This window comes from Pseudopipra pipra, chromosome 6, assembly GCF_036250125.1.
Source record: "Pseudopipra pipra isolate bDixPip1 chromosome 6, bDixPip1.hap1, whole genome shotgun sequence".
Classification (NCBI taxonomy): domain Eukaryota; kingdom Metazoa; phylum Chordata; class Aves; order Passeriformes; family Pipridae; genus Pseudopipra; species Pseudopipra pipra.
Window position 1 is genome coordinate 20,596,582 of NC_087554.1, and position 144,179 is coordinate 20,740,760.

The window sequence follows — 144,179 nt, forward strand, 5'->3', positions numbered from 1 at the left end:
AATTAAGGTTGCAACTATTTTGACATATCTGTTCATTATATAAATGTAGCAACATCGCTGGTGTTGTCAGTTGCCTGCTTTTCAGTCTGAGATGACACTGTAGAACAAGGCCACAGAAGAGCCCATTCCTCTCACACAAAGCACACAGTAGTGCATTTGCACCATGTATCGTCTTTGAGGCAGAGAGCACACATCTATAAATTATCACTTGCCTGTGTAAGGCAAGGAGCTTTCTTTGAAAACCATATTCTTCTCTTTTTTTCTCAGATCAAAGCTAAAAGGGAAAAAGGAGGAATTAAAGATAAGTTTTCTCATCTGTCAACCTAAACATAACTCTTTTCTCTTCAGATCCCTTTCACTGCAACCTTATTCCACTTGGGCAAGCTTTAGGGCAGGACTTACATTATTTAACTTTGAAAGCTTGGGGTGTTTTACATAAACTCAGAGAGCTAAAGTTAGGTAAAATGAATCCCACCTAAGTATTTTATCTTTTTTTCTACTGGGCTACTGTTTCTAGTTTTATTTCTTGTCTGCTCTTGCCATATATTAAAGTCTTCCCAGTACCTATCCTCCTGCATAACTGGGAGCCCTCACTCCCAGTGACAAAGACTATTTCCTTTTCACAGAAGCCTCACTCCTTCCTAATGAGGAAATCAAAGACGACCTCCCCCTTCCTCCTGGTGTGGTGGTGGGGATCTTTTCAGTTTTGTCCTTCCTCTTCTCCCACAGGTGGGAGTTCAGCCACACATCAGGATGGTCACAATAAGTCCATGTTGTGACAATGATGTCCCTCAGTGGTAGTCCTGAAGCTAGAACCAAATGGCAAACAGCTTCCCCCTCATAAACTCAAAGTTCCACAAGTCTCCATGTGTAGGAATTTGTCCCACACCTGAAACGTATTGTCAAATTTTGATTCATAATCCTGTGAGTTAAAATTTGCAGAAAGATTCCAGTTTGTGTGCTGATGTTTTTTGGGTTTTTTTAGAAAACCTAGGAATTTCTCCCAGATGGAGCATGCCATCTGAACAGTTATGTCAGATCACTGTTCTCTTCACCTGCAAGTTCCTTAGGGTCTTTGCTGGCCCATTTATCAAGTATGATAAATCACATCATTGCTTTGCAGTCAATCTAGCCACAGTGACAATCACTTCCCAGCTGCATGATGAGCCACAGATTGAGATCACCATTCAAACTTCACTTCAGCAATGCTGTCTCTGAGAAATAAGTAACTGTTGGCTTGAAAAGCAGGTGCAGAATGAATGACAATGTGCACTTTTAATTGTTAGTAAATTAATAGATATTATAGGATGCACAAGTATTGACTGTCATCATATGCCACATGAGTCTGGGACAGGAACTGTGTTTTAGTATGTGTTCCTACAGTTTGCAGTGTTTTGTCTGCAAGCCCCAGACACTGATTTTGTGTTCATAACAGTAAATCCTATTTGTATAACTAGTAGTAGAAATGGGCAGCAGGTAAGGTTGACAGCACCTGAGTATTTGTTTTACACATCTAGAGATAGAAAAGGAGAATACATCTCCTACAAACACATCCAGCAACTGTTCTCATTTAAGCTTGATGTGGATATCTACAGAACGGCTTAAAAGTGTTAAAGGATGCTAGCATGAGCTAACGGATTAACACAGTGGTTCCAGAGTAGCATTAACTTTTCTCATTCTAAGACCAAATGCAACTCAGTTGTAAAGTTATGATTTGAATTCTCTTAACAAGCAGTGCATTGGGTCATCAAGCATCACCAGTATTGTGGATAAACTAATTCACAGAAGGCTCTTAAACAGTTAGAGAAAATTACACTATTTTACAAATTTGGTTTGTCTCCTTTAAGCATGTAAAAATTTTACTGTTTTAATTAATGAGTAGCTCTCCAAAAGTCGGCATAACTGTTTGCCTTACATGTTCCATGTGACTGCTCCCTGACTGCCGCTAATTGTGGCTTTTAATCTCTTTAGGGACCCCGAATAACAAGTGATTTTTTTCCAGCAGTTTCCTGTCCGATACCTGCTTGTAGATTGTGACAGCAGAACAGAGCAAACTGCACAGGGCTGCGACTACCAGAGGAACCTTGAACCATGAGACCAAAATAGAAGAAGCCCTATCTTTAAACGGCACATCTCCTTCCCCGCGTTGCACGACCCATTTCTTTATCTGTAGCTGGGTGCGAAGGCAAATTCCACACCCTGAGCCGGGCCTGCGAGGAGCTGGCTGGAGGTCCAGCATCTCTCGGCCGAGTCAGCGAGACGCGGGGCCGGGGAGGCGCGGCGGGGGAGACGGAACACCCCGTGAGACCCGGGCTGGCCGCCCTTCCCCGGGAAGGGCCTCCGGAGCTCCTCCATCCTTACCCTTCCCTTTCTTTGGCTAAAGGTCAGAAGAATTTACACTTCCTGGCTCTGACGGGACAGGACGGGTCTGTGCGGGCTACCCCCACCGGGGTGGGAGCCGGGGGAAGCAGCGCGGCTGCCCCCACTCCGCCCGGCCCGGCCGGCTCTTGCCTCGGCGGGGAGGAGCCAGCCCGGGGCAGGCTGTAGAAGCCAGGGCTGGCCAGCCGCCAGGAAGTGTAAAATCCTGGCCGGTGGGTGGCAAATTTCGCCAGATCGCGGCGAGGAGGCAGCGCGTCCGTCCGTCCGTCCCTCGGCTGGCGGCGGCGCGGGGAGCGGGGATCGGGGATCGGGGATCGGGGCGCTGCCGCCTCCCGCTCCGCAGCCCGGCCCCGGGTGAGTGCGAGCCGCGACCTCGGGCTCCGGCCCCTCTCGGACTGGGGGCTCGGGGCGGCCCGGCCCGGGGGGCAGCGGGGCTGGCGGCGATGCCGCCGGCGGCCCGAAGGGGATGTTTGCCGGGGGGCGGCTTGCGGAAGGCAGCGGGCTGGGCCGGCTCCCCTCGCTCGGCGGTGCCTTTGGAGCACAGCGCTGGCATAAGACCTGGGTAAGTTCTCCATTTAAAAATATTAAAAATAGACCCTCCGGCTCCATAGCGCTGCCGAGTGAGTCATTTCCAAACCAAATGTCTCCGTCTAACCCTTCCCCCCAGGAGACGCAATAATTCTGAAACCGGGGTGAAGGGCAAGAGCTTTTTCTCCCGTCTTTTTCCTGAATAAATTGAATTAGCACGTAGCTGCTGCAAGAGGAGACAAAAGCCATAAGAGTAGATAGCCACCTGTTTGAAGAAGTGAAGTGTATCTCCACTCTTCTCTCTCTTCTCTTGGGCTTCTCTCCCACGGTGATGCCACCCGTCTTTCCCCAACAGTGGGAGCTTCTCTGCCCTAGGAATATTTACAGTGCTTTCCATTTTCGTGGACATAATCTCCTTTTCAGTTCTTGCAACTGCCAAACACATGTCCTGCCATCGTCTTCTCTGTGGGACATCAGCCACAGCCACACATCATTCCAGCAGTGACTCCAGTCAACACAGCTCCTGACTATCTATGCTGAATAGTCCAAAGTACAGCTATTTTTTTTTCACCTTTTCCGATCATATGATGGTTTGTTCATGTAAGTGCGTTGTCTTGACTAGAGGGACTTTTTGTTTGTCAGAAACAAGTGCTGACCGTATTTATAGGTGATGCTGCAATTCTGTGGTGTGAAAGGTTTTGGTTATGCGGAACTCATCGGTACCTCGATCAGCATGCAAGACCTGTTTACATCTGGCATATAGTGCTGTATGTGCATACATATTTAGTGTATATACCCATAGATCATATTTCATGGTAAGGCAGTGTGCACAAGACACAGAGGCTGATATGCAGACTATGTGTTTTTTTTCTAAAACAGGTGCCACAGTCGAACTGTGCAGTAGCCCCTAACAGAATAGATCTAAATCAGAGGAGACAAGACATTGTGGTTTACTAATGAACTAACTTCCTTGAAAACCTGGGGGTAAAATTCTGTCCTCTGACTTCTGTGAAGAACTTTGTTAGCATTTTAACAAAAAAAGTGATCTATAGCTGAAAATCTGTGCAGCAAATTATGCCATGACAAGGATGTTAGGTTTGAGAACCTGTTCTGTGGTAGCAACCGAGCACTTAATGACATGTCTATGTAGGTAAGTGGAGAATGGTGATGTAAAAGCATTTGCATTCCATTTTTTTGTTCTGCTTAGATTCAATTTCTCCTATTAAAGCTACTTACATTTTTTACAGTCAAGAGAGACCATTGTGATTGATTGACCTGTCACATAAGATGCAGAGTGCTGAGAGATTCCAGCAGAAGGCATGCAGCTTTTCTTTTAGCTGTAACATGGGAGACATTCATGAACTCAGGGCTTCTACCAAAGTTCTGAACCAAAAAAAAAGAAAATATTCTCTTGTGTTCCAAGACACAAGAAAAAGCAGACTTCAGATCCCAAGGAAATGCAAATTTCACAGTAATATAAGACGATGTATGCTCTTGATACACAGTTCATAAACAATGAATGGCATTCTCGCTAAGGAAGGAAAGTTCTTGGGTTTGGGTCAAAAAACATCTGCTTTTTGGTGAAGCTAGGAAGAAACTTTTCCAGAGGTGGATTATTCTGTGGTTCTCTATGATGGGGGTGTCCGGAATCTCTTACTGAAATAGCTGTCAGGTCAGGTAAGGTGTGTTGCACTGAGCTCTACATGGATGTTACCTGTAAGTTGGAAGTGCTAAGGGTGAACAGGGAAGTACAAGTGCACTCAAGCATTTATGGGAGTCTTTTTTGCTCTGTCAGGTTAATAGCAATATTTCCTTCTGGCAATTTTGCAGCAGAGTTAAGGTGACAGTTTCACATTTGTCTTCCGCCTTAAAGATAAAATTCTTTGTAATTACTTTTATTCAGTGTGTTTATGGGCTGTCTGATATCACCTGAAACTCTGATAAGACTTTCAACGTTCACTTTCAAAGTTCAGCTGGAACACAGGTAGTGTTTACTGACTACTAAGTCTCTTTTGGAAGAATTTCAATTCCTTAAATTTCCAACAACCAAAGACACAGAATAGGTCAGATATTTAACCTTTTATTTGGTACAGCTTCCATTCTTATGGAAAGAGTGGAGGAATGGGACTTGAATGCATCATCAAGGATTTAAAAGTAGAAGACATATAAGCACTAGAATTTTATCCTTTTTGTAACTCATATTCAATGAGTTCAGTTTTCATGTGACTTTTTTAGGTGCCAGAGGTATTTGTGGCTATTTTTCTCCATAATGTATGGCCTTTTGTACTCATTGTTTCTGCTGATGTGAGTTCAAGCATAAATATACATTGACTGACTATGTGCTGGGTTCCAGGGCTTATTCAGTAGGGCATAACAACCCGTTCTTACTACACAAGATGGGCTTAAGTGCAGCTCAGAGGATGGAAGATTGTACTGAGGATTTTAGCAAAACCCCAGTTACACTAGAGGTGGCTGAGGATGGGCTGTGATGTATAAGCAGCTTATTAACTGCCATGTTTTGTAGCCCCAGGGTTAAAAATGTGGGCCATACTTGTGTGTTTAATAACAACGACAGGAATGTGACAACAAAAAACAAACAAAAAGGAATAAGAATGAAGTGCAAGAAAGCACAAAGATAATAGGTTGTCATTCTAGTTGCAGCAGAGATAGTTCCGAAAGTAATTGCAGTTGCTGACTTATTGTTTGAGTTTGATAAAGTGTATCCTGAATGCTTTCCAATTAACATTCCTATAAAATTAAACATGTAGTTCCATTTAGACTGATATGACCTTTTTACTTCTGAAACTATGTTTTTCTCTCACTTCATGCTTCTGCCTCACATACAATCATAGAAATATAGAATGTTTTAGGTGAGAAGGTACCCTAAAGATAACCTACTTCCAACCTTCCACTAGACCAGGTTGCTCAAAGCACCATCCAGCCTAACCCTAAACAATTCCAGGGATGGGGTATCCACAAGTTCTCTGGGCACCTGTTCCAGTATTTCATCACTCACAGTACAGAGTTTCTTCCTAATGTCTAGTCTAAACCTACCCGCTTTCAGCTTAAAGCCACTCCCCCTTTACCTATCACTACATGCCCTTGTAAACAGTTCCTCTCCAGTTCTCTTGTAGCCCCCTTTAGGTACTGGAAGGCTGCTCTAAGGTCTCCCCAGAGCCTTCTCTTATCCAGGCTGAACAACCCCAGCTCTCTCAGCTTGTTGGTTAGGAGGGGTGGTCCAGTCCTCTGATCATCTTTGTGATTCTCCTCTGGACTCACTCCAGCAGGTCCTTGCCCTTATTGTGTTGGGGGACCCAGAACTGGATGCAGGACTCCAAGTGGGGTCCCATAAAAGCAGAGTAGAGGGGGAGAATCACCTCCTTTAACCTCCTAGCTGTGCTGCTTTTGATGCAGCCCAGGATATGGTTGTCTTTCTGGGCTGCAATTGCACATTGCTGGGTCATGTCAAGCTTCTCATTCACCAACACCCCCAAGTCCTTCTTCCCAGGGCTGCTCTCAATCCATTCTCTGCCTGATCTGTATTTGTGCTTAGGATTGTCCTGACTCAGGTGCAGCACCTTGCACTTAGCCTTGTTGAACTTCAAGAGGTTTGCACAGGCCCACCTCTCAAGCCTGTCAAGGTCCCTGTGGATGGCTTCCCTTCTCTACGGGGTATCAGCTGCACCACACAGCTTGTTGCCATCAGCAAAGTTGTTGAGGGTGCACTTGGTCCCACTGTCCATGTGACTGACAAAGATATTAATCAGTGCCGATCCCAATACTGACCCCTGAGGAACAACACTCATCACTGCTTTCCACTTGGACAACGAGCCATTGATTGCAACTTTGAGTGTGACCACCTTCAAGAAAGCATTCCTGTGGCTTATCTGTTCCCCTCTTTTAGTTTTATGAATTTGTTTGTGAATTTCACTGCATTTGACCAGGGAAGAAGTGGTCTAAAAGGATAAAGTTTCTCTGAACTTTGTGGAAATATATTTAGAGCCCATGCTGAAAGAATGGCTGTTTTGTAGGGGCTATCACTTCCTGCATGGGTGAAATTTAGAAGGGATTGTAATGTTAAGTTACTTTCAGGGTTTAAAAACATATTTGTTAATTCAGTCCAAAGGCCTTTTCTACAGAAAGAATTTGATAGCTTACTCATACTTGTGTCACTCAGGTAATACATTCCTGGCCTGTTTTCCTCCGGTAGGGGTGCACTTAGTAGTGCTATTAAACACTATTCCTGCCAGTGGAAGGAAATAATGATTTATGTGTGTATCACTTTTTTTTCCATGTTTTCATGCTTGTTCCCATTTAGCTGTACTGATTAAAAATCATCTGGTAATCAAGCAAGTTTAAGACTAGTAGATCTGGAAATAACATAGGCCACTGCACTGGGGGCCTGAGATCTTGGGAGTACTGTTTTGCTGTCAAATCAATTGAGGGTTGTGGAGTGTAAGAGCTTGAGTAAAGCCTTGATATAGAATTGGAGACAAAGCAATGGTGATTTTAAATCTGCTGTGTCTTAGTGGGTGAGACTCAAAAGAGGGGTGCATATAAGTTTGCTGTTTAAAAGAATCTGTTCTAGCTGTCGTGGATTAGGACAGCACTGCAGTGTTCCATTCTGAAAGGATTGTTACTGCAGCTGTCATGGATACAACTTTATGGAATGCCTAAAATACCTGAATACTTTCAGTAATCAAAAAATGGTGATAGATCTCCTTTCCCCCCCTTCTTTTCCATCCCTCCTCTCTATTGGATTGGGTTCTTATTTTACCGAAGAGATTAAATGTATTTTTTTTCTCAAATCAGTACATCAGTTTTATGATTCTGAACCTTTGCTACATTTTTGCTTCTTGCTTTTCATGGCTACATTTTTGGTGTGGTAGTTGCTTATTCAGGCAATATAATTTATTTTGACCAGATTAAATCAGCTGTTAGTGCATGTCATTCAAATTTATCTCTACCTTCATACTGGTCAGCTAAGTGATTCTAATGAGGTGTTCTCTTATTCTCCACCCAAACATATCAGAGTGTTTTGCAAACATGTGGTGCCTGTTAATAGCCATAACGATATTCTTTGTTTTTGAATGATGAGTCCTAAGAATAAGAAAATATTTTTGAAATAACACAGAAAATCCATGGTAGAAAACAAAATAACTTTTTTGTCTTAGATGCTACTCCTATATTACAATTTATTCATTTTTCTTGCGTTGTTTCCTATGACTGGAACCCTTCAGTTCACATTGAATTGACTTGCTCTGTGCTATTACTGATTTCTTACATCTTTTGATGAGCAATTGTACTATCATGTATATAGATGTGAAGTAGCAGTCTTACTTTGATCTGGCCGTAAACTCCAAAGGGATTGGAGGGGTCTTTCAATTACAGAGACAGTTCTCAGATCATGGTGGGATATACACAAAGGTTTTTCCCCCTCGTCATATATTTCCTCTTGCTTAAAGCAGAGTTTCACTTTGAGTTTCAGGTTTGCTTTGACATCAGAAACTCAGAGCATTACTGAGTGGATAACATTGACTTTCTTTACAGAAGTTACATGGCTTTGTTATCTGTTTGTAAATTTGTTTGAGATGTTTTGTAAATAAAAGTGTGGTGTGGGTCAAATCTGAAGAGGAAATATGCAAAAGGTGGGGGAGGAAGACAGGAATACTGGGGTCTCTATTGTGGAGACAAGGGTGTACTAGGAAGATAAGGAAGGTGAGATCTTGTTTTGGGTAGTCTTGTTTTTGGTAGTCAAAGTGTAGCAGTAAAATTGTTGGATATATGGTTGCATACCAGAGTGCGAACACTTTGTCTCAAGACAACTGTTCTCCAGTATCTATTGATAGCACTTTTACATACTATAGTTAAAATCTATGAAGTTTAATTAAAGATAGGAGGGGCCAGTAGAACATCCCTGGACTATTTATGGGGCATCGAGTTGCTGCCTTTGTGGTGGTGTAGCCCAGCAAAAGAATAATAATAATAAAAAAATAGACACCTTTTGGTATTGAACCAACTTAGGAAAGGAGAGGTAGATCAGATTAATCCTTTTTTCTCTCCAACTCCATGGAGTAATTTGAAAGCTTCATTAAAGCACCTTAGAGGGATATTTTTGTTTGATGAATAGGATCCTGGCTTGCGATGTGGAAGACCAGGCTAAGTCACTTCACTGGCTTAGCATCTTCATTTCCTCAGCCAGAAAATTGAGGTAATTATTTTTACTCTTATTAGTATACCTTCAAGAGCTCTTGATGAAAGGAGTGTTTTGCAGAACTAAGTGGCCCATCTGCCTGTGGCTCAGCCTGCCTCGGATCCCTCAGGGCCTTCCCATGGTGCAGGGTGGGGAGGGCAGGCTGGAGATGTGGGGCAGGCAATCAGGCAACCCTGGCAGCACTTGGCACTGCACAAACTGGGGCCACCCAGGGGCTGGCAGGAGGTGTGTGATGGGGTTGCAGGTAATGTGCTTTGGCTGGCTGAAGTCCTGCATTTTCCATCTGGTGTGTAACCTGCACAGAGAACTTGAGGAATCACCTTGCGTTCCCCCCGGGGACAGCATCTGAGGCACAGATAAATGTTGCCACTTTTCATGGTGTTTCAGGGCTTTGTTCAAACCATATTAAGACCAATATTTAGATTCTTATTGTTTTTGACAGGCTGTGGACTAAGCACTAAAATTTTCATGAGTCAGATAGCCAAAGGTGTGAAGGCATGAATGGATGAGGTCATGCCTTGAGACTGGGCCCTAGACTGCCTCCAAACTTTTTTACACTCTTGCATTCAAAAACTTCTGAGATATATCTAAGACACAGCTTCTGATCAATGTTAACCAGAAAGAACCTTTGTTGGTTATCAAAAAAAAATCTCAATTTGATCATCTTGTCTCCTGAAAAGTAGACCTTATTTAATTTTAAGAAGCCGAGCAATTGGGAGCTATAATAGGAACTGAATTTGTTGTTAATTTAACAATTGCAAATGCTGTCTGTGTTAGAATATAAACTAAGTTCATGCATGTGCATGCGTAATTGTGATGACCTAGAAGACTTCAAGGTATAGGTTGTGGGCTGTTTTTCCACTTTTAGTATGGGTGCATAGCAAATAAATGAGGGATTTTTGTAAAAAATAGTGTTTTCAGATCTTGTAAGTTGAACTCAAATCAAGAATTTTGCCAATCACGCACTTTGTTAAGGACTTACTGGGCTGGAAGAAGAATCAGCTAACAAGAATCTAGTTAGTTCTCTGCATACTTTTTGTGTCTGAGGCAGGATGAAACCACTCGTTATGGATCTGTAGGTCTAGTACAGTGGAACATTTTTCTGAAGATTATGATTTTCCACACTCAAAATCATTACAAAAAGTTTAGATGCATGTTTCAGTATCCAATTTGTGTATTTTGTAGTCATAAGTCATTGATATAACAGTTGCACATAGCATATAAAAGAGATAAATATAAGCAAGTGGATATTTTTCTTCATGAAGGGGCTAGTTTTAAGACAGAAAAAAATTAAATGGCAAAACATCAGTTATATCTGGATAACCTGTCATTCTCTATTGCTTTATTTCACTCTCCACTATTCCTTTCCCTCCCTTGCCAACTGTTTTAGAGTTACTTTTTGACTTGCAGCTTTTTGGTGTGAATTTTTTGTGAAGTAGTGTTGGTGAAAGTTTTCCTCTAAGAAGCAAAACCAGCCGTAGTTGTTGCTGCCCTGTCACTTCCATTTGCAGCTTTTGCTCTGAGTCTTGCAGAGAAGATATCAGAGAATTTTAAAAGGTCTGTTCTTTCATTAAATCTCAGTTACCATGAGCCTTTTGCTTGTTTGGCCCTAGCTTATCATGAAGATTCATAATCTGGAGGAATTGCTGCCAAATTTTTCTTTGCATTATTTTTTCTTTAGCAGAGAGAGATCAAAGTAGGTGTAGCACCTGATCTTGCTTTTCCTGCAAACAGTCAGATATATTATGGTCTGTTGGGAGGGAAAAGTCTATTCATGAAATTATTTTATAATGTTTTTCATGGCTAACAGAAAACAAACAATAAAAATTTCCTAGCTTCATGACTGTAATGTTTTTGTAAATGTCTGTATCCATGTTTGTCTTCATGCTTGATTCTTCTCTTTAAAGATTCAGATTAATCCTAGAAGTGTTTACTCAGATGTGTTGAATTACTAGTGGATGAAATTACATTGTTGTGAGATTGACTCATCGTCCTACTGTGCTCCCTCAGTTGGGAACACTGACTTCCATCTTTGAAGAGTTTGCTCTCTTGAAGACCTGAGTTTTACACAGATGACATATCTGCCTTGTTAGAGACCTAGAGGGTTTTTGTGGCTGGATTGAGATGATGATCACGGATAAGAGAAAAAAAAAGACTGGGGGTAAGACAACCGGAAGGGAAGGGAAAGTAATACCTACCTCTTTGACTCACTCATGACGAAGTGTCTTGCCAAAAAAGATGTGCAGGGTCATTTAGTGAGATGAGGAGAGTGGAGTATGGTTTAGGATATATAAATTGGCAAATAGTTTGAAATCCTCTGATGCCATTTAAAGAATTATCCCAGCAGCTGGAGCATATGGCAGCGAAAGATTTTCTTGGTGTGGCTATATGTTTTATGAAGTCGCTGTACTTCAGTCTCCAAGTCTTTATATCTTTTATAATCGATGTGAGAGTGTTGCTTGGTGGCTAGAACATGCTGCATCCTGGTGTCTCCCATCATTCTGTGTAAAAGGGGAAAAGTAATTGCTTCTCTGGAAAGCTTTTTCTAGTTCTGCGGTTGATAATATGACTGTGATTATTAGAATTAGGTTTTATTTTGTGTTCTTCTAAACCACTTTAATCTTAGGAAGAGTAGATTGCAGATGTGAAGGAATTTGGACTGAAAGCCTCTAGGAGAACAGTGTTGTTGAGCATTTCTGCATAATTCTATGAGAGTTTTCACAGCAAAATGAAAAGGAAAATTGTTCCTTGCTGTACTCAGCATTTTGCTAAATACTGTTCATTCTCAATAGCTAAAATAGCCTGAATACCATGAGGGCTTCTTACTAACCTATAACTATGTTAATGCCTTTCTCGCCACAGGGGTAGTTTCTCCCCAGTAAAAAGCCAAAAAATTGCACACTGCAGAATGCACACCACAGATATTGCCAACAAACTGCTACTGCAACCTCCCTGTGAAAACGAAGCATTATTAAAAAGGCTGCCTTGCTTCGGGGAAAACTTTCAGTGGAAACTAGTTGCTGTGAAAGGAAAATCTGGTATGATGGAAGCGTTTGATTGGGTGCTTTGTTGACCTTTGGATGCTTAGTATCTGCAAAGTACATGTGCCAAAAGTCTGTTTTTTTAGTAAATCTCTGTTACTTTTAGCTTTATGGAACTCTGAAAAAAATTTAAGTAGGCTGTGGGCATGGGGAGAGGATGGTCTTTCTCACAGACTTTGGCATTTCCAGTTCTGATGACACGAGGGCCAGTTATGTTTGGATACCATTTGGTGGTTAGCCTGTCTTCAAAGTAACAGTTCAGTGTGCCTGTCATTTAGTAGTTAGATAAGATTTAGATTTCAGTTTAGATACGATAGGAGAGATTTGTATATTTGAGTCCTGAAAAGTGAAAATAAAACTCTGAACCAGGCCCTAAAGCCGAAGATCTTGTCTGAAATTCCTAATGAGGTCCTCAAGCAAGGTTGACTTGACTGCAGTATGGCATTGCAGGCTGGTTGGGGGAGGAAGGGGGAAGAGAGGTCTCTCATCTGCACTTCTCAGACAAAAGTTAGTTGTTATCTGTCCTGGTGACTTTAACAGATATTAGGGAAAATGACATGTATGTTTCCGTGAACTTAAGCACATTCCCTAGGTAAGAAGTGTACAGAAAATTCATTGTGGGGCCTGGTGTAATACCGTGGTTCTGCTGTGTGGAATTCATCTTTTAGACCTATAGCTCAGGAGAAACCTTCCTGGTTGTGGTGTTTTACTGCTTGCACAGAATGGGCCAAAGAATTTCCTACACAAATTTTACTTTATTTATATTAAGGCACAGAGGTTGTTCTACTTATTTACATTTCTGAATTTAAGCTTTCCCTTTGCAGCTTAATATAACTCAAAGATAAATGTATCTTTATAAAATCGTTTTGCTACTGGGGAGGAAGATGCTTGTATGCGCTTATGGCACCTGGAATAGTGATAGGACAAGGCTTGTGGGCTAGCACATCTTAACCATTGCTTTCTAGACCTGTTAAATGCCTACAAATGATCTAAAATAACATTTATACTGCATTTTATAGCTCTGAAAGTGGAAGGTGTCCCTGCCCATGGCAGGGGGATTGGAACCAGAGGATATTTAAGGCCACTTTCAACCCAAACCATTCAATGTTTCTATGTGTAAAGATTCTTAAGTGACAAATTTGACAGTGTTGCTGGGAGAAATGAGCTGTCACTCATTCAGCTCCTCATGCTGTCAGCTTTGGAATTGTAGATAACAAACAGTGGCACAAGCTCTTGTTTTGCAACGAAAACAGCCATTATACTTGCACTTTGCCTCATGGACACCTTTTGGTCTGTTGTCAGAAGAGCCTGCACTCAGCTCTCCAAGGTGCTGTAGCTTCTTTTCCTCTAGTGATTTCTGATGTGGTTACTGTTGTCAATAGAGAAATTGCTGGCAGATTGAAAATGTGCAGGCAATGTCAAATGAATTGTTGCTTAAAAATGCACACAGAAGATCCTGATGATTTGGTTGTACTAGTTTACATTTATTCTTAATTTCTAAAAGTTATGACTTTTTTTTTTTTGTAATTGGGACAGAGCAGCCATAGAATCAACAGATTGCTGTCCTTTCAAGCAAAAATAGTTAGGGCTAAGCTTATTTCGTGAAAGACTATCTGGGCTTTGTCATCTCTGAAGACAGCCAGGACTTGTCTAAAGAAAGAAAAAAGTTGCATTTGTAGTCATGTTCCAGTTCCACAGAGGTCTCTGAAAGCTGTATTTAGCTAGTGAGGGAATAACAACCATATTTATTTCTTGAATAGCACTAAGAATGATAGTATCACATGTCCCGGTGCCTAAAAATGAAACGGTTTCTCAGTGTTTTCTCCTTCCCTATTGGCAGGGCATGTGGTGCCTGTGGCACAGCAAGAGCCTTGAGGTGGCTTTGTGGTGGTTGACCAGAATCTGACAAGGCCATGGAGAAGTGGGCTCAGTGTGAAATGGGGCTGGCTGGGTGGGAAGAAAGCTGTTGTCATCCATGTAAGAGTTAATTATAGTTTGGGCGGTGGAAAGAGTTTCCTGGAGCTGAATGCTAGTCAAATTAGAAACACTGTGCAGATACACAACATTTATTTGCCTGATCATTTCTCTTTTTGCCTCATGCTGAAGGTGTAGTAGAAATGGGAAGATTTTCCCTTACATCTTTCATGTGCAGTTCAGTTACTCAACTTTTTTGTTTAGTTTTTTTCCTCTCTCTCCTGCCTCCCACAACTCATTCTCCAAACTGCCAACTACAACTACGGCTTGTGATAATCTGAAGTGGGAAGATTTCAAAGTACAGAAGCTTTGCCAAAGTTTTTTTGTGGTTTTTATCCAAGATCACTTCTTCTATTTCTGTGGTTTACTTGGGGCTGCATATTCATCTACATGAAGATGATGATCAGAGTGGAAAATACAGGCATTTCGTAATTGGCTTAGCAATTACTTCTCATGCTGTAGAAAAAACACAGACATAAAAGTCATATTTACTCTCAAAATATCTGCTTGTCAGAACCCATTTGCAAAAGCTCTCCATCGTATCCTTTTTGTAGTGAACTGATAACAAGTGGGTTTATTCCTTTGCACAACACTTCTCAAAAAAAAGCATTGTGTTTGTTCACCTTTTCTTCCATTGCTTATCTTTTGTTCTTTTCTAGTGGAATAGTTTTCTCTTTCTCCAACTGCTACTATTTTATATATAGGCTAAATGGCTAACTCTTTTTAAATGTATTTGTAAAGTGCCTCTGTCAGAAGACTTTAGGCATCTCTGTTCTTGTATCTCTGCAAATTGAAATCAAAAGAGAGATCATATCTGTATTTCTGACTGGTTGTGTTGGGTCATTATTTAAGGAGCAAGATGGGAAATGGGACTGCTAGAGAACTCTGGAAGATTTGCCCAAACTTGCTGTTAATGGCACAGGATATTTTCATCCCTCTCTTCTCTGCCTTACTCTTTTCCTTTCTTTTTGCATTGCAGGACTCCTTCAGCTTCTTCATCATAATGCAATGCGTACCCATGTCAAAACCTGACACTGTGTGGAACTGCTGGTCCAAGGCTGATTCTTTGGTTTTGCTGTTGACTGAGTCCTTGGGTTTGAAGTTTCATTGACATTGCTGAGATTGATGCTTGGACCTTCAAGAGAAGAGACTTTCTGATGGTCCTGCTCCACTCCACCTGACCCTATGAAAGGAGGGTTCACTGTAGCTCCGTCCTTTGCTCTCCAGTTCCACAGGATGGGTTCCTTCAGAAGGCCCCGACCTCGCTTCATGAGCTCCCCTGTCCTCAGTGATTTGCCTCGGTTCCAGGCAGCCCGGCAGGCTATGCAGCTCAGCTCCAACTCTGCCTGGAATAGGTGAGCAGGATCTACCTGGGCTGAGCTCTTCCCCTGCAGCAGCTCCACAACAAGGGCCATGTGTGTCTTATCTTTGTGCTTCACATCATTTATAGCTAATCTCGTCTGTTTATAAGCATGCCTGAATTTTTGGCATGCCTAAATTTTGCTGGTATTGAAAGCATCCATGGAGATGAAAAATTTAGAGCTAGTAGTGTTCAGTTGGCTTTGGCCAATGCTGTTCAGTGGTACTGTCTTGAAGTAAAGAACTATTTTTTGTTAACAGTTGCATTTTTTAAGAATCCTTTAGGAAAACATATTCCTCGTACCGTAATAAATGTCGGTTTCTTAATTCACAGAGACATTTATTTGCATATTATGAAGGTTTTACCACAGTCAGGTTCCTCTGAAAACTACTAAGCTTGTGGCTTCTACCAGCATTTCCTACTGACAACCAAATCCTGTCTGCAGTGCATGTCATACAGCAATGGTAACTGAGAAAACAATGTGAAGAGTGAAGGCTGAGATGTCCGGTGTCCTGATCTGATTTAATGATCTGCTGATAGCAAAAGTGGGTGTTCCCACCTTCTGCCACCTGGACCTGCTCTGTGCTCTGCAGATCCCTCTCTCGTGCTGACCAGCTCAGTTTACCAATGTTGCACAAAAGTGGCCTGGCAAAACCACTGCAGTTTTGTGGCATGACAGTGAGCTGAGGTCTGTGAAGCATGCAGATGCCATAACTGGCCCACAGAAGGGAATGTCCATTAAGGGAATGACACCTGCTCTTATTAGCCAAGGCAAGCCTTTAGACCTGCTAAACCACCTTATATGCTGTCACTTCATGACTTCCTCTATGCTGGTGAGAGAGGTGTGGATTAGAAGATACTCAAACAGCTTCTTACAGGCATTAACAGGGCTTAAGCTTGGGTGTGACTTAGGTAATACTCACTTGCAGAACGTCTTCCAGCACAGCCAGGGTCTTGACAGATGCTGCAGATTGGGTGGTTCCTGCTAGCATCACTGCATAATGTAGTGTGATGTGTTTGGCAGATATTACCAAAAATTTGTGTCTCCTCATAGCAATTAACCTGCAGCACACAGCAAAGATCCCCCAAACAGTTGCATTCAAGATATATCTGGCATGAACAGTGTCCCTCTAACAACTTTCCCTTGCTTACTCTAGACAGAACTGGAGGTTGATTCTGCTCTGTCTCCCAGGACAGATGTAGGTAAATAAGTGATGATTTCAAGGCAAGAAAGAGTGGAAGTATTTAAGGGCAATTAACTTCTCCACCTGGTTATAACCACTTCGATTTTGGTGTCTAGCTCACATTGTGCTCTGTGTTAAATGATACTGCTGGCTGTTATTTATGGATGTTGTACTGTCTCATTTCTTTTTTGACAGTGTTCAAACAGCAGTGATAAATGTGTTCAAAGGAGGAGGCTTGCAAAACAATGAACTTTACACCCTCAATGAAAATATCAGGTAGGTTGCTGAAATGCATGAAAAGGGATTTTGTTGCTGCTTGTTTGGTGTTTGCTTGGATTTGTTCCCTTACAGAACCATAGTTAGAGGATATTGGTGGGAGGAGCAGGGGTCAAAGCAAACTTAAGTACAGCTTTGGGTTTTCAGGCTAACTTGCTTCTTTTTTGCTATTGGGTGAAGTGAATGGCATGGGGTACTGGGATAACGTTTCTCTGACTTGCATGGATATGTAGCTTTAACAAGGACACCTTTTTTATTGACTCGAATTGTAAGGATTTTGTCTCTTCCTGGGGACTACACCTCTTCTGGCTATTTTTACATATTTTTATCATGGAAATTGTGAAGATAGTAACATCTCTTTTCCAAAACCAAGCTTCTCAGAACTGTGGAGTGTTTAAAGCAAACCACAGCATTTCATTTAACAGGTTAATCTTCACATGATAATTGCACAGCAAGACCTGAAAACATGAACCCTAAAGATAAAAAACCTAAAACCCTAGCAAACATTTTCTGTCACTGATGCTAGTGATGGTTAAGAGTATCATTTTCTTTTAAAGGTAGGTTTCATGATTATCTGTGGTTTCATTCTGATTAGTTGGAAAGTTTGATTAGCAATAGATAGGGCTGTAGAGTAGATAAAGAACAATTTATTCTTGCCTTGGTTCCAAGTGCTGCTAAGAGGAGTATTGTCAGGGCTCATGGATGTAGGTTTCTTCTCCTCTCTTTACCACTACATCTGTATTCATTCATCAAGAGTGCTGTCTCTGCTTCTCCTTTTGTATACCCTTCCCCCACCCTTATTGCATTTTTTCTGAACTCCAAGATTCAAATGGCAATTTGAGCTAAGCATATACTGAACAGCACTCTAAATTACCCCTTTCCCTACTTTCAAAATAAATGAGGCTATCCGTGCAGGAGACTCTGTCCGACTTGGTCTGCTCCCAAACCAGAAAATTTAATATAATTCCTTTTGAGAGTTGAGCAAGGGCAGCATTTCATACTTTAATGGTACTTTGGTGTGTTTGGGTCAGAAGTCCTCAAGTTAGGTTTAAGTACTTGGAGCAGTCTTAATTCTCCATGGGATGTCTATTTCTGGGTGTGAAAATAAAAACAAATGTAATAAGGCTTGGGAAATACCTTAACCCACAGCCTTTTAGCAGACTTGGGGACTGGGTTTGGGCTTCTTGACTTGTCTGCCCATCTGTTGCCCATGGCCGTGGCTGCATCCTGCTGTATCCCCAACCTTGCAGGGAGGCAGTACAAAGGGCAGAATTGCTGCGTGGTCTGGGCTTGGCCCCAGTGGCTGAACCATGCTTCATGTTGGTTACTGAAGTGAATCTAGACTGTCAAGAGCCAGGCAAAGAACAGGAAATTCTTTGTGAGCTCTGCATCCTTTGAAAGCAGTGCTGATGGTGGAAGGGGAAATGCCCTCCTCCACAGACGTGCACTCCTAAGCAATACTTGGAAGCACTCACCTTGACATACATGAGTAATGTTCCTGCAGGTGCCCTGAGCATTGGTTACATCTCCAAATGTCATTCTTTAAATAGGCCATTTAACATTCAAGAAGCTCATTAGTGTCCATCTAAGGAGTGAAGAACATGCATCTGCATTTATATTTGTATGAACACCTGCAGCCTTGCACCTGTGGTTCTTGGTGTAGCTCTCAACACAGTGTTAGCTTTGTGTGTGTGAGGTGAATCTCCAGCTTGACATTGGGCAAAAAGCCAGACCTGTCAGACAGCCAGCCTTTGTGTGACATTAGGTCGAGCTGGTGCATTTTCCTTTTTTTGTAGTTCTCTGTTCAGCTCCTTGGTTATAGTTAACAAATGCAGTAAGAGACTCTCAGATTCTGTGCAGTGCTTAGTCATTTGACAGTGAGAGACACAGGAGAGTTTTAAAAGAGGACAGTAATGACAGGACCAGGAGATGAGCAGGTGGTAACATTTTGCTCTGGATTACTGACACCATGTTTTTATCTTCTTGTGATTTGATACCGTGTCACTGGCATTTTTTTTTTTTTTTTACTGCTCTGAAAGTCAGTTGTGACAGCAAGAGGAAATGTAAAAAATGCCACTGCAAGATGTAATTTCAGGAAGCAGGAGGCCATGATTAAGAGAAGATCCTTCCCCTGGGTTTTCCCTAAGGTGCAAGCCTCTGGTTGCTGGTCTACCTGCATGAGACAAAGTCCTGCTGGGCTTGTCAATCAGCTGATGGAGACCCTGCCGGGTTTGGCTGAAGCCAATGGAAAAGCTTCTGGCAAATGGACCCCCAAAGATTTATTTGGTTTGTTGATCTCATAGAAATAGAAATAGAAATGTGCTTTGATTTGGATGGGTGAATATAACCACTGTGGGAGAGAAAGAGTAGAGGCATGTTGGCCTGCGAATAAATGTAGAAGCATTTAGAAAATGGTTATGGAGGGAGGTTGCAGTCAAATTTTACTTTGAGAAAAGATTAGGAAACAGTGATGTAGTTTGTTGGTAAGAACCCAGCCTGAGAACTGGATGGTCACTGATTCAAATGCTATTTTTGAGCACTCTTGATTATACTTCATGTTGGTAAAAAGCAAAACTCTAAGAACAGAAAAAAAATTCACAATGTTTGGCAGTGGAAAGTGTTGGGTGACTTTTAAGTTTTAGGAAGAATTTATGCTCAGTCACTGAAAGATGAAAGTGCAAATGTACTGAACTTTGTAAGTTGTATTTTTAATGCTTCTTCTGATGTAAGACAATCCTGATTTTTATATCGGTGTTTTGAAATAGAAATATGTATTCGAATTTAAAACTTTTATCACAGCCTAATTTAAATTAAAATTTGACAATAGCCTTTGTGGGCACTTGCAAAATATATGTCTAACTGTGGCCAAAATGACACATTCACATATACTCACATATCTTTGGTATTACTGGTAGTAAAGTGCAGATATACCTGTAAAAAATGACCAGCAATGGCTGCTACTTCATGGCTGCATTTGTTTTGTCTACAGACGGCTGCTGAAGAGTGAACTTGGATCCTTCATCACAGATTACTTTCAGGTACTGCATGATTTCCTTGCTTTATTTTGAGGTTTGCTCTCTTCAGATTTTTAGCCTATAAAAAAATTAGGACACCTCTTTATATGCATGTAGCCTACGTTTTTCATTTTTGTTTTGCTACGCAAGGTGATGGAGGTACTGGACTTTTTAAATGCAGGCCATATAGCCTTGGGAGTAACCATATTTATGGATGTGTGTGCAAAATTAAGGATAATCTTCCTTTGCACGTAAGAAAGGCTGCTAGTAGCCTGCCAAGATCAAGAAGGAATTCACTTGAATTTTTTTAAGAAGATGGGATCCCTTTTCTCTAGAATAGAAAATTCAGAATTAGGTCTTCTGCAACAGGGTCCAGCAAAGGGACACAGAAATGACAACAGCTGCCTGGAGGCAGGAGGGGGCACAGAGAAGGAAGTTTCTATCAGCAAGAAATCAACCTGGGTACTTTTTGCTTTTTAGTCCCACAAATATAAATGCAACTTCTGAAAAAAACAAAATATGAAGGATGAGGGAAGACTTGAACAATCACAAATGTAAGTGTTGCTTTTTACTGATACTGTCCAGATAGACATGTAACCACATGAAAGCCTGTTGGATGATTTTGAGAAAGCACTGACGGCTTTCAGTGTTTTAATTTGTTCAGTGTAGCATTGATTAAAATAAAAGACACTGCTGGAAACAAGAGGGTTTTTTCCCTTTGAGTAAGAGAGAGACAGAAAATTTCAGTACTTTCTGAAGCGGCTGACGCTGCTTTGTACTGTGCTAACAGCTTAAAGGAGGAAAAAGAAGACTAGTGTTGTTTCCTATCAGATTACATGATTTATTAGATTACAAGACTTAAAAAAATCCCCTGCTGTGCCAGCAAGTGAGAGGTAAACTCCTACCCCAGAGGTAGTTATGTTCCACTTCCTCAGACCCTCTCTGCACAAGTTGTTTACTGCAAAGAGGCGGCTGCTGCTCTTGTGTGGCAGGACGTTTCCTAGAGCCTGAGAGGGGTCTGGCAGCAGCCACTGGCACTCAAATTTAATTTCTGGGTTATTTTTGCTCAGTGTTGCAAGGAGTAACTTGGCATCCATCAGACTCAGCCTGAAGTAAAACTCTTAGTGCAGGCAAGTAGTGAGACAAACTGTGAGATAAAGGCTATTGTTAGAAATGAGATTTTTTTCCTCTGTGAGGTAAGATGCAGACTTATTTCTGATTCTAGACTAACAGCACATGATAGTGACAAAAGCTATCACTCCCTCCTGAATGTCTTTCCTCAGAAACCCTAGGGCCATGGAGTGGATGAAGAACCCTCACGTGCCAAAGAAGGGCTGACAACATTATTTCATTTGTCTATGGGCTCTCTTTCACTGCTGATGCCAGTGGATTTACGGCAATACTGTGCCATCAAAATGAGCAGAGTTCAGTCAAGCTGCTGATTTGGCTGAAAAGTAACCTTGAAAGAAAAAAATAAAGTTTTCAACTACTTCCTCTGAGGTGTTGTGGTCATCACGTCTGACATGGGGGAGGTGCTGGGAGTAGGTCACCAGTATGGGGAGTGGAGTCTTTCGTCACTGACTTCCTCCTCCATCTGTTAAAGCCCACTGAAAGCTATCCCAAGAACCAAGTTTTCTGTCCTCTTAGGTTGAAATGGACCCTGAAGGTTATGCTATCTGTTTAGCCAGACAGTTTTAAACATCCTAGCAGCAATTAGAGCAACTAACTGAATCATGTAATATTTAGATGTGATAAACTGTCCTAAAGGTTTTCCGTTTCTTATGCCACAGCACTTAAAACAGGAGTCACTAAGATAATGTTTAAAATCACATTTGCTTTAAGAGTTCATGATTTTACATTATGTATATTTTATAAACTCACAGATGCACATTTTTTTCTAACCACTGAACATACAAGGCTAAAATGGAACATAGCTTTTATAGTGAGACAAAGCTACCTTTGTGATCAACTTGACTTGATTACTCACAAGTCCTTTTCATCAACACTCATGCAAATTAACCGTTTTTAGCTCCTGAGATTGCTAAAAGAACGTTTAGGAAATGGCTGGAGTTTGTTCAGTCTTTTTCTGCTACCAAACCATCACCACACCAGAGTTAGTGAGCCTGTTGTCTTTGAAAGAGAAATATAATTCCTCTAAGGGTTTCAGTGCCAACTCAGATGTTTCATTCTGAAGGAGAGTTGTGTTTATAGATCTGCTGCTTTAGTAATCCTCCTGCGTATACAATCCATCTCCTTGGATAGGAGTCTGAGTGTAAATGCTAGATAGTTGGGATTTGCAGTAGTTGCTGCAGATCTGCCTTAAAGCAGGGCTTTGTTCTCCAGATTTTTCAGTACTGACTTTGCCCATTAACTGATTCAAGTTTCCTGCTGCTGAAAAGGGACACTTTGCACCCACCTCTCTGTTCAATAACCCAGTAGGTCCCCATTTGCTCTTGCTGCTGGGTTATGTTGCTGGTGGTCAGCTGAACAACAACATGGAGAAATCCTATGACCATGGAAGATAAGAGGCTGGGATTTGAAGGAACAGGGTGTATTGGTGATTGGGACTTTTCTGGTGCAGCTGTACAATTTTTCAGATAAGCTCCCTTCGTTTTCCCGTTCTCTGACTCTTGTGTTTATGGAGAAAATTTTTTAAATATAAAACTAATGAGTGTTGATAAATTGATGCATTATCAGCCTGATTCTGCAAACAGCCTGAAACAAAGCTTTTGGAAAAGATGAACTGTTTCTTTTCACTCTCTGGGCGTTTGGTAATCTTGAAACTCACAAGGAGGGGAAAAAGCAAATGCATTTATGCATATTAACTGTCTCCTCTAAGGTGGAGAGACCTGATCCCTTCTCAGGCACTGTAACCTCTCCCAGAACACACAGGCTGCAAATGCAGAAAGTCAAATGCCCAGAGCTGATGCCTCTTCAGCCTACGTCCACTTCCTGCACTGGCAGAGGTGGTAGGTGAGGAATGGCAAGTGGACTGTATTCTGTTATTTAACCCAATGAGAGCTTTGATGTCTTAAAATCAGAAGCAAGCTGTTATATAATTTCCAGCCTGCTGCAATGGAGAGCCACCGGAGGTGGCAAGTCCTGACTCAGAATTAGACTTGGCTTTCTCTTTGTATGTGAAGCCACAGAAACTGCAACATGCAAGCACACACATTGTGGGGTATCATGCAAAGTCAAAATAGCAAGATGATAATGGATAGCTGAAAAGTAAGCAGTGTTAGTGGTGAGGTAAGCCTGGATCCAAGCCAAAACTGATTTTGTCTTCTCCCTTTGGGGCAGTTAGAAGTGGAACTGGTGAACCATTATGTGGGTCAGAGTCCCTCTCACTGTAGGTTTGCCAGCTGTGCAAGGTGGCCACAGTGGGAGGTGGAAATATGCACTCCTCCCTCTACTGTGGCACCATAAAGCTTTTGCTTAGGTCCCTGCTGCAGGTTTTTCTGGGATTCCAGCCTGGAGAGATGACTCCAGCATCTCTCGTGATGCTTGCTGTCTCCTTTGAAAGGCTGTTTTGTAAAGCCTAGTTAACATCTGGAGATACCATGTGTCTGCTTAGTCGAAGGGAAAAACCTGGTGTGTGTGATGTATCTTTTCCTGATGCCAGGTTTCTATGTCTACCTGTCTCACAGCAAGGCAAGGAAATAGTTGTATAAGTTATTTCTAAATACAGGCAACACTAGCTCTTCTCTGGCCAAGTGCTGTCTCATGCCTGCTGCCAGAGGCTGCAGCAGCTCAGCTGCTGCACAAGAAAGAGAATTCACACTTTTGTGATTTGCAGAGCTCAGCCATATGTCTGCAATACTCTTTTGGGTCAAGCTGGTCTTTATTATTGTATTTCTCTTCTGACTGTCTGGGAACCTCTGCTCGTGCAAGTCTGCTAGTTATTTCTGCTTCATCTGGCGCTTTCTAGGACTGAGTTTTCATGGAGCAGCCCTGGGCACTCCATAGCAACTGCCCAGCTTTGTTATCATGGATGGGGTCACCCGGGAGCTCCTCACTGTTATCGAGCAGAGGACCTAGTCCTGGGTAGCAGCAGCAGCAGGGACAGATGCTTTCAGGTCCCGCTCACATTAACTCTGTAGACATGTGTGAATCTCTCAGAGCGTGGCATGGGACAGTGAGCCATGCCCTGGCTAAGCAGGACTCCCACCTGGAGCAGTGACTCACAGTGCAGAGTCAGGGGGCCTGGTTGTGGGATATTCCTGTAGCTGCCGCCTGGCTGGTGCGTTGTGCTCTAGGTTGTAGCAGTGTTCCCTACTTGGTCTGCCTGGTCTGCTCTCCTTCTTACTCTCCTTGCTTCGCTTTCTCTCTTTAACTAGGCTTTTTTTTGAACAAAGCCAGCTCTAAGAAGAGTAATTTTGGGATGTTATTTTGTATTTACCTTGCAATCTCTTCTCCGCGTAGGATTGAAGTGATCTCTCTGCTTTTGGCACTATTTTCTCTTTTTGGAGAAAAGAGAAAGGATGGGGAGTTGGTAGTGCTGTAGGTATGAGATACTGCAGCTCACACAAATTTGCATTTTGTAAAACAGTGCCAAGAAACAGGTGTGCAACTGACAATAACTTCGTAGAAAATACTTTCCAAGTAAGTTTGGGTGATGCCTTCTTTCTCAACTTAATGTCAGATTATCCACAAAACAGTGTCCATGTGTTTGTAGAAGCTGTAAAAGTGTGTTTGAGCATTAGAACACAAAGCCTCAGCTTTCATCTAGAAAAGGGGGCTGCATTTAAGAAATACTGTAACGTGCAGAAGAAAAACTGATTTTTTCAACCATCAAAATGAGGTCAATTATTTTGAATATGTTCTGGAGTTTTCTTCTGTTCCAAACTTATGTTGCTTGATGAACTAGTATTAATGTGTTAATTTAAAAGTGGCTTTTAAAAGGCATATGGCCATGTTTTCTTGGAGACATGACCAGAAAGCAAAATTTGTCCATAATTAAATGGGTGTTTGTGCAAAATTTTTCCCCCAAAGATAATGGCTTATTTTCTATTAGCAGAAGAATTCATTTGTACCTTGCTATGTTGCAGACATGGCTTTCAGACAAGATGTGAAGTTGCCTTTGATGGCTTGAACCTCCTTGATGGTTTCTGTGGAATTGCTGCCAAAACTACTTAGCTGTTTTTTGACACCCTTCTGTTTAAATATACCATCCACAGCAGAGAAAGCTGTGCTAGTGGCAGGGCTGTCACCCCTTAATCCTTCCTGTTGGATCTGTCCAGAGGCTGTCACCACAATCAGGCTGCTAACAGAGCACTTTTGACAGTCAACATCTTATTTGCCTCAGGCCAAGTCAGATGGGTACCATTTTGCCCAGAGTGTAGTGGGAGTGCACAGAGGAAGGGCCTCCATGGTCCCCATTGGGGATGACCAGCTCCTGACAAGGTAGAGGGAGGGAGAAGGTATTTGGCACTGCCAACTTGAGACAGTAGCCCCAGTTGTGCCTGGGGCAGCTTCCACCTTCTGAGTAGGTGGAGCAACTGGAATTGCTCCACTGGGTATGAATGAAGAAACTTGCCTCAATTTCTCTAACAGGGCAGGGAAAGAGGAAAATACCTGTGCCAGGAAAAAGGAAGGAATTACCAAGTGTATGTGTTTTACAATGCGGTGTGTGACTGCCTTCAAAATTTTTTTTGATTCCCAATGATTTGAGCACAGCTTACTTTAAAGAGTAGCAAGCACACTTATGTTGTGGGAGGGTCTTTGCCGAGGAACAAATGAAAAGTGACTATTTTAGCTTTGAAGCCCGTCTTTCAAAACTTAGGGCATTTGAAAACTTACTTAAAGGCTTTCCCTTAGCTGCTCTGGTTAGTGGTATACCTGAAACAGCTATTGTGGTTTTCTGCACTGAGAAAAGTACGAGAGTTTCAACCTGTGAGATTTCACAAGCTCACTTCTATGTGCTGCAAAACAACTCTCTCCAAATTTCTCAACTGCATGTCCGTGTGGGGTGTTAACTTGAGACTTTGTTTCTCTGCACATCATTCTTTACCTTAGCAGGAGTAAGGGCAGTTTTGCACCCCCCACAATGAGCCTACAACATCCTGTGGTGTCCCAACAGCAGGGTGAGGACTGCACCCTGGGGAGCCAGGAAAAGCTGATTTGAGGAGGGAAGGGAATAGCTGCCTCCCCAAGCTCACAGTTCAGCTATAACTGGAAAGAGATGAAAGGTGGCAGACAAACTTTTTCAAATAAATGCATCCTTCAAGCTTACTTGGTGTGAGTCTTTATCTGGCCTTGCTTGCAAATAGATTTATTTATTCTTAGCTCTGTGCCTCTGGGTTGCCTCTGGCAAGACGGGATGCAGCAGCAAAATAAGACTTGTAATCTAGACAAGGTCTGATACAGACCTCTGCTGTGGCTGCACTTATTAGGTTGTATTGATTTGTCAGCAGACCCTATAGGGTTTTTTAATGACAATTTGCCTGTCTGGCTCAATCTGAAGGATTAATATTTGGATTGAATCAATTTCTAAGCCTGTAACTTTAGCAGAAAAGATGGATAAGTAAAAATTTTGAGATAATTTTAAGACAGAGAAAGGGGAAATTAAGGGGTTTTTTTTGTTTTTGTTTTTGTTTTTTTTTTTTTTTGTTTGTTTGTTTGTTTTTGGTTTTTTGTTGGTTTTTTTTTTGTTTTTTTTTTGTTTGTTTTTGTTTGTTTGGTTGGTTGGTTTTTTTGGTTTTGTTTTTTTTTTTTTTTTAAAGTGTTTTCCACAGGAAAAGGGAAAATCTGAGAAGATAAGTGAAACACCTGTAGTAACTATAGGGACCTAAACTTTTTTTTTTGAAGAAACCTCAAAAATGAGATAATGCAATCTACTTAGCACATGGAAGTACTGATAATACATTCATAGGTACATTATAAATTCTTAACTACTAACATATGTATTTAACAGATATAACTGTTCATTATTGTGTACAACTGTGTATTTTGGTTGCTGACATAGCTGTAAAATAAAAAAAACCCTCATCTCTGGAAGTAGAAAATATCAGTAATACTAACTTTTAGGTAAAGTAGCTGAAAAATTGTAGCCACAGTGCTCAGAAAACATATGTAAATTTAAACCTGATGTTCTAGTGCAGGTAGAAAATGAATTCATATTTCTTGGGAAAAACACAAAAAATAAGGTGACACCCTCACATATATATATATATACGTGTGTGTGTGTGTGTGTATACTTTTTATTATAAAGTAGTTTAAAATGACACAGTATCAAAGACCAGCTGTAAATTTTCCCTGCAGAATATGAGAGGTAATTACCTTGATCTACAGATTGAAAAATAAAGAAATTAAATACTTTATTAATAAACTGAAAGCATTTGGAAAGATTAAACTGCAATATCACTCCAACACTATCTTGTTGTTCAGACAAAAAAATATCTACAGTGTAAGTGGGTTTCACTTCTTTTTCTCATTATGATTTTTCATTCCAGATTTCTTCCTCCCTCCTTTTTCACATTGTTTTTTTTCCCCTGGAAAGTATTTTTTGTTGTTGTTGTCCAGAGCATGACATGTGTAGTCCATTATTTCTGTTGAACAAATCTAAAATCTGAAGGGAGATCCCTATAACTTAATGTTTCCCTCCAAAGCCCATATTTCAGCTAGAGAATCTTTGCAGAACAGTCACCTTCCATTTGTTGCTAGCAATGTTTTGGAATGTTGCAATTTTTTTCAGTGTGTGAACGTATTTGTCCAGCTTACTGATTCTTGTTGTCATCGCCCAGTTGAAAAGGCTCTCCCAGGCTGAGAATGTCACAGAACAATGTTTCCTTCTATTTATACTCTACAACAGTTACTCTAGTTTTGTATTCCTGCTTGTCGAAGGGAGGATGCAGAAGTGTGCTGCTCTCTTTGCTTGTGGTGTCTTACCTGGTTGCCTGGTTCTGTGTGTCATGGATGAGCCAGCCTGGTATATGGTTACAGGAGGCAGGTTTATCACCCAGAGCAGTAGTGCCAGGGCAGGTATGCAATATGGCAGCTCATCAGGAGGCCACAGTGGTGTCCAGGCAGTGGTGTGACAGCAGGGTCCACCGGGACTGAAGAAAGATGTGTCTTGCTCCTCAGCTGATAGAAGGTTCAAAAGTGCAACTTTGACCTGATTACCCATTAAAAGCAAAAGCTGTATGATGAACTAGGGGGGAGGTGTCTCTGAGTATTGTGTGTTACCCTGATATTGAATTCTTTCAGAGGGACAGAAGGCTTTATTCTCTACCAGTATGATCTCTGTAGTAGGACTGTACCTTTTAGGATGCAGTAATAGGGTGTTATGTTGTGATTGCAGCACCTTTCTCTGTGATTCTCAAACCTTGATAACTGATTGTTATCAGTGCTGTTGGGAGAACAAAAAGATAGGTGTTGTTTTTGCACCATTCTTATGTTTGGGGAAGTGGGAACAAAAATCTAATCAGATATTTAAATGTTGTGAGCTGCGAACAGGCATATTGATATCTTGACCTGTCTGGTCCATGATAGTTGAGTTTATCAAGAAGGACTAGCTCCTGCCAGTTCTTCTGCGGCTTGGAACTGCATACTGAGATAAGCCAACTGCTCCATATAGCAAAAGAAATAGCTTCATGGAAATAGAATAGGTAGGAATAGAGAAGTAGATATTAGAGAACTGAACTGGCTTACTGTGCAGTTAAGCAAACAATGAGCTAGCACAAAGGAAGAAGAGAGTGGGACATTTTCATAGCATTTGGCCCTTTGATCACCTCTATCATATGACTGAGGGATAGCTTATGTGGCTGCACTACTATGGTAAGAACCATTTTATTTTGTTGATTCCCTCCCTGTGACCTTTCCTACTTCTGGCAAGTGTTTCAAGTGCTGTGTCTGTTGTGTTCTCATGTGTAGCTGAACAAAAGAGGATTAATGAATGTATAGCACTCACAATGAGACGAGTGCTGGAGGAACACACTACAATACGCCTAACCTTCAGATAACTGCATGCAAAGTGGATAACATCTGAAAAAAATCATTCTTATATGTTTATTATAGATCTCAGAAAAGGCAAATGCATGTCTCTCTTCTCTCTTGGCAGAACCAGCTCCTTGCGAAAGGCTTGCTATTTATGGAGGAGAAGGTCAAGCTGTGTGAAGGCAAGTATAGTAGTAAACCTGTTTTGGAAAGGAGTTGTGCTTTGATGTTTGGTCAGAGAAGATGTTTTGCATGTCTAGGAACTGTACAGCCCCTTCTGGTGCTGTAGTAGGGTGTCACACAACCCCTCAGGAGCCAGGTTGCACTGCAGCCCTTGTGAAGCTGAAGGGATGGAGGACTGTTTTAATAGCCACAGAGCCACAACTCTCCCACCAGCCATGACTTTATCATGAGAACAGGAATGTGAGTTTTGTGTGGCAGTTGAATCTGGGCTCAAAGCCGTTCTGGTCTAGACTTGGATCCTGTTGCAAAACTGCTTGGAACTGCCTTCTGCCTTTTATTTCTCAATGTGACTTGCAGCTTGATGTAAGCACAGTTTTAGTTACTCTGTCATGCTTTTGAGAGCTGAACTGTCAAGCTTTGTGTACATTTAAAGAAAAATAAGGTCCCTTTGGTGAGAATGAAATCCTTCAGGAGAGAAGTTGGTCAGGCACGAAGTTCTGTTCAAACCACTGGGGTACAGACACTTGCTACTGCACAGCGACTGTAGACCAAGGCTAGCGTGGTGCAGCAGCTCTGTTGGAGTGGGGAGTTGGTCACACTTAGTAACTGTTTGCTCAAGCAAAGCAAGCAAGTCTTTATTCAAAACTAAGCTGCTGTTTGGTTTGACCCAGTTTTGTGGCCTGTAGGAAGATCTCTTACTAATCACCAGTCTGTTGTATGTGGGTCATTAAATGCCAACAGGCACTTATAATCTCACATCATTGCTGGTCCTGGATTCCTCTGCACTGTTCTTCACTAAATGACTTCACCCAGCTAGCAGACTGTAGGATTTGGCCCCTGGAGGAGTTAAGCAGTTGCCAGCCTCCTGCTTGGTGCATGCTCCTTTGGCCCTGTAAGGGAAGAAAAAAGGCAGACTCCTGTTTTTTCTCCGATGTGGGTACCTGACCTACCACAGCCAGCTCTTCAGAATGAGTGCTGCACAGCTTATCATAGACTTGGTTTCTGTGTTTGTGTAAAACTATTCCATCATCTGCTTTAGCATTAGGAAAATTGAGTCTGTAATAGGCTGAGAGCTACCCAAGAGTATTTTGCAGATGCTCAAGTAGTTTGGGTAAGATGAGATTTCCTAGGCAGATAGCAAAACCCTCTTCAAATGCTTCATTTTTCTGCCCCTAGTTTAAAGTGATACTGGAGACACTTCGCCTGTGTGCAGGCTGGCATCTCTGTGGATGACTCATGGGCACCTTTCTTTCATAACGTGTAGGCTTGTTGCAGGTCCTGTGGTCACAGCAACAAGAATTTCTTGTACACGCTTCTCAGTTAGCTCTGTCTTCCTGGAAAATTTCTACTACCCCGGCACTCAGACACAGGATAATGCTCCTGTTGCAGGGCTCGGCAATGTTTTACTGTGTCTGTTTTTCAATTACAGCCTCTTATTTTAACATGATTTTTTTTATACAATCTGTCAGAATCTCTTTCAACACCTGTAGGATTTATGATTTCTTGAAGAAACAAACCGTTCCTGCTTCCCCTTCAGAAGGAGAAGTGATCTATGACATTACATTCTGTCTCCACACAGCAAAGCATTGCAGTCCTGGGGAGGTGGCAGAGGAGGAAAAAATTTAAACATTCAGTTAGTCATTTTCCTGTTGTCTTTTTCACTTACACTTGGCTGTTGCTGCTAATGGGTAGCTGTTATGGGGGTGTTGGGTGGGTTCTTGTCTGCCTGCAGTTCCAGTGTTGAAGCCAGAGTCATACCTGACACAGTGAAGCCTCCCTTTGAAGTTTTCTGTGGTTTTTGATGGGCTCTCTGCTCAAAGTGAAATGTCTGGAGGATCTAGTCCTGTTGGCTCTCTGCTCTCTGGCTGTGTCTGAAGCAGCACAACCCATGGGCAAGCATGTTGAAAGTCCATGTTGAAGTCCCCAGATGGGGAAAGCACTTCAGTACAGAGTGATAAGGCTCCTCTGAGTTACAATTTTATGTGTATTCCAGTTCCTCATGAGGGGCCTTTAGTCATTTGAAGGCTGAGCCTTCAAATCTGTCTTGAGTGTCCATCTTCCATTAGTGTTCCGTGAGTCTTGACTGCATGTGAGCTCCAGCTAAGGCTCTATGAAAGGTATCCTGGAAAGTCCTTTTGTCAGAAACTTGTACTTTTAAATCTGTGTTTGTATTTGCACCTGAATTTTCTGGGGATGTATCTAAAATAACACTGCAAACCTTTGGCCTTCAGGATGGGAAAAATCTCCTAAAAACTCAGAGCCTTTGAGCCCAAATGCTGAGGAGCACACAGCTTTTTAAGACAAACCTATGAGCATAAGTTTATCACAGTTGTATTCTTGTCATGGGAATCACTTAGTCTGCCTTCATTTTAAGTACCCACTTACATTTGGGGATGTTTGTTTGAATTGGAGTCATATGAAGGGTGGCCACAAGTGAATTCCATTCAGGAACCTTCACAAGTGCCACATTTGAGAGAAGCACAGTGGCTTTGTGTCTTGTCAGGTTCCTGATTACTGCTTGACAGTTAGTGGATGCCAGAGGGGGCTCAGCTCTTGTAAATTGTCTCCCTGACCCAGTTGCTGACTCAGTTGGATGATGTTGGATTATCAGTTGATGTTGGCTGTGACCTGCTGGTTTTCCGATTCAGTTGCTAATGTGTGGCTGTTCCCCACTAGTGGGGTGTGCTGTGAGACTGCACAATCCTTTACTGTGGATTTAAAGCCTCCAGTTGAAGAGGGACTTCACTCTTTTTTTGGAGTTGGTCTCATGTTTTGCACAGAGCTGTTTTCTTTGCAGTAAGTGACAGAACAACTTATGGTTGCAGCCTTGTGTCTCTGCTAGCTAAGGTGAAGCTCAGCTGGGCAATGTCCAGTTTTGGGCAGAAACTGTGAAAGTGAAGGGTGAGTTTGTAGGTCTTATCTGGGGAATTACAGAGTATTTGGAAAATCAAACTTGATTTTTTTTGTAGGTGAGGATCGCATTGATGTCCTGTCTGAAATCTGGGATCACTATTTCACAGAGACTCTGCCTACACTTCAGGCAATATTCTACCCAGTCCAGGTAATCTTAATTATAACTCCGTCAGGTAAAGCAATGTAACTGCAATGCTTGCTAATGGCAAATGGAAACTTCTCTGCCAGCAGCACTGTTTGACCAGTGGCTAAATAGGTGTCAAAACCTTTAAACTAAATCTGAGAGGAAGCAGACTTTGTCCAAGTCAGCATTAACTGTGTAAGAAGGAATTCTACAATCTCCTGGACAAGCACAGTGCTTTGGGTGCAATTTATTCCCATTTGTCTACCCTCTGGCTGTGCTTAGCTAAGCTTGGACACCAAAACTGTTGGACTATACCTGTCCAGACTGAAGCTCTGGGCATTTATAGTTCTTCCATTTTTAAGTAGCTGACACTCTTGGTGCAGATGACAGCACTGACAACTTGTCTTCAGAGGGAAAAATCTGAAGACTAGATCAGGAGAAAATGTGTTTAACTCACCCCTAATTGCTTTGGAGGGCTTATAACCCATTTGTGCTTTTGGTTAATCCTCAGTTGAGTTTTTTGAGTCTTTAATAAGGGGTCACATAAATCTATGGGTTAAAGATGAATGAACAATTTTATGTAAGACCTTCTTACACTGGGTATTTTGAAAGCTGAGTATCCCATCAGAAGTATTGAGCTGTATCATTTTTTAATGTAGGTTTAGTCAGGGTTTCCATATGAGCAGCCTAACTATGTTCCATGAGAGGAAAAGAAAAATGTACCTCATGCAGAGAATGACGTTCTTGGAAATGCTAGTCTCCTCCTCTTGACTTTTGCCTCTTCCACAAGACGTTATTTCCAGAGGCTTTTAAAATTATTTTTCCCTTGTATTGCTTGAAAGGCAGCAGGTAAAGCTCAAAGCTTGCCCTTTTCCTCTAATCCTAAAACAGAAAGGACTTTTGCAAAGACAGACTCTAACCTTTCTACTGTGTTTATTTTTGTTCTTTCCTTGCTGCAGATGCTTAAAGGTACGTGTTTGACAGGTAAAACTGTGCAATTATAATACTATCCCTTTCTCTCCTGTTGCAACTAATTCACAGTGAGGGAGTGACCTAATCTATTTAGGCAGGGGTTTGTCTGCACTGCAGCTACCTGTGTGCTGTGGAAACAGTTGAGATGTGTGTCATACCCACTGATGCTAAGAGTTCTGCCACTTACCAGAAAAATCTACTCCCCTGCTATTGAAACGTCTCTGATCAGAAATTGAACAAAAATTACAGCACTGTGGGTACAGCTTTTGGAAGTAACTTGGTTATAGTGGTAAAAGTGTGACTATGGGACACTGACATTCTTTGAAAGCACAATTTTTTGCTGTATTTCCCTTGTAACAATATCTAAGTCACTCAAAATATATCACAGAAGCTGTAACACTAGGCAACTATTGCCATTTTATGGATGAAGAACTAAAAGGTAACAGACAGCATATTTAAAGTTTTGTAGGCACCTTAAATTCTACACAAACACATGGATTAAGCTTCCTAAATACATCCAAGAATTTGACTTGGAGTAAGCTGCCCTAGACTACCACAGAGACAGTTGCAAGTGCAACAAGATATAAGAAATTGCTCTTATCCCAGACCAGTGTCCTAATAACGAGATTGGACTTTTCCTAGAAATGGGGAACTGTATGTAACCATTTATGTGGTTTGTCACAACATGTGAAGAGAGCTCATCTAACAAGTCTTTCATCAAGCTGCAGTTCTTCGCACGCTACTCTGGTAGATGGGAAAGTCAATTTGTTGTTGGTTCCCTGTCCTTTCCTGCAAATGTCAGCATGATTATTTAGTTGTGTTCTTCTGTGATCTCAGCAACTGCCCATTCAGAATGAAACTAAGTCAGCCAAATATGTGAGCATATGTTACCAAAGGTAGTAACTAGAAGTAACTTCCTATCTCAGCTAAGTTTAAACCCGAGGCTCATAGCTCTTGCAGAAATATGACCTTTAAGCAGCCAGGTTGGTTAAATTGCTGTACACAGGGAAACTATGTAAACAGGTCACTGGCTTTTATATAGTTGCAGCTGTTGATGTGACTATTGATGTGGAAAAAAGAATAACAAATCTTGTTTTGTTTGGCACAGAAACATGTTTGCATTTTGAAATGGGGTATGAAGTTAATGGGTCTAAACTGCATGATATAAATAAAAAGTTTGCAGCTGCTGAAATACAGTTCTGAGATACATACTGGTCTTAACTACACCTCCGTGTTTCTAAACGCACCGTGGTGGTTTAAAACCACAAAGTGCTTTTATTATGTCCAAGCTACCCTCCAGACTATTTGCTTTAATTCATATTTACATATTGATGATGCTGTTAATTATGACATTAAACCTATTATGAATTAATGTTTAACTGCTGGTAATTCCTTCCAGCTAAATATTTGCCATGTTGAGTGTGTTATGGAGATCATAAAATGATTCCCAAACAGATCATGGGGCAGAGATTAACATGCTGAGAAGAACAAGGCAAACTTTTCAGGCTGGAGAGTGCTGGGCAGGGCTGGGAGGAAAATTTCTGCTGTTAAGCCGCAGTGGGACAAGAGAAAGTCATTCAGATGTTAAGCATAGCATCGGGAAAGATGGTAACACCAGAGTGCCAAATGGAGTTTGACTGTGTTTAAATATGCTGAGAAACATTACATCATCCATTAGACCTGCTCACTTGTGTTGTTGATTTTAAAAAAGTAACTGTGAGGACATGGAATGCCTTGCAGTGGATATTGAAGCTGATGCTTTTTAAAATGATGTTTAGTTCAAGCAGTCTGGCTAGCTTTGTTCCACCCTAAATCCTAAAATCTGTAATGGACTAAATTGTGGATTTTTGTCATATCAGCAAGGTCTAAAGTGCAGATACTGAGCAGAAAGAGAATCCAATATAGACTACAGGTAGGCTTACTTAAGGAATAATCTGTACCAACTTCTTTCCCTACCAAACCTTCTCTGGTTTCTCAGCTCTGAATGGCAAAAGCACAAGCTACATCCAGTCTGGACTTTGAATGTTTGTGACTAAATCGGATGGCAAGTGGATTTCATGAATACGTAGTCTTTTAGTGAAATAAAAAATTTTTGGCTTCACTTCAAACCTAGTGGTGTCTCAGAGGACGTGATGCTTATTTCAGAATTTGTGTGAGACAGAGCCTGAGAGAAAAGCAAGCAATGAATACTGTGAATCCTCAACCTGAGTGACTGAGGGGTGTTTTGCCACAGCAGCAATGAGCAGGACAGACCCTTCCTGTCTGTGTGCATACATGTGTTGGTGCAATGCTCGCACATCCCTTTATCAACTCTTAGATTTTGTGTTCTGTGTTTTTTAGGGTCAGGAGTTGACTATCCGTCAGATTGCTCTTCTTGGCTTCAGAGACTTGGTCTTACTAAAAGTAAAGTTGGAAGAAATTCTTCCTCTGGTCCAGACAAAGCTTCCAGCTTCCATTGTCCAGATGCTGTTAATTCTGCAGGTGGGGAGCCTCTGCTCTTTGTCTGACTCCACTTGGCTATCTTGACCTCATTGGAGTAGCATGAACACTGGAAAGGAGAGTGGGGAGGGGGGAGGGTGTGATGAAATGAAAATGATGTGTGCTTATTTGGGAGTGGTAACTGTAGAAATGAGAGCTGAATTTGGACGTCCTGAGCTTTCCTAGAAACAGGTAAGGATGTTGCCTTGAAAGAGACGGGTGTTTGTATTTTCTTGGTACCTCTCCTCCCTATCTAAGAAATCCCTCAGGACTCTTTCTTCACATAGATTTTCATTTCCCAGCTTCTCTGAATGCCTCTTTGTGCCCTAGTTCTCCTGATTTCTCAGCTTTGCAATGACAGTGTGAGTCTCCATCACAGCAGATAGTGGAATTTGAATGAGCTGTGGCTTCTGGCTGTCCAATGCCAGCTCCTTGGCTGGCTGGCATGCTAGGCAGTGCCCTTGAGAGGAGAAATACCTTTTGTCAGTACATGCTATACATCTTTCAAAGGCCTCTCCTAAGAGACCCAGATCTTCTGTGAGAACTGTTCTCTTTATCCTGACCTCAACAGATTACTTTCCAAGCATGCCAAATACAGCCAAGTATACCAACTGTTTAATCTTTTTCTATATTGCTCAGCCTGACAGTCCTGTAAAATGCCATATTACTTGTTTGGGTTCATAGAATCATTCATAGAATGCTTTGGGTTGGAAGAGACCTTAAAGATCATCTAGATACAACCACCCTGGCATGGGCGGGGACAGCTTCCACCAGATCAGGATGCTCAGAGCCCCATCCAACCTGGCTTTGAACACTTCCAGGGATGGAACATCACTGTTTGAGTGACTCACCACCCTCACAGTGAAGAATTTCTTCCTAATAACTAATCTAAACCTACCCTCCTTCAGTTTAAAGCTATTCCCCTTGTCCTGTCACTACATGCCCTCTTAAAAAGTCCCTCTTCAGCTTTCCTGTAGGCTCTTTCAGATACTGAAAGGGCACAATGAGGTCTCCCTGAAGCCTTCTCTTCTCCAGGCAGAACAACCCCAGCTCAACCTTTCCTCATAGGAGAGGTGCTCCAGCCCTCTGATCATCTTTGTGCCCCTTGTCTGGGATTTGCTCCAACAGATCCATGTTCTTCTTGTGCTGGGAGCACTGAACTCCAGGTGGAGTCTTACCAGAACAGAGTAGAGGGGGAGAATCAGCTTCCTCAGCCTGCTGGCCACACTTCTTTTGATGCAGCCCAGGATACAGTTGGCTTTCTGGACTGCAAGTCCAGAAAAGAATTGAGCTTCTCATTCACAAACACACACCCAAGTCCTTCCCCTCCTCAGGGCTCCTTTCAATCCATTCTCCACCCAGCCTAATATCTGTACTTGGGATTGCCCCAACCTGTGTGCAAGATCTTACATTTGACCCTGCTGAATATCATGAGGTTTGCACAGGGACCTCTCAGGCCTGTCAAGATCCCTCTGGGTGGCATCCCTTCCCTCCAGCGTGTTGACAGCACCACACAGCTTGGTGGCTTTTATTTCTTCTCCAGTGTAATGAGTGTCTAGGAATGAAACTTTCTAAAACACAATTATAATTGCAAAGGGGCTAAGCTCCTAGTTCTGTATAATTTCTCACTGTTCTGATGTTCCAGTGACCCAGACTGTAACAGTGGGAGATACCACAATTTCCCAGAAATATTATTTTAATAAAAGAATCTTGAGAGCAAAGAGGTTCTCAAAGCAACACATTTGAGGAAAAAAAGCTTATTGAGGCTTTGCAGGAAGTTAGGTTTGAACCGTTTCTGAAATTACTGTTAAATTGGTTAGTGTTATCTGTCATCTTCATACCTGTAAGCACAGAGGGTGCTTTGCTTGCAGTCCTGCCTAGGAAAATAGCAGTACTTTGCCCAAGGTGTGTTAAGGCTTTTCTACAAAGAGATGTTTCCTGGTAGAAGTGCCCAGATGTAATTATATCATTGTGCACATCCTCAGTGTGAGCATACCTTGAACCTTCCTGTCCCTTGGTCAGAAAAATGAGCTGGCTCCTCGATGTGCACAAGGTTATGACTGTGACTTGAACAAGGAGGTTGACCTGAATGGCACACAAACCTCTATGTGGTTTTCTCAGCTGCCAATGGTCTACCAGAATGGTTGGGATATTCCAGTGCAGAGATATTTGACAGAAAAAGGCTTTACTCAAAAATCTTTTAAGGGTAATGCTGACTTTTTATGTTTGATTTTCAGAGTGTCCATGAGCCTACTGGCCCCAGTGAGGGCTACCTACAGCTGGAAGAACTGGTCAAGCAGGTGGTATCACCATACTTAGGCTTGTGTGAGGATCACAGCTCCTCTGGTAGCACCTGCTTACTTGGTAAGACATGCACATCCTACAGAAGCTATTATTAGGGTACACAGGTTGGTTAATGTGAGGCAGTGCACATCTGTGCTGGAAAAGGAGACAGTGCATGACTCTGTGAGAGATAGAAAACAAAGTCTAATGTAGATTTTTGTGACAGGCTTTTTATTTTCCATGACTGACTGAACTATTAGTGTCCCACCATTGCACGCACACACAGACAGACACACACCCCTGAAAAGTCTCTCTTCTCTCTGGAGATGGACTGGATTTAAAACTCTCTGGTCCATGACTGGGGTACTGCCTTCACCCCAGTGAGAGACTGCACCTGGTCCTTTCCTGCCCGCTCTCTGTCCCTGCTTGCTACCCTGCTTCATCTGCCTGAATTCCCATGCTCACTGCTGCATCAACCAGTCTTTGCAAACTGCACAACCGTTGCTTGTTAATTCTGAGGGATTACAGGGATTCTTGCGTGGAGTCTTCCTCCCATCTGAGGATCCTGTTTAAAAAAAAAAAAAAGTAATTGCAGATCTGTGTTTAAACTATGGACAAATGGGTGTAGGTAAGAGAACAGGCACTTCAGGAACAGCATGATTATAGTGGGAAACTTCTTTATACATGATCCAGGAGCTCTGCTTGCATATGGGGCCAGCCAGAAGAGACTGGCTTGCTAATGGGCATAGTGATAGTGATTTGATAGTCAAGAAGATTTAAATAGAAGAAGTGAAAAAAGCTCTAGTCTCCCTCTGTTTTGATAAGCTTTAGCCTTTGCTTTGACACAAATTGTAGCAAGCTGGAGACACACAACCTGTCTTGTACTATGCCTTTGAAGCATAGGGGAAAAGATGGTCTTGTGGTAGAAGGACTTATCAGGACTCAGACAACCTGTACCTGTAACAAACTCATGGCATCACTTTAGGCAAACTGTGGCTCAAGGGTTTTGCTCCTGTGATTGCTGGGCAATCACATATCCAGGTATGAGGCCCCGGACCCAGAGAGTCAGGCAAAAGACAGTCAAGAAGAGGATTTGTCTGGAGGGTCTCCCATTACACCCCGTCTACCAGATGGATTACAACCACAGCTATAAAGAAAAAAAGAAGGGTAGGGTTGTAGTAGGCAACTCCCTTCTGAGGGGATCTGAAGGCCCTATATGTCGTCCAGACCCATCCCACAGGGAGGTCTGCTGCCTTCCTGAGGCCTGGGTGAGGGATATTAGTAGGAGACTCCCTGAGCTAATCCAGCTCTCTGATTATTATCCACTGCTGTTGGTCCAGGCTGGCAGTGATTACATCAATGAAAGAGGTACCAGGCTAATTAAAAAGGACTTCAAGGCACTGGGTTGATTAGTTAATGGGACAGGAGCACAGGTGCTCAAGTGGACTACCCTTAGTTCCTGCAGTAGCAGGGATGAATGAGGAGAGGAGTAGGAAAACCCATCTTATCAATAGGTGGCTAAAGGATTGGTGCCACCGGCAGAACTTTGGTTTTTGAACCATGGGGCAAATTCTATGGTACCGAGCCTGCTAGAGTCAGATGGGCTTCATCCATCTAGCAAGAGCAAAAGGACTCTAGCCTGTAAGTTGTTGGGGCTGATCAAGAGGGCTTTAAACTAGGTTTGAAGGCAGAAGGGGTTGAAACCAGGTTCTCCAGAGATGAGCTTAGGGGTGAAAACCAGAGTTAGAAGTGAAATCAGCAGCCCAGCTGAAGTGCATGTACACCAATACATGCAGCATGGGTAACAAACAAGAGGAGCTGGAAGCCATCATGCAGCAGGAAAGCTATGATGTAGTCACCATCATGGAAACTTGGTGGGATGACTCGCATGACTGCCATGGGGGGCTGCAAGCTCTTCAGAAGGGACAGGCAAGGTAGGAGAGGTGGAGGGGTGGCTCTCGATGTTAAAGAGACTCTCGAGTCTGTAGAACTTGAAGTCAGTAACAATAAGGTTGAGTGCCTGTGGATCAGAATCAGGGGAAGGCCAACAAGGCTGACATCCTGGTGGGAGTCTGTTACAGACCACCCAACCAGGATGGATGAGGGTGATGAATTATTCTACAAGCAGCTGGCAGATGTCTCAAAATTGCCAGCCCTTGTTCTTGTGGGTGACTTTAACCTGCTGGATGTCTGCTGGGAACTCAACACAGCAGAGAAGAGGCAGTAGTATCTTAAGCTTGATTTAAAGTGGGAGAGGAGCACAGCAGGGGTAGGTGTGAAAGGGGACAGGACCACTCACAGAGGGGAATTGTAGAGGGCAATATTCTCACCCGCTCTTCTGTTAGCACCCTTCTTGCTTTGCCTGTGTAAATTAGCTGTAACCTGCATTGTAAGGGTGGAGCATGCTGAAGGGACCCTGTTTTCTAAGAAACAACGTTTATATTGGGGATAGAAGAGAAGATAAAATTAAAACATCCACCCTATTTCCTGATATATTAAGCCTAACATCACTGCTGATCTGAGTTTGCTTCCAAGTTTATATTCCTTGCCATAAGGCATCAAAATAGAAATAAAATGTCTGGTTAAACTATACATGACAACTCTCTTAATAGACTGTTTTTTGTGGTCAAGAAAGTAGAGGGGGTAAAGTAAAGCAATAAATGAATATTCAGAGTTAAGCCTAATTTCAGCTGGTTCTCATCAGAAAGGATTTTAATTTTCTTGTACGAAAAGTCATCTGTGGATATTTTTTCATTGAAAGAGTTGGGTCCTAATGCCCTTCAACACTACAGCTTGCTGTGGCTTGAGCTGCAGATGAAACCTAAAGAGTATATGCATTGTAACCAGCCTCAAAAATTATTTGTGCATACTCTTAAGCAAAAAATGACCCAGTTTGAATGAATGTATTACTGGCAGTAGCAGGGTGAAGTGTTGTCATAGCTTGGCTGCTGCCAGTGGTGGAGTTTTGGCTGCTCACCCGTGCCTCCCTGCAACAATATTAAGTTTGTTTTCTGCTTTTGTTCCTGATGCAAGCTTCCAAAACTCTTTTATAACCTCAGTGATAAGTGCTTTGCTTTGCATTTTGTTACTCTCTCTCTTATGCTCACCAGTCTTGGTGGAAGCCTTTTATATGGTGTAAAGCCTTCTGAGTTTATGAAATGAGACCCTGCACTTCAGTGAAATTGGTGAGAAACGAGACAGGTACGGAATAGCTTTATCAGCTGCTGTGGAGATGGACCACAGGAGGTGTTTAACATCACATGGCAATGCTGCACAGCAGTGGAAGCCAACAGGTGCTGGCTGATTCATATTGTCTGATTTAACCTGCTAGAAGAGTGAGAGTGAGCCAAGGCACAAAGTCTGACCCCTGCCTTTCTAAAAGTTTTCAGTATCAGAATTGAAATAGCGCTTCATGATATGGGGCTGGGGGCTGTGCCTTGGGTCTGAGTTTTAAACCAGGCATTATTTCTCCTTAATGATTTGCTGAGGAGATCGTACACCTCATACCCATCAGTTCTGTGTCACTGCCTTATCCCTGCTCCCCAAGTGCTGTCCTTCTCTCATGCGCCCTTACCCCAGGCTGTTGTGGACTGCTCCTGCACACTGTTAGGTGTTTTCTGTGTCTAGCACCCAAACCAGACATGTTGTAAGGTGGATGACAATTTCTTTTTCTTGCATGATCTTTGAAAAATACATTGGGATAATGCCAGCAGAACAGCCTTTACCTAGGCAGACGGAGAGGTAGCGTAAGCATCAGGACTTTCACACTGACAACAGCTAATGGCACCTCCTGAGAGAAATTTTTCAGAGGAAGGGATGGCAACTCAAGTCCTCTCTGAACATTTTTTTGGAGACTTATGCTGCTTTAGTGTCAGTCATTTTAGTGAACCTGCATGTGAGAGCTCCTACTCAGTCCTCATCCCTGGATAAGGAAGGAGATCACCAGGATGCTCAAGAAAGTCCTTTGGCTGCACTTGTGATTTTTGACTCACTTTTCTCACAGGCACCAGCACCATTGCCTTATAGCCCGACAGGAGGTCTCTCCTTACTGGGGGAGAAGCAGATCTCCTTTCCAAATCCCCAGCAGTATGAACCAGTGAGCACCTGACTGTTTTCCAGTGGGAAGGAGGTGGGACACTATAGCTGCACACTGAATTCTCTCTGTTCCCTGAGGCCAGCCTAGCAGTTGGAGCAACGCTTCATCTGTGCGCTATTGACTGTTCTGGCTTCCTTTTTCTCTTCCAGAGAGACGGTACTCCAGATCCCGTCCTAAGACTGATGTACTGAATTATCCATCTCATGCAACGACCCGGCAGCCCAGTGAGATGGCCCTGACCCCACTGACAGAGCAGGAGGGTGAGGCTTACCTGGAGAAATGTGGTAGCATCCGTCGCCACACCGTTGCAAATGCTCACTCGGATATCCAGCTCCTGGCAATGGCCTCCATGATGCACACAGGAATGGTCATAGAGGAATCAGACAGTACTGACAAGTGCCTCCTCCTGCAGCCCACTTGTTTCAGCCACAGGCAGTGCTCCAGTGAGCCCAGTATCGCTGATGGGCCAGAGGGAATCGCGGCAGCAGCAAGTAGGCAAGATTCTGCAGAGCTGAACTGCACATCCGTCAGCTAGAAAAAGTCTTGCTGAAGAGTGGAGAACTGTATGCACTAAGCTGGACAAAGTGTTGTGTCATCCTTGCTGGGAAAAAAAAGAAAAATTTTAATTTTTCTCATGTCATTGAAATGGCCTCAAGGGTTCTTATGTCTGAGAATGCTCTCTAGATTTGATTTTTTACCAGTCTTGGATCATTGTTGATGGAGGTACCAGGCTGCTCCCAAATGACCACTGAGGGCTGCAAAGGTTTTGCTGTTTAACAGCACAGTCTACCTTCTGTAAGCTTTCTCCCTCTACTAGTATAAACCTTTTGTCATCAGGTTTCCTTCTGTTTCTTTGGTGTGATACAAATTGACCTCTTTCTGCTTTTCTCCATCTTTCACAGTGTTGTGCTGCTTATTTGCTCTTCATTCCTGCAGTAGAGACCTCTGTGCTAAATGTTCTCTTTGGTTCTGGTGCTAGTGTGGTGAATGCTGAGGACTGCATTTCTCTCTTTTAAAGCTGAACTCAGGGATGAAACCATTTGAGTCCTCCAGAAAGATCTGCTGAGGTGGTTTGTGAGAGGAGATCCTTCACTTTGCCTCCCATGAGCGTGGATGAAAAGCCCAAATTGGAACAAATCAGACCTACTTTTTTCCCAGACCTGAAGAGAACTGAGTGTACATGGAGTCTGAGCTGAGTACTTCATATGTACTTTATTTAGTTCCAGTCATATCTTGGGGGTTGTGGTATAAACTGCACAAAGGAGGGCTGGGTGTGTAAATTGAGTGTAAAATGTAATCCTGAGCATCCTGGCATTTGGCATCAATTTGGTCTCAAAATTTCTGTGGTGATAGGGCTACAATGAAAAGAGACAACTAAATGGATTCCTTTGGGAAGAAGATGCTGGGCAGAGTTTGCATTTGTGCAAGAGACGTAGAGGTGCTTCTCAGCACTGGGCCATTGTGGTGCTAGACGAGGAGGTGATGAACAGGATTTCATCCTTGGAGCTACCCTGGTAATTCTAGCACTTGCAGATTTCATGAGACCAAAGATAACCAAAGGGGTGTAGAAAGGAGTCCTGTCTCAGTGGTGTATTCATGAAGTGCTCCTGACCTCCAGTGGTATCTGACTCAGTGCAGTATTGCTTTTAAGATAAAGTGAGGGCTCTTTGCAGTCCTTGGTTTTGTTTTTATTTTGAAGATTAGGAATGGTCCAGTTTGCGAGTGTCTGTGGCAGGCACTGCAGTCGGCAGTGTCTGCTTTGTAGCATCACTTGGTACTCAAATGCTGCTTCTATGGGAACAGAATCAATCTGTTCAAGCTGTCCCTTGGGATACTCTGCCGACGTCTTGCTAAGCAGATTCACAAGTGTAATTACAGGCTTGAAGGTGAACTGAAATGCTGCCTTAAATGTCAAATTCCATTAAAAATGTGGACATAACAAAACTACCACTTTAATCTGTAAAAAAATAGGTCTTGACAAGGAAACAGAAGGTTAAGATGAGCCTTCAGGACTTTTTTTGCTATGGCATTAACTACAGAGTTTGCCCTGCTTCTCTTGGGCACTAAAGATTTCTTCTCCACTGGCTGCACTGAAAGTACAGGGCCGACCTGTCAGGACTTGGCCTTAGTAGCATGTGCAGCAAAAAGAAACTAGCATTATTATCTGGCAACAAAGCATCTGAAATACCAGCTACGAGCACAAGCCACAACATCTTTATAAATGAGGTTGTTGCTTTTTCTACTGTAGTTTGCAAATATTGAAAGAGATATTGAAAGGGCCTACTTTTCCTTGCTAGGCACCCTAATTGGCCTTTGTGTGAAAATACTAAATGTTTTGATCACCAGCTGTGCTTACATGTTGAAGAACAGAGCTTGAGTTGTGCTGGCTGCCTCCTCCTCAGAGCATGCACAGTCGCGTGGAATGTGGCTTTAAGCCACAGGAAGATGTGGCTTTAAGCAATCTTCCCTTCAGATGGATTATAGGATAAATTACTCTCCTATTCATAAATTAGACTGACTGACCAGGCCAACTTATTTGTTGTCTTCTGCCCCAGGGTGGCCATGGACTGTGGCGAACCTTCAGAACCTCTGTGCCAACAGCCAAACCTGGTAGACCATGCTGGTCTCACCTTGGCACAGTCCCTCCAGCGTGGGGCAAATGAAGGCGTCCTGCTCAAAAGTAATTTCTTTTGCCCCTTGCAGTGATTTAAAGCCTTCTCTTAGTAGCATTGAGGCATGTGGAGAAGTGATCACCCTGCAGCATTTCAATTCACTCTTACGAAGGCTTTTCTTCTTTATGTTTCTCCTCTCTCCATTTGACTTCTGTAAACACCCAAAACATTCGGATTTGTGAGCAGTGCCCTCTTTTATGCTGATTAGAATGATTTATTTATTTCCTGACATATTGTTGGATCATCTCTAGGGCTAATAGGAGTTAGTCCTGATTTTAACTTGAATTTCTTTAATTTTACACATATGTATAATTTGAATTATATTGGTTTTGTCTCTGTTACTTTGCAAAAATTTGCACCAGGCCCTCTGAATCATGCACTTCCCCAGCTGTTTTGTTTTTTAGGCAGAATTAAAGCTGGTGGCTTTACTTTGTAAGCTGAAATAAACAAAACCTGTTCTGTAAACCACACCAAGTATATGGTCGTAAGTACCACTTTTACAGCCACGTGAGATTGCACAAGCCTCTGCAAATGCAGACCTCTTACAGGTAAACTGAGTGAACCTGGAAGTGGTTTGAAAGCTGTGCCCTGCAGCTACCATGATGGTAGCATGAGGTTGCAACTGAAGCACTGAGTGTCTGCTCTCCATTGAGGAAGCTCTCAGTCCCTTGGAAGCAAAAAGCTAACACGGTCTCTGGGCCAGAGCTGTGGCATGAGAAACACTTGCATTTTGGATACAGGGGTCTGGTTTGGGGTTGCACTTTGCTCACTGTGTCACACAGCCAGGGCCACAGGGCAGGTCTTTTCTACCTTTATGGTAACCAACTTGAGAAAACCTCCTGGAAATACTGTCAGAATGGGAAGAAGAGATTTCTCTCACCACCTCTTGAAGTCTGTTACCTTCTACCTTGATAATTACCTAGAGTAAGTCACTTCTCATCAAGACCGAGTCTGTCTTCTCTTTTTACTCAGTCTCCTTAAAGTAAGCGATTAATTCTCTCTGTCCATACAATTCTGTCATAAGCTTACAGAGGGGGACCTCAGCAGAAAGCTATTCTTAGTACAACTTGCCTTTTTCCTGACATTCCCCATAGGCAAGCAGTATGTTTTTATTGCCAGCAGGTAGAGCTTCTTCAGTCCCTGGTTAGGTCAGCAGCAACTCGGTTTATTTTTTGTTTGTTTGTTTCAATCAGAAGAAATGCAGTAGATCTTCGTGCTGTCACTGATGGCAGCAGGGGGAACACTGCAGGGTTTGAACTGATGCTGAGGTAGGGTATTGCCCTTTCTTTTTAAGTCCATATGGCAATGGGTTCACCTGGAAGGAATGGCCTTTTGGCACTTACAACTGAGTCAACAGACTAAAAATGTTTGGCTCTTGCAGGCAGCCTGTGTGTCCCAGAGAGGAGAAACTGAGGGTCTAGTGAGAGACAAATTGTGGTATTTATAGCGTGCTTACTTATATGAACTTCTTAATCGTGCTGTAGCCTTGGAGTAGCAGATTTCCCTTACTGGACTCCCTGTTCCTTCCCAACCTGGACTCTTCTCCATACCAGCAGCAGGACTCCTGGGCCTGGCACACACACTGTATTGTGTGTGGGGGGGTGTTCCAGTGACAGTAAGGGGAGCAGTGTAGAAACTCAACCAGAGTTGATGACACTGACTTGCACCGAGTTGCCAGAAGCAGAATTGAAAGCTCTGTGCTAAGAACAAAAAATGCTGCCAGTGCAGAGGGCTGCAGGCAGGGCCTTCGTGACACTCAAACTCCCACTCTTGATGGGTCTTTCTCATATTCAGAAAAGGCTGAAGAAGGGTGGTTTTTAAGAATAGGGGCAATACAAGTGAAAGCGAGTATCTCTCCTCATTCTCAACTGAATCTGGAGGCAGATAAAGATCTCTTCAGCTGTGAAAACTGCAGCCAGCAGAAGCAAGCAATTGTGTTTTATCCAGTGATTTAAATGTAGCAGACACCTACCCATCCATGAGGCCGGGGCCCCTCCTCACAGAGCCCTCTCCACAGCTCTGCCAATCTCCTATGCAGTTTGGTCAGTGACGTGTCTTCAAGGGGCTGTGGAGGAGGCTGGGAAAACCCATCCTCTTTGTCCTTTGTGGTAAACCACCTACTCCTATAAGAAATGTAAGCATTATAAGAAGCCACAAACTAGGCGTCAAAACTCCCAGAAGAGGCCAGTCTGGCTGTATTCCCTGGCTGCCCCCTTCCCCACCTGGAACAGGCCTCTGCAGAGCCAGCACCGCTTCCCACTCGGGAAAGCAGGTGAGGAGGCAAGACCTACCCTGGTACAGATGCCCCACAGTGCCCAGGGAGTTTCCTAGGGGTACATGAGCTGGAAATTCAGCCCACAGTCAACATGCTCCATAGGAAAGTTGCTGCAAAATTTCCTCAGTTAAAAGTGGGAAGAGTGGGGTATTTGGTATTTCCCTGAGCAAAGGGGAGGTAATTAGTCATCCTATTCATGTTTCAAGCGTGGAAAGCGGATCTGGTAGCACAGCAACAGGTTAAATGGGATATTCTCACTTTTCCACACATTTGGAGAGTGCTTTCTCTTCACCTTGCTATCCCAACAGCTCCAGGTAAGGGCACCAACCACTCAACTACATAAACAAAAGCTTTAAAACAGAAATGCCAGCTGTTAAAGCAACTTAGCAGCAAAGGCACAGCACATTCTCATCAGTATGGTGCTCAAAATTGCATGCTGTAATATAGCTGCCATGTTCCACCTAAGAATTGGCTGGCCTTTATTCATTACTTGCACCTGAAGATACTTGCAGTACTCTTGTTACTTACATCCAACCATTATTTCCATCTGGAAGAGCAAGTGCTGTATAATTGTTGTGCCAGTTTACCTCTCCCCTGTGTGTAAGCTCATCCCTTCCAGGGACAAATCCTGCCCCAAGCATTTCTCCAAGTTTTGTGAAAACTGTCCTAAGTACACAAGGAGTGGCAGCAGAGATGTGTGAATAGTTTGGGTGCATTTCTCCAACCCAAATGATGAAAAGAAGTAACAATTCCAGTGCAGAAATAAGTGAACTGAAAACTGTCATTATTCATCCGTAGTTGCTGGCTGTGTCTGGCCGACACACTCTCTGGGCAACAAATATGGGTTTGTGTGTAGGAGACTCACCTGTATGGAAGAATGTATGGGAGACAGCAATGAAGAAAACATATGGAGTTAAAGGAAATAGCTGACTAGATTAATCTTTACCCAAATAATTGATATAATAGAAGGTAGGGTAGAGGCTTAATTATAGCTTGATCATCAAACTTTTCAATGAGAAAAAGGAAAGAAAATTCCTTAAAAAAATCTCCAAAAACTAACAACTAAACCAAAAGACAAGGGTCTCACCTACCCTAAGCACCTACAATGGTACAGAGCAGATCTGTAGTAGCTATAAATTGCAGCAATATTTAGGGACTTGCTGTTTCAAGTGCCTGTCATTAGGCTTCAAAGCTAACTCCCACTTATGCCAAGAGCTAGTTTGTAATTCTTGTAGCATAATTATTACAAACTGTACAGTAACAACTTCTGTTACATTGGAAAATAGATTGAAGTCACAGAGCCATTCTTTCTGACCTCGGAATTTATGAAGTCAGCTGCACTGGCTCACATACAGGAGTTTTTGCAGTTGCTAAAATAATAGAAATTTTTTTTTTTTTAACCTGAAAGAATTAGTTCTGTGCGAATTGCTTGGGCTTCTCAAAGAGCAGACAGACCAGTTACAAGATGCTCAGATTCAATTTAGTACTGCAACAGGACTACCTAGAAAGTGACAGAATTTATGTATGTTAAATACCAGTGAGAAACCACAGAATCTGTGCCATAAATTACCTACCCTGTAGGCCTCAAGACTGATTTACACCTGTTATTGGTAAGCCAGCTCTCTTCTCCACTGTGGGTTTTTAATCCATTTCACACTAAATGCTTGTTGACAAAGTTATCAATGGTTCTTGGAGCAGAAACAAGTTCGGCCTTGTCTCCTACATAACTATCTCTAAGGGACAGCTTCATTACGACTATGCTAAACCCACTGTCTTTGTCCACACGCATCCCAGGCCAATGGATTATGTATTTACTGTGTGGTTGGATATAAGAGATGAGAGAGGCTGTTCTGCAGGAGGGAAGCTATGGTACATGTGAAAATTCCCCCTTAAGCAGTATATGCACTATATTTAGAAGAAACACCCTGTTTTAATAATTTCTCTTTCCCCTCACCCCCCATGGTGGGAATGGGAGGGGAGTTCTGATGTGCATTTTGGGACTTTGAACATCGAGGATTCAGAACCACTGTCCATTATATGTTTGAGTGAGTGCTGGGGAGGGGAGAGGGGAGGGAATTTCTTGTGGTTTTCCCCCATCCTGGGAGACGGGGGGGAATTTCTAGTGGTTTTTCCCCATCCTGTTTTTTTTTCAGAACATAGCGGTGGCTGAGCAGCACTGCATTTGGCAGTGCAGATGGAGCTGCTCTGAGCTCCTCTATTCAGACTGTCACTGGATCTCATCAGTCTCTCTTCTGCCTCTGAAATGTTAGACAACTTTCTTCCCCGAGAACCCTGCGGCAGATTGGAGACATGATGCCCACTGCAGCCATAGTTCTGGTTAAATGCGATAGCTCAGCCTCAACAGCACCGTGTTAAGAAAACTTCTGTCCAACTATCCAGGAGCCACTCTGGGAGTCACACTCTCACCACCTGAGTTGGGACTGAAGACCCTTCACAAAAGCCTGAGCTGGATCCCTCCTCAGAGGCACGAGCTGTTATTTTGTTATTGCACCATAATTAAATTGTGGGGAGAAAATGCATGGGTTTTTCTGTGGAAAGTGAGTGCCAGCTTGAAGGAGAGGCAGGAAAACAGCATGTGATGAAAGCCTGGCACATGGTATTGCACCCACAGCAGATGTGGAGTAACACAGTGAGCTAACGTAGACTGGTATGGAAGGTCTCAGCTGCAAATAAAGATTTGTTATGATGGGCCCCAAAGTGCAAAAGACTAAGACCAAAACAAAAATTCCATGTATAGATTCATAGAATCACTAAGGTCAGAAAAGACCTCTAAGATCATAAAGTCCAACCCTTAACCCAGAACTGCCAAATCCACTACTAAACCATGTTCCCAAGTACCTCATCTACGCATTTTTGAACACTGCTAGGCATGATGACTCCACCACTTCCCTCGGCAGCCTGTTCCAATGCCTGATCACCCTTTCAGTGAAGAAATTTTTCCTAATATCTAATCTAAACCTTCCCTGGTGCAACTTCAGGCCATTTCCTCTCATCCTGTCACTTGTTACCTGGGAGAAGAAACTGCCCCCCATCTTGTTACAACCTCCTTCCAGGCAGTTGTAGAGAGCAATGAGGTCCCCCCCGAGACTCCTTTTCTCCAGGCTAAACAACTCCAGTTCCCTCAGCTGCTCCTTATAAGACTTGTGCTTCAGATGCTTCACCAGCATCGTTGCTCTTCTCTGGACACATCCAGCACCCCAATGTCTTTCTTGCTGTGAGGGGCCCAAAACTGAACACAGTATTGGAGATGCAGCTTGAAGGAACCACGAGGAACTACAATTCTGTAATGAAATTGCTTACCCTTGCTTTTACCCTCTTTCTCATTTTGGTAAGGACTTGTGAAGGTGTTGGATCCACAGCTCTGTCTCAAAAACCTGGGGACAGTTGGACTAGACTGGTGCTATCCTTATTAAAGCTTACAATTTTTATTATTTTTACTTTTATAGAGATAGTGTATTATATACGATCTATTTATAATTACATTTGTATATACTTAATACAGTACATAAATACTATATTACTATTTAAAAAATATTTTTATATACATGATATAATTTTTAATTGAGTTTATCATTATATTTATCTGAGACTATTACAGCTGGACTGAGAATATATAGAAGTCAGAAAGAGGCAGAGATTAAAATATGGCTCTTTTGCATTCACAACCTGTTTTCCACTGGTGAAAACAGTGGACAAGGAAACAAGAAATCCACAGTGGGCATTCATCACTGTTCCGCTATCTAATTGTTTGGTCATGGTGTTTGGTGGTCTGACCTTCCTTTTCCCAACAGTACTCACTTACCTTTCAGGATCACTATGTTTTCTACCCATTTAAAGCCTAACCTCTTCCATTCCCAGAGGATCCAAATCCACACTCCATACAGATCACTGAATTGAATTTAAAATACTGATTCTTTCCCTGCCTTTTAGCTAGAAGGATAAGTACAGGCACATGCCTACATAAAGGCCTTTGGCATGAAGAAACTCAAGCTGAAGGACTTGTTTCTAGGAGGTGAATCACACTGGACGCACCTGCTTAGGCAAGTCTAAACTCCACACTGTGTGAAGTTTATCACACTTGGGTGTGATACTGAAACTAGGAAAACTTGTATGTGTCACTTTCCTTGGCAGCACCACGGCTCCTTAACACCCTGTTAGCAAAGCCCAAGTTCATACCTGGCTGAAATCACCACTTTATGAAAGGCAGTGACAGAAACAAAGTTAAATCTTGGAGAGAAACAAGTCTGTGCATGCATACATGAATACCAAAATGGAAATAAAAATGCTAACTCAAGCATACTGTAGTAGGACTTAAAAAGTCAGACTCATGGACTTCACATGACACCTTCACCTGACACCCTGCTGCTGACTGAGCAGTGAGAGAGAGGAGTATCTGCTGCTGAAGACAGAAGGGAAAACCAATATGTTATCAATACAGGGCTGTAGCAGAGGAGTAAGGACTCTGCAGGTCAGGTGAGACAAGGAAAGATTTGTACTGTTGCCTTGTCTTTTTTTTTTTCTTTTTTCTCTTTTTTTCTCCAGTGTGTCAATAATCAGCTGAGTTTCATGGAAATCAGGTTCTGTCTGGGAGGGCAAAGAAACTGAAAACTCATATTTTTGGACAGTTAATCACAGAGTTTTTAGCAAGCTATCACCTCTGCTTCTAATCAGCTAAGAGAATGCAGGACAGGCTTTTTTTCCAAAATTGTCAATACCCAACTGCTAAAACACTGCTCTGTATGCCTTGTCCCCTTCACTGTTTAGTGGGGTAAGTCTTCTGGACAAAAGGCACCAGAAAACATAGGTATTGGTCTATGAATCCATTTTTCCCTAGGCTAGCACCTGTTGGGTCTGCCCGAGTTAAGTCAAACCTGCTGGTACCTCAGAAACTATCAGCTAGGATCTTCAGGACCACAAATAGACCAGGGCTTTTCTCCTCCTTCATCACTGGGTGACTGGCTGAGAGGGGCAATGCACCAGCTGGAATAAACATCTGCAGTTGGTGGGAGAGCAGCTAGATCCAGGAGGCAACAAAGACCTGACTGGGACAAAGGAGCAGGGTGAAATCACTAAACTCAGGAACACTCATGGGCTGTTGGGCCACAGAGACCAGTCAGAGCACAAACCAAAAGGAAAAGGAGGCTCACTGGTTGAGGCTGGGACTGCAGCTAACAAGGAAATTATTTTCCTGTTGCACAATCTCCTCCTCTCACACAGTCTAGGAATTTTCCTACTCCATTCAAGAGGAAAACCCCCAATCAAAATGAGCCTTTCAGAGCTGCACAACCCAAATGTTTCTGCAGAACAAGGGAGTTCAAAGAACATGATCACTGAAAGATTAGACAGTGAAGTAGGGTCCCAGGATTTGAGCAGAAAGATTATCTTCATGATGCTGTCGCTCAGTCTTTATCTGCCACCCCTTCAGCACACAACAGCAAGGTAAACTAATTTTTACAACTTTTTTTTTTTAACGGAGAAAATGGCAGTTCTTTTAGAAGGGATGAGAAGTGGTGGCAACAGTTCTGCTTGGGATAAAATAGGAGTGAGGAGGGACTCAAGATATGACTACTACAGAATCTTTCTGCTTCCTTGCACGCAAGAGGAAATGAAAAAAAAGAAAAGATGGGAGAACAAGGACAGTTCTGTCTGTGGGTTAGCTTTTTTATTGCAGTTTGCAACTGGAAAAGACTGCAGAACTAACACCAACTCTTTGCATATCCTGAGCCCTGACAAGCTTTAAGCAACTTAAAATAACTTAAGCATATAGCTGCCTATATGCTCAGAGACATATATACTTATCAAGGAGGTTAGGTTTAATTATAAAAAAACTTAAAACCAGTAAAGGAAAAAGACCTGAAGGCCACAGATCCCAGCATTTGGTATTTCAGGTCACTAAGACTGTCAGATCCTGTAAGGGTGGTGGCAGCACGCTCAGTCCAGCGTGGTCAAGCTGCTCCTTCCAGATGGAACAAAGACCCAGTGGTGGGCAAACGGTGAGGGTGAGACAGTTGTGACACTGAAGTGTTTCCTTCGGTAATTTTTTTTTGCCAGCATAACAATTTCCTATCTGAGTGGCATGAGTGTGGGTTTGGGTTTCTTTGGCTTTTTTTTTTTAATCAAGGATGACTAACAGGCAGAATTCATCAGCCATCTTACTCATTTCATCCAGACAAGCCTAGATTCCCTACTCACCATTTTTTGTCCATTAACCTCCCATTCTATTGCCTTGTAATTATTGTATATGCTAAGAGCACACTCAGGGCTAATTTACTAAGTTTTGTGGACTTCTGTAAATGCTGATTTGGAACAGGCTAAATAGTCACAGCTTCTAAGGGAGAAACACAGCATATAACATCTGAAGTCTAGCACTGTGTGTACTCATGTACTTACCCAGGATAATATAGGAAGGAATGGCACAGGGAGTTTTCTCTTTCCAGATGGAACAGCCTTTAGTGATGGGCTAGTGCTTTTTGGGGATGAGCAAGGCAGCAGAGCAACTGGTTTGGCGTAAGGATTTAAGTAAAACAAACACATTCTTCTTGTGAAGTCATTGCAATGAACTGGTATTTGTCCAATAAAATATTCAGTCAAAATATCCTGGTCCACATCTAGCTTAGCCTTCTTTTTTTCAGAAATGTACAGGTACACAGATATTTGTATTTACACAGGTGTGAACATACTTTCATATTGCTGGCATCTTCTGTTTCTTCATGTGGACTTTCCATTCACTGGCACATCTGCAAACAGCTAGTTTTCCTGCTTAAAAACACGTCATTATTACTTCATCTCATCAAAAGAAGATTTTAGTGCCCTCAAAATGTGAAACAATAAAGATGTATTAACAAAACAAATAACTGGTAGCTGACCATACTTTCCTATCCATTACTCATGGAAGCTATTAGGACCAACCTGGATGAAAGATAAAGTCATAATTAACTTGACATTAACCGCAGTGCATTAGATATTATCTCTATAAATAACATTAAGGTTACTCAGAATTTGAAAGTTTGGAATATCCCTTCCTGCAGATGCTGTTAAAAAACAGATCCAGAATGTTTGTGGTTGAGATAAATCAGCAGATTGCAATGAAGCACTTCTCTTACTCAGAGAGGAACTCCCTTTGGTTTCTGCTCTGAGTATCTTGCAACAAAGCTTCAACCCATAGTTACTTTTGTCACAAATATAACAAGCAAGCAGATGCGGCCATCGAGGTGACAGTGTGCAATTTTTTTCAGATTTCTTAAATTACAGGATGATCATGAGAACATTTTGTTTATTATCAACTACATGAGCTATATCTTCTAGTATTGAATTATCCATGCCCGTTATAAATGCCAGAAGTTTTTATCTTGAAATATTTGTTGCCTTCTTGGTGCTATATGATACATGGTCTCCTGGATTAAAAAACAGCCAACCTGAAACCCACAAGACAGAGAAACTACCACAGAGGTCCTGTATCAGTGAAACTTTTTGAATAGCCCTCCATACAAATAAAAATGCAACATGCAGTGCACAGTTTACTTAGTTTATTTCTTAAAGTTCTGTCAGAAATATTGCTGTGCACTACTACAAAATATATTAAATTATTGATCAATACATCAAAGGGAATAGAAGTACTTTCCTTTTGTTCAAACACAAACCAATATAAACCTTTAACATTAAACCCAGAATAATCTTTAAAATCAATCATAAATGTATTTATTCTGTCACCATCTTTGATTTCATCAGCAAGTTTAAATCACTGATAGCAAACATGACCAGACATATCATGAGACCACTTAAAAAACAAGTCTATACATCTCACATTATCTGAGTTCCCACATATACATCACACATATTTTTAGTAAAATAATTTTCCCTGCCCTGCAGGTGAAGACATTCAGAGGCAAAAAGATAACATATTTGTAATATATTATCACCGGTAAATTTGTGCCATAGCAGCTTTGCAAATACACATATTAAGTGGGTGACTCAGGACATATTAAAGACAACAGAAATTTGGAAAAGAAGCTAAGCCACTTTTTAAATCACCTTGAGATCCAGTGATGCTGGAGTTACAGAACTAAAGAACTCCATTGCTGAATGAATTACACAGGAAATGGGTTAAATTCCCATTCTTCTTCGGTTTTGTTTTAGAGACAACTCTCAATGCTGCATACCTTTCTGCTTCCATTTAAACAGTTCTAGCAATTATACCTCAATCTACCATGGTAAAACGAGTTCTCAAAAGAAGAGATTTGGAGAAAGGGGAAAGAGGAAAATGGAGCAAGTACATGAATATTATGAATAAATATTTCATTAACATTTACAAGGTGTTTTTATGACAATAAGACCTAACTGATACTAAGCAAATTACCACTGAAAGTCTCTCATGTAAAACTCTGTCATTACAGTAATTTGACATCACTCAGAGTTCTAGTGGGTAATATAAAAATACAAAACCAGTAGAACAGCAGCAGTGAATAAAGCATTCATATTACTGTGGCCAATGTAGTACTATACATGCAGTAGCCTTCTATTCCCTATTGGCTTGTGCTATTGTATTAACCTGAATCACTTAAAACTCCGCCACCAAACTGAGTTTCCTCCTCAGAGGCAAAGTACATCCGATCTCGCAGATATGGCTCAAAGTAAAAATTCCATTCAGAACGCAAATCTTCAAAAGCAAAGGAAGTGTTAATGCACTTAGTGGGTCTTGGGTATAACCAATGTGAACACAGAGCAAGGACATTTTTATTATTACCACTAGGGCTGAGAAAGGACCTGGGGCAGGAAGAAGCTCTCTAATTACAAGTGTTTCTTCTGACTGCCCCCCACCCTCCAAAAAAAAAGAGAAGAGGGGAAAAAAGGAGAGACTGGCAGTTTTTGAGCATCTTGAAAAAAATAAGTATAACTAACATAGCTTGAAAACGGAGAACTAGTGTACAGCACCTTCTGTATACAGTGGGTCTGTGCACTGCTATGTACATTAACAGCTCTTGGTTAAGAATGGTTTAACTGGACATTCTCTAACTGAAGACACTGAAACAATAAAGCTAATAGAATGAGGCTATTCATCATCAAGACTACTTAAGAACCTTAAGCCCACAGTTTTAAAGCAAGGATCTTTTCTTATTTTGAGTAATATATGCTCACCCCTCCCCTAATCACAGAGAATACACTGAAGTTGTCAATGACCAACTGCATTTACCATCAGCCAGGAAGTTCATGTTTCAGCAGTGACAACACTCCATTGAACACAATCCCTCATCTAATAGGTTCTATCTCCAGAAGAAGTTTTACTCATCTGGATATGATGAATGTGGTAGCTTGGGTCCAGGAACTTTTACATCTCATGCAGTCAGGCAGAGTATCCTCCCAAATCAATATGCTACAGTAGTCTTTCTTTACTCTTGAATGTATGTGCATGTATTAAGCATATGCCCTCTCCCCACTGATGATACTCACGGTATTGCTTTGATGAGGCCAAATAGCTGGAATACTCTTTACTATTTTTTAAGTGGCAGTCTTTAGGTTGCTTCACTAGCATGGATAAATAATACACATATGCTTATGTATCATTTAGTTCTTTCTTCTGTATCAGAATATCTGTTTAGGTTATGGGGTGAACAAAACTTTTTTCTTCCCTCCCTTAAAGACAAGATTCAGAACTTTATCAGCACCATGATAAGTTAAAATTTTTAGCACCAGTGAAATTGAACTATTCAGCTTTGACTGGTCAAAACTAACATTTATGTGGCATACAGTCAGTACAGAAAATAATAATACACGCAACATTAGTAAGCTCATGAATCCCTGACATAGTGAATCTAGTGTTTGATAAATGAGTAACTATGGAAGCCAGATTTTCTTCCTAAGAGCAAACAGGACTGCAATTTTTCCTCACACTGTTGAACTAGCAGGCTTTCCTTCCTCTCCAAATTGCTGAGAGTGGCCCAGCTTCTATTGTTTAAAGGGACAGGAAATACCCACAACAGTTGGATGTTGATATGGCCAGCTGCCCACTGAGAATTCATAGGAGGTGACATAGGTCATATGTCACGCACAACACCAAGAGATCACTCGAATAGAAGCAGGTCACAAGTTCAGCTTTGGTACAAATTCAGGTTTCAACAACAACAAAACACATCCTGCATCACCCTATATAGTTAGTACATCCCTTTGCTCATGTATCCACTCATAAGCTGAAAAATGTTCAGCACTAGGGGGTACATCAGCACAAAGATATTTCATTCAAATGCTAAACTTTTATATCTCTTGTCAATTGTGATTGACACTCTGGGCCTAGAGCACACACTTACAGAAAGATTTATCCAAGTAAAGAGAATTAGGGAGGCACTTTCAGACCATATTATAAATATTTCTTCAGTGAACTCAGCTCATAGTCGTTTAGCCTTCTCCACAACACTACCACACGTCTTTTGGAAATACTAACATCAACTGTACATCAACATGCCACTTCCTGAAGCTAACTCCAAAGAAGGGAAGGGCCAAAGCATATCTGAACCTTAGGTGACGTGAGCGAAGTCTTGACTTCAGATTTCAAGAAAAGCATAACCAATGCAAAATTCTAGATAAATCAATATAGAAACTGTCTCAACTTTCCCAAGCTCTGTAAAAAAACAAACAAAAAAATTCCTCATCTTTATTAATTTAGCTATTTCCCTGTTACAGTATCTATTCTGAGGCACTAGGGTGAAAAGACTTACAGGACTTCTCAACATGACTTACATTTTACCAGAGACGTACAGGTTCTGCAACAGGATTTTCCTTTAGGCAGTTAAGTTTTGGTTAACAACACTTCATTTAGTTAGCTTGCTACAAAAGTAGCTTATTATTTTAATAGAGAACCATACCAAATATTTAAATACATGACCTCATACAGAAAAAAATAAACCAGCAACAAGAAAGTTCCATTCAGGTGAAGATCAACTATGTTGGTAACTATGATCTTTTACAAACGCAGCCTATATTTACAATGAAGCACTCTTATAACCTGTGGTGGAAGAACATAACTAGTGGCTCCATTCCTCTGGATAAGACTTACAGGCTACATAGGTCCATCCGTACTGCGAGCCTGAAATCCTTCTCTGCGGACACTGTTCAAATCTAGACGTGTTAGAACCTCACAGCGCACCAGAAGTGTATCATCCTTTATGAAGGTTCTTTGTTTCAAATTTTGCAGGTGCATGAAAGTCACATAACCAAAACCTTTTGGATTGCGGTGAACTGTCGGTCTCTGGAAGGCCAGTAACTCTGGCTTGGCTTCCATTACTTCTTCATGATTCTGCCTTTCTGGGCCTTCTGATTGATCCAAAATAGAAAGTCGTATCGTGCCTTGGAAAGGCCATGGCAGATGGCTGTCATATTCTCCTTGCATAGTGTGGACAAACAGAGATATAAAATTAGCACAGCGCTGAGCATTCGGTAATTGGATATGCAGGCGCAAACACAGCTTGTACCCAGGCTTTCCAGTATAGAAGCCAGGACTGTGCATCACAACAGGTCTCTCTTCTTCCTGGGCTTTCTGAAGTCCGCTGAAGTTCTCAATCTTCCAGATATAAATACCATTACACTGCTGGGCCTCCATTTCAGTGATCTTTCCCTCCAAACTTCGGATAGTACGTTTGAGTTCTGCCATGTGAGTGTTCTGAGTCTCCATTTTAGCAATGAGTTCCCTGATTTGGTGATCTTGTCTTACCAGACGACCTTCCAACTGCTGAATAGTTTCTTTGAAGTTTTCAACTTCTGGATTACAATCGTATGTGGCACGTGACACGTGTGAGAAGAGGGCAGGCTCAAAGGGTAGGCCATTGATGAAGGGTACAGGATTTGTAGCAGTGACACTGATATTTTGAAAACTCTGAGCCATCATTCTCATGTGAACCTGAGTGAACTCCTGCATATGTCGTGCCAGTTCATTCCTTTGCATCTAGAATTTAAGAGATGTGGCATTAGGAACATATCAAACGTAACCAGAAATCACATTTTAAACCTGCACTTCAAATGGAGGTAATTTTGAGTAAAAGTCATGAGGTATTTCAGTAGTACATACAATGAGAAATAGAAACAGTTTATTTCAAACTGTGCACCTGAAAGTAAAAACAAGATATGAAGAAATATGGAGTATTTTATACTGAAAACATTCTTGATAAATATTCCAAAGGCAAGCATTATGTGTATATTCAGGGTTACTTTCTTGTTAATGAGCATTCATGATAAAAAGATTCAGGTTTCATAGAAGTAATTATTTCCCTATTAAAGCATCATTAATTATGGTGTACACTTTCAATAACACTGTTCAACTCAAAACAAAGATGTAGTGAAAGACTGTTAGTGATAAACATACATTTATTTTTTTTTCTGTGCTTTAAATTAGTACTGTATTCCCTTCATTGATTTGCTAAAATGCTCTGTTGTACCAAATGGTGTATGAAAATTGATGTGGAAACAATGAAGGGGAAAGATCCATTTTTACAAAGAGGTAGTAAACAACTAGAAATAAGAGTATCCAGTTTAATAACTTTAGAATTTAATAAAATTGGTTTTCTTCATGGAACTCTAAGAGCCACAAGTGTATTTGGCCACAGCTTTGGAAGAAATGCTGGAAGCTATTTTATTGATGTGAAAGCTGAGAAAACAGTCAGTCATGGATTAATAAAAGCAAGTTCATCAAGCAAATAGTTCACAGTTTTTAAATTTGAAAAGCCAATTTTGAAAGATAATGTATCAACATGTAGTTGTTGATATCAAAACAAAAAAAGACAAACCCACAAATCACTGAGGATTTGGGCTGGTGAATGAGACAAGAACAGGAAAACACATTAAAAAAGCCCCAGACAAATGCCTGCAGAAGGTCTGCAACTTATGATTCTGATAAAAGGCTTACCTTTTCAGGACATCCAAAGGCACTATAAAAACATGGCACTGGAGCAGTAGGACAATCATTGTTGTAATGGTTAGGCATCTAAAAGAAATGAGATTTGCTATTACTTTTTCATAAAGAGTATGTTTTTATAACATCCAAAAAGGATACAGACCGATGGATTCTGAACTGGTACCCAAAGTCAGATCAGTTTATACCTACATAATTTCTCAAAGGAATATGGAAGTTTTGAACAAAAATATTAGCTGATGATAAAAATTCTACATCCTACTACTATGTCCTTTAACAATTCATTGACTTTGTTCTTACATCAGGCATCAGAAAGCATTCGAGTTTCCTTGCTAGACCAAACACCTTCCAGTGCTAGCCTATCCTCAAGCTAGATCACAGTCCATTTCTTCCCTTTCTGAAGAACTGCTTGCACATACTCAAGGTATTTCTCTTCATTACCCTCTTCCTCAAAACACGCAAGTTACTTCAATTTTCTTGTAGTTTCCAGATCCAGCCATCTCACTGCTCTGGACCCACCCTATCCACCCCCATCTCAAAAGCATGACAACTTCAGCTGATACTTTACGAGTCCCAAACAGAGCAAAGGATAATTCTAGGTTTCACAGGCAAAATACCTGTTTATATAACCCCGTATGCTTGCCTTGTTTAAATATCATGATGAAGCAGAACACAAGTTTAATACAGGTCAGCCATTAAATCTAAACCATTAGCAAATTCAGCATTCTCTGTTCCCCATTTCTGCAGTTCATTATCCTACCTAACAACACATTTTTGCCTTTGTCATTACTAAGCTCAATCCTGCTTTTCAGAGTATTTGGGCAATTTGACATGATCATTCAATATCATTTGACATGATATTCAACATAATTGCCATCCCATTCAAACAAGGATAGGCTGCATATCAAATAACATTTATCATTTTTCTGTCAATGAAGTTATTATAGAAGAAATAATAATGGTTATTACAATAGTAATGGACAAGCAGAATTCCGGTCAGCATCTGCAGTTTCATAGTGAACTACTTACAGCTACTTCCCAACAGTGGCTTTCCAATTAGAAATACTCTCACTCTCTGCCCATTTTTTAACCTCCATTCAACATAAAAAACATGCAGCATGTCCCCTGTCAAGAAGCAGTACAGCTAAATAATGTGATGTGCAGCCAAAAATCCTACAGAGGTCTTACCAGACTGCAACTGCAAGCTGGAACAGCATTTAAAAGAGTATTACACCTGTACTGGACATTTTCACAGAGAGACAGGTAGAAATTTATTAGCTAGTAGACAAACTGTTTCTCCAAGTTTAAATTCATATTAAAGAAGCAATGTAAATACAAAACATCTGACCGAGGTTAAACACAGAAGGTGGTAGTCTCTTACCTGCTCTCTGATTAGCACTGTGTTGCAATATTCACAAAACACGTTGGCAAGTGGGCAGGTTTGGTCATGAAGCTTAGTGATCAAGTAGAAAAAGAGAGGAAAGAAAGAATCAATAAAGTTACAAAATTTAAGAGAGGCCTAATCACCTCTGATCAAACATCAAATTTCTATTTACATTTCCAATTTTGCATTTACCTGTATGCAACTGTGAAACAAAGTCACTCCCCTTACCCTGAACAGTATGTTTTCTATTACTGTTTTTTCCTGGACTTATACAGGAGCTTCATAAAGTTGAAGATATTTTATTTCCTAAAGTTCTTATGCTCCAAAGAAGTCTGAATTTAACCAGAAGTTTCTAAAATACACGTTTAATTGCAGTGGAACTATATTAAAGATTTTTTTTTTATTGTTGAACTATACAAGGTACTTTTGTTTGACAATTCACAATATGAATTTCATAAAATTTAACAGTCCTTGAGATAAAACACATCTATACAGAGATAAAGAAAAGGAAACAGAAAGAGGAAAGTACTATCCTCAGTATTGCACGAGTAAAAAAATGCAGAACCATGAAAAGAATTCAGAAATTATCGTGGTCTTGTGTGTTAGCAGAGATCTCCAAAAGATTTATCTCCTGCTATATCCTTTCTCCCAGGCATAAAATGTAAAGCAAATGTAAATACTGCCTTTTGTATTCATTTGGCAGTAGATACAGGCCTCTCTGGTGGCCAAAAATCAATGGTTCTTTCACAAGTCTCTTCAGATCACAAGGTTCCCAATAAGTTTGCATTTAAGAACAATCTCTCCCCATCTTTTCCTGTTCTAGGCTAATATCCTGAGTTTGTACCTTCTCACCTCTGCAGCAGCAGATAGTGCTCTTCTAGACCAAAAACTTTGTTGCTTTTTTTTTTAAAACTGATATTCTATTTACAAGCAAACCCATGCGAATGAAGATCGAAAAACTGAGACTCCTGCTAAGTACCTCTTTATCTTCATAGGCCATAGATGTGGCACAGTTTGGGCAACACACTTGACGCCTCGGACACTCCTGGGTCATGTGCTCTTTCAAGTGGTTCTTCTGGAAGGTTCCTTGGCACTGTGGACATTCCACAGTGGAAAATTCACACTGTAACTGGTGTTCCTGCAAAAGGACAGAAGATGGATGATACTACAAACAGGTACTATCATCTCATCTGTTTTCAAGAGAAAGCACAGTACAAGACAAACAAATCACAATCTTTCATGCAAAGAAATCCTTATGCTCTTATGCTGACTTAATAGCCCATTACTGTCCCATTACTAAGATCAGGGCTTCACGTATTCAGAGCTTTAAGAAGGCTCTCAGGTAAAAATTTAGCTTTATATTTATCCTTTTAACTGCAAATATTATTTTGCAAAGTAATTATTTCAACTAACATATGTAGCTACTTTGAGGGAATATTAAACTAACTTTAAGAAACTTGTGTGAAGTACAGATGGAACTGATTAAAAGACAAAACATGAAAGATACCAAACAGAAAGCTGCATTAGTATAATTTTCATGCACTACGATGTTCACTTGAGAATAACCTACCTACAATTAAAGACTCATCAAAACCAAACACGTGCAGCTATAGTCTTGAAAGAACAATGCATTGAATCAGCATAAATGAGTACCAGGTATGACCATCTATTTTAAGTTATTTTGAATTTTTACTTGTTCATGAAAACCAGGTTCCACGTTTTCAAAACTAATTCTCACCTCTAAGTGCCTCAGCTCCATCTTCATACTGCAGCCCTTGTTGGGACACTTCACCATTAACGAAAGGATCTCCCGTTTAGCAAAGTTGTCAGGAAAAAGTTGATTTTCAAGCAGAATTTCGTTGTCTACTGGACATTTGTGACCTGCATCTCTATAATGCAGAAAAGCAAGGAAAAAGATATTCTAATATTTCCAAGAGATTTCCAAGCCTTTATTTTAAAATATTTTTACACTAGTAAGATATTAGTGGCCAAGTTATAACACAGTAAGAAAGTCTTTGAAAACAATGGCATTTATGTGGTAATGACCAGAAAGTACGCAATGTACACTAGAAAAGTTGACAATACACAGTTTCACTAGAGGTGACATGACTGGGGTTGCAGCCCTTTTCTAACTCAATATGTTTTTTTTGTACAAATGCCGTGTTAGGTACTCTGGAAACAAACTTGAGGAGGACATAAAAAACCTAAGAACTTACAGTCCTGTTTGTGTGAATACTCCACATAGCTCAAACATCAAAGTATGTTTCACATGCTATTTCAAAACAATTCTTTAAAAATTCTTGGACTTTCTCTAATTTTGTTCACACTTTATAAACATCCAAGGTGACCATAGCTGAGAGAAAATGTAAAATTTTCTTTTCTTCCAGATTTACTTCATCTATTTGTCATTATTTCTCATATAGGTCATTTTGCTGGTTTTGTTGTACAACCATTTGAACAGTTGGTTATCGTTCAATTTATTTATTTATACAGCAAATAAGAGTGAAAAAATTCCAGACATGAAAATTACTAGTAACTATGAAAATTACACTGGCTTTGGAACTGAGTGTTGCATCTGAAGCCATTTTAACAGCAAACAGACTGGAAGTGCTAACTGGCAAAAGTTTGGAACGTGACGGTGGAATGTGGATGCATGCAACTTGCACAAGGTAACTAAAGTTCCAGTTCATCACGTTCTGTCTATCTGCATTTAAACACAAAAATAACTAGAAACAAACTAAAAAAAGGGATCGCCTCCATCAAATTTTTCAGTATCAGCTCATTCTGAAAGCAGAAGGCCAACATATTGATTCACAATTAAGTAAGGCAGTTAAAAAGGCATGAGGGATCAAAGCTCTGAGCTGAAATGCTAATGGAAACAGCAATAAAATGGAAAAATACATGAGGCAGAAAAATGTCAGAGACCACTTGTGGTGCAAGGATCAAAGGCCAGATCATTGTCACTGCTTGCATGCATGAGGGGAAGGAGAACCTAGAGGGCTGTGGAGACCAGGAGGGAATTTATGTTCTTTGTTGGAAAAGGAAATAATTGCTCAGCAACTCGACTAGCAATGAGCTAGAGGAAGTGGAGGTAAAGCTGAGACCTCAAAAAGAGGCAATGAACTTCCTTTCACAGGTTTTACTTGTAAGAGCTAGCTCACCACATGCCTGGTAGTCATACTCCCAAACAAGTGGAAGAAAATACCCAGCTTGCCATTTTGTTTCAGAGCTCCCCGAGCTATGATCAGTGTGCTGATCTTCGCACAACCCAGAAATGTTCTCTCACTTCGCAACCTACAGGAAATCAGTTTTCACAGGTATAACTTGGTTACAAACACCCTGTTTAGTAGAGTACAAAGATCGCCCAGTAAGCCTGCTGATAAGACAGCAGCTTTATTTCTACACAGAAAAGCTAATCATGTATAATAACAGCCAACAACAGAATAATGTGAAATAATGATTGCCAGTTCTCCAGTTTAAATAATAGCAGACAAAGGGTAAAATAAGAATGCATGGCAATTTTCCAATGTAGGAAAGTATAGCAAACAAAGAGCAATAACTGACTGCAGTATATTAAACAGGCTTCAAATATTATTTATAAGTATGAGGATTGTGCTTAAAATGCTGCTTAGATGCACTGGCAGACAAAGACATTGCCATACATTTCCTATCACAAAACTGAGTTTATGCACCTCAGTTCTAAATTACATTACAGTGAAGGATTTCCTGTGCTAGAATTATTTATCACATAGGACTCTGCCACCCACAACAGTATCTGTAAAACAACAACCATCTGCTACAAAGTACAATGAATATTCCTATAATTTTCACTGAAATTAAAATGCAGGTATAAAGAGTAAAGCCAGAATAATTTTATTTGCAGAAAAAGCCCTCTTCATGATTTTAACAGCTGAGTGGCTTAGCCTAGAAGTTGAAACAGTTGGCATACACTTTAACTGCAGCCATGCCAGCTGTTTGACAGACTGCTAGTACCCAAAGCTTTCCCTGCTGCCCCTTGTCAGCTCACAAATCTGCTTTTCCGATAAACAGAGGTTCTGGTATTTGGCAAGCTCTGCTATAAACCCTAAGTCAGCTTTGACAAAAGATACAGGAGAAGAAAGACTAGAGTGAAATTTAATTACCTACTGCACCTGCACTTAGTTCTTCTAAAATTTCTAATTGAGTATTTTGTTTACAGTAACATTTGCAAAACAGTATTGGTAGTTACTTAGATAGATAAGCTTCTCCTCTACCACGACGTAAAGCACTTCAAAGCATTTCAGACAGCTTTATTTAAAAAGATGCCAAGACTTTCTGGGAGGCAAACATTTATTGTGATCAAATCCATCAGGTCTAATCATGTCCCTCACACTGTAAGCTTTAAGAGTCCAGTTTTTAAAAGGTTTTCAATTTTTTTTTCTAGTTGCAGCCACAACTTCAACATGAACAACTATAACTGCTTGTCTAAGTTACAAGAAGCGATTACTCAAGAAACGCTTGTACATCCTTCATAATTTAAAATTCTTAATCTCTGTGTTCACTTGAGCTAAACAGTGGGGAAGTGAGAAATAAACAGGAGCAATTTTTTCCTGATCAAATAAAGGCTGTGACAATTACTTAACGAAAAAACCAGTACTTAGAGAATGTAAAAATCACTTTCCATTTTCATTTTTGTTCCATAGAAGCTTCTCAATGACATCAATCAATATGGTACTGTGGACAGCACATACTCCAAATCGATATTGTTCTGCAGACACTACATAATCCAAATCAATAGCTTGATCCATGGATACCAATTAAGCATGCATTCAGCCCTTCAGGGATTCAGGGAGGTCTGGCACTTTACGCTGTCTGCTCTGCTTTCACAAGCATTCACTCAAACTGCACTCCAAAGACAGATTTCACTGGGGAATGAGGGAAAACTTTTACTATCAATGAAACAACTGAAATATTACAGTGATGATCTATAGTCTCCAAGGAAAAAAATGCTTTCGACCTGTGTTTATTATTCACTGAAACAGTCAGCACTATTTATAGAAATGAAGTAAAATAAGCAAAGGGTGTAAAAGAAGCAAAAGCTTCTGGCCATTGAAACTGTTTGGAGATCTAAAACTTTGAGCAGAGCAAATGCTCTGTTAATTTAAAAAGGAAGAGAAACCACTTCCCATGCCTGGGGTTTAAGAAGGAAATTTATCTTCCTGCTAGGAGATGATGTGTTCTGAGCTTGGGTTCACCGTAGTTTCTCATTCAGTCCTGTAAATTCTAACCAATGACTGTAACTGTGCAGCTCACCAGCAGAAGCATAAGGATTAGAAAACAAGATCACTTTAGCTTGTAAAGATCTGAAAGACTGGAAATGAGACACCCATTTTTGGTAATTTTTAGTCATTTTCCCCTCAGTTTTCAACGTAGGAATTCTGTTGTCTTTGAAATGATTGCTGAGTAGACATTTCTAAAGCTCACTATATTTAAGTACTGATTTACCTTCAGAATCTATAGACATCATAATCTCAAGAGACGATTCAAAGATTTATTTTCTTTCTTACAGAAATACCCAAGTTAAAGAATATAAAACTGCTACTGCCAACAAACAGAGCAAGCTCAGAGAGAGCAAGTAAGGAATTTCAAAATTTAATGGCCTTTACCATTACAACTGTCTTGTAATGCCTACAAGCATTCATGAAATTAGGTACATTAACCTCTTGAAAGAATTTGGGTTGGAATGTGCAAAGCAAAGGCCAGAAAGTGAAGCCAACTGCTTGTGCCTAAGGAATTGGATTACAGTCAAAGCTAAAAAGTTCAGGGGCTTTTTGCCTTCTTCCATGCACGTGGGTAACATGTATACCACCAAGGGATGCAGTTGGGTGCAGTTACTTCTGCAGAATCCACAGGTGAGTCACTTGTCATGGGTGAACACTGGTGGTGTTCTGCATTTTCTGGATCCTTTTCTGAGAAATATTGATGAAACTGATGTTAACAGGAACTGTGCTGCAAATGCACACAGATTTCTGTGCTAGCTAGAAAGAATCCACTATCATAAGTAGGGAGTGCATATTAAATTTGTCTTCTCATTCTCAGCTCCAACACTTCCCCCTCCTCGATCCAAAAGGTATGCTATGAAAAAATACAGTAGCATTAGATACAACAGCAGCAGAATCCCAGAATTTTTTAGGCTGTAAAAAAGAATCCAAGTCCAATCTCTGACTGATCACCACTTCATCAACTAGACCATGGCACTCAGTGCCATGTCCAGTCATTTCTTGAACACTGCCAGAGATGGTGACTCCACCACCCCTCCAGGCAGTCTGTTCCGATGCTTAACAACCCTTTCCACAAAGAAATTCTTCCTGAGAATTTACGTAGCCGAAGTTACAGAGAAGCCCACAAAACATAGAAAACACTGTATTTAGAGAACATCACTGCTGGAATACTATTCATTTAGTGAGCTGCAAATAATGGACAGTGGAGAAAAAGAAATGGAATAGAACTACGGACAAATGGTATGAAAAACCAATCAAGAAAGCACTGTCCTTTTTTCATGCTAAAAATAAATGCCAAGGAGAAACACGGTAACATTGAAAATAGTTTAATGATCTTTATACAAGTGTGCAAAGTAAGGTTAGAAATGAACCAATTATATATACGGCTCACACAGAATTAAAAGCATAGATTCCTACCAAAGTGACATTTGAGCTAAGTGAGCAATTGATAAGAAAAAAATTTGGCTTATGCTGAGAAGGAAAAATCCTACAGCATAATATCTAGCCTTCTATCAATGTGATCCAGTACTCACTGACACGTGGGACATGTGCACTCTCTGCCCTCCTTGCTCTTTCATCCATTTTTATAAGACCAGCCTGGTCTTGCCTTCGTACCTTGTTCCCACTCCTTCATATGCCACTTGGTTTCCTGTCTCTGTGATTTTTTCAAGACTATTTCCTCATCACATTCTTTCTTCCAGCTCAACAAGAAAGCAGCTAATTTCAAGTGAAGAACTGAAAGCATGAGTTGCCTTATCTGCACCAAGAAACCATGTTGTCTATAGTTTCCCGTAGTTATTAAAGGAAACAATCATAGGCAAAATACAGATTTCATAATCCTGGACAAAAAATGGACTTTATTTGGAGGATTTGGCTCCTTTAAATAATAATAAAAAAGAAAAAGTTTAATCAATCAAGTTTTTAGATTCATAACCTGGATAAATTTGTATAAATGGTAAAATCTAAAGCTCATGAAACCTCCAAACTCATGACATTTTGTCCATATATAGCGTTTATTAGAAAGCATCTTTAATGAATTATAAATTTCCAGAGTTCTATTAGCACTCATTGATAATGCACCCTTGGCCAGTTCTATTTAGTTTACATTGACCTTAAACTGCTCTGGTAAGTGACTTTCTTCTTAAAAGCAGCTTCCATAAATGTTTTTTTACCTTATTGATTTGACAATGCAGCCTTTGCAGAAACGGTGTCCGCATGGTGTCTGCACAGCCTCCCGAAGAGCCATCAAACAGATTGGACATTCATATTTACTTTCCAAGGGCGGATCAAACTCCACATCATATCCTTGTGTTTCTTCTGTGAAAGAACTTGGAGGGTTTCCAGTCCCACTGCTGACACTTGTGCCGTCTTCTTTGGCTCCAGCGCTGCAGGCACTGGCCATGGCTGCACAGCAGCCGCTTTCCACGTCTCGGGCTCCACAACTGCTATCACTGTGTAGCAAGCTCATAGTAGCTAATCAAGTGCTACACAGAAATGCACTGCAAGACAACAAAAAGATGTATTAATTTAAAATATTCAAATACCTTCCTTTCAAGTCAAGAGAAAAATTTATTTCTGACCAGAAACACTGGAACAGTTACAGATTTGGTTCTACTCGAAATCACTGGTTTGGTTTTCTCCCAGTTTCTGTTATCCTTCTAACTTATCTTGTGATATATAGGTAAGAACACTGCATCCAGTCAGTACAGTTCGAACAAACACACACCCCTTTCTGTAATCTCTTTCATCTAACTACCTGATTTCTGTAAAAAGAGGAATACTCTTTGTCCTTGCTATGTCTACTGAAAGCATCTCTTTACCCCTTCCACATTATTTACTTCAAAGGCATTCAAATAGACTTTGCATGAAAAAATGCTGTACAGAATCATGTTTTATTGGGCGACAATAGCTCAATTCCATATTTTCCTTGCAGTATATATATGTTATTTAATATTTTCTGTCTACAGCAATTCACAGTATAGGTTTCAAATCAATTTAGGTGCAGGTCCACAAATAAAATACAAGTCCAAGTACCCAAACCAAGCAGATCCTCTGCTGCAATGAAATTCAAATATACAACACTGCTGATAACATTTTAGAACTGCCAACAGGACTTTCAATGGGGTTAGAAGCTACACATGAGATAAAGATAATAATTCCACAGCTCAAAAGCTATCCACAAATTACTAGCACTCAAACAGAGTTCTTGCTCTCCTTTGTCTCTTCTAGTCTAGCTGGCAGGGAGGACAATGGACATGATTGTAAGAACAGAAGATACAAGTCACCTTTCCCTGAAGAGCAGTGAATGGCATACTAAAGCCTGCTTTTAAAACACTGTTCATCAAGCAGGTTGAACTCATAGGTATCCCCAAACAGATGGCCAGTGCTTCCACACCGAAGGAAGGAGCTTTAAAAAAAAGATCTAAACAAATATAAGTTCTAGATGTCCAAGAAATTTTCCTCTGCCTTGATTTTGTAACGGTCATAACCATTTTCTCAGAATCCTACTGTGGTTAGTTTTCGATAAATGAAATTTCTTTGAAAAACAGAGATTACCACCAGTTGCAAAGCAGTATGAGTAATCTGAGGGTTATGGAGCCAGGTATGCAAAACAAGTCCACTAACCTCAGATTTGACTGTCTTTTGCACAGCAGCATAGGCAAAGTCTTTTGTAATGTTCACTTACTGAGTTCGCTGTAATACCATTGCATCATTTAAAATATATTAGGGATGCAAATGTAATCAAGAGCTAAAGTATAAGGATTGTTCATCTGCATCACAACTGCAGACGATGGGGTCAGCAGAATGAATAGGGCTACCTTGAACACAAGCTCACTAAAGTAAAAATTTTCCTGCCTTTATCAGAATTTGAATATCACAATTCATTTTTACAAAATGTTCATGGATAGGAGGAGGACAGACAGGTAGTTTTACTTGGGTATTTATTATATGACACCTGAAGATTACATCAATAGAAATATTAATCACAGAAGGTCTCAACTAGCATTTACTGGGAATGTATTTTGAACACATGCAACATCACAGAAATGTGCTTTAGGCCATCTACATGATAAACAGTTGGCAATACTATCCATGCTAATACTGCATGAGCTTTTTTCCCCAGCTATCCAGATCTTAAAAAAAAAAAAAAAAAAAAAAAAAAAGGCAGATCTACTGAACAAAACCAAACAGGTAAAGTTACCATATTTAGGTCAGCTACAGTCAGAATCAAAACAGAACTTTTATTTTGTTCTGTAAATATGTAACTTTCCATATTGTTGAGATATGTAGAGGTATGAGAAGTATTTGAAGATCAGCGTTCTTGACATTTCCAAAATACCATTAAGGTACAGAGCCTCAAAGCGCAGTTTGACAGCTTTGACTTGTAGTGTACAGGTCAGCAATGCTCACTTTATGCAGAAATAACTCTACAGCAGAGCTGCCTGGAACTGCACTCAAGGAGAGATGTTCACTTCTACTGTTCTCCACCCCAATGTATTATCCCTATACATTATCTACCCACAACAGGCTTTATTAATCAAGGCTCCTAAGCACAACAGCAATACACACTAAACACCAAGTACATTCTCACCAGCAGCTTCAGCCAGGCCATGATCAATTTAATCCCATGAAGGGAGCAACTCTCCCAATGACTTAGAATGGAAGCAGAAGAATCAGTATTTATAAAGATGCCTTGTAACAGAGATTTTTTTTTAGAGTGCCATCAGTAGATCTTTCTGGAGGAAAAAACCCAACTTGCTTCCATTGTTAAACTAATATAACTTATTTAACAACTGCTGCAGAGGATGTTTAGTCCACATATTATGAAAAATCACAGGAACCAAACTGGGCCAATGGAGTGGGAATGTTGGTATGCAGCATATTAGAATCTACTGGCCCGCCTAGGACTGAAAAATTCACATAAATCTAAGCCACAAGGGTATATTTACTGAGACTAAGAAAGGGAAGAGGAACATATATCCCTTTAGTGATGTCACAAAGGAATTCAGGAAGTCGCAGGGAGAAAAATATAATAACTTTACCCAAATTCAGTTCTCACATTAATTGAAAAGAAGTGTGTGACTCTTCTCTTGGGTTGTTACTAAGAAAAAACCCATACTATTTCAAATATTGCTCTTATAAGGAAGAAAACAGGATCTGAGTCGGCATAATCTCACTAGCTGAACGCTTTTTGAACTTTTTGAACACTAGCTGAACTCTTTACCCCTTTATATTGTTTCTACAGAAACAGCAGTATGTCCATTCAGTTTACAGAAAGAAAACTCCTATACCAGAGTCATTTTAATGAATGAGTCACTGCAACCAGTCAACATCCCAGACGCACACAAAAATCCCCTTATTCAGTGATATACTCCACTTCTACATAAAGCTTTTTGTCAGCACATGACCGAGTGGTTCATAAAAAAAGAAGTGCAAATATCACTGGCTCTTTTTAAATTGAGAAATTCAGGCACAAAGAGGCAACTTAAACAAGGTGATTTAAAAGCCAGATTTTAAACTTTGTTCATGTTTTCTCTAAGACAGGATTCCTCCTACTACTCTTACCCATTTCATCTTATCTGTGAAGGAAGTCTTTCCTCTACACATATTTATAGGTGTGGGGCAAGGCACAATTTTTCAAATAAAAATGCATACTGCTGTTACTTCGACCACTAACCAAGGTCTGATTACTCCAGCATAGTTTAAAACAATTCCTCTGTGAGTTCTAACTACTATAGTAGGAATTAGTTCTGTTTCTTGTGGCAGTTACTTTACCCTCCAAGAGCAGGAACACAGATTCAATCTTGAACAGAGCAGTGCTAGTGCAAAACTAACTACAGAAAAGTATACTTTGAATGTTTAATGATAGGTCTTTTCCCCAATGAAGTTGGAGCAGACAGTTTGTGAGCCTACTGAAGCAGTTTTTCATGTTCTTCCCTTGGGGAATTTAAAAAATGCTTTGGCTGGAAGAGGATGGACTTTAAAATTCAAACTAATATATATCCCAAAACTATACTAACATCTCCCAAAACCCACATCAGTTTTTCTTCCTATTGATAATAGTTGGTATTCCTCCTCTGTGCCAAACAGAACTGAGTCAAATGCAAGTACAACAATATACAGGTATTAACTTACACCTTGTGTATACCACAGCCTTTACAACTAATCCTTTGTTTTAATGTTAGTAGTTTAATACATTAAACACTTTGCTAGACTGCTCTCTAAACCTTTTTTGTTTGCCCAACAGCCAGCTTTCAGATCCAGGAAGAACGGAAATTAAACTAGATCATTATATGGTAATTCTTGTTTTTGCTAGAGTGAAGTTTCTCAGGCAGAGAAAGCCTTAAACTGTGTTTGGTAATGTGCCTGTAGTACCCTCTTCTAAAGCTAGGAAGTCCTATCACACCTGATGGGTAGAGAGATAATGGGCTTTAGCTTGCACGGGAGGTACCCAGTCATTGGGCTAGCAAAGGCTGATTTCGCTCTTCAAGGCAACAGCTGTATTGTTTGACAATAGAAAGGGAGGCGCTTTCCAGGCCAAATGGTAATGGTCAGAACTTGTCTGATCATTACCTCTGCTGCAGAAATGTGGGAATGCCCTAAAGATCAAGCTGTCATGCCCCAGAAAAGACAGTTAAGACTACAGGGAGTCCCCATACTACTCTTCCAACTTCAAACCATAATGAACTCTTTTTCACTAAATAACCTGTGCTATGTTGCTATTTACACAGCTGCATTACAAAGTGATTAGGCTGATGTGAGCTAGCACACTCAAACCAGAAGAGCAAACTCCTGCAAGAATAATGTACCTTATGATTGACAAAACAATGATTTCACAACAGAATTTAAACTGCCCATATTTTAAATTAACGCAGGCAACAAAACTGTGTACTCTGATTTGTCAAGTCCCATAGTATATGATGCTTAGGTAGAACTTTTACAGATTTTCATGCTCCAGAGAGCCACGGGATTAATTCAGAAATTCCTCTAAATGAAAAAAATATTGCTGGTATCAGAAGATATCTTCAGACTGCCTGGAAAATCACATTATCATTAGAGTAATAAGGAGGAGATAAAATTAGGCATTTTATCCTATTTATACTGAAATATGAAACAATACCTTTGAGCATTTGGCAAAGGTGAAGGAATACTGTACAGAGAAAGTATCACTTTCCATAAGATAAAAAACTTTTAATATTAATCATCAAGTACTGAATACAATTAATTTCCACATGCCCTTTCCTAGAAAATTCACACTGATTAGCCATATAAATAAGGAAATAAATACAGAGGACTACTCCAAATCCTTTTTCTTACTTGAAGTTCACAAACATAATTAATTTGCTTGCAGCCTGGCCAGCAGACATCCAGCAGGGGAAATGCCTTGAGCACCGCATCAACAGAAAAACTGGCCAAACTCCTCTCTTTTCTTCTTCTCTCTCACTGAGAACAGTTTTTTATGTATAGATTTCTGGGTCATGAGATTGACGGACCAGTGGAGTGACTTTGGATAATTTTATGGAGCAATACTTGCAACACTTATTCCCAGGCATAATAATTAATGGTCTACTGACAACTGATAAGCACCATGTGTTTCCATTATGAGGTTTGTAACTATCATCACTGTGGCCTCATCCAGGCAGAACGTATGAAATTATGCAAATTCCTTTTAATTAATACCATAAAACACTTTCATTTAAAAGCTATCAAATGTCTAGACAAGCCAAAGCAATAAGAGATTTGGGCAGAACTTTTTAACTTCAAAAAACAAATTCTGGTTTCTTATAAAAGTCTGCAAGCATGCTGCAAATATTTTGTTGAGGTAGCAATTTTTTTTTTCTAATAGCAGTACCCGCTAAGACTTCCAAGTCTTTTGGATAACCACCATACTTACCACTCTAACATGCGAACATGAAGACTTCACAGAAGAATTTTTGTTTGAGGTAAATAGAACTGAACAACATTCAGAGCTCATTAGACACTATCAAGAGCTCCTGATGCTGAAGCAGAGCAGCTCTTGGGAGTTTTGAAATTTTCCAGGTGATTTCTTTTTATTTGGAGAGAATGCTGTCAGGGTCTAATCACATACGTATTTTCATGCTTTAATGTTACTTAGGAAACTAGATGGTGGCACACTCACAGTTACATTCATATTTTATCCTACTTAGGTATGTCAAAACAAATTTAATTTTAGTGAGCAGTGGAAGCGTACTATACTGTATTTAACACCAAAATATTCCATGGGTTTTCCCATAACCAAAAAAGAAACCCAAGCCAAAATCCCCCAAACCTTTCTTCGGTTTATTAACTTCTAGATACAATCCATTGAGAATTGTTGAGAATAACAATATAAGGAAAGCATTGTTAGTGAGAAGAACAATACTATTTAATTCTTTACTTTGGCAGTGACTGCTCTTTGGCCTCTGTTCTCCCTTTGCTCTCCCTACACCAAGAACACACTGAGATATGCACTGTGCCTTTCTACATCCCTCAAAAGATCTGAAGAGACTTTAAGGTGCTGCCTAATGGGGACAAAGTAAATACCAGGGCAGAAAGCACTTCAAGAGGCAGGGAGAAGCATGGCTATGAACAAATGTCATTTATGCTAGGTACAGTCTCGGGGCTAGATTTAATTACCATCTACCTCTACAAGCTTGTATCTGGCATTAGTAAAACAATCTGAGACGGGTAAAACAAACAGTGAATTAAGCAGACATTCTGAAACAATTAAAACATTTCTCCTTTTCAGTCCACCTTATATTTACTTTCATTGTCTTTTTGACATGCTTAATACCCAGAATCTTTTATCACCAGTTTTCACAGACTGGATCTAAAACCCTTTTGTATTTGCTTAGCTAATCTAAAAAAGCTATTTCTGTCTTGACAGGTTGCCATTCAACGGAGTCTGACTGAGCTTCACAAATCTTCACCTGCTGGGAAAAGCTGAAGGTAATGTGGAATATGCAGAAGAATTATACCCAAAGCAATATCTACAAAATAATACAAAAACTAATACAACTTGTTTTAACAGCATGATCTTTTTTTCCTTCTTTTACTACCTCTTCACACAATGGAAAGGCAAAACAGTTTGCTTGCAAGTGTTAACACAGTTGGTGAACACAGCATAAAATGCATGGGAGATGTTCCCCCATTCCTTTTCCTACCTGTCCCTCACCGAAGCTTCAAATCAACCCTGTATTTATCACTCAGTCAATGGTATCTAAGACACAAAACCCACACAGCTCATAGTTCTGCAGCATGCAGAACTTGTCAGAGGCAAACACGGAGAAATATTTTCGGCAAGCTTTAACTACTAGGTATAAGGGATATAATTAGAACATTTTCCTCCCACCTACACTGAGATTTCCGTTTAAGTACGAAAAGACTCAGCATGACCTATCTAAACCAGACGAAACTGATGGAATGTACTACTGAAGTCATAATTTATTACTCATATTAATTATCGTTAAATATAAAATACTGCCAGTCTCTACTAGAAAACAGAGCTGTCGGTTTTAGAAATAGTAACCTATCTTGATAATTATCCTTTAACGTGTTACCGAAGAATTTACTTTGTATCTTCACTTCACTTGGGAAAAACAGAGCCCACGTTAAGCTGATGTGCTCGAGACACGGGGGACCACAACTCGAGAGCCACGGGCTGCTCACGCTCCCACCGCAGTGCGATGGGGGGCTAAGAGGCAACACAAGGTCATTTCAGCCAGGCTCCCAGCCAGGTAAACCAGCGTATGTCGGAGCCCGCGCTGCCCGGCCTCAGATCGCGGCACAGTTTCAGTTCCGGAGCAGCGCAGGCCGCCGCTCAACCCCATCACCGCCCTGCCCTAGCGCAGGCCCCCCTTGTGGCACCCCCGGCCCTGCTCCGAGCCCCGAGCCCGCTCTCGGGGAAGGGGCTGCAGAGCTCCGCGGGGCTGGGCAGGCGCGGGCTCCGCTCCCGAGCCGGCAGCCCCGGCCCGGCGAGGGAAACGCTCCGTGCCGGGCGCCGCCACAAGCCCGCGCCGGCCGGACTCCCGCTCCCAGCGACCGGCCGGGCCCTCGCTTCCACGTACAGCCGGCCGGGCCCGCCGCAGCCCCCGCCCTCCCGGCCGCCCCCCGCGGCCGCCCGGACTCACCCCGACCCGCCGCCGATCCCCGCCCGCCGCCGCTTCCGCTTCTCCTCGGGAGGCGTCGGAGCGGCGGCTGGAAGCGAGCGGGGCCGCCCGAGGCGCCACGGCCGCTGCAGCGCCTCCTGCCGCCGCGGAGGGGCAGCGCCGCAGGGGCGGGTTCGCCTCGCCAGGGCGGCGGGAGGGCAGTGCCGCCGTCATCCCGCCCCTTAAAAAGAAATAAAACCGTCACCAGCGGTGTTTGTGTGAGCATCGAATCCTTATGCTCTGCCGGGCTTTACTCCGCTGCTGAGGCTTCTGTGAACAGCCGTCAGGATGCTTTTCTGGGCTCCGTTGTGAACGCTGTTAAAAACGAGGCACTGAAAGCTGGAGAGGGTGGGGGTGGTGTGTGCGTAAAAGGGCTCGGGATACGCAAAAAAGCCGTTTCTCTGTGTTAAACAAATTCTTATCAGAAATAATTTCCTCTCTCAACCTCAGCTGGCCCTTGGGAACCCCTGCAGGCACTGAGGCCGGGTGCGCTCCTCCCTCGGGGCGAGCGCTGGGGGGAACCTCTCCCGGGGGTTTGGACAGCGGCCAGTTGTAAGTCAGTGAAATACCGGCACAGTGCGAACACACAGACATCTTCATTTCCTTAGAAAGGAACGAGGGGAATTCGATTGTTTGCATCGGAGAGTTTTCTCGGCAAGAATCTCATATTAACACACATTTAAATCCAAAATAACAACTATTGTTCCCAGCTTTTGGGAGGATATAAGCTGGGGGTGGAGGGATTGTGAAACCACTTTTTCAGTGGTTTTCAGTGTCTCTGTCCACACGCCACAGTCCTTGGGAGCTGGAAATCAGTGGCCGGTGCCATCGCTACAGTACCTGTCTCCCTCCGAGTGTTGAGCTCTCAGACTGCAGGGTGCTGCTGGAGCCAAGGCGCATCCCAGACGCTAACGCACCCCTCCGAGCACTGTTTGTGTCCAAAACATATTTACGTTTCTTGTTAGGATCTGCCAGGAAGTTAAGAGTATGAGCGGAGAGAGATATCTGGGCCATTACATAGGGCTCCAAAATATCACAATAAAGAAGGAGTGATATTAAGAGTAAATAAACCAATAAATACTTTGTGGACCCTCTCCTGGACAACTAGCTGAATTTCAGAGCTATCCTTTTTCTCCTGCCGAGTGATCAAACTGTATGCTACTTTCATTAGCTGTAAAACGAGGAAATTTACCAATATGGAGCTTTGTAAAACAAATATCCTTAGATGGAGGGTTTTCCATGACTAAAAAAATACTACTAATTGGCAAGGTGCCCAGAGCACTGCTGTCCAGCCTATTTTAATTGAGAATTCAAGGAACTTATCTGGAGTTTTTATTCCAAGTTTAAATGAAATGCTTTTATTGAGAAGTTTCCAAATCTGTATGGCTTAGGCCCCTGGTCATATATTAATGGCCATGCTGTAAGTGAAAGCAATGCAAAAATGGTTTTCTCCACTCGGTGGTGCCAGTGGCACAGGAAAAACATTTTCCAGCACTGGATATGTGCAGCTGAAATTGTATGAGCAATTGTGCTCATATGGACATAAACCACATCCAAAGCTGTAGCAATTTGAGATAAATTAAAATCTTTAGTTGCCTGCTGTATCCCTACAAGACAATATTTTTTCAAGGTGATTTCCTGGGTACTTGAAAGTAAAGCACTTGGTTAAGCTTATGTATGCTCATGTGGTTCCTTTGATAAAGAAGCTGATGCCTGTACAGTGCAGTTTTGCATGTGAACTCGAGCTCCTGGGGGAATGGTACAGGTAGCCAGCTACCTGGGTGAAGTTCTGAATAAGCACCCCAGAGGGCGAGATTTGCTAAACTTCTCAAAGAGCCCTGAAATTCCTTAATGCTAACAATGTGTATTGTCAGGGAGTGGTGCCTGCCATTTCAAGATAAGAGAGGAATTCAGTATGTGACTGCAGAGAGTGATTTTGATTGATATCTGGTATTGCAGTCCGATCTGATATTTTTTTGAAAAGGTCTCTCCAAATGCTAGGGAGTGAATAGTAAAAATAGGCAGGTTGATAGGAAGTCCAGGCAAAACAACTGAAGAGCTAAGCTCAGGCCCTAGCCAGCTAATATTCTCAGAGGTATATAAATGCCTCAGACATTACATCCTTCTCCCACTCTGCCTTGGCCTGGAATGATATCTATGACTTCTTTTCCACCTTATCCTGACAATCCCATTCAGGTAGTTCTGGTTGGGATTTATTTCATATTAGGGTTTTGCGTGTATCAGAATCTAAGCAAGGATATGAGGGTTTGATACCTGAACTTTTTTTACTTTCTCCATGCATTGCATATTCCATACATTATTTTCTTTCTCGATACATTACTTGCTCTGGCATGAATCATTACACTAGTTAGTAGGAACTGTTGGTCTCCCATGTGGCACAAACAGTCAGGACTAACCACTTCTCCAAGACATCATCTTATGGGAATTGATGGCACTATGGGTACGGACCCCGATGCTTGGGGTTCCAAGTGTCTGAACCAACGTTATTGAGAACAACAACATCTTATATGGGCAGTTCAAAAAGTAACAAATCATCCTCAGCCAATCACATCCAAGGAGCATGTGCAATAGAGTATCAGGAACTACATTTCCCAGAGTGCCCCTCGGCAGTATTCCTGTGACACTAACCACCGCAGAGAATGACTTGGAGAAAAGTGTCTAGAAAGCTACATGGTGGAAAAGAACCCGGAGGTGCTCGACAGCCAGCTGAACATGAGCCAGCAGTGTGCCCAGGAGGCCAAGAAGGCCAATGGCACCCTGGCTTGTATGAGAAATTGTGTGGCCAGCAGGGCCAGGGCAGTGATTGCCTCTCTGTAGTCAGCACTTGGGAGGTCTCACCTCAAGCCTGTGTTCAGTTTTGGGCCCCTCACTGTGACAAAGATGCTGAGGTGCTGGAGCGTGTCCAGAGAAGGGCAACTGAGCTGGCGAAGGGTCTGGAGCACAATTCTGTGAGGAGCAGCTGAGAGAGCTGGGGTTTTTTAGCCTGGAGAAAAGGAAGCTCAAGGGAGACCTTACTGCTCTCTACAAATATCTTCCTTTCAAGGAGGTTGTACCAAGGTGGGGGTTGCTCTACAGAGGAAATGGCCTCACCTCAAGTTGCACCAGGGGAGGTTTAGATTGGATATTAGGAAAAATTTCTTCATGAAAAGGGCTGAACAAGTGTTGGAACAGGCTGCCCAGGGAAGTGGTTGAGTCATCATAGCTGTGGGTATTTAAAAGACATGTTGACATGGCACTTAGGGACATGATTTAGTGGTGGACTTGGTAGTGTTAGGTTTGCAGTTGAACTTGATGATCTTAAGGGTCTTTTCCAACCTAAAAGATTCTATGATTCTAAAAATTGAAAGCATTGTAACGTCAGAGTGGATAATAGAGTGGGAATCCTCTCATCTCTTTTAGATATAGCAAATGTCAAATAGTACAACTTTTACTGATTTTTCTTCTGGCTGACATCAGATGCTTTCGGGTAGGAAGCACACTAAGTGGGAGATCCTGACCTGCAATCAAAGCCCAATGGCCTGCCCCAGCCAACTTCTCAGGGAAGAGAGTGCAAGTCAAAAATGGATTTGAGTCCTGCAGGATCACAGAGTCTCCCGAGAAAGAAAAATGCTTGGGTGTTTATGTAGTTATGCAACTATTGCAAATTCCTACTTCTGGAGTGTGAACTTATGTTCACATTTGAAAGGACTTGATGGATCACTAGAATTTTCACACAATTTTATGTGTGGAGACTGAAAACTTTCAGGGTGCTGTTGTATGAAAAAATTTGGTTTCTTTCCACTTTGAGCCAGTTTTTAAGATGATTGCTCTGTGGAAACTAAGCCTGAGTCTTCTTGGGCTTCTCCAGGAAAGACACTCTACTGACCACTGTTTGTAGCCATGTATGGCCTAGACCTGGTTAAGTATCTAACAGTTACTCAATATGTATATAGCTAACTTCCATATTATTGATTTGTCCTCCCTGCCCAGGGCCTTCAAGGCCCCAGACATATACCACCAAAGAGGTAATATCCATGAAAATTAAATACTGGTATCAGAAGAAACACATTTTGTGATCCCTGTTGTCAATTCACCCTTGGCTTGGCTGCTGTTGACCTGAGGAAGTGGGACATTGATCTTCAATGAAATAGCTTTGATGTGCAACACCAGTGTGGCCAGAGACTAGGTTCTGCTCTCTAAGAGTTAACAGTGAAGAAATCAGCTATGAAACTATAAAGAAGAATGCCAATGCAAATCTTTGTGTTAAAAAACAGTGCAGGTGCTCCTCAGAGAGAGTCTGCATACTTATCTCAGAGCTCAGGAGTCTCACACAAGACGACCTTGTTTATGTGAATTTTGTGGTTAAGCCTCATAAATTGCCAGGTGCCACCTGGATTTGAGAGTTCTGTATTGTGCTTAGTTCAAGTAACCTGTGGTTAGCACCAGGGTCATACTGGGAGCTCAAAGGGACAGGGATAAGTGAGATAAACAGCACTACGTTGTCTTTAAAAAGCAGAGGGAACACAGAAAGAGTGAGAGCATGCATGAGAGAGCAAACAAGCTTGACATTTGGAACAAACTGGGCAGACATAGCAGCAGCTCTACAAACTGACAGCAAGCTGAAGGTAGGCTAGTAGTATTAATGACATCATCCCAGATGCTCGTAGGACATCCTAGTGTTGGTTCCTTTTCCTGGTGTAATGGGCAGATCAAGATTTTATTTTATACATGCTTTGTCACTTTGGAGGTTGTTCTGTTCATTTTGGAGAGACTTTCTATAAAGCAAGGTCTTCCTTGATGTGAACAAAAGTGTTGCAAACTTGCTTGTCTTCAGAAGTGTATGAAATACTGTGATCTGGGGAGAAAAGGGATTTCTTTTCCCTTTTCAAGATAAAAGGAGGCAATACTGAACACAGCTGTTTGACTCGATTAAATAACCATGGCAGGAGATTCGTGCCTGGGGTTCCCGCCATAAGAATCCGAGTGCAGTAGGCAGTGAGAAAAAAGATGTGACCCTCAACTAGAATAACAGAACACAGGCAAATTTAGCATGAGTAGCATGAGTAGCAGGAAATATTTCTAGCACTGGAAATATTTCTAGCTCTCCTAAGGGAGCTGCTGAATTCAACATTGCCTGGGAGCCAGGCAATTCAAAGTGTTTGATGAGTAGCCTGTTGTCAACAATTAACTACTGCAGAAGGTGAAGATCACATGACCTGAGAGGGCTTCTTTGTCATTCATTTCTTCCAGAACATGTTCAATGAAAGAGAGAAAAAAAAGAATGTTTAAACTTTTCCTTAGCAGGAGTAAACCTTGTCTGATTCATTTGAGCTGGTGATCAATAACAAGGGTCAGGTCATGGGTTTGGAGATGAGTATGGCACTACAGTGGCACTTACTCAAAGAGTTAGAAGAGTAAAGAAAGTATTAAATATTTTGCTCTAAATGTGCTGGCTGTTTCTTTACGATGACTTAGATATCACCCAGAAGAGGAATTGCTGATGATTTAAGAGATTCTGAAGGTGCTGTTGTGGATGGTGAAATTACACAAAATTGCATAGGGTGCTATGTAGAATAAAAGGATCTGTGAACAGTTTAGGGCAACCAGCTATTCAATTACTCTGCAAGTGGTAGGAACACAGAACTATTCAGGGGCAAATGGGTTGCTGCTCAGTGGATAAATTTGACCAAGTCAGTCACAGGATGCAGCCAAGACAGTGAGGCAGTAGTAATGCTCTGAATACATCTCTGCACAGCTGCACATCACAGAACTACGAACAGCAGAATACAAGCAAGCATGTTGCTGGGCTGGATTGGTGGTGGACAGCAGGGGACTGCAGTGCAGACAGAGATATTTAGTAGCACAGGCAGCTGGATGGAACAATGTGTGCAGATGGGGGCAGTCGTATGGGCAGCTTGTTCTCAGTGGGATGGAATGAAGAGAAGCTGGGAAGAAAACTGACCTAAATTTTAGTTGCCAAGGCCTAATGAAAGATTTTGAAGTAAATCTCAGCTCTTCAGGAAAGAGCTAAGCATACTGATATGTCATTCTGGATGTGGAACTTAATTAATTCATGCAGTCCCTTTCCCAATGGACTCTGAAAGGCTGTGCTGAAATGATGCTTTATCAAAAGGCTATAAATGAAATAATCTCAGAAACACCCTGGGCATCATCACTTTGGACCATGACTTGGATGTATTTCTTTATGAAGGACGTTTCCTGAAAAGACACTGAACTAAGGTTTCTAGCAAGTTATGTGGATTGCTAAGTGATGATATAATCTGTTAAAGTAACCACAGCCATACCCATGTGATTTCTAGTTATAGTGCACTGTCTTAATATGCAGTTTTCCTCATTTTTATTACACCAATTGGATCAGTAAAAACAAAATAAATCAGAAAACATAATTGAATTTTCTCTATACTGTTGGTTTACTTTGTGCACTTTTCACAGCCAGGTAATGAAAAATAGGTTAGTTACTCTTGTTGTTGTTTCTACATGATTTGATTTTCTGAGGCTGATGCAGTAGCAAAAAGTTTCAGTGTTTGAGGTGAAAGTCTGGTATTTACTTTTATACACACCATATTTCCATGGAAACCACATTGATACTACTTTTGGTTGCACCTCTGTGAAAGCTAAAATTGGGGTCAAATTTAAACAGACATTTTCAGCTTTCCAGTACCAGTAATCCTTACAGAGAGAGTTCTCAGCAGGGTACTTAAACAGATGAGTAGTGTACAATCTATAAATATTTTCTCTACATCAAATTGCAGCCAGTATACATTTCCATATCTCCTTTAGAGTTCAGGGAACTGTAGTGCTTTGCAGCAATAGATGATACACTCTTCCTGCTTTAATGGAGCTACTCACATTCATTAAGCACAGGCTAAAGCACCTTACAAAACTGGAGCCTTAATAAAGTTTACACTGGGATTGAGTAGTATGTGCTGCCCATGTGGAATGGCGTGTATTAGACACTTCAGACCAGATTCAGAACAAGTAGTGTGAGAGGAATGGTCTTGCTGATTTAGATAATACAGCACGAGACAGACAATATTGTACCTTTCAGACACCAGTGGAGTTCAGTTTCACATAAAAAAAATCATCAACTTTCAGAATTTAATTCTGTTGTCTTTAATAGCTTTACTTACTGTAAGTTCGGTCAGGCATAAGAAGGAAGGGGGCAGATTTGGATATTTATACCAGACTGGTGATCTAGTAGACACTTAATGCATCAGGATCAAAGTCAAAATGCAACTGGGTACTTATCTGAGATATTGAATGGTCAACATTGTTGGAGCCTCTCAGTTCAGTAGGTGTCTTGGATGAGTAACTCACTTTCAAAGCATTTCTCAGGTAAAGTGATTAGAACTGTTCTATTAAAACTCATAGCATTATTGTTAATTTGGAAAATAAGCTAACCTACATCTTTCTATTTCTCAGGTGATCTGGTTTCTGTCAGATTGGAGATGTCAGTAGCATCCCAAATGGGTCTACCTGAAGAAATTCAGCATCCATATGCAAAATTTTCTGAATGGAAATTCAAGCTCTTTAAAGTGCGATCATCTGAAAAAACGCCCTCTGATGACAGGCAGCACATAAACAAAGATCAGGCAGAAGGGATTGCTTCTTCAAACAAAGAAATCATACTGCATAAAGATGAAGCAGTGTCAAGAGAAGAAAAGATGGAGTTAATGACCAATAGGCAGGCACTTGAGAAAGAGGCCCATGACATGAAAACACGAGACAATAGAGCTCATCAGAACAATCTGAAGCAACTTTGTCGCATCTGTGGAGTTTCATTTAAAACTGATTGCTACAAGAGAACTCATCCAGTGCATGGGCCGGTGGATGATGAAACTCTGTGTCTTCTGAGAAAGAAAGAAAAAAAAGCAACCTCTTGGCCAGATCTTATTGCTAAGGTTTTCAAGATTGATGTGCGAGGGGATGTTGATACTATCCATCCCACTCGGTTTTGTCACAACTGTTGGAGTATTATCCATAGAAAATACAGTAATACCCTATGTGAAGTATATTTTCCTAGGAACAGCACGATGGAGTGGCAACCTCACTCCCCAAACTGTGATGTATGCCATACTACCAGTCGAGGGGTCAAGAGAAAAAGCCAGCCATCAAGTGTACAACAAGGCAAACGTGTGAAGACCATTGTGGAACGTGCTCGACTAAACAGAGGCATAAAGAACCAGGCACAGATAAACAACCAAAATTTAATGAAAGAGATTGTCAATTGCAAGAATATACATCTCAGCACCAAGCTGCTTGCAGTTGATTACCCAGTAGATTTCATTAAATCAATTTCTTGCCAGATTTGTGAGCATATTTTGGCAGATCCAGTGGAAACAACATGCAGACACTTGTTTTGCAGAACTTGCATCCTTAAATGTATCAAGGTTATGGGCAGCTATTGCCCCTCCTGCTGGTATCCTTGCTTCCCTACTGATCTGGTAACCCCAGTGAAATCCTTCCTGAACATCCTTGATAGCCTGGGTATAAGATGCCCTGTAAAGGAATGTGATGAAGAGATTTTGCATGGAAAATATGGCCAACACCTCTCCAACCACAAGGAGATGAAAGATAGAGAGCTCTATAGCTACATAAATAAAGGTGGCCGACCACGGCAGCATCTCCTATCTTTGACAAGGAGAGCTCAGAAACATCGTCTGAGGGAACTGAAACGTCAAGTCAAGGCTTTTGCTGAGAAAGAAGAGGGTGGTGATATAAAGGCTGTATGCATGACTTTGTTCCTTCTAGCTTTAAGAGCAAAAAATGAACACAGACAAGCAGATGAATTGGAGGCTATAATGCAAGGGAGGGGATCTGGACTTCATCCTGCTGTCTGTCTGGCAATCCGAGTCAACACATTTCTCAGCTGTAGCCAGTACCATAAAATGTATAGAACTGTAAAAGCTGTCACTGGGAGGCAGATCTTCCAGCCCTTGCATGCTCTTCGCACTGCTGAGAAAGCCCTCCTACCAGGTTATCACCCATTTGAATGGAAACCTCCCTTGAAAAATGTATCCACTAATACAGAGGTAGGAATTATAGACGGTCTATCAGGATTGCCACTCTCAGTTGATGACTACCCAGTAGACACAATTGCAAAGAGATTTCGATATGATGCAGCCTTGGTTTGTGCCCTAAAGGACATGGAGGAGGAGATCTTGGAAGGCATGAAAGCAAAATATCTGGACGACTATTTGAATGGTCCCTTCACTGTGGTAATAAAAGAGTCCTGTGATGGAATGGGAGATGTCAGTGAGAAGCATGGAGGCGGGCCTGCTGTCCCAGAGAAGGCTGTTCGCTTTTCTTTCACAGTTATGAACATTGCTATAGCACATGGGAATGAAAGCAAGAGGATCTTTGAGGAAGTAAAGCCAAATTCAGAGTTGTGTTGCAAGCCCTTGTGCCTTATGCTGGCTGACGAATCAGATCATGAAACTCTAACGGCAATCCTGAGCCCCCTCATAGCAGAAAGAGAGGCTATGAAAAACAGTGAACTGCTGCTTGAAATGGGAGGCATCCTGAGAACATTCAGATTTGTCTTTAGGGGTACAGGATATGATGAGAAACTTGTGCGGGAAGTGGAAGGGCTGGAGGCCTCAGGTTCCACTTACATTTGTACCCTGTGTGATGCAACCCGCTTGGAGGCATCCCAGAATTTGGTCTTCCACTCCATAACCAGGAGCCATGCTGAAAATCTGGAGCGATATGAAATATGGAGGTCCAACCCATATCACGAATCTGTTGATGAGCTCCGTGACAGAGTGAAAGGTGTTTCAGCCAAACCTTTTATTGAGACCGTTCCCTCCATAGATGCATTGCACTGTGACATTGGCAATGCAACAGAATTCTACAGGATTTTCCAGATGGAGATTGGTGAACTTTACAAGAATCCTGATGTGTCTAAAGAGGAGAGGAAGAGGTGGCAGTTGACTCTTGACAAACACCTCAGGAAGAAGATGAACTTGAAGCCTATGATGAAGATGAGTGGAAATTTTGCTAGAAAGCTCATGTCCAAAGAGGCAGTAGAGGCAGTATGTGAATTAATAAAGTGTGAGGAAAGGCATGAAGCCCTAAAAGAACTAATGGACCTCTACCTGAAGATGAAGCCAGTGTGGCGATCCTCATGCCCTGCCAAGGAGTGCCCAGAACTGCTGTGCCAGTATAGCTACAATTCACAGCGTTTTGCTGAGCTCTTATCTACAAAGTTCAAGTACAGATATGAAGGCAAGATTACAAATTATTTCCACAAAACACTTGCTCATGTTCCTGAAATCATTGAAAGAGATGGATCCATAGGGGCCTGGGCAAGTGAAGGAAATGAGTCTGGAAACAAACTGTTTAGGAGGTTCCGAAAAATGAATGCCAGGCAGTCCAAATTCTATGAGATGGAGGATGTCTTGAAGCATCACTGGCTATATACCTCTAAGTACCTCCAGAAGTTCATGAATGCTCATAAAACATTAAAAAGCCAGAGCTTCACCATTGATTCAGAGGATAGTTTAGGTGACTCCTTGCCAGTGGAGGTCTTGGGAAAAAATGATTCAGCAGTACTCTAAATGTAAACCACCTTTGGTGTTGGGTTTGTAAAGATGTCTTTCTGCAAGGAAGCAGATTCTTTTTCAGATCTGCAGAGGTACAGGGAGTCTGAAATGATCATTTTTACGCTCCCTATCAAAGGTGCTGAGAGGAGTTTAATAAACGCCATGCCTGTTGGGAGTTTCCAAGACACAATGCACTGGTGCATTTACTAGTTGTTAAATGACATGAAAGCAGAAACAAATTGCAAAGAAGGGTCTCTGTTTTGTTTTGGTCTTGGAGTGTTGTTTCTAAGTGATAAAATCAAAGTAAACAAGGTTTTATAGAGAGTATTATTTTGGAAGGAATACGATTCTGGAGAGTTAAGACAGTTGCTGAAAAAGGGAGCATGGCTGTTTGTTCTGTTTTACTTTTTAGAACTATTTTGCTATTTACTTTTCAAGAGGGTTTGATTATTTTATTGATGGTTCTTGGGTTTTTATAAGTAAGGATTCATCAGTAAGACACTTGGATAATTGATTTGGCATAAAGTTCAGTGATTTTTGTATAAAATACTGACTAAAGATGCAAACTTTGATCTCACATATTCTAAAAATATTATTTAACATATATATTGTAGTACTGCTTAGGAGCAGATGGTGATATCACCATGCTAATTTACTATATAAAGATATAGGAAAGGTAGCTGAAGTTTTTAAAATATATTTTTATCATAACCTCTTTACTCTAAAATGCAAACTTCTTCTCCTAAGTCAGGATTTACAGTGCCTTGTGGTTATCTCATTATACAAAGCACATTCAAGCTCTGCCGTGTAGCTTACTGCTTCATGAGCATTTTAGATTTCTATGGTTACTTCAGTATATAGTACAATTTGTATTAGTATAGTTTTATTGAATGAATTCTTGGCCTCACTGAAGTCACCAGTAAATCATCATTAATACCAGCAGGCCCACAGTTTCACCAAGCGACTTTAGTCACAGCAGTCCCATTTGTCAGAAGATGTTTATTACTTTGATAAGATAGATGACAGTAGGATATTTCACTGACTGCTGCTGATGTACTCCAACTGTATCTGACACGGAGCTTTTTCACACCTGGGATATAACACACTCACAGCCTCATTTTACAAATATGTGAAAGTGGAATTATATCTATTTACCTCAAAGATAGTTGCAGTCATGACTAGTTAAAAAGTAATGAACTGTCTTGAAATTTCTGCATAACATATTTTACACTATTACTCAGTGTTTAGTTGGTATTTATCTCTCTGAAGTGATATTTAGTATATTCATATAATAAAATTATATGACTTTAATTCAATTACATATTCATTACACATACTCAAGTACCTCAGATGCCCCAAAATCATCTGGCCTTTCAGATTTGCATCTGTAGCTAAGATATTACTCTGATTGGAGTAATATTTCTGAAAAAAGATTAATGCGGAAACAATCAAAGTGTGGATCTAAAAGAATCTACCTTTTTTTTTATTTATTTTGATGTGGCAGAAGTTGGTTTCTGAGTGTAAGTGAACAACAAACTTAAAAGAATTAATGGTCTGAGGTTTGTTTCATAGTGAAGTTTCTTTGAGGGTCAGGCATTTACCATTTATGGACAATGAAAAATAGAGTTAAGTGTTAGTAATTAATACAAATATTAGTGTTATTCTAATTATGCCTTTCTTTTGGTTTTTATTAATTAAAATAATATTTTACAAGTATTCTGTAATTTAGGATTTTGGTTTAACATGGTTTCTTTAAACATAGTATAAATGTCAAACCTGCATTTCGAAACACAATGTCAAAACTTGCAGTTGGAAATAATGCCTTTTTTCTTAGCAGTCATAAGGACTACAACATCTTTTGTAGGGTGTACCCTGTATATCTGTATATCTGTGCTTACTGACTGTTCATTTCTAGATTAATTTTTTTTTAAATTTCTTTGAAAACAAATATTTCTCATATAGCACAACAACTAGTTTTACGTAAGTATCATTCTTTACCAATAAATGTAGATCACAAATACATCTGTTTCCCATGGAGTATAAATATGAAGAAGAAAGAAAATCTTTTAGCAGTAAATGCAGATACAGTTTTCATTTTTGGTCAACATATATTTCATTATACAGATAGTTGCACACTTTTCTTTTTTCTCTTTATGTGTATTTGGGACAACTGTATTACCTTATGTTTTATCCTTGACTTTGCTTGAATAAATTAGGGGTTTGTTTAACAATCTCAACTCATTTCATGGTGATTTTCACTCCATTTAAGTGGTGTATATAATTTTTGTTGCCTTTTGCATAAGAATGAATTTCACCCCCATGTAATCCAAACTTGTCCATTACAATGAATATGTATTGTGGAATGACAGACCAGACTTTGTTAATTTTGCACATGTAATTTCAGTGACTCTGTTAACATTTTCAAATTCCAAACTCAATTTAACAGGCTGCTGATGTAACAGCAAGTGATTTGTCTCACTATCTTCAAAAGGGTTGAGTAAGTTTTATCCTTACATGTATGATTTCTTAAGACAAGCCTTATATCCTGGGGTAACTCATCAGACTGAACAAAACCTGGATGGGGATAGAGAAATGCAGTGGGACGTGAAAGTATTCTTTTGTGAAATATTATTAAGCCATAAAGACACATTTCACATTCTACCAGCTCTGGGCAGGATAGCTGACACAGAGAAGTACTACTATTTTTTTTTCTTTTCTGTTTTTTTTAGATTTGAGTCTAGTTTAATCTTCTATTTCCCCATTGTTGACATCTTCTGTAAATCAGTTGAGAATTTTGAGCTCATTAGAACAAACAGTACTGAAAGGGTAGGTACCTTCAAGTACAAGCTTTTGTAAACAGAGCTAAAATAACAATGCTGCATGCACTGAACCATGCATCGGAGGGCAAACAAATCCTGACTGCAGACAGGTGCATCATTTGGTTATGCAGCCTATTGTTAAGCTTTCTGATTTTGAAGAGGCTTTAGAAATATGGAGACACTTCTATTCATGGTATTCTTTCAAACTTCCACATTTTCTTTTTTACATTAATAATTGGTACAAATCCTTCAGTAATTCATGGTAAATAATTACCGTCTTGTTATGAAATTGTATTGGCTGTAGTTTTTATACAATCACATTATGTTTCTTGTTTTGTTTTATTCGAGGGCTTTGTATTGTGAATTGTCATGTTATGAAATGATGCGAACTATGTGAGAAGCCATGATCTTTGTATCATATTTTTTTTCTCACAGGAATAATTCTATTGCCTTAAAGCAAATCAACTTTGACTTTTAGTCAGGTAGTTCAGAAACAAACTCTAGATATTTACAGCATCCTAATTTCTGATTACATTGAGTTCTTTGTTTTGTCTCACTGATGGTTCCATAATTTTACTTTTTCTTAATGTATTACAGTTTCCTAATTAATTTCCTAATTCAGTTTAAAATAAAGGTCTTATAAATATTTACGCTTCTGACTTCTGATTTCTTAACAGTTTTTCAATGATGCACATAATTTCATGGTACTAGAGTTACTTTTCGTTCAAATTCTGGATGTTTTTCATAGTTAGGCTGTTCTAATACCCAGAGGCAGCTGTTATTCCAGCCCTGTTCTGGAATTCACTAAATTAACACAAATGAAGATTCCTCTGTGAGTCTCAGCAGTACTTTCAGCACCCTTCCTCACAGGCAACTGTGTGACAGAAAAATAAACTGATATAAACCCAGTTTTATTTAGTCTGTAAATGGCTTTTTCTTCATTTAAAAATACCATCCCAGATTTTATCTAAAATCAGCCTTGCACTGTTATCTACATGATGAAACATTAAGTCTCTTTACTGGTTTCTGTGCATCCTTTGCATCAAATTTTGACTCCTTGTCAGAGACCGAACTGTAAAGATTGGTTCCAATCTATCTTTCAGTTCATTATTTGAAGTTAACCTTTATTCTACTTCAGAAAAATCTTTCTTTCTTCCTTACAATGATATTTCTGGGTTAAAAGATTTATGTAAACAAACTGGTTTGGATGGAACTAATGATGAGCAAATTAAGCTACCTGATTTCCTTGTGTAATCAGATAATTAGACATCTCATATCTGCACTTTATACCACCAACATATTTTTTTCATCTGACCTCAAATAAAAAGAATGTTGGATGGAAAAAACCAGAACTCATATAAAACAAAAAAAAAAACAAGCCTGAGAGAGTTTTCTGGTAATGATTTAACTCCGTTACTCCTAAATCTGTAATAACTGACTGAATTTTCCTTTCCATGTGTTCCTATTGGGATCAGATGAAGAATAATGAGGCCTGTCCCTGCTCTTCTTCAGAGTACTGTTTTAGAGGACTGAATATGGTATAATTTTCCAACTGCTGACCAGCTGCAACTCTGTTTCCTTAAGTGTTTAGGGAGCTTTTCTACTTTTGCATCCAGCTTAATATTGTTCATGATCCAAAAAGACATATTAGGAAGGATTTATTTAGCACCTTTTCTAGCAGCATCAGGAGAGAGGTCAAGAGGTGTGTTTTCAATGCCCAGCTCTTCCTCTGGAGATGGGCACTCTGAGCAAGTGGACAAGGAAATATCTGCACATCTGTGGCAGTGGCCAGTGCCCTGTTTTTCCTGTGTATGTATATGGATATGGATATGCGTATAGAAACCAGAAAGTTTATAAGGTTATTGCCTTGCTTATTTCAATTAAAAATGGGCTCTGGTGTCACAGTTTTCAAAGTAGAGACAACAATTGGAGTTTGATTTTCAGAGGCTCAAGGCTTTGCCAAAAGTTCAGTCTTGTTTGAAACGGAATAGAATAGGAAATCAAATATGGAGGGAGGTATAGCCACCAATCATTAAAAAAAAAAGAAGTAAGGCAATCCTTTTGTCTTTAATACATAGGGTCTAGGAGTAAATAACTTTAGAGATTCCATTTCAATCCGCATTCAATATTTTCCTTTTGCTTTAGGCTCCCAGTTGCATTATTTCCACTCATTCCAATGGTCTATTGGTACAATGAGTCACTCTGAACTACGACACATGCTTTAGTGCTACCACTAAAGTTTGTGCTGTGCCTTTGCTTTACATTAATCAGGTACTTCAAGGTCCAAGCACCTTTCAATACCAGTAAAATCCATATATTATTCTCAAAAAAGCTGATAATAGCAGTACAGTATTACTAAAATCTATCTGGGAACCATGATGCTGTATATTGTGGTTACAAAACACACAGGTCAGTTACAATAGAGATTGCAGATACAATAGAGATTTATTTCTGCACTCAAATCTACTTCATTTTATCTGCTAATTCTAACCTGCCTGAGCAAGAAACATCTTGTATTGATTAGCTGGTTTTGAAGACAATGAATGCTTTTAAAGTACATGACTCAGTAAATTAAGTACTTTCTGCAGTCTTGAATGCTATGTCTTCTTTACAGGCTGAAGTTCATATATCTCTTTATGTTCGAGTGCTTTCAAGTGTTTTATATTTTACTTACAACTTCCTCTTTCTGCAGTAACTACAGTCTCTGAGCTGTGATTTAATGCTGTTTGTACAGCCCTTCACTGTGAGGCTGGGACATGGTTTAGCCAAGCAATTTCTCCCTCCTACTCAAATAAACCACACATTTTAAGAAAGCACAGCTCAAATATATAATACACTAATGTTATGGGCCCAATCAGGTACAACATAAGGTCTGAGTGAGAGTTGTTCTTTCATAGCCACAGTGTTAAAGTAAAGAACAATAACTCAGGTAACAACTGAAAGGGGCTGCAATGTGTGCTTGTGCTTGCCACATGCTGAGTGTACCTGCTCTCAGCTCCCAGGGGCTCAAGGAGTCACTGAAGCTGCACGAGGCAGTTCCGGAAATTCAGAGTAGCTCCCAACACACTTCAACCACAACACCAGTGCCCGAGTCACCAGGCTTTATCTCAGGCTGAATGTCACTTCTGCTAAGGCAGTGTCAAACTTTACCTCAAGAGAATGTTTCCATCCTTTCGTCTGCACTAGCAGACAAATTTGTCACACAATATGCTGGCTGTGGAATTTGAGGTAATGACAGTAACTGGGAGAAATAACAGGCAAAAACTCAGACTGGATATTGCCCAGGAGTTCAATAACTGTGAGGAGTCCTGTTACTGTAAAATGGCAAAGTGATAAGGGGTGGAGTTTTGTTGTGGGAGTATATTGTCACTCCTTGTTGGTGTTGTGATGATGTGGATTTTTTTTGTTTTGTTGATGTAAATAAGTCTATGATGAACATGCATGACAATTCAGCTCACTAACACCTCTGACTAACCTACAAAAGGGGATGTTGCCAAACATCACTGGTTTGAAGGGACTTTACATGGGCATGATGTTAATTTCCTCCTTGGAAAAACATATAGCACGATATACTCTGAGCTTATGTAAAGTAGCATGACAAAGGAAATGGGAAGTTGGCATTGAAATCTATGAATTAATACTCATATCAAAATGTTGAGAAGGGAATCAGGGTGATACACTTCCCATTTACAAACTCAACCCAATTATCACCTTCCTCAGCACATGAAAAGGTTGGAAATGGAAATTTTGTACAGTTGCCCTTTACTTTTCTTTGCTGTTGACTGGAGTTGGTAAGGTTTTAAGGGGAGTACTGTGGATATACATCCGCGTTGATAGGAACACTGTGCTACACAGGCTGCTTTGTAAAGGAGTGGCTGCTCAGGGTCTGCACATAGTGATCAAATACCTGACAGCTGCTGCTGCTCCTGTTTTTCTTTTTTATTCAGGGATCCAGCATGAGAGTTGGACTGTGAATACTGTGCTATTATTGTTGGCTCACAAATGTTGAGCTGATGGTATTGATTTTCTGAAAAGATGTTTGGAGCAGTAATAAAAATAAAAGTCAAGAATGATGAGGCTTTACAAATAGCCAATAAAAGAATCCACAAAAAAACTTATTAAACTCTTGGGCTATTCAACCTTGACAATGTCCTTTTCAATCTGAATTTAATCTTCTCCTCATGCTTTGAACAGCCAACAGCATTTGTTTCTACGCTCACAATGCTCCACTGGCCCAAAGGATCACTTTCAGCTACAGCTTGCACTTCTAAGCTTTCACACTCTACAGAGTTTACTCTGGGAAAGCAGAGGGAAATGGGTAGTGTAGGACCTGAGTAAATGATAAAGGAAGGAACTACTTCTAAAGTCGGTGGGAGTTCACAGCATGGAGTGTCTGTGAAGCTAGACCCCTTATTAGGCTTCAAGTTCTCCCAAGCATACATGCTGTCCTTTTGTAAACTTGGGGATTTACAATGTTTGATTTCCCCATGAGTAGGTGAAAAAATGCAGTCATTTTTATTAAAAACTTTATTAGGTTACTAGATTTTTTAAAATACAAACACAAAGCAGTTGATGAGCACACTACCTTTAAAAAGAAATTTGATTTATACTGTGAGATGATATTCCTCAACTGTAGACAAAACTGACATTTGATCATTCAATACCTCTCAAAATAAAAAATTAATTATCCAGCATTAAATGCTCCACATTTAAGCTTTCCATAATGGAGTTCCCTGAAGAAAACTGACCTTCAGTGTCTGAATATTTCATTATTTCTGACACAAGGGACTTATGCCACTACTTTTGTTTAAGACCAGAGTAATTAGTCTCATTTTATTTCATTACACCAACAAAAAATTAGACTAATGCAGCTATAAATTAGGTGAAATATTTCTAGAACTACTAAGATAAAAAAGTAAAATGGGTAACATAATGTTCTTTATGGACAGATGCTAACAGTACTAAGTACATGGGATAATGTCTCATCCTACCAGCAGTTGCATTAAATTTACTGGGGTGTAAGTTATAGCATAAAATACAGCATACAGCTACCAGTTTCTGACTGTGTGTTTGCACAATTCCCTCTATGAAGGGGTTCCCATCTGGAGATTACAAAAATACACATAAGAGACAGAATAAATTAATGAGCTTTGAAATGTAAGAGAAACACTGCGATAATTGAAATAACAAGATCTCTCCAAGCTCCAATAACCCACCCTGCTTCAACCATTACTGTCTTTGACTGTGATTTCTTTTTCTCCCAGGTGAATTCAAATCAGCAGTGTAAATCTACTCAAACAGTCTCCGAAGAAAGGACTTTTTTGTGGACGTTGTTAACTTCATGGTTTTCTTTTTGCGCAATGGTTTCATGGGTTGCTTTTTCAGGTGCACCACCTTTGGGGGAGTTTGTAGCCCTTTATTAAGGTCAATGTGCTTGTTGCAGAAGTACTTGATATTTGCTTCGGAGAGATGTAGAAGCATGGTCTCTGAGAGATCCATACATTGCGCGTGGACCCAGTGGCCAGTCCCACTGGAACACAGGATCATTGCAGGCTTGTTGAGTTCTGTCGAATAGAAAGGGACCCAGGAGTTAATGTCAATATTGCAACTGGCACAGCAGGTGATCCAGTAGCCCGTTTCTGATTCATCTTCTTCATCATCCTCATTGTAAGTGTCAGTATCATCAATGTCAAAGCTACTGGCTTCAGCACTAAAACAAAACTCCTCCGAATCTTCAAATGGAGTGGAATCTCCAGGGTCTTCGCTTGATGTCTGACTGCAAATTTGTGTTGTCAATTCTTCTTCCTTATCCTCTTCTTCTCGTTTGCATCTCAAAATGTAGAAGTAATTTGCATCTGAGATTAACTGTTTGTTGGCCCCTGGAATGCCCAGCAATACAGACCCTTTGCCCATATCACAGCCAAACCATATTCTGCAGTGTTTAATATCTGGTGTCCACTCTGGGCTCTCCCTTTCAACAATCTTTATCTTACTGTCTTCCAGAACTATGGTGTTACACACCAACCGTTTCTCATTGTCAGAGTGGTAGCCACCGACAAGGACAAATTCAGTATCACTGATTTGAGTCACTATAGGACTTGACACTGATATCCCCCCTGGCAAGATGGTGCAGGTCACAGATGGGCTGCCCAGTGGGAGATCAACTTTTAGCTTGTACAGGTTGGGGCACCTGGTGTTATTTTGAAGTGAATGGCCTCCCAAAATGTAGATCGTATCATCTCTGGCAATTGAAACGTGGAAAGAAAGTCCATCTTGAAGCTCTGGAAGCATGTATGATGTACAGCATCCAAACTCAAAATCAACAAGAAACACAGATGGCAAACAGTCAACTACGCTGTTCCATTTTTCAGTGGTTCTTTGTGCAAGAGGAGTATACGACCTCCCTCCAAATATAGCACTCATGCTTTTTCCCCGGCTATGAACTACACTAATTGTATGCCCATATCTACCTTCAGGGACATCTCCACCCAGGTCTTTCTCAATGCATTGGAATGTCATTTTCTTGCTATTTTTGCTTACCAGACTTATAAAGTAAATCTTATCAGAGAGGTCATTGTTAGGTGTTTTACCACCATGGATGATATACTGGTACTCATCAGACTTTGCATTGCTTCTGAGTGTGCAAAGAGCAGGGTAGCGGAGAGGGGGAAGGTAACATGAGTCTTTGGAGAAGGCGGCAGGTTTCATTTTGAGCTCATTCTGCTTTATATCGAGGAGGAAAACACCAGTGGGGCAGGATCTCTTTGGCCATCCTTTCTGCCCAAAAAAGAAAACATGCCCATCGAAATTCAGGAGAGAGAAGCCTGGCTGAAGCAAGGATGAGTTACTGACGGCTGATAGCATCTGCAGTGACATTTCATCTGTCGACTGGGCCATATTGTGCCTTCGAAAAGAAAAAAAAAACAAAAAAACAAAAGAAACAGATCAAACATGTATTATACCTTATGAGAATTATTTAACAGTACTTGAATAAATCGTATTAAAATCGCGCTTCAGCTCACACTTTGAGAACTGAAAAGACACCCTTTCCTGGGACTCAAGAGATGAGTCAAACGTGAGCTGTGTGCCAGTTATGCGGGATTTTCTGCAAATTATGGCCTTTTGGCACGGAGATCACCGATGCGCCGCCACCGCTACGCTTGGGCGACCTCCCGGGACGGGCGCGGCCGCTCCCATGGGAACGCGGCCCCGCGGGATGCTGGGGCCGGTAGTTCTCGTTGGGCTGCCTGGCTCGGGGCCGCTCCGCTCGGCTCGGGGCTGCACGGCCGCCAGCTGGCTCGGCCCGGGCGTGGGGCATCGGGCCCGGCGGGGTGAGTGTGGCCGCGGGGCCGGGGCCGCTCTGCTGGCGGCGGGATTCGGCTCCGGGGCGCCCGGGGGCGGAGGGAGCAGCCCCGGCGATGCTGTAAGCCGGGCTGGTTCCTGCCCCTTGGTTGTCCCGCGGCGGGCGGGGGTACCGCGCTTGAGCCGCCCGGGGAAGGGGTGCGAATCCCCGCCCTGGGTGCCCGGGGGCTGCGGGAGCTGCGTCTGCCCGCGCCGCTCCCGATCCCGCGTCCCGAGCGGCTCCGGCTCGCCCGGAGCGGCAGGAGATCGGGGGACTCCTGCACATCCAGGTCCCTGGCCAGGAACATGCCCCAGTGCCCTGTGGCCAGTGGGCTGAAGTGCGTGCACAGCCGATGCAAACTTCAGTTACATGGTTTGCAGGGTTACAAGGGGGAAAAAAAAAGGTCAAGATTTGTTGGATGCATTTAGAAGCAGCGATGCCCGCTCTGTTTCTAACCGTGCAGGTATCACTGAAGCGGCAGAGGCTGTTAGTGCCAGGGTGAATCACACTTGTGCTGAACAGTCCACTCAGAGATCTGGGTGGCTTGCGAGTCTCCTTGCGGTATGTTTTCGATGTGTGGTCGAATTCTTTATCTTTCACGTTTACTATTTGCTCATGCTTTCACGAGTAGGTTTCAAGGGGTATCTTTTATAAACCTGTTTGTTCAAAAACCTAAAAGAGTTCATGTAGTCAGCCTGGGTAATAACACTGAAAGAGCTTTGGAGAGCACAGACACCAGGGAGGGAAATAACTGGCCTATTCATTGACACTGTCCTATGGTGACAGCAGAGACATGCCTTTTAGTAAATGTCCAAGTTCTCTGTCCCAGCCTTTGCCAAATCCCCAAAATTTAAAGACGTGAACTAAATATTAGGAAAAAACCCTAAATCCTTCTACATTTTAAAATGTAATTCCTTGTTTTGAAATCTTTAGGATTCATATTGTCCTTGTTCCTGCTTTTCATTTTGCTGTAATAACGAAAACAAGACACAGAGGATTTCTTTTTTAAGGAAGGATCAGTATCTTCTGGTTATGTGACATCAGATCTCGGGGAATTGGGAACAACATTGCATACAGGAAGAATCACTGTAAAAACATGGGAACTGATGACACCGACTACATCAAATTGCCATGTTGTACCATATTCCTGCACTGCCTGCCCGCAAACTGGTATGCAAACTGCTGTGCTAAAATATGGATCTGCAGTGGAATGCTTTCAAAAGTGAGATGTGCTTAGGCCAGAGCACACAGATGGAGTAGGTATAGCTGTTACTGAGTCCATTTGAAAAACAATCCATGGAATAGCTGTCTTACAAAATTGGATGTTGTGGAATCATCCAAAGATTATGGTCAAGTTCTGTTCACTGTGCCGGTCCTAATGCCTCTTCCCTGAAGGTAGTAGTTTTTTCTACATTTAGATTCCTTTTCAGAAGTACTGCACTGTAAGTTCAGTTATAAGTTAATTAAATTAGTGAACCCTGTTCTGAGCATGTCAGTACACACAGCAGGTTTTGTTCTTATTATGCATGAAGAAAGATTTGCCAGGTTATTTACCTTCAGGTGATATGCTAAACAGGAATCTCTGCTGCTTGTTCCTTACAAGGATTCAAAAATGGTGTCAGAGGAGCTTGCACTAAATTGGGTTTAGTGGATTAGATGTCCTTTGTCTCTTCTTTCATGTTGGTTAGTTACTTCTTTGTTTTACAGGATCTTTAGAAAAGTAAAATGTCCTCCATACTGAAGATGCCTTAAGAAAATTAGTGTTCTTTATGATCAAATTAGTGTTCTTTATTTTGTAACACTAGTGTTCTACATTTGATTGCTGGTTTATATTTGAAGTCTAAGATCAGTGAAAATTATTAAAAAGTGAGATTGATAGATACAAGTAAATAAACACACTTAAACACACTTCCTCCTTGTCATCTTGTAATATTTCTTGAACTTTACATAAGCGAGCAGTTCAGTCAGTAACAGAGAGAATATTTATCTGAGATTTTTGACAGACATGGCTTCTTAGGCACTTGCTGGAGTTGCTTTGGCTTTCTGTGTTTTTTTCATGCTAATTACAGTGTGTTAACACAATGTGGTTGCTCTTTGGCTATGCTGACCTCCACCTCTAACCTTCCAATACCATTGGTTCCTTTGGGCTTGTCTGACCCTGGACAGCTTCAGGGAACCCAAAAGGTAAAACTCTAACCTCATAACCACAGAGTTTAAAGTGTTTTTGGTGGTTTTATGCTCAAAACTGTATCACTGTGGAGTCGGATTAGCATTAGAGTTAGTGCAGAGGGAAACAGATGCCTTTGTTGTGGTGCAACACAAGTTACTGGGGAAAAGACACTACAAGAAGATAAATAAATAGAGAAGGGTGGAATTATCAGTTATAGTGACTTGAGTCATGCTTCATCATATTTGGTGTTTTTATAAAAGGTAAAGCTGCAAGGATTATACAAATATATGAGAATCTCAGCATTACTATTGTAACGCCTGTATTTGAGAAGCAGTAGAGACCCGAGTTAAAAGCTAAGCTAACAGAAAGAAGAAAACTAATATTCTTCCCTATTTTATTTTAAAATCAAACAGTATTTTGAGCAGGTTTTTTGGGGTAATAGTTGTTTGTATGGCAAGATGACATTACAAGGAATTCAGATTTAGGTAGGTTCATTGGCAGATACATTTACAGAAGGATCAAATGAAGAGAGAAGGTGCTTTTTAAAAGCACTAGCTAATGTAATTTGAAATGTGCTTAGTATGGAAATAGATGGATATAGTTACAATTTTGTGTGGTGTATCATTTCAGAAACTATAGTAAGTGTTCATGGAGAACAGGATGAATGTCTTTTAGAAACAAGGGTTAGGATTCAGTCACCTGAACATCAAGTGACATTTCATATACCTTTGAATATTCTTCCTTGTCTTCTAGCTTCTGCTATGGAAGGCAAGTTTCCTATTGGTTCTGTGTCCCAGGTCCTATAAATCTAGGGTTTATAAAATGTCACTAGATTACAACGTTTAGGCACCGAGTCACTCCCAAGCTTATTGTCCTTTTTGGCTCCATGTAGAAATTGTTCACCTATGTGCTTTGCCTGTTACCTGATTAGGCAACAAAAACATTCTAATCAGGAGAACAATGAATAATCAGTGCTGCTGTTTGGTGTGACATCTCATATTTTTTAACGTTAAAAGTACCGTATTTTTAATAATTTCACGGTAATTTGAATGCTGGCAAATAATGAATGATGAATGAGTTGACCTTATGAACTGTAGCAAACCCAAAGAACCTTTTTTCATTTACATAAAGATAAGATATTTGAGCAGTACTGATTGGACACTGAGAGAATGGATTGCAGGATAGCGTGGAGTCTTAGTTGGTATATGCCCATTGCTGACCATTACATTCATTAGTTTGCAATTATTTTTAATTTGACATGAACACAAATATTTATGGTAGGATTAAATTTATTTGGCAGTATTGTATTCTTTTTCTCTGACTGATCTGCTTTTTCATTTTCAAAATGGAGAAGCATACCCCTAAAAAGCAAGTACTATTTCCAAATTCTCTACAATCAAAATCATATCCAGACACTCAGAGAGCTCTGAAGTCCTCCATAAACAATCTTAAGGAAGGAGTTTTTTTATATAGTATTTCTCCAGACATATACTGAGTGTATCAACCAAGTTTGCTTTGGGCAAAACAGTAATTTAGACATACCTGGCTGATAGTGGTTTTTTGCGTCCTCCGAAATCTTTCTGTGTAATTGGGATTCAAATGTGAGCAGTTTGAGGAATCTTCTCTGACAGCGCAGGGGGCTCTTGGCAAAGAGAGACAGCCTGATGGAGGGGAATCTATCTGCTTAATTTGCAGATATGCTCCTGAGAACTTGATCTGCTGTGGCTAACAGGCTGTGACTGTTTTTTTTTCTTTCCTCTCTTGTCTTTAGATGGCACAACAAGAAACCCACCAGCCTCCAGAAGCTTTAACTCTTTGCAGTAGAACAAGATTAGAGTGACAGAAGATGTCTCTCAGTTAGATTGTAAATGTCCGCAGCATACACTTCTTTAGGGTTTAATTTTTTGTACTGCTAAACCTGTCAACCTCCTGATCTTTTTCGGAATATTTCAGTCCTATTTTAAAACGTAATTTAAAGTAAATTTTGAGTTAAAAGAAAAAATAATTTTTATAGCTAGTAAAAGAAAACAACTCTTGCTGATTGGCATATTGCTTCTTTCCCCAGGAGTGCTCTGCCCCGAGTAAGCAATGACATTGAAACAGAGCAAAGTAAATGACAAATGCATGCAATTCAGTGAGTGAGGGCTGACTGAAAGTCCAACTTGAAGTCCACTAAAGTAATTAGAAATGTCTTTTTTTTTCTACTTCAGTGGCCTTCTGATCAGACCTTAAAAGACTAATAAAACTTTGCACCCTTCTGTGGCATTTTTCATCAGTTTCACAATGCTTTTCTCCAACAAAAAGTAATTAGACTCTGTGAAGTCCTCTGGGAACATGTCCTTTCAACAGCTAGCAGTGCTGGGGCACACAGGATAAGCTGCTTGCATAACATAGCACAACAAATAAACAGAAAAACTGTGAAAACAATTCACTCTTCATAGCTCCCTGCTTTTGTTTTCGTGGCCTTACTTCACCCACTCCTGAGTTACAACATCTGCTGCACAGTATTTTAGAAATATCTCAACTCCCATTTGAAACTGCTGTGAGAATAGAAATAGAAGGAAATGGAATTTGATTAGTACAGCAAAGCAAACATACCAAATGTTTGTGAAAATTGTCTTGAGAGTTTGAATAACTGTAATGCAGATAGGATGTGGTGACGTTTCTCATCTGAAATACAGCAGTGCTAAGGCACTGTGCTCTGTAGCATCCATGTAGGCTTTTTACTTCTTTACTGAAAAAAGGTGAAAGGAGACTGTACTGCAGAGTTGAATGCTAAAGAACTTTGCCCAAATTTAAAGGCATTTGGATCACATTTATTTTCAGTAGGGCCTAGATTATACTTGACAGCTTCTTATCTAAGTGTTTGATATAGTCTGACCCTTGTTTGGGTCTGTGATCAAAGATGTACTGGAAACAAAAGATACAAATGTTTAAGTGAAAAATCCAACCCCCAAATTGTGTCACATTAATATTTTACATTCATTTTACTCTCTTTCTGCCAGTTGACATGCCTTATCTTTAGAAATTCTTTTTCCAATTACTGTGGTTGAGAAGATGGAGAAATTAATATTTGTTGGTTACAGCATGTCAGTTTTGGATGAGGACATGGTCTGTCCAAGCTGGTCTCTGTAACTGTAAATGACAAAGTGCTTTATAAAAGCTGCAGCAAGTAGCTTCAGAATAATGTACTTAGAAAAACCATGTTCAAAACTGTCCAGGTCATAGCAAGAACATCTTGGATTTGTATCCCGAATTCAACTGGCAGAGAACCCATGTGAAAATGAATAAATAAACTTTTCCTTCCCAAATTCTATTTTAATAACATTGACATAGGTAGTATGTTTTCAGCAGATTGCTCTCTGTTATGGAAATGCTTTGTTTCACTTGATTTTCTACAATTAATTTCTTAAAATAATATGTAGTTTGCATCTTCTTCATCTCAAATCATTCCAAATTGCATTGAGATATTTCTAGGCTTTTCAACATATTTTCTACCAGTGAAACAGTCATCTCTGAGCTGGAATGTAGGTGGCTTCCTGTGGTTTGCAGTAATGCATTCCAGCTCAGCAGGGAAAGAGAAGGCCGCCTTACTCATTTGTGTAGGGTTTGCCAGCCAGAATGCAAATATGCTGGATATTTAGCCAGGACACCCAGGCTGAAACCTGTGAAAAAGGGCATGGGGAGTACAGCATCCTACAGTCTTCAATTTTCTGTCCCATCTAAAAGCAACAGTAAACAGTATTTAAGATGTGAGGGAGAGGGTTTTATTTGGAGGTCTTATCTAAAATAGCTGATTTGAATCCAACTGTGCATTGACTGTCAAATCCAGGATGATCATCTTCCAGGGCACAGTGGCTACTGCGGTTTGGAGGAAATATTACCCTTGCCATAGGCCTCTAGATGGTCTTTAAAGGGTGCAGTGCTTTTGAAGCCATTGAAAATTCATTAAAAAAACTTCTGCTCAGGTGTGGGACTGATATATTAGCGCTGAAATCAAACAGGATGAATGTGCTTGCTTACAATTAAAGCCCTTAGATGTAAAAGCTCATATGAGCTGGGCACGAGAAGCATATGTTTTTGTCCATCACAGAGGTTGGCTCTCAGGCTCAGTAATGCACTTAGGCAAGCAGATGCAGCTCCCATCCACACAAATTGCTGTTGCATTAAGTGTGTGCCCTTAAGGCCTCCTGCGGAATGCAATGGCAAACATCCAGTTGATTTTAACGGGATTAGCTGTTGTAGATCACATTGAATTGAGAGATGCTGGAAGGAACCTCATCTGAAAGGTTTTCTTCTTTGCAATTGAAACTTTTAGTTTGTTCCCTTAGTTCAGTTGACCTGCACCTGCTCATGGGCACAGCTTGCTGCTGTTGGGTTCACTCCAGGAGCTCTGCCTCCCACAGGTGGTGTGGGTAGCAGGGAGGAGGAGGGAGGAAAGTAAGGCAGGACAATAGGGCAGGGAGGGCTTTGTTTTGCAACTGTAGCTTTGCAGATGTCTAGACAAGAAGGAAACGGTTGGCTGTCTTCAGGAAAAAGGGTAAGCTTCCTCTGCTGACTGACTGAAAATGTTTTATGTCTTTCTTGAGCAGGAATTGAGGTTAGCTCAGTTGGTGAAAACTTGGTGCTAATAACTACAAGGTCACAGGTTCAATCCCCTATATGGGCCATCCAGCTCTTGTTGGACTTGATGGTCCTTGTGGGTCCCTTCCAACTCAGAATATTCTGTAAATTTCCAGAATCACTCCTTTGTCCTCTTTTAAAGCACCATCCTGGGATGTTTGTTAAGGTAGCAGTCCATATCTAACAACAAGAATTTGTTAAGGACAGGCTGGAATTCCAGCTCTGCCTGCCTCTTTGCACCATGGGAGCTGATGATCTACACTCCAGGCTCTGGCTCTAGCTGTGGTAAGTGTAGGAGTGCCCTGGTAACATCTGCGTTTGCTAGTGTGGAGGAAGCACAGCTTTCTGGGCCATTTGTGAGGAGTGTTCCTAATGAGGCTGTGCTTTCATGGTTGCATAAACAACTATGATAGGCTGCCAAAAGGGCAATCCTACATCCTTCCCTTGTTCCCACTGTGTGTTCCCACTGTCTGCTTGTACAGGCACGATCGTATGGCTGTAAGGCAGATCAGGAAACATGTATTTAAAACAATTTATGCATTTGCTCAGTTTAGCAATATTGGAAGTTTATATTGTTTGGCCAAGAAATGGATGGGAGTGAAAAACCTAAGGGTGAAGAAGAAGAGAAGGTGGTGGTGGCTTTTTTGGGAGGAACCAGCATCTAGATAAGCTTAAATTGATTCTTACGGCACTCATCTGATACAGGCTTATTCTTTTTGCAAAGGTACTATCTCATTCTTCATTGCTGTAAGAATATTGTAGCAAATCCATACTCCTCTAGAGTCTGATGATGATGATCTCATTCTTCATTGCTGTAAGAATATTGTAGCAAATCCATACTCCTCTAGAGTCTTCATCACTAACTAATGTGGTAAACAGCAGTAAGACAGCAAGGAGTGGAAATCACATAATTTTGCTCCAAAATTAACTAGTTTGCTCTTGCAGGTTGAGTTTACTTTAGTAACAATAAAGGACCTAACAATATAGGACCTAGGTCATTTATTTTGTGTGACTAAACCAGTTTTCTTGAGCAAGCTTTACACAAGTATTCTAGTGCATATATTATGTGGGATGACCTCTCCAGTACCGTTGCCTAGAGGGCAGAGTGGGATGTTACAGGGTTTTTTGTAGGAGACATCATGCTGTTACATAGCTTCTGGAACAGGTTGGAGGGGACTCTAATGTCCTGAATCATAGTGTGCTTTCTCATTGTCCTTAGTAAACAGGAAGCATCTCTGTTTTTGTACTTGGTCTCCTGACAGTTTATTGCACTCTTAAGACTTGCCTGTACATCTGTGGTATTGCCAAACTATGTGAGCAGCCAACCCTCAGGGACAATTTCTGCATTAGCAGCCCACCTCATCACTATGACAGCTACTATGAGCTAGTTGCTGAACTAGCCAGCCCAAGAGAGTCCCCAGAATCAGGATCTTCATGTGGACTGACTTGTAAAACCTTTATGGATGAGAGATGTTTCGGAAATGCTTGTTGCTTAGGGTTACTTTTATGAGAGGTTACTTAGATCTGAAAAATGTAAAGACCCCTTTGAAAAAAGCTAGTTGTGACAGGTATAATTACTGTGATAGTTTTATAGGGGAAAAAGGATTGAGCAGGTACTCTGGTAACAGACTGTAAGATTTAAAATAATGTCTTTGTGTTTAGTCTCATTTTTGCAGACATAGATTACACAATCTTGATAACAGGTGTACCTAGAAGGGTATTTTTCATGAACCTGTGAGTGAGCGATAAAAAAACTTTATGAATAACCCTATTTTTTAAAATTGAGAGTGAATTCTGGGAGAGCAAATTCGTAGCTTGAAAACCTGACTTGAGCCTATGCCAGAAATGCTAGTGAGGTATTTTTTTTCCCAGAAAAATAAAATTACATAAGATTTTACTGAATTTGTAGAGAGGATTAGCTTACTGCTCCTTCCATTTAAAAATTCAGAATCTTGATTTTTTTCACTGCCTTTATTATATTTAAGAGAAACATAATAAAGCACTTGAAAATGCAGCGTAAACCAGGAAGCCTATATTTCACCACATTTCGTATTGTTTAATAGAACTAATCACTGCATAATTGAAATCATGCTAATATTCACTTGACCTGCCTCTGTGATTCAATACAGGGACCTCTGATTTGTTCTAAACTGCTGGAAAGAAGACTGCATTTTGAGAAATAAAATTGATTTTGCACTATCTGCTGATGATCAGCAAGGCTTAATGAACAATTACCTCAAGAAACCTCATTAAAGTTACTTGGGTGGATGAGCAGGAGTGAAATGCAAAAGGAGAAAACATAGTTGCTGTTTGAATGCATGAATGATATTTGACTCTAAAACTATCCAAAGCCAACACAGGGAAAGGATCAGATATTCTTGCCTTACTTTCCTTGAAACCTCCAAGTTAGTTTGATGCCTTTTGGGAAAAATAGGGTAAGTTTTTGATTTTAATAATAGCTACTCTCTAGCAGAACAATGCAGTCATTTCATTCCTAGTGGTGTCATTGTATCCACTTTATAAATTGTGGGGATTCCAATCCGTTAGTGTACATTTTTTTCATGACTATTTAAAGAACTCATTGCCTTGAGGCTGTGAATTGTGTGATTGCTGAAGCCCTTTACTTATGTAGAATTTACCGGTGAGCTCCTTAGCACACATGAGAGTCTTCTAGTCATCCTGGTTTCAGCTGTTCACATCAGAAAGCTTCTCTGCAACTGACACAGCGTGGTATTAATTTAAGAGAGACTCGGGAATAAAGTAGGTGGGAGGCAGCAGAAAAGCAAAATGAAATTAAAAATACCAAAACCTTGGTAGGTTGAGATAAGTTTTTGAACACTATTGTACTGTTCATTCTAACCATATGTTCAGTTTCAGGGATAGTAGATGTTCTCCAAATACCATCCTCTGTGCTTGCTTTCATTTAGGGTGATGCTATAGCGCCCTGAGGTTCTTCAAACTAGTTGAAAACGGGAGACAGGTAGTTTCAGCTGCCAGTCTCTCCTCTCTATTGTTTGAGTGAATGGCTGTTTTTCTGACAGAACCTAAGCTGTCATTAGGACCTAGCTGATTTTTCTGCTCCATGAGGAGATGATTCTGTAGACCTCAATAACAGCTGTGCAAGGGAAAATCTGGAGGGAAGTTTCCTAAGTTCTGTAGGAAGTAGAGGCTGCACGGCAGAGTAAGAATTGAGATGTGTAATTTTGGTGCCACCTGATCTGGGTGCTCAACCTCAGGCTGCTGATCCAGTGGTTGTAGAGCATGGCATTCACTGAGAAAACTGTCTCAGCTTGGTTAAGGATACAACTATTCCGCCAAATTACATATTAATTTTCTAGTTTCCTAGAGCATTTTAGGATGAAGTAATCTCAGCTTTATTGTCAACCCTCCACTGATCTGTTTTCAAGTCATTTAAACTCCTGGTGCCCCTTTTTTTTAATCTGTTATTGGGAATAATATTTGTTTGCTTTTCCTCATGGGAGTATTGTTAAGTTTATTTCATTAGTGTTTATAAGGGGCTTGGAGATCCTAGACACCAGATGACAAAGAAAAACAAAAGTTTGTTATTAACATTTTCTTAATTAAATATATATATATATAATTCTACAGTAGCCTTACAAATCACTGTGTTATTTCATATAATGAAATTACCTTAAACAATGATTTTAATAATTTAACCAAAATGATGAATAGAAGACATTGCTTCCCTCTCAAACCACTGTAATACATAAATCACTCTGAGAGTCTGGTGAATTGTATTCTGCTTGGTCAGTCCACAGAGAGATTAATGCTGATTTGATTTTTGTAAAACATCAGAAAACTTAAACTTTAGGTCATGTGGATATGCGTGTATTTTTATATCTTCAGAACATTAGTCTTCCTTACAAGCACGCAATCCAACAAAATTAGAGTTTTATATTTGAAATTATCCTTCATTTTCCTGCTGGGGTCTGAACAATTCTTTTTAGATCTTATATAACTTTAAAATCATGTTGGCAGCTTTTCCTTAGTGTAGTTGATTTGAAGTTTTGCTGAAGAATTAAGCTTTCATCCTCAAAATCCACTTCTTAATGCTATGTTAAATCAAGAGAGGAAACAGAGGAACACAGGCAAATCAAGCACTTAGTGTATAATGCATTTTTGCATCTTGATCATGTTTATGTATGCAAACTGATCATTTGCATTTTTTATTTAAGTTACTACTCGGTGAGACAGTGTGCCTGTTATGTGTGTCCATGCCCTCACCTGTGTTTTTCTGCTTACAGTAGTGTGGACCCATGTGTATCAAAAATTAATAGTATAAGTAACTGTTTAGGATCACACAGCTTTTATAAGTAAGGGGCAAGGTTAACTTCAGCAAACTTCACCGTGAGCTCTTTCAGGGCCATTACTTCCTGTAGAGTCTGGTTAAGTGATGAAGATCGGCTGGAAAGCTGTTGCTGTGTGACTCTCAAGTCAGAAAAGCCTCTGTGGGTTTCCCTTAGCTCTCATCATTTGTTCCCTTCTCGAGAGTGGTCCTCCCATCTGGCTGCCCCTTTCCACCATACTCCCCTGTCCTGTGTGATGTCTCAGCATACACACACATACCATTGTGATTTAACATGCTGTTCAAAATCTGGGTTAGTGACTTTGATGGTACAGTGAGCAGTGCATCTGGAGAAGGATGGATTCAGTCCAAGTTTTGAAGGTACAGATGTCTCAGTTGTTAAACGCAACATGCTAGTGAGTGTTGTTGCTGTTTCTGCACAGAAGGCAGGGGTTAAAAGACTGAACAACTTAAAATGAGGGAATGAACAGCACTGAGAGAAGATGGCACTTCTGTGACCCATATTACCTGAGGTCTTAAATTCCAGGCATAGATAATTGAAGTTTCTCCCTTTGTACTTAAAATTTCTCTGTCTGCTTGAATTTTTTGGGAAAAGTTCCACTGACAAGATCAGAACTTCACTAGGAGAGAAGAAAAATTTGACTTTCTGCTGCCCATCTATGTGAATTAGGGACTCTTCAGTTGATTTGTTTTTTGCCTGCAGATACATATGGCTCTTCTCTTTCTATTGCAGAAGCAGCCTACTAAAGCAAATCCACCTGTTCGACTCTCAAGGTGAGGATCATGGGAGAACAACTGTTAGAGAACAGCATCCTTGATCAATTTATTAATAACCATGAGCAATCACATGAAGAGTTTCTAAATACATTCACCTGTCTTTTGAAAGGTATGTAACTTCCCAAATCTCCCCTTAGAAATCACAGACAGAAGGGAAGGTAAAAGGAGAAGCAGTAGTATCTAGTGTTTTTCTGCTTCTTACTTGCTTTGTGACCTTAGGCAAATCCTTGTGATGCTTTTGTTTCTCCGCTCAGCAGTGGGAACCCTAAGGACAACTTTCCTTAGATTGGTTCACAGACTGCTAAGGTAGGTCTGTACTGGTGGGTAACCACATTTTGCTTGCTTTAGGGTGGTGAGGGAATTATCCTATGGAAGGATAGATGTTTCATAAGTACATCCTGCACTGTTTTTGCTTGAAAAGTTTCCATAAGAGAAGAGCCTAATTAAAATACTTAATAGTATGAGATGGCCGAGATTAGGGGTGTGCAAAACTTTCACAGGTTTACTAACACTAGCCTGCTGTGCTATGCCTGTGTGTTTGTCTTCTACAATGTGATTGCCTTCTGGGATTAAACAACTACCTGGAGGGATGAGGGGAGAGCAGTGGATGTTGCCTACCTCAACTTCAGCAAGGCCTTCGACATCATCTCTCACAAAATCCTTGTAGACAAACTCAGGAAGTGTGCATTGGAGGAGTGGGCACTGAGGGGAATTGAGAACTGGTGGAACGGCAGAGCTCAGATGGTCATATTCAGTGACACAGGGTCTAGTTGGAGGCCTGTCACTAATGGTGTCCCCCAGGATACAATACTGGGACCAGTCTTGTTTAACTTATTCATTAATGACTTGGATGAAGGGGCAGATGCGTCCTCAGCAAGTGTACTGACAACACAAAGGTGGGAGGAGTGGCTGATAACCCAGAGAGCTGTGCTGCCGTTCAGAAGAACCTTGACAGGTTGGAGAGATGGCAGAGCAGAACAAAGGCAAGTGCAGGGCCCTGCATGTGGGAAAGAATAACCCCAAGCACCAGTACAGGCTGGGGGCCAACCTGCTGGAAAGCAGCTCTGTGGGGAAGGACCTGGGGGTCCTGGTGGAAAACAAGCTGTCAATGAATCAGCAGGGTGCTCTTGTGGCCAAGAAAGCCAGTGGTGCACTAAGAAGAGCGTTGCCAACAGATTGAGGGAGTGATCCTGTCCCTCTAGTCAGCTCTGGTGAGGCTGCGTCTGAAGTATTGTGTCCAGTTCTGGACTCCTCAGTGCAAAAGAGACATGGAGCTCCTGGTGTGGGTCCAGCAAGGGGTGACAGAGATGACTGAGGAACTGGAGCATCTCACTTAGGACAGGCTGAGGGAGCTGGGCCTGTCTAGCATCATGAAGAGATGACTGAGAGGGGACCTCATCAACGTATATAAGTATCTGAAGGGAAGATGTTAAGAAGATGGAACCAGGCTCTTCTCATTGGTGCCAAGCAATAGGATAAGAGGTAATAGGCAGAAACTGATGCACAGGAAGTTCCACCTGAATATGAGGAAGAAGTTTTTTACTGTGCGGGTGACTGAGCACTGGAACAGACTGGCCAGAGAGGTTGTGGTGTCTCCCTCACTGGAGATACTCAGATTCTATCTGGATGCAATCCTGCGGACTGTGCTCTAGGATGACCCTGTTTGAGCAGGGAGGTTGGACCAGATGACCCACTGTGGTCTCTTCCAACCTAATCCAACTGTATCCATTCTGTGCCGAACTAATAGGTAACTTGGATGAAGGCACATCAGATTAGATGATTGGGCTGAAAAGGTCTCATGATCTGCAGATGAAATAAAAGGTGGTGCTTAACCTTGATCTCAGATTACTTAATTACAGGATTCGAATTCTGTAGTTCAGGTTTATTTCTTTTAGCCATGTTAAGTCCGGTGCCATAAAAATAAATACAAGCTACTCACAAATCTCTTTACCACCACTTTGCACTAAAAATGATGTTCTCATATTATTGCAGAAGCACTGTATTTTTCAATTACATCATGTGGCATGCTCCATTGATTGGCATTCAGAGGTCTGTCCTGTCCTTGTCCTTCAGGCAGAACTAAGTGTCAGTCACAGGCACTGAAGAGAAAACCATTGGGGGGCGGGTGTTGAAGCTGCCACAGAAATAATCTTTTGGCAACTTTCTGTCTCTCCTCCCTATAAAAAATAGAAGAGCAAGGAGACACTGGGAAATGAGATAAGAAGATTGAAAATCCAGTTGTGGTCTTCTTATGTATGATTGATACACTGGGGATAGCTGCTATTGTAGAAGCATGCTGCTTATCATGGTGCTATTTGCAAAAAGCTTCAGCATGTGTTTCAGTCACTTTCATTGTCACTATAGCATTTGCCACTAAAATTGTATAAAAGGTAGAGCTTTACCTGAATCAAATGCTTAGAAATGCAGGTATGATGGTATGAACTAAACAGCTTAGCTTGTTTTCCTCCTACCTTCATTTTCCTTTAAAAATACCCAAGGTGCTAGTTTGCATTATGAACTAATGACCTGCAAAAATTCCACTTAAAGCATAAGGCATTTTAGCATCAGAACAGTGCAAAATATTTTATAAAATATCACATTGTTAGTTTCTTAATTTTGCATTTGAAAAATAGTCATTTGACTTTAACTTTTTTTTTTAAAGCAACTTACCTGGTAATAGAATCCAGAAGTTTTCACTTTGGTATAATGAGATCAGATATTTACTGTGGAGATATATTTGTGGTTACTGTCAGGCAAAAAATCTTACTATTTTCAGATTACCTCTCTAAATTTGGCCTTGATAATGGTATTGACCCCCACACCAAATCTTTGTACAATGAGCATTAATGTGAGAATTTGCAGTTCTGCCTAATTAGATATGGAGATAGCTATTTGTATACACAAATAACCAAGCATAAATATATAGGAGGTCTTTAAAAAAAATCCTTGGAAAACATTGTCATCTGATAGATTTTTGTTTGTCATAAACACACAAAACTAATTGGATCCCATTGATTTCACAGGGTAACAGATTTATAAAGGTAATTTTCACTTGCTTATGAATTTGTCCTGGGTCTGTATTTGGGATTGCAAGGATATTTTCCCCAGCATCTCCTAAGAATGTGATACCCTAACGATTGTTTAATTTTTCTTCATAAATTACATTTGCACACAGTAAAACTGTAAAGAATATATCTTGATATAAAGACCCAAGCATCCTTGACTGTTCTGGCCTAGCTTAAAAGAGCTAAATAGCCTGGAGTGACCTGCTGTGAACACATTAGGATCTTCTGCTTAGAGAATAGTTTCATTCTTATAAATATGGGAAAAAGTGTTAATGAATTTTTACATTCCTGACTTCCATTTGACTTTTCATGAATTGCTAATATCCTAATCAAGAAAATCACAGTTTTAGAATGTTTTTTTGGTATCTGAATGTGTGACCCTTGACTACTTCCATTCTTCCTTGTGCTATATTTGAAAAGATATTCTCTTAGTTCATATAGAACAAGATCTGGAGTCAAAATAAGTCCTTCTAAATTCTGTATAATAGATATCATGACATGTGTATGGTGTAACTATCACACAGATAAGTTATAACTTAGTTGGACCATAAAATTATATCTTTGATATGGGAATTTAATCTTCTTGATTAAAATTCAAAAAAATCCCAATGATTTTGTTCCTTAAATTGTGCTTGCTGCAGTGAGAGAATGAGAGTTCATAGACTAATTGACAAGTAAATCCTATAGTAAGACTTTTACATCTACAGATCTGATGGAACATGGATAAACATACATAAATGTATTTTTAAAAGTCTGATCTCAGCATTTAAAACATATATGCTCCAACAGAACATGACCTATATATCTTGAATACATAATATTTAAAAAGCACTTCCTCCATAAGTGGAAAATTTTTAACCCTCTTTTTATTGATTCTGTAATGGATGGGCAGTTGAGGGCTAGGTTAAGATTCTAATTAAGTCTCTTATTTTTCCTACTTATACCATCCAAAGTGTGCTTTTTGTCATTTGGATAATAACAAGGTGAATAGATAGGTGAAAGGGCTGGTGAATCCTTGGGAATATAATTTAGCAATTAAAACACAGATTCAGAAAGATGAAATTTTTCATGCTCGCATTTTTCAAGCTTTGCAGAAGTTTTGCATCTGGAAAAAAAAAGACCTCCTCTTGTGGGAAGTCAGAGCAAAGATACTGGTAAGAGGAATAAGTGTTTTAGTCATTTATTTTAATACATTCATTTGTGCTGTTCTTAGAATCCCTAAACCCCCTTATGCTTATGCCAAGTTATATATTTACTTTTGTTAGTTTATTCTTTTAGCTTTGAGTATAAAAATAACCTGAAGATAAAACAGTCAACTGGCTTTTGTCTTGAGATTGCACAACTCCACTATGTTTTTTAAGTACGGAGAAAAACTTTAAGACTGATTTATTGATTGTGCAGTTGAAGAAACCTCAGAAGAGCTGGATTTACAAAAAAATGGATGATTCAGATTTCTGTAGATGTGGTCAATGAGTGGTATCTTCAGAACTACACATTTCCTAGAACAACTTTGGAGAACATCTCATGAAAATACACCCAACCCTACTTTCAAAAAAATTCCCACAGAGTACAAAAGACTTCAAATCATAGGAAGAGTGTTTGAAATCTGGTGGAGAGAACTATGATGTCCAAAATTAGAAGGCAGCATCTGCTCATTTTTCTAAACTCAGAGGAAGAATGGGAAATTAACTGGAGCATAAAATATCTCATTTGACCATCTGAAAAAAAACTACAGAAAAAAACCCCCAAATCCTCCAGGCTTCAAATTCTTCATCTAGATTTTAAGTTACTCCTCTCCCACTTCTGAAAATACAGGATTCTGGATCAGTCAGCTGCATAGAAAAATGCTGCCATTAATAAAATTCTTACCCAAACCCAAGTTTAAATTTGTATTTTTTTCCATAGTCTTGGGCAGTTGACCACTGAAATTAAATTAATTCCATTCCTGCTGTTCATTTTACTCTGTTTCATATAGCTCACACTGCCTGGCAGTGCACTGAAATCCAAGGACTTTGATCACACCCATCTAAGCAAACGAAACCTTGGATATAAACTTCATAGCTTCAGTGCTGTTGTTTTGGTGCTTCTATGCCAAACAAACTGTCAAGTGGAGGAAGTTTGAAAGTGACTGACCACTTCTCTGCTTCCAGGTGGCCCGCAAGATCCATTTTCTGTGTTGTGATCAACATCCAGTGAAAGCTGGGCGCTGTATTCAGTTCACAGTCCATTTGATGGTAGCTGTCTGCTGCTTTTTTTCATTAACCACATTCAGGAAAAACAAAAGCTTTCAACTTCCTGTATAAGTGTCAGTGGAGGCACTTTACAAATGTGAGTCTTCACAGCAGAAAGCATAGCAGAAAACTATATAAGAAATGACAGTAAATTCACTTTAATTTTAAAAATGGACCAATAGGACAATGCTAACCCCAAGAGAAATTTCAGCCTATGAGTGTATTTTCCAATAAAAGCAACTAGACAGTTCAATAAAACTAATTAAATTAATCTGTCATCCCCACGGAACTTAAACAGGGCATGAAATAGGGGAACAGCGTCAATTCAGAGCTTTTTATTGATGTGTTGTGTTGGAGCATTTGATAGAATTGGTTGGGAGACAAAATTTGCAATTTTCTATTGATCATAAATTCAGTACCTATCTCTGTGTAACCTTTATTCAATATAGTATAAAATCAAACATCATACAGAACCCCTAAATGTCGGAAAAAACCCAGACGTAGAGATGCAAACTTAATAGATTATTTTGAAATAATAATGGCTCATCTGTTTTATGGATATTTTTTGTCCTGGTGTTTGCTGTGCAAGATACTTCATCTCCATTGTATAGACAGAAAAAAAAATATGCCTAAAAAAAGGGAAATGACTTGTGTTCATTGCACAGTAGCTCACTGGCAGCACCAGATAAGGACAGAGGCACTCAGACTCCTGGAAACTTGGTCAACCCTTCAATAATAGTGCTTCCCTGATAGCAGTTTTGGGGATTTTTCTGTGATGTCTTTATTACTAGACAATTTCTAAAGATTGTTTCAGATAAAAGAAAAAAAGCATTTTCATTCTCTTGTATAACTTAGATTTTCTAGAATATAGGAAGGGGAAATATTTTGTGATTTTGCTGTTGATAGCTTGATAGAGGTTCCATCATATAGTGACATATTGGCAGTGATTGAATTCTGTAGTACTATAAAAAGCAGTAACACAGAGTAAACTCTTGCTGTACCTCATCACCTTGTCTTGAAAGGCATCGAAGTGTGCTAAATGCAGCTGTTGGCTTAGTTTCATGTCATTGCAATGAGGTGAGGAAGCTGTCTTTTACAGATGTGGAAATGACACAGAGCAAATAATGTCAGAGATCAGAGCTATATATAGTGACTTAACAGGACAATCAGGAAACAGAAATCAAGTGACTTCGCTTCCAGTTTAGTGCTGAACTCTTTATAGAATTGAGTGCTTTTCTGTGTTCAGTATAAAATCAAATACAATTGCCTAATTTCAAGAAAGTAGGTATTTGCCTTTAGAAAAAGAAACAACCAAAACCAGACCTTTTAAGAATGCTTTAATGTTGTGATTATTATGTCTAAAATCAAGCATTTTCCTGGGCTCTCTGACATTTTATTAGTTTGTTCCCACCTGCTGTAATCTTTTTATGATATTATTTGTTAAGAAAGGAATAATTTGTGTGGAGATGTCAGATGCTTTTAATTATATACAATTCACTTGTTTCTTACAGCGCTTGTCTACTTACCTACTAGTGCTGAATTCTTCTAGGATGCAAGTACACAGAAAGTTTTCATAATTGATTCTGCCCTGATTTCTTAGTATATCTCCTGCTCTTTTAAAGTGCTCCCCACATATGTATTTAATGTAGTTTCCTTGTGCTGAGAATGACTTGAAGCACATTTGTGGTTTCTTTGACTGTAAAAAAAAATAAAAAAAGCAAGTGTAACAAATGCAGTGCTTATTTAAGAAATAAACTCAAATACATTCTGTTTTTCTTAGCTAAGCTTCAAAGTATGGCTTAGTGTAGCCAAAACTCAGAAGTCTGGAGCTCTTATACATTGAAATAGTATTCTCCAATTAGTTACTGTCTAATTTAAAGCTCTTCTTAAACTGTCCCTGAAATGGAATTTATGAAATGTGGCAGTATTTGCAGTCTGCAAAGTACAGTGTAGATTTTCTGAAGCTATTGGAAGCAGGCCTACCTTTATCAACTGGAAAAAATGTTACAGCTTTTATATCCTGATACTGTCTCAAATTATAGTTACAAAATACTATCAGTTGTACAGCCTCTGCCTTTACAAAGCTGTGCTTTTCCCCCTACCACATAAACACTTTTTATTGTTAGAACTAGAAATCTGCTCTAGTATGTTGGCATTGCTTGGTGGTGATAGATATCACTTGATCCCTGGTGTATACTAAGAGGTGTAGCTCCCTTAATAGGACTGTACTGGTTAATATCCACTGAGGATCTGTTCTAGTGTTTCTCTCATGGTTTTCTGAATTCTTTTTAAGATTATTTTTCATCTTCCTCTGTTGGAAGAAGCGGGATTTTGCTCATGAAGGCTACTGAAATTATCAAGTAACTGACTACATTAGTGTTCAAATGGAAAAGGTATCCAGCAAAAACACTGTTGAACTGTGGAAGAATCATACTTATTTTTAAATGATCAGTTGGTGTGAATGAGGTATAAACAAGAAATATTGCCCCTTTTCTAACACTGAGACTATTTAAAGCACAACAGAGACATAGATATTGATACAGATAAACACTATATAAAACCAGAAAGTAGGTTCCATTTAGTAAAAAGGGAGAGAGACTGATAGAGTAAAAGAACAGTTAAACTTTTGAAAATTAGGAGTTCAGTTGGTTTTAGAGAAGTATTACTATAGTACATTAAGTTAGAGCAGGCATGTGAGCATGGCTGAAATATACTTGAGAGTAGCAGTCATTCATCTTTCCCCTGAAGGAGCACACACAAGAAAAGTCCTTTCCTAACTGATTTTTAAACATAGTAAGTATTCAAAAATAACAACCAAAAGTAACAATTGGGACCCTTTTAGGTGAGAAATAGTCCCACTGAAATTACTTGTCCCACTCCATGGACTTATCCTAGCTGAGGACATGGTGTAGTGAGATATCCTTAAAAAATTGGCATAACTTAGAAAACAATTCAAGGCCATATTACTGATTATAGTAAAAATGACCTTTTTTGAAGGAAAAAACCCCCTAAACAATACTTTCTGCAGATTGTTATTTAATTTGTTATTTAATCAGGATAAGATCAAAGAGCTTAGACAAAAAGGCTGCACCAGCTGAATTTTTGTGTTACAAACATTAACTTGCACACTTAGGCAAGTATTTTAGTCAAGTTATTTTCTTTGCTATATAGATCAAGTTTGACAGAGGAGTTCTGCTTCCTCAGTGCTACTGTGAGATCACTGTCATTGAAATTAGTGAGGATTTTGGTGGAGTAAGATTGGAATGGGATTTACAGGAATGCAGGTAGTTAGGGGATAGCCAATTCAAGTGCTGAGGGTGGGCAGATATGACACAGTATCTATAATGCATCGCCTGCTTCTTTGGGTGGCAGCAGGAGGCTGTGCCCTAAGACTCTTAGAACAGGACTATGTGATGAAATTTAGGTGCCTGAATTGCCCATGAATTGCTCTTACTTTTGGACAGACATATAGAACCCTAATACTGAAATCCTCCAGGTACTTACTGTATGGGATACTTCGAATTTTTGTGATGAAAACTTGGACAAACTGCATTGATTTACAGAGATTTATGCATATAAATACACAGAAACAGTAAGATATCTGGAGAACATAGAATGGCTTTTTTAGGCTAAGTAACTTCAAAACACTTTGTTCTATTCTCAGCAGGAGAACATACAAGCAGAGGGAGGCTGGAAGTTTTGGTTGGATTACTGCAGAAAATCTGGGGGCTTCTTTGGTTGTGTTATCAAAAATTGATAGAAGGCTTTAAAAATTATCTTCCCAGCAAATTGGATTTTAAGCCTTGAAATTTCGTTTTTTTACCTCTTACAGCTTGTCATTTAGGGTAGATGGACTCAGCGCGGTAGAACGGTTTACATAGTTACAAATAGGCAAATACAGGTACTTCTACAGTATTTTATCACCTTGTGAACATGTCAAAGTGATATTTTATGGAAACATTTCAGTGACAGTCTTTGTTCTTGTTTTAAAATGTGGTTGTTTGCTGATGATGGGTTTGAAGAATGGAGATAGTGAATGAACATGAAATTTGTACTTGTGACCTCTGTTCAAGACAGTTATTATGCTACTCTGATTAAAATTGTTCTTTGTTCAGGAGTCCTGTACAAAGTCACTGTAGTATTTGAATCCCAGGTTTTTCATCAAAGCATAACTTGGAAGGGATTTAAGGGATTCATAGGCCTTCTGCTGGCCCTCAGTCCAGGATTTGAAGATAAAAAAGGAAGTTGGAACTTATAGTAGTAGCTTTCCTGTATGTTTTTTTTGTTGTTGTTTTATAGTTAAGGGGTCTGTTTATAATTCTCAACCAGTTTTTGTTTTTGGAATGAATTAATCCAATTGAAAAAAAGGTGGGAAATATTTAGTAGTTTGTATTGTTTTGTGCAGTGTGTTATCCCAAGCCAGATTTTCTATGTTATGTTACTGATTGCTCTGTCTGGTCTGTCTTTGACATGTTTCAGACCATGAGACTTTTATCATTCTTCTGGGACTACTATGTCATCTAACAGATTACACTGACAGTAAGTTTTTCCTGATAATACAGGTAGCTCTCTTCTCTGCTTTTGTGATAAGTGAATCCAATATTCTTTGAAAGATGTGAGTGATCAGTGGACATTTTCAAAAGATTCCCTTCCAAATTGGAAGACAAAGAGAATTTTAAGCAATATCGAGGATAGATAGCAGGAGAGAAAATAATTTATCAAGCTTCATATACTTTCTGATACAAACGTGTTTCTGAAGTGTGCACCATACTCTTTGGTGACACACCATTATGATGGATACTTCTCTTGAGAGACTCAGATACACTTTTCTAGAGACCTAAGTTGGCTTCTTACTTCATTTTTAAGATACAGACAGTAAATTGTCTAAAAAGTGAGACAAAATCTGTCTGCAGGATGAATATGTGAATCTTTCCATCATTTCAACTTTCTTCCTCTGCTACATTCTGTTGTGTTTGTATCCCTTATTTTTGATTTAAGTCACATGTTGTGAAGGCCGGTGTTCTACAAAAGGATCTTGGCAGGTTGAGAGCTGTGACTGTGAATAATGAGTCAATTATCACTTAGTCAGGGGAAAGGCAGAGTGATTTGCTTGCTGGCTTGAATGTGATCCTTCCTTCTTCCCCTTTTTCAGAAACAGGAACAGAAATGGTTGAAATTCAGAGCACTAGCAAAGAAATACATCTGTGATATTTGTCTGCTACTACAGATTGTAGTTTCCTTAACTTTATAATAACTTATGTGTGTTGTTTTTAATAATATTTTGTAAGATCATGACTGTTATCTGTTTCAAGGGAGCCAGTTAAGTGATACATGCATTGGGAAGCTGTAGGTGTAGGTAATTACTTTGGACATCTGAAGGTGGATCTCACTGGTCCTGAGGCACCGTGCTTGAGGCTAGCAACATAATGTTTAATTTACCTTCCCCCCTTTAATTTATATGGCATGGCCTCATTATGCTCATGGTTGCATAGTTGATATTCTGTCTGCAGACTTGCTTTTAACAACTGCTTTGGGTTGCTTAGGCTTTTTTTTTCTGAATTTTTCTTCACTTGCGGTCATTAATCTAGTATCACATTGCAGTTGGAATGTTTCATCAAAAGTAATGTTTAATATTCTGTAACCCAATAACTCTGCAATGGTCTTAACCAGAAAAAGGTTTCTGACAAAAGTTTATGACTGATCTCTTCGGAAAAGGGATAATGCTTCTAGCTGTAGTCTGGGAGTTGGTAAATGGCACATAAAGACTATGAATGCACTTGATTTCTTACCAGCTCATTTAATCTATCTAGCTTTTTAGCTGTGACAATAGCTCAGCTGTCCAGAAAATATATAACCTAATAAAGGAAGTTTGTCAGCTCATATGTACTACCTAATTATAACTGCCCAACTATGTGTCATAGGTCTTTTGATGCTAAAAATGATATTTTTCTTTGGAAAATTCAGAACCTGTATTTTCAAGAAGAATGATCTGATTTATATCCCAGAAGAATGACCACAGTGGTATCCAAAATAAGCACGGGCTAGTACAGGAATATCATGTTTGTTTAGAGTCTGTCATCTGTATGAATTATGTTGCTGATCATTCCAATGATGATTTCTTTTGTCTCTCTGTTGGTCTGGCTGACAAAATTGTATGGCTTCTGGAAGCTTTTTATCACTTCTCATACGTAAATGCTCCTGGTGTGGACAGGGAGGATACTGGGTCCTCAGTCCCTCGTTACTCTATAGGTCTGCAGATGTTTGGCTGCAGTAATTCACCAATATACACTTACCTTAAAATACACTAATATCCTTTTGTGTCTTGTCAGTCTTTAAGATAAAACTTGCAAGTTCTTTGTATAAAACAGGGTGTCCATCCATGCTTTACTACTACAGTAACAAAAAATTGAAGCTTTTTGAGATAGCCATCTAGTTCTTCCTATGAAGTAGGGTGACTGTAAAAGTCTCTTCAAATAGTGGGTAATGATTTTAGCAGTCAAGAATTTAGAAGAGGGTTTCTTGTCTAATGCTGCTTCATTTCCATGGCTTGAAAAAGAGAGTGTGTAGGAGGAAGAGATTGCTCATATGTACTGCTGTATCCAAATATTGTTTTAGGAAAGTACTTGCTAAAAAAGTGGGGAGAAGCCACATGTCACAGAGTCCTGGGATTTAGGAATTATTCAGAGAATCCATCTGTGATGTGAACATTAAAATCTGTTTGCTAGATTGCTCTGGTCTGGTGCAATTTTCTTTCTATGAACCTTACTTTATATAAGAGTGTGGACTTCAGGTTATACCCAGTCTACCAGTCCTTTCTGTGTGTCACAGTAACGGCAGCACAGAGCTGTCCCAGGGTATTAAGAATTCTGCCGTATGGCTCAGTGTAGTAACCCCAAGGGGATCATTAGTACTCTCCACAAGAATTACTTCAATGCTTGTAACATATAATTATGCTTTAGAAATGCACTACAGTGTTTCTTGTTGTTGCAAAGCGGATTTTTTAAACTAAACCCAAAAAACTTCATTGAATGAGCATTGTGTTTTTCATTAAGAGAATATGGTGTGAAGTTTTTTTGAACTGATTGTCCTGTAGCTGCTTCATATTTGATAATGGGACTTTTAAAAGAAAAAGTACTGCTTTTTTTATTTTGGCCATGATTACTATATTTTTTGCCATGTTGAAGGGAAAAAACCCAACTATACAGCATGGATTTGGAAATCCATACATCCATGCACATACTTGTCTGTAAGCAGCTCCTAGATCCAGCCAGTACTGTTGACATTTCATTTGATGATCACCTAGATGTAGCCTAAGTCTTTGTGCCCTGGGGCCCTGGCTGGTTGGACAGTCAGAAGCTCTTATAGTTGTCTTAACTTTGCTGTTGTTGTCCAAGGAGTTGTTAAAGGTCTGAAAGATGTCAAAAATTATCATTGAAATACTCAGTTCTGTTTCTGAATACTTCCCTATTTTCAGTGAGGACTCAATTAGCCGCTATTGATGTATAAAATAAGCCCAAGAGAAGTTATTCTGATCTTCTGTAAATACACTGTCAAAACATTTTTCCAGTCTGTCTTTCAAGACCAAAGGAATTTCTTAAGGGAACAAACCCTGCTTGAACATCTATATTTGTTCTTTAATTTCTGGGCCTAAACTTTTGGCAATGAAGTATCACTGGCATACTGCTGTTTGTTAGTCTGATCCCAATAAAAAAGTATTTAGTTGCAAAATTTTCCCCTCAGATTGCTGAGCATTCTATAGCTGTTAAACACTGAAAGCAACACTGTGTAAAGAAATGAGGTGTTTTACTAACTAAAGACACGGATTTGAATTATAGGACCTGTCAGTTCATTTCATCACACAACCCTGGACTGGTGGAGGAGTGGTGGAGGTTCTAGTGGTGGTGTCCGTGGACACCCAAGAGCTCTGTGAATGCTGACCCTGGACCAGCCAGTATCAGTACCAGCTCTGACAAGAACTGCCAAAGCTCACTTCTGTACTAGACAACATGGGCATTTGTTTTAGTGGTTGTGAGGTTCACATGTGAACCAAGATACTGATGTAGAAAGTGTAAGAATTACTCCATTTGTGGCCCAGATCATCTCTGTACTGTGATCAACATTAGAGCCCTTTCTTGTGCTTGGTCAGAAGATACATCATTGATTAGTTATCTCCTTGACAAGTCAAGTGATTTTGTAAGCACAGATCCCATGTAAGCATCATTGATGGACTTTTACAATTAGAGATATAAGTGTTGGGAGTGCAGTTGCCATTGGACTGGTGTATAGTAGCGTCTCAAAGAAGAGACTCTTCATATATATTGGTGTTTGCAGTGTCAGACAAAGACATGGGCACACATGTTATGTGCCATTTTGTCCAGAACTGAGAGAGAATTTAAGTAAAGTTTTAGAATAAAAGCTAAGGTATAATTCTACTGTCTTGCTTTTTTGGGTATTTCAGCTCTTGGTTGGTTTTATAAATTTTTCTGTACATTGCATAAGCTTTTGAGAGAATTAAGTCTTCAGTATGGAGGAATAGGTGATACTCTATGCACTTGAAGTTCAAACTGAATATTCGATTTTATGATAAGGGCTGCAAAATACTTGTTTATGTTGCACATGGAAGCTCTGAGCATGAGAGGAAAAGTGAATGTGTAAAATAAGTCAATATTAGATCTAAGGAAATACATGTTTTTCTTTTTCTTGGGTAGTGCTTTATGTTATCTGACCTGGTGTGATTCTCCTTGCAGAGAAAGAGAAGACAATTCAAGGAAATCAAGTGGACTACTTAAGAAAAATATTTTCTACTTCTGAATTATCAAACAGAAATAAACAAAATGGCTCACCTGAAAGAAGCAAAGAAATGTGGATATCTCTTCCATCACAGATGCCAAATGAGAATAAGGTAAGGAGTTACAACTGTCCAAGTGGACAGGCACCACATTCAAAGAGATGAAAATATGAAGAGATACACTGTTCAAATGTTAGAGGCTAGTGGTTCGAGGCTATTTGCCTCTGATTCGAGGCAAATATTTAAAATACTATGTAAGTGTTTAATGCTTAGAGAGGCACCTGCAGGGATTGTGTTTGTCAGTGGCATTTGCCTTGCTGAAGAGCTGCCATAATCCGACTATTAAATAAGGTGCCCTGCAATGAGCCATGTGATGCTTTTGCCGAAGACTGCAGTTAGCAGTAGAGGCTGGCAAAAAGGAAAAGAAATCTTGAGAGTATGGATGCCAGCACCTAGAGATTTATTTTGTTTCTTGTAGATTTTAGGAAGTATGGAGTTCTGTGTTACCGAAGCTGGATTACTTCAGATGCCTGAAGTAATGCCTAAGTAAACAGTAGGCAGACCAGAGGCATTTTTAGTCTTCTGAAACATATGAGATTAGGGATTTAACGTGTAGAGACAGGAAAACAACAGACATCATCTGGAGAGAGTGAGATGGAAATCTGAGTCAACTTGTTAAGAACTTCTGCCCTCCTACCTGAACAAAGTGATAAAGCTGTGATCTAGTCTGTACTCAGAATTTCCCTTCATTAAAGTTTTTATTAAAATAGAAGTAGCAGGTCCTTTTGTGCAATACACAGAGCAACCCACTTAGGGGTCTTCAAATAGTGGGCCTGCCAGGCCTCAGTCAGAGCACAAAATGCCATTTTCCTCCCCACTAGGACTATTCCACTTGAGGTGGAATCAAGCAAAGCTTTTAAAACAATCACATTCTGTCAGTTAATTGTGTAATAATAATGACAAGATTCTTTTTAACATTTTCTTTTGTGAAGAATAGTGTTGCTTCATTGGGATAGTCTGTCTTTGGGTCTCTTGAATTGTCTTTCTGCCCCGTAAAGCAATGTGTGAATTCCAGTATCCTTTTTGTAATAGAACATCTTAAAGCTTGTCTTTGTATCTAAGGGAAAAAGCTTCAGACATGGCTGCACATTTTTGCCACATTTGCAGTTTAAGAAACAAATACAGTGATAGTAGAATGCATTAGAAAAATTGCTAGTGCAGTAGCAGGAGGAGGCTGTAATGGGGTAAATTGACCACTGTGATCTTTAAGCCTGCCCTGAGGAAAGGAAAGAGGGGAAAAAAACTGCTATTGAAAACAGTGCTACTCCTCTAAATGCTGCTTTTCAGGCATGTTATGGTTACTTGCATTGTTGTTCCAATTGATTCAGTCCGGTCCTGTGTAGGTTTTCAGGGAAATACCTGCATCCATTTTATTTTCAGAAGCATTGCATTCACTTCTTAAAAATTTTTATATACAACATATATAAAGCTGTCTGAACACAATCCTGAGTAATGTGTTCTAGGGGACACTGCTTGAGTAGGGAAGTTAGACCAGGTGACCTCCAGTGGTCCCTTCCAACCTTACCTATTCTGTGATTCTGTGAACTGTATGTGTAAATCAGTACAAGCTTTGACTTACTTTGATTCTGGTTTGTGCATGTAGGTATTTCTGCCTATCTACCTGCAGACAATGATGAATGAGAGATGGAAAGTTGGTGGATCAGAGGGAAAGAATCTCAGTCTGTCTGAAAGAGTGAAGGTGGGGTTTTCTTTGATTTTTTTCAGAGTGGAGATTATGATCAGAACATGACTGATTTTTGCTTTATTAACTTATAAATTACTTGCAATTTGTTGAAGTATTTATTTCCCATCTGTGGGAAAGAACAATGAGAGAAATCCAAAATTTTTTCAAATATTAGTGAGTATGTACTTTTAGAGTGTAAAGGTTATGTAACTCTTGATGAGAATGTTGTCAAACCAGGTTGGAAAAAATTATCTAACAGCATTTCTAATTACTTCATAGAAACACAGCAGACAACCCAATGCATATAATAAATCCTCCATGGTAACACTACTTACATATAGGCTGGCAAAGGCCTTTCACCCTGTGCGTCTATTCAAAGTGATACTTGAGATGACAAATGCCTTTTCTTGTGGTACCTTTTAGATGGTTTAGCCTGTTTTCAAGGAACATCAGTCTAAAAAAACAGTAGAGCAATGTCCCAGATGAAATACTAGAAACTTAATTATTCTTAGCTTTTTTACCTCCCAATCAGTTCACCATTAATGTCAAAACAGAAGGATCAAGCTCTAGTTTGCCTACAGTGTGTACTGTCTTTGTGCCATATGATGTGAACTTGCAAAATTGCATAGTAACTTATCATTTATCTTTTTCCTTTGAAAATATTTTACTTCTCCATCTTTCCACTGAGTTCCTGAAAAAGTTGCTGTACAGCTTGAGCTTCTTTCCCATCACTTACATTGATATGCGGCAATTTTGGCAGCAATTCTTTGCCTATACCTAAAAGTATTTCCTTTGGTTTACACATTTCGAAGAAAATTCATATTCTTTCTTAGAAAAATGCAAGGGAGAATAGAGAAGATGAAGCAGACAATTTAGTGCGTTTTTGCTTTGCTCTAGGTTGTACTAAAAGGAATGGAATTAATGCATTTTAATATATTTTGGAATTTGGGTTTTTTACAGCAAGTGGACAAGTACTTAGATTGGGAAGATATAGACTCAGATGAAGAGACATGCAGTGGTAGGTTTCCTCTCTCCATATTCACTGTCATTTTCTGTCTTTGAATGCAAGTGTATGAACATGATTAAAGAGTATGAACATGAACATGTTTCTTTGAATGCAAGAGTATGAACATTAATTAAAGAACTGTTTCTTCTCTAAAAGCGATGATATTCCTCAGTTCTTCTATTGCCAGAAAATTCCCCACATTGCCCCAATTCCCCAAATTAAAGTACTAATTTCCTCACTCTTAAGAGGTAATGAGAAAATAAATAAAAAGGAATATTTATTAAACTGTGTCCTTGTGAACAGTTATTTTTGTCAAGATTTTTAGAAGTGCAGAGCACTTCTTGTTAGCAACATTTCTGCATTTTTCTGCACTTCTGTTTTGTATTGAAATTATTTTGATTAAAGAAGATTTTTACACAGCGATTGGGTGCTAAGAGACAGTTCTGTAAAGTGGAAGTATTTAATGAAAATGTTGTCCCTACCTATTAAAATGATTCCATCCTGGGCTTAAAATAGATGAGACTAACTTTGAATTCACCGTGAAGTTCTTTAAGAGTTCCAGTTATGAGCATTTTGAGTTGTGTTGAATTGTTGAATATGTCTATAATAATTTTAACTCTCCCACCTCTGAAAAATAAATGAAATGTTAATGTCTATAGTTGTTTGTCTATCATTAGTCCTTGTGTGGTTTTTATTGCCACCAGAATTGATACTCTTTTAGTGTTTAAATTAATTTTCTTCATCTATACGTGTGATTGTGTAAAGAAACCAAGCCACACAGATTAAGGGATTTGCCTGAGGTCACTGACAGAAGCTGCTACCAAGCAGGACTTTGATCCTTGGTTTCTTACTCATTGCCGTTTGATTGGTCTGTCCACTCTTACAGTAAAGATTTGATTAGTCTTTCTGTATATGCAGAATTCCTATGAAGTCAGAGGGCTTAGAGACTTCTAGTATCTCATAAGGAAATAATAAACCTAATAAACATAAGTCAAGTTTACAGCAAATATTCTTACTTCAACCTGGACATTTCAGAAAGGAGGTAGGAAGACAGCAGTGCTGTATCAGGTATAGACATCAAAGATTTCTCCTGAGTGCAGTGTTCATATGTGCCCATTTTTCCCTTCATAGACCGTTGTTCTGTGTTTATGCCTTAAATTCTAGTAATATCTGTTAAAAAGACCCTGGAGCTTACTGGTGTAAGCATAAAAATTTCACTTGTGTCATAATGAAATGATAATTATCTATATCTAGTTCATTAAAGTATGGTTAGATATTGCGAGTTCCAAACAGGCCCCAAATTGGTTGCTGAGAATTAAGCTCAACACTAAAATACTGAGTGGAACTGTGAGGAAAGAAGAGCTCTGCTAGTGCTTGGGGTTAGCTCGTCACATTCGGAATGATGACAGACCTTGCCTTTATCCAGCTTTTGGGTCATTTCTGTGTATTTGTGTGCGTGCAAGAGTAAATATCAATCACATACGTTTAGAAACCCCTAGTAAAACACACTTCATTTGAGGCAGACTTGCCTTAGTGCAGAAAGAAACTGTATCAACAAGACTCATCACAACATTAAGCATTTAGATTGCATTTTACAGCATGGAAACACTGCTGAGCCAGAAACTTATTATTCCTTTTAAACTCTGTAAGGAAAGCGAACAGCATCGAAATTTATACCTGGGAAACGCACAGCCTGAATTTTGCCTGGGGCTTCTTCAGTGGAGATCATTGTTAAGTCAGGGTAAAAAATTTTCCCTTGACTCCTAAGTGCAGAAAATAGCACTTATAGCTTGATGGTTGTCTTACATGTCAAAATCCACTTGAAAGGCTTCATAATAAGAGAGGTAAAATTAGAAACCATAGCAACAAAATGCAATTTAAAATATAAAATGGTGTCACTTCTATTTTTTGCAATAATAAAGTAATCTAAAATAATACCCATATTGACCACCTTAATAAGGATTAATTCTGAAGAATTCCAGTTAGTTTATAAATGAGGCAAAGTGTGACACAAATTTGAAAGACATTCTTTTGTTGGCATTTGTAAATGCTGCCACCTATATGTCAGAACAAATGATTGATTTAAGACTTCATATTGACAAAACAAGCTAAAAATATTGTATCTTTTTTTACACAGTAAAAAATATCATACCTTGCTAGTGTAATTGCCACAAGCTTTTATCTCTGTGCTTCATTTAGCTGTAAAGGGCAGATCAGTTAGCTAAGTTAGCAACTGTACATTAATATAATAAATATTCGCACCTAGGGGCAAGTGGCTCAAAGTTGACAAGTGTGAAAAGCATGATAGAAAATAGGTGTTAAAATATCTCATATAAACTAGTGCTTTTTGGGAAATGTCCTGGAAGAGTCATTCTAGTGTTTTTTTTTCTTTTTCTGATGTATTTTGCAAAGTTCAATGTCTTTTAAGGTGTGAATGCATGCAGCTGCTTCTTACAAATAAAAAGCAGCATGGAGTTGGCCAATATGCAAATCCATTGTGGCTGTTTTTCTTTGACATCACTGGGCTGAAAGCCTGAAACCAGGGCAATGCTTTGCATTGTGGGACTTTGGCACAGTAAACCATGACTGGCAAAGTAAAATTGTTTCCCTAAACTATAAACCATAACTTTAATGCTTTGTGTAGAGACAGCGTGTGTATGGTGAACTGTTTAATTGCTCTTTCTCACTGCATTTAATCTGTAACTGTAAGTTGCTTAAGGCAACAATAGAGATGATCAGGCTTTCTCCAGGGATAGATGGAGAATACCTAGTGCCTGTGTTGCCCTGTGTTTGATCAACAGAATTCCTTTCCAGGTCTGGTTACAAATCTCTTGCTGCAGGGCTTGGAGGGTATTTAGGTAATAATAGGTAATATTTGTATAAAATACAAAATATGTAAAAAGCATATCTAGAGACCTGGAGTGTGCTATTTTTTAAATACAAGAGAAAATTAAAATTAAATTAATTAAAATTACAACAGGACTAATTAAATATATGGGTGAGACTACATAGGCAAGGATGTCAGTCTCATCCTAGTCCAGCTTGGAACACTGAGTTACTGCAAATTTATCTTTTCAAGGTCCTGGTTGTCTGTAACCCTACAGAGGCTGAGGAGAACCCAATTGACTCAGTTACTTTGAAGCTGAGGCCAAGCATAACTATTGATTAATTAAATAATTCTTTAGGCAAATTATATCAATATCTGTTATTTTTCATAATCTGTGCCTTTTTCATTTATATTTTGAGTCTATGTTTACCTCCAGAAAAGTCAGATTAAGGAAGAGGATTCAGAGTTAAATTAGGTGGATTTTTCTAAGTACGGGGCTCCCCCCAGCTGGTGAATCCCTTTCTTGTTTTTCTCCTCCAGTCTCTGCAATCCATTTAGCACTGCCTTGAGATGATTTCACACTAGGCAGCTCTTCGGGACTAACAGCCTGAAGCATGAGAATCAGAGGAGACTGCAAAATTTAGCTTTTAAGCTTTTTTTGTTATCATTGCCTCCCTTCTCAGCTCCCCATCAGCAGCATTTTTGTGAAATGTAGTGTCTGAAAGTGGTAAAATCTGTGTCAGTGCATATATATTTGGGCATTGTTTGGCTACCATAAAGTTAAAGATATAGACAGGACTTTGAAGTTCTTTACTTTTGAAAGTTTGAAGCAGACCTGTGCCAGTAGATTTTTTTTCTACACCTATAATTAATGATACACAATAAGCAGAAAGTCCAACTCAGCACTGTTGACAGATTAAATAATCACTTTCTGGGTTTTGAGGGGGGAGGGACTAAAGAGAATTGTTCAGTTTCTAAATGTGCCCTCATTAAAGTATGCTAGACTTGAGTAAAATCATTGGTGTTCACTGCTATATCATCTAGGGAGTTGATTCTTTATGATATGAGAGGTGCATTTCAAAATATCTTCTCAGTTTTTTTGATATCACTGCCTTTTCAGTTATTTCTATATATGGTGCCATTGGCAGTATCCAAGGCTTTCCTGTTGCTAATTAATCACCTCCACAGAGAACATAATTAGCAGCTTAATTAGGATCATCATCCAGTAGTGCTGTAGCAGCAGCCTAAACAAGCTGTGAGGTACTGGCTAGATCTTACAATAGCCTGGAGTTCCTTTGGGTTCTCCCACTGAGAAGGACTGTCAAAACTCTCTAATTTTTCTCTCTGAAGGAGTTTCTTTATTAAACATTATCAGGGAAAGCAGCATTTACCAATTAGACTTTCATATGCTGTCACACAGCCAGGATAGAGAGAGGCAAAGCTCATTTCTGGCATGTCTACTGGCAAACAAAGGTTGATTACATTCTTATGGGGTGATTGAAGGGAATTTGAAACATTATTTGCATTTCTAACAAGCCTTAAAAAGTGGAATTGACATTCTGAGTATGACAAGCACTTCTCGCTAAAAGCAAAAATAAGTTTCCTTCTGTTGTCCTAATTCTTAAGAGTTATCTTTCTGAGCCATTGCCAGACTGTTGCATAACAGTGCTTCCTCCTCATCTTCTCTCTCTGGATTGGGCTGTTGAGGGGGAGAAGCTCTTAGTGCAGAAATAATCAGTGTTTATATCAGGAGGTGATACAAACCTCTTCATGTCCAGACTTCCCTTACTTTAGTGAGAGTCTGGATTTAGGGTGCACGTTTGAAACAATACTGGAAGATGCCATTGTCTTTAAATAAGCATTCTCATCTTCCTTCTGTCCTACAAATAGTTTTGACCCAAATTATGAAAAAAGGAGGTGCAGAGCATGTGAAGACATAGATACCCGTGGACTGTGCTGTCCTTTTCAGGAAGCTTTCTCATATAACTGGTGCAGAATCAGAACAGATGCTATGCTGAGAACAAGTACTGAAAGCGCATAGGTGGCTAGAGATTGACATACACAACCAAGAGAATAGGTATGAAAAGGAAACCACTTATGTGTGAATATGAAACAAGAAACAAAAATCCAGGAATGAAATACTCAAGGGAATTAATTCAACTCCTCTTAAAAGAACATTTTACTTTGCAACTCCAAACCCCGTTGGCTTTGAAATAGTACACTATTCCCAGAAGAAAGCTAAATGAAGAATTTGATCATGGCTTTTTTTACAAAGGCCTAGCTAGGAAATCATTATTTTCAAATGCAGATTCACAGAAGAATGAGAGGTCCATAACTCCACTATTTTGGTAAAATTATGCAGGTAGAGTTAAATAGTAACTTCATCCTTTCCACCCTGCATCTCTGTATACTCTTATTGGTTCCATTAACTAACATTTAAGCAATGCTTTGAAAATTTATTCTGAAATTTCAAGAGGAATGTAAATGTAGTGTAAAACTGTAAAGATACTTGTGTATCAGATGGGAAAAAATAGCAGGTAGATTTACATAATTCTTTGACTAAATTGCAAGACATATGGTCCCCTTAAGTTCTTTCATAAAAACATTACTGAGACAAGATGGACGCATCTGTGCTGTAGCAGAGCTGAGATTGATTCATGTTAAAAGATATTTTTCAACCTAAGGCATATCCTTCTGATCTGTCACAGAATGCAAACCCACTGTTCCCAGTGTTTTTCCTAAGTTTGTAAAGGAAGAGCGATTCAAAAAGGCTGTGCATTTGTGAACTGTGGGCCAAATCCTGCCCGCATGGACAGGTCACATGTTGCTCTATCCCAGATATGGGGAAGTCCTCTCAAGTACCTCTTTTTGGAAAGTTTAGGGAGGAAAAAACATCCATGAAATATCCTTGGATGAGAGAGTGATCTGGCACTGTAGTGGGGAATATTAGTACTTCTACCAGGTATTTTTACTTAATGTTTTGGGAGAGTCATATTAGGATGCTTTGCAGTGATTCTTAATGCCCAGTGTACAGGTGATGAGAAATGAACGAGCCTACCCGGCTAGTCAATGTCAAATGAGGTATTTTATAACTTCTACTGCAGACATCTCTGCTCAGGACCTTCCATCTTTGTATGAATAAAATGGGTGTAATCCCAGGTGTTCTCTGAGTTTAAGAGCATCTACATCCAGATTTTTTAATGCAGCATCCTCAAGAAAGAAGACCTACCTTGATTTTTGCTTAGTATAGTATTACTATTTAGATTGTAGCTCAGGACTGCATGGATCTGTTTTAATGATAGCTTATGCAACAATGAGTACAGCACACTTTGACTAACAAGATTTTGCTTGTGTTCTGAGCAGTACAAGATTTTAGCAAGATTTTGCTAATTTATACATCGACTGGAAGGTTAATGTTGACTATTTTTTATTCAGCAGGGTCATTAGTTCTTCCAGGAGAGGTGGAGCAGACAGTGACTTATTGTACACCCGTTTTTGATAAGCCTATTCAACTGAAGTTCAGAAACTTGTCAGTTCCACAGCCATTGGACAGCAAACCCCAAGAGGTATGAGGTCAGATTTATTTGTTTAAACACTTGGGGTATTTTTTTTTCCTTTTAGCTTCTAATGTTATTTCCACAAGAACAGAGGGATCTCGATGGAGTGTGTGGAACTACTGTGAGTTAACATGTCATATTAGTGATTTTTAAATTGATAATGAATTCCTAAATACATTAAGAATTGAGATAAACTCTCTATTTTATCTCTCACACTGCTACTATATAATCCTACATTTTCAAAATGTGTACTTCAATACTTCAAATGCTATATGGGCTTTTTAATATTTAATTTATTTAACTCACAGAATATTCAAGTAAACTCTTGCACTTCCCGACCTTTTAACAAATCCTTACTTATGCAGAGTAATGGGCCATTTAATTTTTCAGTGATCTCATGGCTTAATATAGGAACCATTTTCTGCAACAAGGAGGTAGTGAATGGTCCCTTTAACATGACAGTTCAGAAAAAAAAAAGGGTTTAAAATATATTGTGGTCAGAATTGAGATTTGTTCCCTTGGAAATGAGTAGCAGCAAGATGCTGCTGAGAGTCTGCATTGTCTAGATCTGGTGTGGAGAGGTTTGCTTTATGGACTGTGAGCGTTTTAATGAGACACAGTCAATACAAGCTTTAATTTAGAATTGCCATTTTCCTTCAGAATTTCAATTCTTTTCAAACTGCGACAGAAGGTGTGGATTGCTCACAGGCTTATTTTAAGTCATTAAGCTTCCTATCCAAATAGTCAGTGTGAGCATTAACTTTTGGGGATGTTTCTATTGCAGAGAATTCTTCACAACTCCTTTCCCCTGCCTGATCATTGTGATAGAAGCTGAAGTTAGCTTCTGGCTAAAATGGGCCAGTTTTGATAGTTTCATATGCTTATTAATGTTCCCATGAGGCTTAAATCAAGTTTATAAATGATGCACAACCAATGAAGGTTTGGTGTTGTAGCAGTGCATATGGTGCCTCCTGTCCTGAGCTCAGTTGTGTTTAGCTCCTTGCAATAAACCCTTTACTATAAGGAACAAGTCTGCTTTGGGAAAAGTAGATGTACTAAAATGACCTCTCAAGCTCTGATGCCCACCATTCTGTGAATAAAAATACTCTTTTCTCTAAGGATTGACATAATTCAAGGTTTTTGCCTCGAGATATATCCATTGGCACACAAAATAAAAAAAAGAACAACAAAAAAAACTAGAATGAGGTTTTATAGCTTTCTCATTTGATAACTTCTGTATAAAACCAAAGAGGAAGGAGGGTTGTAGCAGCCTGCAGTGTTCATAAAGGGCTGCATATGATTCTTTAAACTATATCTCATGAAAAATAGATGAAGATCCCACTGCATGCAAAATTCATGTCCATTTGAGGAAAAGTTAGGTTATGAAAGAAACTGAGTATTATTACATTGGTTAAGAGTTGCTGCATTTTTCAAGAAGAAGGATTTACAGTTTTCACAACCATTTGGTTGGTGCCAGGCTACTTAAGATGAAGGCAGTTTTTCCCCTAAATTATAAACATATTTGTGTCTTCATTTAGATAATATAACTGTGGCCTGATTTTTAGAACTGTCAAGACTGAACTGGTCCATTTGAAAATCCCTCAGTGCTTCAAATTGTCATTGCCTTGAAAATTAAGTCTTTCGTTGCTCATGGCAGAACTAGTTTAGAGAGGGAAAAATATTTTCCCTGGAGACATCTCTGCTTTGAAATGAGACTGTTCTCTGTCCATCAAAACAACTCTGTTAGGGAAGGGCAACAGAATGTGGCTGCCTAATTGATTTTCTTAGAGAATGGAAGACTATTCCTTATGAAAAATAGCAGCATGTCAAATGTCTATGCTGTGGAAATACTTGTGAGGCACTTCAGGGTAAGGTATGTATCTCTGAATGTATTGCTGGGCAAAATTTGAAAAATGAAGCTCTGCTAAGACCCAGTTTATAACCTGGCTAATTGTTAAAGAACAACTTGTCTACCTGAAAATGTTTTTCTGTCAAAAGCTGTTAGGAAGTGGCTTGGTGAATGACCCAGCAAATTATTTGTGTTGTCCTCCAAAGTTCCTTCATCTTTCTTTCCTCACTTTAGACATACACATATTACAGGATTTTAGTATTGACAGAGCAGCATACATGACCTCCCACAGGCCACTGCAGTTTGAACCAGCATGCACTCGATGGTTGAAGTACATTATCATAGAACATTTTCCTTCTCTACCCAGGAATTTATTCTCTCCTTTATTTCTACTAAAAACTGTCTTTCATAAAAGACATCATAGCTTTTTTTATGTCTTAATGCCTGCTTCCTAGGGACTTTATTTGTTCTTATTTCCCTCCCTGCATACACATGAGTGCAGTTGATGCATATTTTCCATCCACTCAATATAAACTTGCATTCAAAGTGGGATTCATCTCACCTAACTTCAGCTTTAGATGCAGTCTAATTTAGTCCTTCAGTCATCAAGAGGCAGAGATAAGCAACTCCATAAAGTGATTCATCCCATTTGCTATAGGCATTCGTCATAAGATGTAATATATCTCCATCCACAAGCTCTGGCTGGGCCATTTTTTGCTAATTAACTACCTTAATCTAGAAACCTAGTTTTTATATGGCTGGGATTAGGAAAGAAGAATTCTACCCTTCTATTCTCCCTTTTTTTTTGTCTGTAGTTTCAGCATTCAAAAAAGTATTTACCATGCCTGTCATTTTATCTTTATCTGTGGCATGGCAGCATCCATCACCTAAAATACGGCTTCCATTGAGTTTCTTTGGTTTAAGGTCTTACTGATAGGCCTCAACTGAGGTTTGTTTCTGCTACGTGCTGTGCATAAATGCAACGAGAACATGGAAGAACTTAAAGACAGGATCGACTAAGTGAAAGAAGATGGAAGAGTTATGTCTTCTCAGAGGCCAGTAAAGACACAAAGATTGAATGACTTGTCCAGAATGATGAAGCAGAAGTGGAAAACTGGACAAGATTTATTGACTTCCAGTCCAGTGCCCCAAGCTCAAGACAAACTTTTTTTCTCCTGCGTACCCCAGTATATGTTAAGCTTATATGAGCTCATAGCGTGCGTCTTCCCCTCAGCTTTTTTTCAATTTGTTGTCAGTGAACTAGTGAGTTTTCCTATGAGTATGCAATGAAATCACTGCTGAGTGGTTTCATATGTGCATACTTTGCATAATTTGACCAAGTGAATCATAGGTGCCATAATTACACAGAAATACAAGTTTTAGAAGGACAGAGACAGGCTGTTCAGTTAACTGTAACTCCACTCAGATTAATAAAAGAACTGAGTTGCCAGTTATTAATAGACTTTTGAAAATGTCAACTTTAAGGTATTTTATTTACGATATTACTTCATAAAACAGCCACTAGCAAAATACTTCAGTTATTAATATAATTATTGCATTCTTTCCCCCCTTTAATTTGGAAATGCAGGGACGGTAAATGAAAGTGATTTTTTCTTCGGAGAGTAAATCACAGAAGCAATCTTAAGCAAACTGGCAGTTTTCTATTAGAGCAGGATTCTATTCCCAGAGAGCTCTCAGAAAGATTTCAATTAGATGTTAAATTAGACACCTGAAATTCACATATTTCTCTCAGCTCCTTAGGCAGAATAACCAGATAATAACTTGATCAGCTCAGAGGATTTGGTGTTCTATTGTAAGATGTCTTCCTTTTGAAATACATAAAAATTCCAGTTTGTAGTATAAAAGTTTTAGATTACTTGTCTACAAGGAAGGTTGAAGTCAATGGCTTCTTAGGAGAAGAAGCAAAAAAAGAATCCCTACTGCTTTGAGTATTCATTTGAGAGATGGAGCATACTGACAAATATGCAGTGTGGACAAACTTTTCAAATGTGCAATGAGTGGATAACAGAAATATTGTTAATGGGGTGAAGTTAGGTATGTTCTGTTTTGACATCTAATTTCAGTTAGGATTTTGGGGTCGAGTTTTGTAAACAAAAGTTTTTCCACTATTTTGCTATGTCTACATAAAATGTTTCCTGGAATTACATGAAGGTCAGCGCAAGGTCATAGGGAATGTGTACATACTTTCCGTAACTATGTTGGTAGAGGACAATAGAGTTGCTTTTGTAGAATCCCTATGAAGGCTTTCTGTAGTCTAAACTCTTCTTAGCTTAGTTACCTATAGATATGTGTCATGGTTTAACCTCAGGCAGACACCAAGCCCCAAGCAGCCACTCACTCACTCTCACACCAGTAGAATGGGGTAGAGAATCAGAAGGGGACAAGGTAGAAAACTCATGGTTTGAGATAAAGACACTTCAATAGGGAAACCAAAAGCTTGTGCACACAAGCAAAGCAAAACAAAGAATTAATTCACTGCTTCCCATGGGCATGAAGGTGTTCAGCCACCTCCAGGAGAGTAACGCCCCATCAGATGTAACAGTTACCTGAGAAGACAAATGGCATCACTCCAAACGTCCTCCCTTCTTCCTTCTTCCCCCCACTTTATATACTGAGTGTGATGCCATATGGTCTGGAGTATCCCTTTGGTCAGTTAGAGTCAGCTGTCCCTGCTGTGTCTCCTCTCAATCTCCCATGCTCCCCCAGCTTCCTCACCAGTGTGGCAGTACCAAAAGCAGAAGAGGCCTTGGCTCTGTGTAAGCCCTGCTCAGCAATAGCAAAACATCTCTGTATTATCAACCCCGTGTTCAACACAAATTTGTAACACAGCCCCATACCATCCACTGTGAAGAAAATTAACTCTACCCCAACCAAAACCAGCACAATATGGTAACAAATATTGTTAAAACCAAACTAAATGAAAAGTCTTTGTGCCTTGCATTGTATTTTAGAAGAGTGTTTTGGATTTCTGCAAATGAAAGACAGGTAGTAGAACCCTTATTGGTGATACCACTTTTTACCTGCTTACTGGCGACCTTACTGACTTTACAAAGAATTCCAGGAGTGTCTGCCTGTGAAAAAGATGAAAATGGACATGGATATGGTGTGGAGGTCAAGGAGCTGACCTTCGATTTAATGGGAATGAAAGCTTGTGTGCAGGCTTTATCTCATGTAAACATATTTCAAATGTGCTATTTATAAAAGTTAATGATGGTTTACCTGGGATAGTCCACGGATATAAACAAGATAATCTTTGCAAGCAGAATGAATGCTGTTTTCCAGGCCAACTCTATCTACAGTTTTTTCCATTATAAATGCCCATGGTCTACAGGTCTGCATCTAGGATGATTCATATGCTCCATCATCTGTTTAAGCCAGTGTAAGACAGGTCCCTAGAAAATTAAGCAATACAGATGATTAATAAAATGATACAAACCCAAAAAATTGTTTCCTGATCATTCAGGCAACATTACATATTACCCAGATGCTCTCTGCCATGTCTATCAGGTGCCTGGCCACCAGAGAGGAATCCAGCTACCACTTCTCTGACTGTGGCATTAGCTGTGTCAATGCCAATTCTTACAAAATGTCACATAAAATTGTGCAGGATACTGAGCAGTCACCATAAGATGCTGACTGTTCTTCCTGCCTGTCAGCAAACAAAAAATGTGTATTCTGAATTTCAATACGTCATTAGTCACTGGCTTCACCAAGGATTCATCAGAAGCTTGAAAAAATAAGCATATGTTTAAATCTTTTGCTGATTTAGTGCTGAAGTACTTAAATCTTTGAAACACATTTCTAGACATGTTATATTGACTTCTCATGGGATAGGGAGCATTCCTGTACAGTTTTAGTAGTGAGCATGTGTCTCCTGTGTTACCCTGAAATTCATTTTATGTAACTGCTTACCATAAACCTTTTGTGTTGTGGCCCCCTGCAGTTTCTTATCAGCATAGGGCCTGCCATAGTTATTCATTTTCATTATTTTATTTTATAGGCAGGGTGTTGATTCTAAGATATTTCAACCAGAAGCAATAAAATGCTATACAATATGTCAACAAAGCACATATTGGCAAATGCAGTAAGATTCTTATGTTCATCATGCCAGAAATACAAATCAGCCAATTGCATATCTATGAGATGGTGAAAAGAAATTATTGGAGTCTGAAAATTGATTATGTGTCATTTTGCTCATTTCAGATCTTTCCTTCGCTGAAACTGTGTTCTGGAAATCATGTTACATTAGTATCAGATGCATGTATGCTGAAGCTTTACGTAATACTAGCCCAAATTTTAAGGATATGGAATCTGTCTTTGAAATTTAACATAGCTGCACATAACATGTCCATATCCCCTCAGCCTTGCTGCTACAAGTGGCAGGAATATAATAGATGTATGCTAGGGTGGTTTTTAGATTCCTTGCCTTGAGCAAAATTAGTTAATGATATTCATTGAGATACAATACAGTACAAATGGGGCACATTAAATGGCTTAAATTAGGTCAAATTGAATAATTGAATTTATTCTTTTACTTAAAAAGAGCTTAATCAGCTGAGAGTGTTAGAGTCAGAAAAAATAGTTTAATTAAATATTAATTAGAAGTTTATATTTTAAGCTACCTTATTATCACTTGCAGCAATATTATTTATGTATCTGGTTTTTCTCATTACAGCTACTGGGGGATGATGTTCAGCCATTCTCACTTGATGAAGAATTTGACTATGACAATGTGGCAGTGACCCCTAAGTTCTCTGAAGCTGAGCTGAAGGCCATTAAAGAATTGTCTAAAGAGAAGAAAACGGGTTCAGCATGAGCGGAAGACTGAGTCGAAGGCGTTCTGTGCAGGCTGTTGAAATGACATTTTTATGGGATAAATATAGCTCTTCATTGTACCCCTATTTAATGTTCTGACCTGCGTGGTCAGTAAATGACATCCCTGAGATTTTTTTTTTATTTTACCAGCATGCCTTGGAGTTTGTATTGGCTCAGGATAGGTATGCTGGAGTGACCAAAACAAGATGGTGGATTTCAGACTAGCACGATGGCTACTCTTGCTTATATCTGTACTGACTTGGTTCCTGACTAGTGCAAAGCTGATCCTAAAGCTGTCTTTTATCTAATTCTTTCAGTAATGCAATTAAGAGCTTTTTTGCAGCTGACAAATCAGTCCTTGAGCTCTTTCTCTTAAATATACAGAGTTACAGGAGTGAATAAATCTGGGAAATTTTTTTTTCTCTGCAAAGAAATAGATATTCCTGTTTCCAATAAACTTTTTGTGTCGATCAAAATTGACATGGTACAACTCCTAAAATGAAAACAGTAACTGCTCAAAAAAACCCTTCCACACAGAGGAAAAAATAGCAATCTAATCCATTAAAGGAATCGGCATTGAAAGGCTGTAAGATTTTACTGTTTTTTACAGCAGATGATTTTAAATACCAGCTTATAGCTTATACTCTGCATCACTGAAAGCCAGCAAACTGGAGTTGAGTAAAGGTCAGCTACATGGGTGGGAAAGAAGAGTGTGCGTCTCTGATGCAAGGTAGTATGTACAGTTTCTATGAAAAGTTTAGAATTCTTTTTTTTTCAGCTAACTGTAGAAGCTTTGCTGTAGAGGTTGGTTTAACATCACAGCACTGCATTGTATTATTGGTCGTTTTCTGGTACAACTGCATTCACTATAATTTACTGACCAACATTTTGTCCTTGGCCTATTTCCATTATTTCTGAAGTGATAAATATGATGATAAATATGGGAAGAGTGCCTGAGCAGACAGACAAGACAACAAACCATAAGTTGTTTAAAGGCTGTGGATGAAATCTCTGTGGCCAGTTGGCTGCTTCATTGGCATCAATTTATAAAAGCAAAGAAAGGTGTTTTGGTGTTCCAAGGGAGAGATTTTCTGGATCAGTAATTTTGTAGACCACAATTATGCTCTGAATAGCATTTCTTTTGAGGAATGACATTTACCTCGATTAGAGTGATATAATTGAAAAGTGAGATTACCAAAGAATAATTGAAAAGTGAGATTACCAAAGAAAAAACAGAAAAGAAAGAGGTCTCACAGAAGATGTTTAAGGAGACTGATATAAAATTACAAGTATGTTGTATAGAAAAACTGGTCTGTACAGGACCTTGCTGGTAGAAGGTAATGAGTTTTTGTTTTTTGTTTTTTGTTTTTTTTTTTTAACATCTACACTCAAAAAGATGGCTGTGCTGTAGTTAAAATGCTTTTTAAAATGTAATTGGCTGTGTAGCAGATTCTGCTTGGTTTTTTGAAACATTTTTTTTTTGTTTTTTTTTTGTTTTGTTTTATGTGAATTTATTAGAACTCAATGAAGTGTTTTGTTGAACCCAAGATATTTTAAATTAAGTGCTTTAGATCCAAATGGAATTTTCCAGTGAAACATTCAGTTAAAATTTTTGGAACAGATCTAATTACTAATTCATCTGAAAGACACATGTAATGTGTGTATAAATGGGAAAGAGAAGAAGTAAGTTCTGGAAGAGCTCCATGAGCAAATCTGTGAGAAAGAAATTGAGCAGTGCTGTACAATGATAGCAAGATCAGCCTTTGAAAGCCTCAACAGAAAAGTAAGGGTGACAACCTCATTAAAATATATATGTATAGCAAAGATAATGTAAGGAACCTTCAGGCTGAGAGACCTCTGTGTACAGAATTTGCTATCCTACAGGCAAAGAATCAGCCATAAAAGTGAACTTTTGTGTTTTTGTGGAATGATGAATTAGGTGCTTCTTGTGTGGGGTTCTTTTTTAGAAAGGCATGAGACACACAAAGAATAGATCGGTCCTGTGGGAATCCTATTCCCAGCAGAGTCAATGAGAAGACTTGTCTAGGGGTTCATAATGTTCTTCAGGCCAAATTGGCTCTGGAATCTCTTAAGTGAATTTTCTATTCGTTTCATTATCAATTTTCCCTGTACATTAGGGATACATCCAGCCATTCAGTTCCTTCTCTCATAGGCAGATGATTCTCACCAAATGTGCAGAGTACCTATTATGCTCCATAAGCGTCATTCAGTATAGTCATTATATGGCTTCGTTTGATATAAAGAAGCACTTTGCTGCAGAATACCCAATAAAATTGGAACTCTTTAGTGACATTCATCTTACACAGAGAAATGGGGATAATTCACTTACATTTACACCACTCATGAGTTAGATTTTTGCTCTTTGTTAACAGACATGAATATCACAGTGAAGATTAGGCAATGCAGGCTACATTTTCTGAACATGACATTTTATTGGCCTGCCCCTGTGGTTGTTTTTGGCTTATACCTTTCATTTGATTATCCTTCACAGAGGAGGCATATTTTCCTCTTCTCCATTACCAGGCTGTCATTTTTAAGAACATACTTTATGTGCATGTTAAATTTTATACTTGCACATGGAGTTAGTTACCTGGAATTGTTTCAGTGTTTGTGAGGTGGTTTGAAATCTGAATAATATATATCTTTTCCTTTTGTAGCTTCTGTTCTCTTTAATTTTTAATATTTCCAGCAGGGGTTGGCAAGGGACATTTGTCATTTGTATTTATGGTTTTTCTGCACATTTTTCCTGTTTTGCAGAAGAATTAAAGGCAAAACTCTTACACTGAACAGGAAACTTGGAATGATTCTTGGGATAGATTTAGGGGGCGCTGCAGTAGGGAACAGTTTTCTCCCTACCACACTGATGAGGAACTGGAAAATCTGTGACATTGGGTGAACCCGTTGGAAGTGAAGGCTGTGTGATGCATCTCTCTAATCCCTTTGTATTCGTGACTTCATTGATGTCTAAAATGCAGTAGAGATGTGCATCCATAACAGTCAGGGAGCTTATCTGACTGGCTATGGTAGATGTTACCTACAGAAAATGTTTTTTTTTTATTAAACTTGTTGCTTACTTTGGTGTTACCAGAAGGATATTGACTGTTTCTCTCCACAGTCTTGATGGATCCTCAGGTACTGGGGGAAACTCTTTGAGTTTTATGGGAAGTAAAATAGTCCTTCCATCAGGGCAGAAATTTGAAGGGTTGTTTCCTTGGCTGTTTCTGGTGAAAGCTTGAATATTGTTAATGCACAGAGATACTCCTTGTGGGTGTAAAAGTAACAGTAATTATTTGGTGAGATAATGGTTGTGAAAGAGTAAGATAAAAATTGAAGAAACGAAAAGAGATGCAGACAAGTCTGACTCAGACATTGTTAGGGTTCTAAATATATTTCAATTAATGAACAAAGGTATCCTTTTATACACTTGCATACACACAGTGCCACTGAAAGAAAATGATTTAGTATGGAGAGTACTCACCCGATAATTCAGAACCTTTTGAAGAAGATGGCACAGAAACAAATCCCTGCTCTTACGGAAAAGGCCCTTTGATCCTCTGGCCTTCATTTTTTGCTGCTATAAACTGGCAGAACTCCACTGAGGCCATTTGTATTCATACAGAGCAGACAGGAACCTGGTATTTACAGTCTTAGCTGAAAGAATATGGAGCCAAATCAATTCCTGATTTAACTTCGCTGAATATATAGTTATGTGTATGGCCCATTATCATTATGGGGAAAGATTTCAATGAAGAGCCAGTGCAAATGAAATGTAAAAAACATATCTTGTAACTGTTCAGATGCTAATTTTGCACAGGTCATTTTGGAGTTTCTGTAGTAATGTATGCTTAGAACATTGCTTTTTGCTTTATGAAAAATATCACATACATTTGCAAGTCCTGTTCAAAGCACAAAACTTGATTACATACATAACTACTAAGGATTCTGACCTCCTTTAAAGTGTTTTCTTTTTCCCTCTGCATCTTGCCAAGGATTGGAAGTGGACTTCGCTTTATCTTGGAATTGTTTTAAAAAGATCTGGCATCCTTTGTAAAAACATACACTTCCTTATAAAGGTAGGCTGTCACTTTGTGATGCAACACTAAATGCAGAAGTAAATAGGACCAAATTCCTAGTTGCTCAGCAACTTCATGTACATCATAGTGTGGGTAAACATATATTTAGTATGAAAGTGTCTTCTTGGATAGCAGGCTGATTTGTATCCTGCTGTCCTCTACCTTCAGTTTTACTTGGGAGTCTGAGCAGTAGCTTGCTCCTACGAGGGTATGAATTTTCAAAGCCCTACAAAGAGGCTGTGAGACAGTTCAGTTACACCGACCAAAGAAACTGAACCAGCAGTGCTGTACTAGTGCTCCAGGCATACTCCAGCCTGCTGAATAGTTTAGCTGAGTGTGGCCATTCACCTCTGTTTGGCAGAGATTTGTGTTACAACCATCATGAATGTGATTCTCCTGAAGATGTGCAGTGGAAAAAGTGGTGGCTGACAAGGGCTGGGCCAGAGATATATTAGACTCCATTCACTTTCTGGGACCTTGCTGAAGAGGCAACTCACTGCCCTCCCTCACGGGCTCCAAGTCAACCTTGGCGTTTTCAAGCCTCCCAGTAAAGTGAGGAAACCCCTGAGAAGGGCTCCTGCTGGCCTCAGGAGGTGAGCTCCTGCACTGCGGAGCCAGGTGCCTGTGGTAGTGGGGAGGCTCCCACCACAGAGCACTTTCTTGTGGCCGGGTGTCAGTTAGCACAGGTGGGTACGAGGGCTTGTGTCCGGAGCTCCTCTCACAGCAAGGTGCCTGTCTTTGCAAGTCATGGGAGCATGCAGGTCTCCCAGGTGCTAAATGTCTGCCCATCCCTTGGGAACACAAGGCAGACAGTTTTCCCTGTAATCATATTAAGTAGTGGGACATCTCAAAAGATGATGAGTTTGGTAAATTTGTGATTGCTGGCTGTTGGAGGTGACACCTTGTGTTTTGCTGGCAAGATATTGTAAGCCAATACTGCAGGTGTATGA

At 40.0% G+C, this 144,179-nt stretch overlaps 5 protein-coding genes and 2 long non-coding RNA genes across 13 annotated transcripts; 5 read left to right on the forward strand and 2 right to left on the reverse strand.

The window, feature by feature from the left end:
* Positions 1-2,255: 2,255 nt before the first annotated feature.
* Positions 2,256-45,095, forward strand: PRR5L (proline rich 5 like). 4 transcript variants are annotated; one of them, XM_064657774.1, is made up of 9 exons: positions 2,256-2,383; positions 15,116-15,491; positions 16,876-16,956; positions 19,946-19,994; positions 29,029-29,086; positions 32,057-32,148; positions 35,437-35,577; positions 37,812-37,938; positions 42,103-45,095. In XM_064657774.1, exons 2-9 carry the CDS (start codon positions 15,322-15,324, stop codon positions 42,486-42,488), a joined length of 1,104 nt encoding a protein of 367 aa, XP_064513844.1. In that variant the 5' UTR covers positions 2,256-2,383; positions 15,116-15,321; the 3' UTR covers positions 42,489-45,095. The 4 variants fall into 4 exon arrangements, with proteins under 4 accessions (XP_064513844.1, XP_064513845.1, XP_064513842.1 ...); XM_064657772.1 differs by lacking the exon at positions 2,256-2,383 and adding an exon at positions 2,604-2,941; XM_064657773.1 differs by lacking the exon at positions 2,256-2,383 and adding an exon at positions 2,604-2,733.
* On the forward strand, positions 20,547-21,469 carry LOC135415690 (uncharacterized). Its single transcript, XR_010431236.1, has 2 exons — positions 20,547-21,166; positions 21,254-21,469. It is a non-coding gene; the product is annotated as an uncharacterized LOC135415690 (long non-coding RNA).
* Positions 44,730-76,688, reverse strand: TRAF6 (TNF receptor associated factor 6). 4 transcript variants are annotated; one of them, XR_010431234.1, is made up of 9 exons: positions 76,592-76,688; positions 68,633-68,959; positions 62,939-63,089; positions 62,180-62,338; positions 61,198-61,269; positions 59,811-59,888; positions 57,969-58,853; positions 53,602-53,677; positions 44,730-46,748 (listed from the first exon to the last, which is right to left on the reverse strand). XR_010431234.1 is itself a non-coding variant. In XM_064657770.1 (8 exons), the coding sequence occupies exons 2-7, from the start codon at positions 68,926-68,928 to the stop codon at positions 57,972-57,974; spliced, it is 1,638 nt and encodes a 545-aa protein (XP_064513840.1). In that variant the 5' UTR covers positions 68,929-68,959; positions 76,592-76,688; the 3' UTR covers positions 53,541-53,677; positions 57,969-57,971. The 4 variants fall into 4 exon arrangements, 3 of the variants coding, with proteins under 3 accessions (XP_064513840.1, XP_064513841.1, XP_064513839.1); XM_064657770.1 differs by lacking the exon at positions 44,730-46,748 and having other exon boundaries at positions 53,541-53,677; XM_064657771.1 differs by lacking the exon at positions 44,730-46,748 and having other exon boundaries at positions 53,541-53,680.
* Positions 76,689-84,065: 7,377 nt separating this feature from the next.
* Positions 84,066-90,615, forward strand: RAG1 (recombination activating 1). Its single transcript, XM_064657777.1, has one exon. It carries the CDS (start codon positions 84,079-84,081, stop codon positions 87,187-87,189), a length of 3,111 nt encoding a protein of 1,036 aa, XP_064513847.1. The 5' UTR covers positions 84,066-84,078; the 3' UTR covers positions 87,190-90,615.
* Positions 90,616-94,423: 3,808 nt separating this feature from the next.
* Positions 94,424-97,332, reverse strand: RAG2 (recombination activating 2). The gene is made up of 2 exons (XM_064657778.1): positions 97,016-97,332; positions 94,424-96,897 (listed from the first exon to the last, which is right to left on the reverse strand). The coding sequence occupies exon 2, from the start codon at positions 96,888-96,890 to the stop codon at positions 95,283-95,285; it is 1,608 nt and encodes a 535-aa protein (XP_064513848.1). The 5' UTR covers positions 96,891-96,897; positions 97,016-97,332; the 3' UTR covers positions 94,424-95,282.
* Positions 97,333-97,359: 27 nt separating this feature from the next.
* Positions 97,360-101,932, forward strand: LOC135415694 (uncharacterized). Its single transcript, XR_010431237.1, has 3 exons — positions 97,360-97,707; positions 97,799-97,896; positions 101,277-101,932. It is a non-coding gene; the product is annotated as an uncharacterized LOC135415694 (long non-coding RNA).
* Positions 101,933-109,204: 7,272 nt separating this feature from the next.
* On the forward strand, positions 109,205-139,226 carry IFTAP (intraflagellar transport associated protein). Its single transcript, XM_064657779.1, has 6 exons — positions 109,205-109,341; positions 123,276-123,430; positions 124,980-125,075; positions 126,021-126,078; positions 132,341-132,459; positions 138,996-139,226. The coding sequence occupies exons 1-6, from the start codon at positions 109,239-109,241 to the stop codon at positions 139,134-139,136; spliced, it is 672 nt and encodes a 223-aa protein (XP_064513849.1). The 5' UTR covers positions 109,205-109,238; the 3' UTR covers positions 139,137-139,226.
* Positions 139,227-144,179: the final 4,953 nt, after the last annotated feature.

Excerpts from the sequence above, each read along its gene's own strand:
- PRR5L (XM_064657774.1), top strand. The coding sequence starts at position 15,322 with ATGAAAGGAGGGTTCACTGTAGCTCCGTCCTTTGCTCTCCAGTTCCAC. Across the intron at positions 16,957-19,945 it reads ACCCTCAATGAAAATATCAG|ACGGCTGCTGAAGAGTGAAC; the intron begins GTAGGTTGCTGA and ends TTTTGTCTACAG. Across the intron at positions 19,995-29,028 it reads TCATCACAGATTACTTTCAG|AACCAGCTCCTTGCGAAAGG; the intron begins GTACTGCATGAT and ends CTCTCTTGGCAG.
- IFTAP (XM_064657779.1), top strand. The coding sequence starts at position 109,239 with ATGGGAGAACAACTGTTAGAGAACAGCATCCTTGATCAATTTATTAAT. Across the intron at positions 109,342-123,275 it reads ATTCACCTGTCTTTTGAAAG|AGAAAGAGAAGACAATTCAA; the intron begins GTATGTAACTTC and ends TTCTCCTTGCAG. Across the intron at positions 125,076-126,020 it reads GTCTGTCTGAAAGAGTGAAG|CAAGTGGACAAGTACTTAGA; the intron begins GTGGGGTTTTCT and ends GGTTTTTTACAG.
- TRAF6 (XM_064657770.1), bottom strand. The coding sequence starts at position 68,928 with ATGAGCTTGCTACACAGTGATAGCAGTTGTGGAGCCCGAGACGTGGAA. Across the intron at positions 61,270-62,179 it reads TGGCCTATGAAGATAAAGAG|CTTCATGACCAAACCTGCCC; the intron begins GTACTTAGCAGG and ends TTGATCACTAAG. Across the intron at positions 58,854-59,810 it reads CCTTTGGATGTCCTGAAAAG|ATGCAAAGGAATGAACTGGC; the intron begins GTAAGCCTTTTA and ends CTTAAATTCTAG.
- RAG1 (XM_064657777.1), top strand. The coding sequence starts at position 84,079 with ATGTCAGTAGCATCCCAAATGGGTCTACCTGAAGAAATTCAGCATCCA.
- RAG2 (XM_064657778.1), bottom strand. The coding sequence starts at position 96,890 with ATGGCCCAGTCGACAGATGAAATGTCACTGCAGATGCTATCAGCCGTC.